A 121,896-nucleotide genomic window follows, 5' to 3' on the forward strand; every position below is an offset into this window, starting at 1 on the left:
AAAATGGAGTGGAACATATTGTCTGCTATTGCCACTATGACTCTGAGTGAAACCGGGACACTACTGTTGTTTTATAGACACATTTTGCAAATTGAGAAATCAATGTTTTTGTCTAAAACTGAAAAAACTATCAATACCAATGGTTCCCATAACTGGTGTGGTTTTTCGATTTGGTTAAATATATTATGCTGCTAAATGAAACCGAACAGTGCTTTCTACTAACACAGCAACTGTAACACACACCAGATAAACAAGACTATTTTGGCATGAACTGTCATTTTAATGTGCCTAATTTACACAATAACATGGCAGAATTCACGAAATACTGAAATCAAACGCACATTACTACAAATAAACAGTATTGTTTAGAAAACAGAGGAGTAGTCTCACCTATCAATAATATGCTCCGCTTTCTCACATAAAAGATTGAAAAGATGAAGTCACACTTCCTTTGCTAAGCGAAATCTGGATATAAATTTGAAATCGTCGAATTCCTCGAAATAGCTGGGCGACATCTCACTTTCTTCTCCTTCCTAATTCTCATGTACACTGCAGGCAATATCTCGTCATTGTTGTCTGATGGCTAACAGCACCGTCAGTTAAAAAGCAAGATAGCTGAGGGTCTCGTGAGCACAATTAAAACTGTGTTAAACACTGGTTAGTAAAATGCATTCAGCTAACCGAGAATTTGACTGTCGTTAACGCCATATGCCACGAATGGGAACACCCATTATATATGTAACATTGATGATAATCGCAGTCTGTGTTACTCATGTGCATTTTTAAGCTTGTCATTGTAATGTTGGTAGTGTTTCTGTGCTACATGCAGTAAGAAAAGGAGCCCTAATTTCCCAGTATTTGAAACTGATATCTTTTTAGAGCTGGTAGGCTGTAATGAGAAAATGTTAGAATGCAAGAAAAAAAAAGGGACGAGTGTAGTGTTAAGAAGATCCCGAACACATTGATAGCCTGAACAGCGAATAATGCTGTACAATGACCTGAAATACATACTAGTAGAAGTTATAAATTAACTCAGTTGAATCTTCCTCTCGTTTTCAGATTTAAATTGAATACACTTTATACTGTATAATCTTAGTTTGAACATGTGTAATATCAATGTTCACAATGTTGCATTGACTACCATCACTCTACAGCAACATACTTCATCACGTAGCTTTCACGATCGAGATTCGCCTCGTAATGTCATTTAAATGGAAGAGGAGATTTTTTAAAGCCGCTCATCAACAATAAAAAAGTTATTTACCGACAAGATACAAACATAAGGCGATCCATATAACCAAGAGATAGTGATATATATTCTACACTAACTTTCATAGTAACGAAACTTCCAGTGTGTAACTTGTGTTTACTTTCTAACATAGACTGACACTTACATTAAGATTTATGGTTGCTGAATCCTGAATTTATTCTCCAGCACTGATATCAATGTGTACTACTAATGACTGACATCATACAAAGATAGCCGATCTTTTCAAATCAATATGCCACTTTGTGCGTCTTCCAGACATTGGCCTTTGCCATAGGAATTGCAGAAAATACATTATTTGTAATATATAACATCAACTAATGCATGTAATACTTCTATTAACCTAATGAGAAAGACCAAGAATCTTTTACAAAAACAAAAGGTGAAAAAAGAAATAATTTGGAAGGAGGTGGTTATGAACCCTCTGCCTTTCTCAGCTTCACGGGGTAGTGGTCTGAGTCGTTTTGTCATGGTACATGCTGCTCCCCTCGGAGGTTTGAGTCCTCCCTTGGGCATGAGTGTGTGTGTTGTCCATAGTGTAAGTTAGTTTAAGTTAGATTAAGTAATGTGTAAGCTTAGGGACCGATGACCTAAGCAGTTTGGTCTCCTAAGATCTTACCACAAATTTACCAAACTTATCTTTCTCATCCCACCTCATGACACTATCAGTTGTGCTATGTTTTCGGCAGGCCAGTTATGGCTCCACATTAGTACACACTGTATGAAGACCATATCTGTAAAGGTTATATTTGACATTTAGCCATGACAAATTCCATCAAAACCATATTAAATGCGCCAGTTGCATATGCCCTTAATGTCACTAGAATTCTTTTCATGGGTGAGACAGGGTTATTTCGATAAGTGGGAAATACCAACCTCTCGTTGATTTGACCTAATTACCAACACATTGCTTCGTTTGAACAGTGAAATCTCTCTTCAAATGTCCTGTCCCCATAATTTTCGAAAGGATTTACCCTTTTCACAAATACAACAAAATGGCTGCAGCGACGATTACATGGCCAATATATAACATTTTTTATCTTCTGTGCCATCTAAAACATCAGAATGCATTATCATCTCAATACGGCGTGTGTTTAATTTATTTTAACCCCAATCACTACAAGATAAACGAGCCTCCAATCACAGTCAATTTTAAAACCATGATCAACTCCCTCGTTTAACTTTAACCAAGGTTGGTATAGTCGAATTTCACACTGACCAGGGTGAAATGTCGACTTAACAGTGGTTATCTTTTAATCGATATTGGTGCAGTCAGCTCTGAATCTATCACTTTTCCTGCGTTCTTGAAACCTTATTCCCCAGCTATGCTCACCAGCCAGAAATTCCGTTTAAGTTATCCCGAATTTATTTTCTATTTAGTCTGTGTTTACTGTGGCACCGTTACAAAGTAGCTGATCTCATTGCATGAACATAAAGATTTCGAATGACAATCTGTGAAATTCAAAACAGCTTGTTTTTTTGGGCCATATGACACGAAACATGGGCTATGAGAAACTGGTAAGTACAGTCACAGGAGTAATTTGTGGCAAAATGTCAGGAGGAGGATATAGTACGAAACCTATGGACTGAAATCACAGGTTTATTGGAAATCACAAGTAGGCAAGATCTTTGTCGGAAATTTTAGGTGTTGATTATAACCTTGAAAAATAATTTGTTCAGGTGACAAGGATGGTGAATCCTATGTTTAAAGTTACTCTAGTGAATCTTTTTGGGTTGTTGTAGGCAGACATTAGCTATCTACATATTATTATTACTGCTTACTGGCATTTTTATGCCAGTAGGCTGGTGATTATGTGGTGTATGTATGTGTTTTCACTTTACAGTGCTTTAGGTGTTCAGAGTATCTTATTCCAAACGTCATGTTTGTTTTTCACACATGCTGAATGACAGTCATTGAAGATTAGTTGAGGTACGTCTGCACAACTTTAAATAAATTCAGCAAAGCAGGTCTTGAGTGCTTGTAGAAATGTGGTTTGAGATGAATTAAAAAATCCGTTATTCACGGTGAAGATGCAGTTCTGGGTCGAGTAAAACTAGAACTGACACTTTGATATTTGACACCTGGCGATTAGATCTTTCCAGTGATTAGGCCTATAATGTGTTCTGAAAATAAGATTCAAAGTTTTTGTGTGATGCTATTTAAAATGCCCTAAATACTAATTTAAAAGCTAATATTTTCACTCATGTCCCAAATACTACGAAATTTTTAATGTATTCTTTACTGAATTCTATAACTATGTTTCATGCAAATGCACTAAAAGACGCTGTAATATAGTTGATTTTCTTTATTAAAAGCTACACTCAATCTGAAATAATAGGGCCACCAGAAATCTTTTCACATACTTTCTCAAGTCTGCTGGACAAGTGTCAAAGAGCAGTGAAGTTTCTAGTACCAGAATCTGATTATCTGAATATACATACTGCCAGTATTGCAGTAATATTCACCGTTTTTAGAATAAAGTGAGCTGCTATGAAAAACAACTTTACCTTTCATTAATTAAATAATGCAAGTTTACACACACAGTTTATCCATGCATCAGATAATAGAAACATTTATTTGCACCAGGTAAATTAACCATTACATGTTCATAATGTCAATGGCGAAACTTTTGTACACTGTAGTCACCACTGTAGTATAATAAACCATACTCTGAACGTGTTTTGTACAGTGCATCATTGAAATCACACAGTTTCACAATACACAGGTTTTTCGTAAAATTTATCTGGTGAAGACGAATTTACTCTCGCCACCATGGCACCGTCACGTCAAGGTGTATTCACACTGTCCACCATTTCACTCCACGCTGAGTCCGTTCAAGTCATGTTGTAACCTCCCCCTCACTTATCGACCTTAATGACAGTGAAACATTAAACCGCGTGTACCTAATGGAAATTTGGGAAAAGCAATCGTCACCGAAGTTAATCTGTCGGTAAAATGGGAGGAAAGGGTTACATCTAAATGAAAGTAAAAATGCAAATGAAACTGGTGGAAATTAATTTTGAAAAGGGGTGAAGTTAATAAAGAAAGTAAATGTGCGGACGTTACATTAACAATTAACTAGCGGTAATTAGATATTTGAGATTTGGGGGAAATTATGGTCGCCAGCCCTATGGACAATTACTATAGTAACTGAAAAAGAAAGGTTATTACACATAAAATTAGCACTAGAAGCGTGGCAACTGAAGGTTGACACGTGTAGTGTGAAAACTGAAAGATTGTCAGAAGTAATCAATTTCACTACACTCTGACTTAATTTAGTCTTGGGCTACCTCAACAATCATTTCAAAAGCTACTTGAATCTATGCAATTTAGAAATAAGAGATTTAATTTTGAGCTTGAATTAAATGATTCTGAACAATTAACAATAGTAAAATTTAGTATGTACCAAGCTGAGCTGCAGTCACAGGTAAGCTAAAATATGGTAACAAAACTCGCACTCTTAATTTGTGCTTGAGTAATCTAAATATTGTAGCCAGCTATATATACTTTAACTGTACTTTGAAATTAAAGCAGTGAAATCGAATGATATTACTTTAATGCTGGCGTTTGAATTTCAACGACACTCGGGTTCATTCCGGAAAAGGAAGGGACCCTGCTTGGTAATGCAATTGGGACAATGAGCAACAAAGGTTCATGCTACATTGCTGTAATTTAGTGAGAAAAATTTAACAGTTTGAAAAGCTGAGGTCTGCCATACAGTTCTAAAACTTTATGTGCTACCAGTCTTCTTTGTTAGTTGATTGAAGGTTTGAAGTCGTCGATCGAGGAGGTGGCGACAGTCACTCATTGTCAGCCGTCGCTGTTGCAGAAGCTGGATGTTGGCGCGCCTTCTTCACGACACGGTCTCCAGCCGTAACAGGCTCTTGATGTGTGCCAGCTAACGTTTCCCATCCGCGACACCATGTCAGAAACTAACATAGCAAGTCGAGCGCTATTACATGCTGCCAAACCCCGAAAGCGCGGTAACTCGTGGGAGCGTCACACAACACACCTGCTCCACTGCACTACCCCAGCCAGACTCTCTCTGCTCTGCCTGCGCTACACGCGGCAGAGTTAACACTCCCCAAGATCCTAAACACTTTGGTTCTCCACACGACCTATCAATGTATTCGTTCAATAGCATAGTTTTCCCTAGGCAAGACCCAGCGTAAAAATACAAATAGTATTTACAAAACAAACCAATTATACATCGACATAGATGCATAAATACATATATATACAAATAGTAAACCAATTACAATATATAAAGGCACAGAAATGTCACATATTCAGGTAACAAAATAAGGAAAAAATTATATTACAATAGCTGGAAATAGGAGGATATACATTTCCGGCGTTACAATATGATCTCAATTGTTTCCTCGCAGGAATTGTGACCTTTGCGAAACGATTACCACCTGTGTTTACATGCGAAGTGCACGTACACAACGTGTCAGTTTATGTACATGGGTGTTGGAGTCCACATTTGTACGAAAATAGCATTTATTGATCTCAAATGGTTTGCGGCTTGCAGGGATGGCTTTTATATTAGAGAAGGCAGACAGAAGTGCAAAACAACACAAAAAAGAGTGTGGGTCAGAAAAATGTCATTACATGGTACAGAACCGGAATTTCATGTACTTTACAAGGAGCTCAAGGAAGAGGAATCTTCATCTTATATTTTATAAAGTCGAAGCATCAGCTTCTTCATTTGTCATGTCAAATTGCAGCCTTTAATTACTAAAAGAAACACATTGTTATGAGTTGGTATCACATCCTGTGAAACATTTGTTCAACGTTAAGTTTTGTTGCTAGTCCTGTGCAAATTTTTATGCAATAGTCATACCTCCAACAATACCCTTCCCTTCAATAGGTAAAGGTTTTCTTTTGTCCTGTTTTTGACTCTTAATAGTTCAGGTGCCATATTTGTACGAGTTAGCCAGTGAAACCACATAAATATTCGCCACTGATTCCTGCAAAACTGTTTCACACAGAATCCAGAGAACTCCATAACAATAAATATGCCTGCCACAAACAAATACATAAACAAACGACATCCTGTGTCTGAAGGGTTCAGTGCATTTCTTTATGAAATATTAGAAATGCCTGATAAAATACAAATAAATTCCACCTACTAATCAATCTGTTACTACACACAGTAGTTTTCTTCACTTCAAGTTACAACCATATAGCATGCATTTAATTGTAAAATATTAAATACCGTTTTGGTATGTATAAAAATCCATTTCATGAAAGTAGCAAAGGGCATGTAATTTAGTATACTCATGTCATATGATTCAGACTGCTGCCTCACTGCTTCAGTTAATCTTTCGTTATTCATTATATATTTTAACAAAAGAAGCAACGAAGTGGAACGATTTTATAACAAATAACGAACAAAAACACAACCGATATTTACCATGGAAACCACATTGAAACGAAATATGGAGCTCTGCACATGGCTGTGTATCTGGAGGAAATGTGCTTGGGTGTCACATGATCAGCAATGGATGGTTGACATCAGCAAACAACACTTTCTTTCCGAGAAATCTTGACGGTGCCATGACATGATGGGATGAAAGGCAAGTGTGGTTGCCGCCATTTGAAATGCATTACGGAATGTTTTTACAGGATGGGATGTGACGGGACAGCCAGTGTGAATTGGCCTTTATTTCAGTAACTGAATACAGTGTATAGCATTCGACACGTTTTTTTTCAAGATGGATATAGCTCATTCAGCATCTTTTTAACAGCAAATGCTTCAGATCCAATGGAAAGGCATCATGGTATCCATCCCACTCTTGGAGGTTAAAAATCTAACCTGCTTCAAGTATAGAATAGATTTTAACGTAACCTGCTCGACACCACCAAAAACTGAGAAATGACAGTGGACGCACCATGACCAAGCTGTCGCCCAAAGTTATTGGGTGACCTCTGGCTGTGGCGTCTGATGATGGTTGTCAAGGCCGCTGTGAATATAGCCTTAGGCATTATTCTGGATTCATACAACGCGTTTCTTACGTTATTCCAAGAATAGAGCTTAAATGGGTGTTAACTGAAGATTTTAAAACTGGCCCTAAGTAAACTCAGGTAATCTACTTGTATCGAGAGAAATATGGAATTCAAGAAATCCCTGCTCATAGTACAGTCGATACGTTCTTCAAGGTTGTTACGCAAATAAATAATGGCGCCAAATTTAAGGGCTGGTTGTATGAACACTGGAACTCCAGTTAGCGCTTATTCTCGGAATAGCGCATTGTACCAGAACAGAATAGCGTTAACTGGAATATAAACTTCATCGCAAACTACACGGTGATTATGGCCTAGTTAGCAATGTTTTCTGAAGAATAGCGCGATTGCGGCTTGAAGGTACTGCAGGAATAATTTTAGCAGGCAGTGTTGATCAAATTTTAATTGGAATGTTTACCAGAAAGAGGAAACAAAGGAAAGTTAGACGCCATCCTAATTACTTCATAGAATATGATGACTCTGAGTTTATAACTAGATTTCGTCTGCCCAAGGAAGCCGTATAGTGTCTTCTCAATTTTTGTACAACAGAAACGGGAGCATCTGACTGACAGGTAAAACTACAGAAATGTCTTATTGAATAATTATATTATTCATTAGAACATATAGAAAAAATATGTCCATTTGTAATGCAAGTATCTCAGCTTTACTACTCCAGTGTTATCAATATACCAGAAAGCAATGTATCCTTGTCTTATATAAAACATAATGGCAAAATAACCCAATTGAAGCGAAAACCTCACTCTTCTCTCAGATGTTGTAGGCGGCATTTTGGTTAATATCTTTTTCAATTGTTAGAAAATATTTAGAGTTTAGTAGCAGCAAAAAGTACATGCCAGAGTTTTTCTTTCCCTCTCAAATTATACACAGTTTTTTATCTCCCAAAAGTCACTTTACATTAATTGCAGAAAGTATTACTTAGCCCCATCTCCCACTTGCAAAGATCGTTTGTGTAAACACAACAACAGTGTCATAGGTCGTTTTACTTAAAATACAGGGTATTCAAAGAAATAGGAAATGTGATAAAGTTGTGTTGGTAGCTACGGACGATTGGTAGTGGGGAGTCATGTATGCCAGCCTGTTAACATCACCTTTCTATTTAGTTATTGGATGCTTAGAGTGAAGCACAACGTGCATTTGCGATAAAAGCGTTTGCGAGAACGATGACAGGTGGAGGGGGCACATAGGGAATTCCATCATTATTTTAATTTAGGATGTCATGATCGTGTTCCATCTGCATATGCAATTAAAACATGATAATTAATTTAGGGAAAAGTGGTTTGTCAGTGTAAAAGAAATCCCCAGGCCATGTGTGAACCGTTTGTACACCAGACAATATCCAAGCTGCTCGATATGCTGTCAATATAAGTCTCTGTCGGTTAATCCATCGTCACACAGTATCTTTACTGTTCGCAGTTCAAATGGTTGAACCCCCCAGGGGGTCCACAACTCTTTTGTGGATATGTGTGTGGCGAGCACGGGGCCCTGAGCTATTGCAGCCTTCTTTCTCTCCAGGGCTGCATTTCCTTCCCCTTCCCCTCCTTTCCCCTCCTTGCTCCTTCCCTCTCCCTCTCTTGGTGTCCTTGCTTGTGTTGGCCCCCGCTATCCTCCTGGTTCTAATGGTTTTACAATTCGGCTTTGTTGCGTAATCATCTCCTCCTTTTGGCATTCCGTAGTCCCTCTCTGGGGTTTGACCTCCATTACAAAATTTCTCCTCCGTAGTGTGAGCCATTTGGAGAAGAGCACCTTACCTAGTGTCTCCGACGTGCGCCCTACTAATACATTCCATGTTTTCTTTCACGTCGTTGTCTGATGCTAGGGTGCATAGCCAGTAGGGTAGCCCGCCTGTGTGGTGGGGTCGCTGTGTACCCTTTTGGTTGAGCCCCCTGAACACACAAGGATCACACTTCTGATACCTGAGCTGTGACCTCCTCATGCATGCCTTGGAGTGGTTGCTCGTCATCCTGGAGCATCGGAACTCCCGGTAATGGCCGCCGTGCCAGACGGCCCTTGCTGTGGCTGGGTGGCACCCGTGAGGAGAGCCCCTGATCGGAGTGGGTGGTATCAGGGCGGACGCTATGCAAATGAAACTCATACGGGTCCAGAACACTGGCCGTTCTTCTGTGGTCGTCTCTCTGCGTGGAACTGATTCTTCAAATGCTGCTTCTCTTGCCCCTTCAGCCTTCCCTTCCATGGCTACCTCCTGGGAAGAGGGTCAGGCCCATCGGCTAGGAGCGAAACCTTTCCCCCGTTATCTAGTTTGCACCAGGACTGATGGAGATACTTCACCAATACCAAACCTTTATTCTTTGTGGAACACATTGAAGACAAGTTTGGCGAAATGGACTCCCTGAGCAAGATGGGGTCGGGTTCGTTACTGATCAAAACTCCTTCAGCTGCCCAATCTGAGGTCCTTCGTGCCTGTACCCATCTTGGGCACAATTCCTGTCTCCCTCGCCACCTACCAGCCTCTAAATATGGTACAAGGTGTGATTTTTCACAGAGACCTCATCCTTCAAACTGATGAGGAACTTCGGGATAATCTTGGATGGCGGGGTGTTCACTTTGTTCGGCGTGTTCAGAAGGGTCCTAAAGACAATCACATTGATACTGGTGCCTTTATCCTGGCCTTTGAACGGGATACCCTCCCTAAGAAAGTTGAGATTATGGTTTATCAATGTGATGTGAAGCCGTACATCCCACCTCCTATGAGGTGTTTTAAGTGCTTGTGTTTTGGACACATGTCTTCCCACTGTTCACAGGCCCCCCTCTATGGTGACTGTGGACGTCCACTCCATGAGGGGAGTCCCTGTGTTCCCCCTCCTGTGTGTGTAAATTGTCATGGCAGTCATTCTCCACGTTCACCAGATTGCCCAGTATATAAGAAGGAAAAGAAGATACAGGAGTATAATTCCCTCGATCGTTTAACCTACACAGAGACCCGTAAAAAGTATACACGTCTTCACCCTGTGTCTATGACATTTAGTTACGCTTTGGTTACATCTTCACCCCTTCCTCCCCCTTTCTTACTCCCATCCCGGACCCCTCTCCTCCCCCCTTCCCTTGCGGCTCCCACACCTTCTCCTCTGGGCGCTGCTCCCCCTCCCCGGCCGGAGAAGTGTCCCACTCCTTCGGCGTCTGCCGGTCAAGGGCGCCCCTCCCGGGATGACCCTTCCCGGCACCTTCCAAGCCAAAGGTCTGCTGCCGCGCGACGACCGCGAGAGCCGCGGTCTGTCGGCCCCCAGGTCGCCTGGTCTCTTTCTGTTCCTGATCTTGCTGCAGCTGGCTCCTTTATACCACACAGCCCTCCTCGATCTCAGCCTGAAAAGAAGAAGAAACATAAGTCCCGGGACAAAGAGCCTCTGGTGTCACCGGAGGTCCATCCCCGACTTCACAAACGGATTCTGAACTGTCATTCATGGATGTCGCCCCTCCTTGTCGGTGACGGGTGGGAACCCGGCGATATGACTGGCTTTAGCGTGTTCAGCCCCCATTTAAACCATGGTTCTGTAGTTCTCCAATGGAAATGTAATGGATACTATCGTCACCTTCCGGAATTGAAATCCCTTCTTTCGTCTTACTCTGCAGCTTGAGTGGTTCTCCAGGAATCTCATTTTACTGATGCTCACTCACCGACCCTCCGTCGGTTCCGTGTGTTCTGTCGAAATCGGGTCGGACCCCTGCGTGCTTCTGGCGGCGTTTGTATGTTGGTCCGTACAGACATTGCTAGCATATGGATTCCTCTTTAAACAACATTGGAAGCGGTTGCTGTTAGGGTCCACCTAGACTCTGCGGTCACGGTTTGCAATCTTTATCTCCCTCCTGACAGGAATCTTACACCTGCTGCCTTAACTGCTCTTCTTCAGCAACTTCCTCCTCCCTTCCTCCTCCTTGGGGATTTTAATGCTCATCATCCCTCGTGGGGCAGTGCCTTTCCATCTAGATGAGGTCTTCTCATAGACCAATTTATTGCAGACCACGACTTGTGTCTTCTTAATGATGGCTCCCCTGCTCATTTCAGTGCTGGTCATGGTACCTTTTCTGCCATTGATCTTTCTCTTTCTTCTCCCTCTCTCCTCCCTTCATTACACTGGTCGCCACACGACGACCTTTGTGATAGCGACCATGTCCCGTTGATTATCTCGCTCCCCTCCCACTCCCCGATGGACGGGTTACCTCGTTGGTCTTTCCAACGCGCCGATTGGCCTCTATACACTGCACAGGTCGTGTTTTCTCCCTCTTTGTCGGGTTGTATTGATGACGTCCTACGTGACGTGTCTGACGCGATTGTTCGCGCTGCTAGCCTTGCTGTCCCGCGCTCATCTGGACCATTTCGTCGCCGGCAAGTCCCGTGGTGGAGTACGGCCATTGCCATTCGTGATCGCCGTCGAGCTTTGCAACACTTTAAGAGGCACCCATCTGTAGCCAGCCTTACTACCTTTAAGCGCCTCCGCGCTAAAGCCCTTGGTTCTACTGTCCCTCTGTCACGGGTATGGGCTACACTTCGCTCTCACCAAGGTTGCCATCGGCAGTCCACCCTCCCAGGCCTTCACCTCCCAGATGGCCTTTGTACAGACCCATTAGTTCTTGCAGAACATCTTGGGACCCATTTTGCAGTGGCATCAGCATCAGCCTCTTATCCAGCTGCTTTCCTTCACCAGAAACAGCAGGCTGAAGCTTCCACCTTATGTTTTACCCCTTGTGAGTTAGAATCTTACAACAAACCTTTTACTGAATGGGAATTTCTTTCTGCTCTATCCACTTCTCACGACACGGCCCCTGGCCCAGATTCCATTCATAACCAACTGCTTCAACATCTCGGTGCTCCACAATGGCAACATCTTCTTCGGGTGTTTAACCGTATCTGGATCCAGGGTGACTTCCCTTCTCAGTGGAGGGATAGCATCGTGGTTCCTGTCCTTAAGCCTGGTAAGAACCCCCTATCTGTTGACAGCTGTCGGCCAATTAGTTTGACCAATGTTGTTTGTAAGTTACTTGAATGGATGGTAGCCCGTCGGCTCAATTGCGTCCTCGAATCTCGGGATCTATTGTCCCCTTACCAGTGTGACTTTCGAGAGGGACGGTCTCCAATCGAGCATTTACTTCACTTGGAATCCGCAGTTCGGCAGGCTTTTTCCCAGCGCCGCCATTTGGTTGCAGTAATATTTTCAACATTCAAAGATAAAGCTACACAAAGTGTTAATGTATGTTTGTGTTGTTACATCTATGTCATCTTCTAAACAGAAATTATTCCAGTGATACCTTTCCTTTGTGGGAATTGGAAAATGTCCTCCTACTGGGACCTTAACCAAGGTCTCCTCTTCGGTTCAGTGTACTCTAGTGGCTGAGAGGTCAAGGTGCCATTGGGCCAAAGTGGAGAGACCCAGCTTCGACTCCCGGTCAGTGTGCAGGAAAAGTTATCTTTGTACACATGTTTGCAACAGACATCTTCATTCATCATTTATCTGTAGATATATAGGGTGGCTCATTGATAGTGACTGGGCCAAATACCTCACGAAATAAACATCAAACGAAAAAACTACAAAGAACGAAACTCATCTAGCTTGAAGAGGGAAACCAGATGGCGCTATAGTTGGCCCACTAGATGGCGCTGCCATAGGTCAAACGGATATCAACTGCGTTTTTTTTAAATAGGAACCCCCATTTTTTATTACATATTCGTATAGTACATAAAGAAATATGAATGTTTTAGTCGGACCACATCATTCACTTTGTGATGGATGGCGATGTAATAGTCACAAACATATAAGTACGTGGTATCACGTAACATTCCACCAGTGCAGACGGTATTTGTTTCGTAATACATTACCCGTGTTAATATGGACCCTTTACCAACTGCGGAAAAGGTCGATATCTTGTTGATGTATGGCTATTGTGATCAAAATGCCCAACGGGTGTGTGCTATGTATGCTGTTCGGTATCCTGGCCGACATCATCCAAGTGTCCGGACCGTTCACCGGATAGTTACGTTATTTAAGGAAACAGGAAGTGTTCAGCCACATGTGAAAAGTCAACCACGACCTGCAACGCCGGCCATTGTGGCCGAGCGGTTCTAGGCGCTACAGTCTGGAACCGCGCGACCGTTACGGTCGCAGGTTCGAATCTTGCCTCGGGCATGGATGTGTGTGATGTCCTTACGTTAGTTAGGTTTAAGTAGTTCTAAGTTCTAGGGGACTGATGACCCCAGAAGTTAAGTCCCATAGTGCTCAGAGCCATTTGAACCATTTGAAGGAACCAGCAACAAATGATGATGCCCTAGTAGGTGCTTCAGCTGCTGCCGTGGCTAATCCACACATCAGTAGCAGACAAATTGCGTGAGAATTGGGAATCTCAAAAACGTTGGTGTTGAGAATGCTACATCAATATGGATTGCACACAAACCATATTTCTATGCACCAGGAATTGCATGGCGACGACTTTGAACGTCGTGTACAGCTGTGCCGCTGGGCACAAGAGAAATTACGGGACGATGACAGATTTTTTGCACGCGCGCTATTTAGCGACGAAACGTCATTCACCAACATCGGTAACGTGAACCGAAATAATATGCACTATCGGGCAACGGAAAATCCACGATGGCTGCGACAAGTGAAACATCAGCGACCTTGGCGGGTTAATGTATGGTGCAGCATTATGAGAGGATGGATAAGTAGCCCCCATCTTATCGATGGCAATCTAAATGGTGTAATGTATACTGATTTCCTACGTAATGTTCTACGAATGTTACTACAAGATGTTTCACTGCAAGACAGAATGGCGATGTACTTTCAGCATGATGTATGTACAGTACATAGCTCCCGTGCAGTTGAAGCGGTATTGAATAGCATACTTCATGACAGGTGGATTGATCGTCGAAGCACCATACCATGGCCCGCATGTTCACTGGATTTCTTTCTGTGGGGAAAGTTAAAGGATATTTGCTGTCGTGATCCACCGACAACGCCTGACAACATGCGTCAGCGCATTGTCAGCCCATGTCCAAATATTATGGAAGGAAAACTAGTCGCTGTTGAGAGAAATGTCATTACACATATTGCCAAATGCATTGAGGTTGACAGACATCATTTTGAGCATTTATTGCATTAATGTGTTATTTACAGGTAATCACACTGTAACAGCATGCGTTCTCAGAAATGATAAGTTCACAATGGTACATGTATCACATTCGAACAACGGAAATAAAATGTTCTATATTTTAATTTAAAAATCTACATGTTACCAACTGTTTGTCTAAAATTGTGAGCCATACGTTTGTGCCTATTGCAGTGCCATCTATCACAAAGCGAAAAAAGTGCTCCAACTAAAACATTTATATTTCTTTACATACTACACGTATATGTAATAAAAAATGGGGGTTCCCATTTTTAAAAAAACGCAGTTGATATTCGATTGACCTATCGCAACACCATCTAGAGGTGAATCGTAGTTTTTTCGTTTCACGCTTATTTCGTGAGATATTTGGCCCAGTCACGATAAATGGACCACCATATATATATATATATATATATATATATATATATGTGTGTGTGTGTGTGTGTGTGTGTGTGTGTGTGTGTGTGTGTGTGTGAGAGAGAGAGAGAGAGAGAGAGATTCATTGTATAGATTTTCAGGCCTCGTCAATGGGCTGGCAAATGGAGGAAGAAGATGATGTGACACAGTGTAGCTTCAGTCACACAACAATACACAAGTCCCCATTTGTCCACAATCAAGGTGAGCTTTCAGGCTGCATTTATTAAATATAGTATGATCAAGTACTGACCCTGGCCATATACAAACTATGTCTAATATTTTGAGGACCTAGCTGGCCACTGTTTGAACGCTGAAGGAGAAGTAACCTTTACTTCCTCTGTAGTCTTGTGCACTGGTACCACCTGGGGACTTGATCTTCACATGGGTGCAAGCCATGGCACCTAAAACTCCTGGAAATGATGCTCTTTTGCAGAATCAATCTTGTGACCTAGCAATGTCCTGTGTATTGGGAAACTGCATGTATGCTGCAGCAAGAGACATGATGGCTTCTGAGATTTATTTAATAGTCCTGCTTGCTGTCCCCTCGCCAATTTCACTGAAGTCCATAACAAATATACGAGAGTCTGTACAAGAAAACTATCTTAGTGTCAGAAGTGGTGGAAGAGTGTCATTTCCGAAAGAAAAGAAATTACATAAAGTCATGTGGCAAATGAAATTTGTTTTACAGTAGTTCTGTATTCAGAAAATACAATAATAAGCGTGTAAAAATAATTTCAAGAGCGTGCTGAAGTCCTGTTGCAATCACGTGACATATGAATTTACTTTAATTCAATGAAAACCACTTTATGGACAACATATGCATAATGGGGTTCAACTAAAGACTTATTAATGAAATTAAATTGTGCCTAAGTGAAGAAACTGTTAAAAAGAACAGAATAAGTTTCCTTGAGCAAACAATCTGAAGTGAAACTTATTGTTTACTCCTTGTTGTGCAGTAAATGTAGAGATACTGTTGTAGTGGTTGCATATCATCCTCTATTTTCCTTACACTTGACCAATGGAATTGAAATCTGGAGTACAAACACCAGAGAAAACTGTTATAAACTACTGATTCTTTAAAAAAAGAGCCATTTGTGAAACCATATCCAAGAAATCAGTTCATTGAACTAGAAAAACTGGAGTGCTAACCAGATTAAAACGTATTTTTAAAGAATTACTACTCGTCAAATGACCACACTTCTACATATACACTCCTGGAAATTGAAATAAGAACACCGTGAATTCATTGTCCCAGGAAGGGGAAACTTTATTGACACATTCCTGGGGTCAGATACATCACATGATCACACTGACAGAACCACAGGCACATAGACACAGGCAACAGAGCATGCACAATGTCGGCACTAGTACAGTGTATATCCACCTTTCGCAGCAATGCAGGCTGCTATTCTCCCATGGTGACGATCGTAGAGATGCTGGATGTAGTCCTGTGGAACGGCTTGCCATGCCATTTCCACCTGGCGCCTCAGTTGGACCAGCGTTCGTGCTGGACGTGCAGACCGCGTGAGACGACGCTTCATCCAGTCCCAAACATGCTCAATGGGGGACAGATCCGGAGATCTTGCTGGCCAGGGTAGTTGACTTACACCTTCTAGAGCACGTTGGGTGGCACGGGATACATGCGGACGTGCATTGTCCTGTTGGAACAGCAAGTTCCCTTGCCGGTCTAGGAATGGTAGAACGATGGGTTCGATGACGGTTTGGATGTACCGTGCACTATTCAGTGTCCCCTCGACGATCACCAGTGGTGTACGGCCAGTGTAGGAGATCGCTCCCCACACCATGATGCCGGGTGTTGGCCCTGTGTGCCTCGGTCGTATGCAGTCCTGATTGTGGCGCTCACCTGCACGGCGCCAAACACGCATACGACCATCATTGGCACCAAGGCAGAAGCGACTCTCATCGCTGAAGACGACACGTCTCCATTCGTCCCTCCATTCACGCCTGTCGCGAGACCACTGGAGGCGGGCTGCACAATGTTGGGGCGTGAGCGGAAGACGGCCTAACGGTGTGCGGGACCGTAGCCCAGCTTCATGGAGACGGTTGCGAATGGTCCTCGCCGATACCCCAGGAGCAACAGTGTCCCTAATTTGCTGGGAAGTGGCGGTGCGGTCCCCTACGGCACTGCGTAGGATCCTACGGTCTTGGCGTGCATCCGTGCGTTGCTGCGGTCCGGTCCCAGGTCAACGGGCACGTGCACCTTCCGCCGACCACTGGCGACAACATCGATGTACTGTGGAGACCTCACGCCCCACGTGTTGAGCAATTCGGCGGTACGTCCACCCGGCCTCCCGCATGCCCACTATACGCCCTCGCTCAAAGTCCGTCAACTACACATACGGTTCACGTCCACGCTGTCGCGGCATGCTACCAGTGTTAAAGACTGCGATGGAGCTCCGTATGCCACGGCAAACTGGCTGACACTGACGGCGGCGGTGCACAAATGCTGCGCAGCTTGCGCCATTCGACGGCCAACACGGCGGTTCCTGGTGTGTCCGCTGTGCCGTGCGTGTGATCATTGCTTGTATAGCCCTCTCGCAGTGTCCGGAGCAAGTATGGTGGGTCTGACACACCGGTGTCAATGTGTTCTTTTTTCCATTTCCAGGAGTGTATTTTGATTTCATAGATACAATGCAAGAAACATAAATATTACATCCTCAAACTTCTATATCAAGAAAGTAGACAATATGGAGGATTAAAAACTGGCCAACATGCTGCCTAGTTTAGTTGTGATTCTTCTCACAGTAAAGGTTAAGTAATTATCTCTATAAACCTGTTCTACACCTCTGATTGGTGAAATACCATTTATTTGCACTTCTTGTCTAATGACAATCGTTGACACTTCTAGTGGAACATAGGCCCTATTAACCTAATGCACAAGACTTGAAATTTTCTGGTTCTTCTATATGCAATGAATACACTGATGAGCCCAAAAATTATGACCACCTACTTGAAAGTGTGTTGATGCAACTGTAAAACTCAATTCAGCAATTATTCAGTGTGTCATGGTTTCAGCAAGTTTCCAAAGGTTGTGGCACCACATGCCTACACACGTCACACACTTCCCATAATTTATGGGCAGTTGGTTTGTGGGCACGAAGCTAGCTTCCTATTATGAGTCCCAGTTGAGTTTCATTGGTTGCAGATAAGCCAACTTTGATGGACATGTGTTCACTATAATGCTCCTCAAATCATTTCAGCATGGTTCTGGCCTTGCGACAATGACAGTTAACCTGCCTGAAGATGCCATTGCTGTTGGGGAAGGCATTAAGGGGTTACAGGTAGTCCCTAACAATGTTCACGTAGTCCACAACTGTCATGATGTCTTCGATTACTTCTGCAGGTCCCATGCAACCCCAGGTGATTGACCCCCTAACATAATACTGCTATCACTGGCCTGCATCTGAGGTGTGCTTGGTTTAACGACAAAACGTGATTCATGTGGCCAGACGACAAGATTCCATTGATCTGCAGTCCAATACCACTGATCCCGTGCCCACTGTAATTATGATTGATGATGTTGTTGAGTCAACATGGGCACATATAGGGGTCCTCTGGTGGGGAACACCAATTCGACACTGTGCACTGAATGGTGTGCTCCAAAACAAATGTCCTGCACTAGCAATGTAGTCTGTCCTCAGATCTGCCACAGATCGCTTCGTATCCTGCTTCAGAGAGTGGACAAACCTTTGATCCCTATGTACTACGATGGGGTATGGACGTCCAATTTCTGGTCGCCTAGTCACGATATCAGCATTCTTCAACTGCTTTCCATAGGTGTTCATGACAGTGGCATGCAAACAGCCAAATAGTTTCGCCATTACGGAGTTGCTTCCTCCCAGGCACTGGGCCACAGAAATCCAGCTTTTGTCAAAGTCGCTTAAGTCGACGGATTTCCGCCACTTATCGTCGCTAGAATGATTCCCCATTGGTCTCTACACCACTCATATACTTCTCTTATTGCGTCACGTGTCCTCTGCACCACCAGGCAGTATACGACCTCACTGTGGGCAATGGTCATAATGTTTTCGCTCATCAGTTTATTTGTGGGTTGAATAAAGGGTTATTGTTATACATAAGTCAATGACTGGCAATATGTTGATTACAGGCTCCTCTAAATTGCATGACAGGTCTACAGTAATACAGAGTGATTCAAAGAAACCATATCTTATGAAAATTAAATAATTTCTTGAATACAAATTTTTCGAAAATACATATTTGTTAATGTTATTTAATAATGAACATAATGCCATTTTAGAATACATATAGCACAATTTATTTTTTGAAGATGATATCTTGCAGGTGAGCTCCTCCTCCACACAAACATTCCTGCAGCAGTTCATTGTTCATGTTTGATGTAACATCTCAACTGGAATTTCGGCAACTGCTTATCGGTTCTTGGCTATCAATCCTTCCACTTCACAGATCGATTAAGGAACACTTTGCTTTTAAGGTGACTGCATAAGCTGACAGATCAACAGATCTGGGAGGCCACTGAATATCACCATTTCTCGAAATTATATGATTCCCAAACAATTGGCGTACAGCAGCCATCGATATTCATGCTTTGTATGGCATTGCTCCATCTTGTTTAAACCAGAACATGTCAGTAATGCGAGGAAATCCCTGTAGTTGTTGCATAACATAAATTTCAATCATGGTGACACAATAAGTGTGACTGTAAAAAATTGGTCCTATGCATTATGCGATGACAGCACACCGCATGATAAATTTGTTGCCATGCAATGGACAGTGGTCTACCTCCATAGGATCGTCTTGTGCCCAGTATCTAAAATTTTGTTTATTAACAAATCCACTGAGGTGTAAATGTTATTTGTCTGACATCTATAGTTTGTTAATAAACGCCTCATCCTGTATCTTCTGTAGCATTAATTCACGATTTGTCATGCATAACACAATCAGTGAGCTTCAGGCCCTGGACAATTTGGAACTTTCATAGATGTCATTGCAAGTCTTGTACTAATATTCTTCAACCATTTGATGGTTGGTTGGTTGGTTGTTTGGGGTTTAAGGGACCAAACATCAAGGTCATCAGTCCCTTGTTTCAAATGTGGTCCATTCCGCTAATGTGACATCTCAGAAAAGTCAGAACAATAAAAAGGGAAAGGCTAAAAACGTAAAACGGCAGTCATGTTGTCAATGGTAAAAACAAAATGAGGGAAATCAGCAAGAGAACGAACCCAACGCTATGCTGAAGCAGTATAGGCAAGACCACCTGTGACTTAAAAGGTGCAACCGCTAGAATGTAAAAGTATGTATGGGAAAAGGAGACTAACCAATCCTTAAAAAAAGGGGGTAAAAACAGAGTGAAAGGGGAAGAAAAGAGGATCTCGGTCAGGGAGGTGAGTCAGGAACCTCCAAACATGGCTTACAGTGGTAGACACCCAAACACTCACCGTCCTGCCCCAACACCAGAGAGAGATTAAAAACCTTAAAACTGAGAATAAAAACCACACTCCTGGAGGAAACCGAGAACCAGAGAGACCATCTGGGAATCGTCAGCCAACATCAAAGGTAAAGTGTGGGGGAGTCTGCACTTAGCACACAGAGCCAAAAGAAGGGGGCAGTCAACCAAAATGTGGGCGACTGACTGGAAGGCTCCACAACCACAAAGTGGGGGTGGCTCATCACGCAAAAGAAAACCATGGGTCAGCCTGGTATAGCCAATGCGGAGACAACACAGTGTGGTCGATTCCTTTCGGGAGAGGCGAAAGGAAGAACGCCACGGACCTGGTGTCACCTTAATCGCATGAAGTTTATTAGACAGGGGAGTAGCCTCTCAAGAATTGGCCCATGACTGTGCGAAGTGGGATTTGATGTGAAGCCGTAAATCCACTGCAGGAGGGGTTACAGAAAATGGAGGGTAAGTGACCGCTCCCCCAGCCAAATGATCAGCGAGCTCATTACCCGGGATACCCATATGTCCAGGGACCCAAAGGAAGTCCATGGAACAAGCAGCACGGTGAATATCAGCGAGATGGTCATGGATGGCAGAGACCAAGGGATGGCGCGAAAAAACCGGTCAATAGCAAGAAGGCCACTCATCGAGTCTGTACATAACAAAACGCGGTTGTGTTGGGACTGTTTAATAAAGGTAAGGACCTGGGAAATTGCCATCAATTCCGCAGTAAACACCCCACATGTAGGTGGCAGCAGATGATATTCCGTTCCAACAGAGGACGTGAAGGCATACCCCACATGATCAGCAGATTTAGAGCCATCAGTGTAAAAAACAACAGCATCCCGAAACTCCCATAAAATGTGGCGGAAAAAGGAACGGTACACCATCGGGGGGATGGAATCTTTCGGACCTCGGCGGAGATCCATCCTAATTCGAGGCCGAGGGGGGGTGGAGGGGAGGGAGCGAGGAAGACAGGACAAAGAAGGAAGCTGAAAATCGCGGTAAAGAGACGCAAGGCGGAGCCCAACCGGTAAACCCGCCCGAGGGCGGGAGTCGGGTGGGCGACGTCCATGGTCTGGGAACAGGATAGTATAGGAAGGATGAGTGGGAGAGGAACAGATAGCGAGTGTATAAGACACCAGAAGCTGGGACCGCCGAACAGAAAGGGGGGCGATCCCAGCTTCAACCAGGAGACTATCAACAGGGCTAGTAGGGAAGACACCGGTGGCCAAACAGATACCACGATGGTGGACTGGATCCAGCATGTGCAGCTGAACCATAAACTTGACAACCATAGTCCAAGCGAGACAGAACTAGAGCACGATAAAGACGGATAAGGAGGGAAAGGTCCGCACCCCAAGAGGAGTGGGCAAGGAAGCGAAGGACATTGAGTTTACGGAAACATCCTACCTTCAGAAGTCTGATATGGGGCAGCCAAGTGAGCTTGTTGTCGAAAAGAAGACCCAGGAAACGAAACTGTGGGACCACAGGCAATCGTTGTGCATCGAGATAGAGCTCTGGATCAGGGTGGATTGTAGTACGGCGACAGAAGTGGACCACCCACGATTTTGAAGGAGAGAACTGTAAACCATGTGAGAGGGTCCATGCAGAGGCATGCTGTATAGCTCCCTGGAGCTGTCGTTCTGCATATGCCATCGAGGAAGAACTAACCCAAATGCAGAAATCATCCACATACAGGGCAGGGGCGACCAAAGGACCGACAGAGGCTACAAGTCCATCGATAGCAATGAGGAAAAGAAGGACACACAAGACAGAACACTATGGGATGCCCGTCTCCTGGGTCCGTGGAGAACTAAAAACAGTACCAACTCGAACTCTGAATGACCGATGGAACAGGAACTGGCGGATAAAAATCGGGAGTGGGCCCCGAAGGCCCCACTGATGAAGGGTAAGCAAAATGTGTGGCGCCAGGTGGTGTGTGATGGTGGTGTGTGTTCTCCATGAGAAATTGTTGAGTTTATTTCTGCTCACTGAAGGGTGTGAATCGAAAATATAGTATGTTTACTTTTATTTTATTCTACATTTAAATATTGTGAAATGTGTAATCACAGTAACTTATTACGTCACTCACGATTTGCTGCATCTGTCAGCAGCTTGAAATCTGTATTGCAACTGTGATCAATGGCAGCTGTATTATAGTCACTGCCATAGAACTTTTTAAAATTTAAAGAGTATTTTGGGGAGATTCATCTGCAGTTAATATTTACTATTGAAAACATGGTAATAATGAAGCTTAAATAGCATCAGCTTTTATTAGTTGTATACAGTTCATACAAACTGTGTATTGAAATGGAGGATTTTTAGCAGTACAAGCATTTTTTGCCATATATTCTCTGTGTTGCATCTAAGAGACATGCACACAGCTTGGTATTTAACACTGTGTTGTAATGACACCGAAACTGTAAGCAGTATAAAATGTGCGATTTACAGCTTTCCCACCGAATCATCTACTGTTATTGATGGAGAGCCAAGTGCAGTACCAACAGTATGAAATATGCTTCAGGATACAAGCTGTAAACCTAAGGCACCACATACTACACTTATGTATAATTTTACTGGATCATTTGAAAACCTAGTGTTCTGCTTTAACACCTTTGCCATAATCAGATGGCAGAATGTTTACAATACTTAAATTAGAAGATTTTTCTGCATCCATTAAATATATAACTGTAGAATAAATGGGGACGATTAATGGCACTCTCCCTCCAGAACTTTCAGAATCACTGAACTGAATCTACAAATAAAAACCGTTTTGAAGCTGCTTTGATTATACACTAGTAAGCGTGCATGCCCCCCACCCCTCCCTCTGTCTCTCTGCGAATTAATGCTTCAGAATGTGTTTACAATGGCAAACTAGCCTGTGAATATTGTACCTCAGAACTGGCAGTCAAACTATAGGATATGACCTCTATCTCTAAGTTTACAGAATTTTCTGGAAGCACTAAAAAAGTAATAGATAGAACGAACAACAAACATTAACATTTCAAAAAGCACTACACATTTACAAATCGCTTCTGTATTATTTCGAATTATAGCTCAGGAGCTGTAATTTCATTTACTATACACATTCTTTTTGTGTTGGAACGTTAACTTACATTGGAATGTTGCATCAGAATCTAATATACTCGACTCTGGTGACCTGTTGATATCTTTATCATTCCTAATGCTTTACTAAATATTAAATGAAACTTCTGCTCCATGTAAGGACCACCAACAACCTCAGTCTCTGTTGTCTCTGCTGATAATAATATTTTCTGATTTCCTTTGTTACAGATTCCATCTTTTTTCTCTGAGCTGCTCTCCAGATTGATGGCAAGTTGTTGGCGAATTGTAAGCCCGGCTTATATTCTCCCAAACATAATTCTGAAACTTAGAAATATCTTTTACTGGTTAGTCAATAAATATTTGAATCTTTCATAAACTACCTTCAAGGTAACGGTGATATACTACATGAACAAATATCACTGAAAACGCCTAGAATGTGTCTCACTTAACTTTTTCACAAGAAGGCATCTATTTGTTTTCAATGACGTTTTTAAAACTAAGTACGGTACCTAACAGTCCCAGGATGTCTTTATATGAATAATGTTGTGATCTAATGCGCTTATCTGACATATTTGTAACTTGAGTTTTAAAAGGGCCGCCGTAAACGTTCAAACGTGTTTGACAAAATCGCTTTTATCCAGTCATGGATTTGCCAAGCAAGCCTGTACACGTTCAAACTATGTTTGTCAGTTTAATGTCACTTCGAAGTAGGTGCTGTTCGTATTTTGGCAGTAGTGAGAACCGCCACAAATACAGACAAAGCAGTCCTAGCATTGGCTTTGGCACTGTGGTTTTAAAGAAGAAGAAGAAAACAAGATCCAGCTCCAAGTAACGGCTTAAAATGAGTGATTCGTCCATGAAAATCTACCAAATCTTAGAATTCGATGATTACTCAACTTTATTTGAATGGACAATGCAGCTTTCTTAACAATTGTTAAGGCCCTCCTAAAAGAGCAAGTTCGTTCTTATCAAGTCACAGATGTTTCAAATGGTTCAAATGGCTCTGAGCACTATGCAACTTAAATGTAGTGGTCACTCGGCTCAAGAATGCAGCGCCTAGAACCGCACGGCCACTCCGGCCGGCACATATGTTTCATACATGAAAGCTTTTCAATGTAACCTTACCTTTGAAGCAGGCCCTTTTCGTGTATTCTGTATTTTGATACTAGTGGGAACTTGTAACATTGACTCTTGTACTGTGTTTAAATAAGAATAAAACAGGACACTGGTCCAGGGAATTCTTTAAAATGAAAAATATACGCATGGCAACCTGTTAGAGGGAATGTTACACTCAGAACCTGATGATTATGTCAACTTTCTACTGACAGACACTGAAACATTTAATAACTTGTTTAATGTAACTAAACCCTCACATTGAAAAATACAAGCATGCGAAAAATTATTCTCTTCTACTTGATCCTGACAGATTGACAGTTTATTAAAATAGAACACTGTGGGACATATAACCATTGAAGTCCATAGAAGGACTGGAGAACTTCGATTTCTTTTATTTCATTCCATTCCCACTTGTATGTTACTATATGCATAAAATATTGATTTTACTCATAACTACTTCATATGTAATATATGGCTGAGAAACAAGTGGTTCCTCTACCATTTTGGTAACTGTGAGTGCTATTTTGTATTTTTTCTTGATTGTAGTTTCCATGATATAGTGAGATAAATTGTAATAAAACAATTTTTCACTAAACATCGACACAAACAACGTCCGTTATATTGTCAAAGTTTCTGTCAATCAAGATTAATCACAAACACGTCAAACACGATCTAATCTTGACGATTACATTGAAGAGCATTGCATATGGTAAAATGTTTGGCAAGCATAGATACGTTTGATAAATGTTTGAACGTTTATGGAGGTCTAAACACAAAACCAAAACAATTTAATAATACACTAATCGTCCATAAAAATACTCCACAAGCTTCACGCCACATTGCTGACATATAACTGGGCTTAAGCATTATTTGTCAAATAGCTAACAGGGGAATAAATTGGCAGTTAGCTTATTCGGTATATAGTTATTCCAGGATATATCCGATGTTCGTAGAACTGGCTCTAAATAACAAGACATTGTAGGCAAGGTTTTGTGTTTGACAGTTAGTCATTCCCGCGCTGCCTCTGCTTTATTAAGGCATTTAAATACGAAAATGATGAGGAACTATACATAAAGTGTGTATTTTTAGAATTAGGAAGAACCACAGAATTTTATTAAATAAGGAAGTTAATTTTTTGGGCCCTCATGACGTACAGTTTGCCTTAGTAAACTTTATCGTTATTAGTCAAATTGTGATATCATACTCCGACTTTTTGTATCAAGGATGGTAATCTCACTCTCACCATTCATTGTTGGGCTTAGCGAATTGAAGGGGTCTGATGTCTAAGAGTTGATGCACCCAGACATGATAGTGACGTGACATGACTTGATGATCAGTTGAGTTAAGTGGCCCCAGTTCAAATGGCAGCATTTACACAGGTCCCAATGTAAAGATTTTTAGGGCATGAAACACCCCTGTTTAAATTCCTTTTATTGGATTTTTGTGTAATTTATCGAAGCCGCCAAACAGTTAATTATTATGATTACATGACCGTGAGCTTAATGGATGAAAGGCTATCGGTTTTTCTGCTGTGGCTTCGGGGGTATTTCAACCGAGTGCGATTGTTTTGCAACTGAATAGTGGAATGATTGAAAGTTTGTCTATTATTAAGGGCCATAAAGGTTGCGATGTACAAGCTGATATATATTTCCTACTAACACACAAATTCTGAGGCAGTTGCTACCTTTGCCTTACATGTCTAATTACAGTTATATCTTTTTATTGGTTGCTGATTTTCTGTACTTCGTCACACGCAATGCTGATGGTTAATATTCACAACAATCCTCACGGCAATCCATGGTTGTTGCTGGCCGACGCGGTTGACGCGAAACACGTAATTCGGCACTTGTCACTTTCTGTTTCATCTCACTCGCGAATCGGTATTAGTGAGAGTCAACCCACAAACAGGGGGACGTGCTCACTCGTCATACTCCGGTGAATTTTACAGTTTACAGTTCACTCGACCACCATTCTTGCCCGTCTCTCCCGCACTACTTCTCACTCGACATTCTCCAGTACTACACTGCACTTGACACTCGTCTCACTGCCTCCTGCTTGACAATCGACTCCTGTCTACTATAGACCTGGGCGTCGGATACTAGCATCTATGTTCGTGGGATAGTGGATCCCTTACAGGCAGAAAGTTTTTACTTTTTACAGTGTCATCGTCTGCTAATGTCGCAAGTTCACCTTTTTTCACTGTGCATACTCATGTTATAGTTATGGATTTGATGCTTTTGTTTCTTTTTAATCTTCCTTTTTTTTCTATTTAGTGTTATTCCGCAAGTGGTAAGATATATGAAAGCGATAAATTATTTAGATTTTACAATAACAGGACAAAATGGCTCTGAGCACTATGGGACTTAACATCTGAGGTCATCAGGCCCCTGGAACTTAGAACTACTTAAACCTAACTAACCTAAGAACATCACATACATCCAAGCCCTAGGCAGGATTCGAACCTGCGACCATAGCGGTCACGCAGGTCCAGACTGAAGTGACTATAACCGCTTGGCCACACCGGCCGGCTACAATAGCAGGACAGAACTGATGCCAACACTGTATATAAATAAGAACATAAGTTGATGTAAGAATTTTCATTAAAAAACATTTTAAGTGAAAAAGTAAGGTCTAATGAAAGAGAAAAATTCGGTTGTAATGACATTATTAGTTATGCGAGAAAAAAAGTCATGGACAATGTAAGCAGGTTATGTTTATTCCCTTATAAATATTGTCTGATGCCTTTGTATGTATTTGCTTTCGCCAGCACATAAATGTCGATGTTCGCTAGCAAATAAATGTCGATGTTCAGAAATGTTTCACCTCTCAGCACTTTACTATACAACACTGAACAAGAACATATGTTATGAAGTTTACTTTTGTTGTTAATAAACTTTATCATTGTTAGTTACACAATTCCGATACAATACTCCAGCATTTTGTATCACAGATGATAACCTTTATTTCACTGTTTGGTACTGAGCTAAACGAATTGACATGATGTGGTGTGATGGACAGTGTGAACGCACTCTGCCATGACAGAAAGTGTGAATTCGCCTTTCAGTAATGCTAAATCTTCAATTATGTGAGAAAAGGTGAGTCACTCTCAACTGAAACGGAACAACATACAATGTCAACAACAGAAACAGCAGATATGGGCTCAGGTCCAAGACTGCTCGGATCTATGAAAGTGAAGACTGAAGCAGCCTGAATGATTTAAAATTCTACGAAAAATGTTCATCCAAATCATATCATGGAAAGATTAGAGTCAGTTCTAGCTCCATAGACCCAAAATGAGATGATTCTGTTGGGTATGGAAAAAGTCAGAAAATAAAAAACACAAAACATTTGAGTATAATACTCACTACCCTGATCCTTTGCCACGAAGTTGTCAATACATGTGAATACATACCAGTGATGTGGAACTGCTGATATTCACAGAATTAACTCGTGAAATACTGTTATGCTCCTTTAATAGATTTATCACAGACAAAATACCTAATCTTGACTGTTGTGACCAAGTGTTGTCAAAAACGAAGTCTAAAAGCTGGTCTAACAATCCATGTTAAGATATTCATCTATAGACTCGAAGGATTTGCCTATCAAAAAGTCTTTCTATCTCTGTTTAAATAATGCTTTATCTGAAATCAAGTTTTTAATGGTTTCTGTCAGTTTATTGAAAATGTGTGTTCCTGAAAATAGGACCCTTTTTGGACCAAGATAAGTGAGTTTAGGTCTTTATGTGGTATGTTCTTATGCCTAGTATTGATACTATGTACCGGTATTGAGCTTTTGGTTGGAAATAGGGATATAGTACTTGCAACAAATTTCATTAAGGAGTCAATATACTGGGAAGCAATGGTTATAATACCCCGCGCTACTTCCTTCCTGAGACGAGAAAGCGCCTTGTCAACCAAGGATGTTAGTCTCGGTCGGGCACACAGTTTTAATCTGCCAGGAAGTTTCAAGGATGTTACAATTTCATCGTTTTCTACACAGACACCACTGGAACATATCAGTAAATGATCCTCTTTGACGCAACAACTTTGTTGTCTGCTAATATTGTCAAAATAGACGCGTTACGTAATGGGAAAGAGGGGCGCGGGTGATTTGCGTGCTTAACAGTGCAAGAATTCTGCAGAGTGGATGTACGTCATTGTGTCATTACACCGGTAGTAAATATTTGCGTTATATATATAGGAAACAACGCAGAACAGTTGAAAGAATAATTTATGTCAACAAAATATTTAAAAAAAGCAGACCAGAATGCCGTTAAAAACAGCTGTAGCTCTCAGCCGACTTTCAAGAGTTTATTGCTTTCACCAAAGAATAAGAAATGTAGCATACTATTCAACAGCTCCTAATATTGATATTCAAGAGACCCCAGAAACGCGAGAAACTCAGTGTTGGCAAATACACTCCTATGGCGGTGTGGAAGAATTAAAACTTTCAAACCTTACCAGACCTCCAAAAGTACAGAAGCCAGATGAAGTTATCGTGAAGGTGCACGCCGCATCGGTCAATCCGATTGATGTTGCAATGCTGGGTGAGTGACTCCTGTGTTATTCTTTTGTATTCGCCTTTTGGTTGTTATTGGCTCAGAAATAAATCTCAGGGTGACTCACAGTTTTGACTTACATAACTGTGTACGATTTGATGGGTGCTCAGTTATTGTTAGATTTCAAGCAGTGTGTATTCATTTTACATGTCTTACCGTAATTTGCATGGGAAATCGTCATTTAATTGCAGTTGTTTTGCAATTTAAATGTTTTAAAATAACTGATGCCATAGGAGATGAAGAAAGCGAAATATATTGAAATACAATGCAGGAATCACATATCTTACAAAATTGTATTTTTTTACCAGACATAAAAAACTAATTAAATAGTTCGAAACAAAGATTTCACATGGAACTTTTCAACAGCTTTGCAATCAAGATTTTCCACAGCTCTGAAAGAAAACTGCTGAGACATGTGATGTATTAGCCAGTTATTGTGCATTATATATATTGTACGTGCACACTCTTAGCAAAATATGACTTTTATTATCACAGGAATTTTAAAAGTTTTAATGCAATAACATTGAACTGTCAGAAAAAAAAACTTTTGTAATATTATTTCACATGATAGAATAATTCAGTGAGCAAAATTAATAAGAATCTCCAGGAAAAAACATATAGAGGCAATTTGCCTTCTCATTCAGTGTCATATTCTGCTTTGTATGTTGTCGGCTATTGGAAAAGTGTCTCACAAAACTCACTGTATTCTTTAGGGACATGTTTTCAACGTTTTTTCAGATCCTCCACTATTTTTATTATTAGTGGAGTATTACAAGTGATATATGCTTTTCCATAAGTAATTTTATTTTCCTTAGGAATACCTCTACATGTTGTCCATGTTCTGTAATGCCTGGGCCACCATTTCTTGATAGCTAGAATATCATATAAACTTACCAAATTGATGGAGAAACTCTTTCTGTGCATTTTTCAACCAACTAACTCTTCTCAACATCGTGACATTATGAGCAGCAAATCTGCTGTGCAACTGAAGGGATAACGGAAGCGTCCGATTCCACCCCTATGCTTTGACCATTGACATTACCAATATGGCGGAAACGACCATTCACAACTCCTCCTATACCACTCCCATGGCGTCACCACGCAAACATGACAACAAACACGAAAATAAATCGAAAAACCACCAAACAGATATTCCTCCAAAAAAAAAATATAATGAAACTAACAGGACAAGTGAGGGAAATTGGAGATTTTTGGGTGGGGACAAACTAAATATAAACACACGCCAGTACATGAAACGACAAAAAACACTAAAATAGCAAGACCCCACAACCTTCCCAAATTCCACTACACACAAAATCCACTGGAATCGATCACTTCTATTGACCTATATAGGTCAACAGCAACTACTGATACCACGCTATAAATCTCAAAACTTTCACCACCACCACACTTAATCCTACCAAAAAAAACCCTTGAAAATTGAAATTGGAATCGAACACTTCCCTTGACGTATATAGGTCAACAACAACTATCGATACCAAGCCAGCCATAGCCACAACCACACCTTACAACCAAACACTTCCGTAAAGTCATATAAGTCAACAGCAAAACAAAATACCAAATCACCAATGCAAACAACCAAACAACTCACAAACACCCTACCAACCATTAAAAAAAAAAAATACTAACCACCCCCCCCCCCCCTTATAGCCGCAGCCACCACCCCCCGCCCAACACCAAACTAACCCACAACCTTAGGCCTATACATCCTACTTACCACCCTTACAAAAAACCCTAAAGATACAATAACCTTCAGGGACGCTCTTCCACCAACAGTACTCATCTAGATGAGACTGAAGGTTAGAAGAGCGCCTCTTCCCCCTCCCAATCATTGACTTAACTGCCACCCAAAACCCCTCTATAGTATTTGTACAAGCACCTGTCTCTTAATTCTTAAATTCAATGCTGTGGCTCACTACTAAATGATTGTACACCTGCTGACACAACTCCCTATAAGAAGAAAATGCATCTGAAACCATAGTGGTACCCTCTTCAGTAAAATCCTCTATCAATCTCACTAATTGCCTTTTTGTCTGGCCCTCCAAAACCCTAAATACACATTCTGAAAACTCACCCCTCGATACCACAGCCCCTCACACCCATAAACTAACCAAAGACTTACCCTTCCCATACTCTCTCTTCCCAAACTGCGACTCATCAATTTCCACAACACCAGGCCCACCCAACCTACCCCTGTACTTAACATACAGGGTAATCCATTGATCGTGACCGGGCCAAATATCTCGCGAAATAAGCGTCAAACAAAAAACTACAAAGAATGAAACTTGTCTACCTTGAAGGGGGGAACCAGATGGCGCTATGGTTGGCCCACTAGATGGCGCTGCCTTAGGTAAAACGAATATCAACTGTGTTTTTTTAAAATAGGAACCCCCCATTTTGTATTACATATTCGTGTAGTACGTAAAGAAATATGTATGTTTTAGTTAGACCACTTTTTTCGGTTTATGATACATGGCACTGTAATAGTCACAAACATATGGCTCACAATTTTAGACAAACAGTTGGTAACAGGTAGGTTTTGTAAATTAAAATACAGAATGTAGGTATGTTTGAACAATTTATTTCGGTTGTTCCAATGTAATACATGAACCTTTGTGAAGTTATAATTTCTGAGAAAGCATGCTGTTACGGCGTGATTACCTGTAAATACCACATTAATGCAATAAATGCTCAAAATGATGTCCGTCAACCTCAAAGCATTTGGCAACACATGTAACGACATTCCACACAACAGCGAGTAGTTCTCCTTCCGTAATGTTTGCACATGGATTAACAATGCGCTGACGCATGTTGTCAGGCGTTGTCAGTGGATCACAACAGTAAATATCCTTCAACTTTCCCCACAGAAAGAAATCCGAGGTCGTCAGATCTGGTGAATGTGCGGGCCATGTTATGGAGCTTCGACGACCAATCCACCGGTCATGAAATTTGCTATTCAATACTGCTTCAACCGCACATGAGCTATGTGCCGAACATCTATCATGTTGGAAATACATCGCCATGCTGTCATGCAGTGAAACATCTTGTAGTAACATCGGTAGAACATTACATAGGAAATCAGCATACATTGCACCATTTAGATTGCCGTCGATAAAATGCGGGCCAATTATCGTTCCTCCCATAATCCCGCATCATACATTAACTCACCAAGGTCACTGATGTTCCACTTGTCACAGCCATCGTGGATTTTCCGTTGCCCAATAGTGCATATTATGCTGGTTTACATTACCGCTGTTGGTGAATGACTCTTTGTCGCTAAATAGAGCGCGTGCAAAAAATCTATCATCCCATAATTTCTCTTGTGCCCGGTGGCAGAACTGCACACGATGTTCAAAGTCGTTGCCATGCAATTCCGGGTGCCTAGAAATATGGTATGGATGCAATCAATGTTGATGTAGCATTCTCAACACCGACGTTTTTGAGATTCCCGATTCACACACAGTTTCTCTGCTACTGGTGTGCAGATTAGCTGCGATAGCAGCTAAATTACCTACTTGGGCATCATCATTTGTTGCAGGTCATGGGTGATGTTTCACATGTGGCTGAACACTTCCCGTTTCCTTAAATAATGTAACTATCCGGTGAACGGTCCGGACACTTGGGTGATGTCGTCCAGGATTGATAGCCGTACATCAACACGATATCGACCTTTTCCGCAATTGGTAAACGGTCCATATTAACACGGGTAATGTATCACAAAGCAGATACCGCACTGGTGAAATGTTATATGATACCATGTACTTATATATAAAAACAAAGATGAGGTGACTTACCGAACGAAGGCGCTGGCAGGTCGATAGACACACAAACATACACACAAAATTCAAGCTTTCGCAACATACTGTTGCCTCATCAGGAAAGAGAAGGAGAGGGAAAGACGAAAGGAAGTGGGTTTTAAGGGAGAGGGTAAGGAGTCATTCCAATCCCAATCCGAAACCTCTGTCCTATCCAAAGGCCTCACCTTCAGCCCCACTCCCAGATTCAACCAAACAGCCCTCGTCAAAGATTTACTGTCCTACACTCGTACTCTCTGCTGGAAATATCACTTTGCCACGAAGAAAAATGAACCTAATCCTACTCCTAATGATCCAACTCCCCAAGACACCATCCAAATTGAACCCTGCCTGGAACAGTTCCGTCCTCCGTCACAGCGGGATCCACCTCCTCTTCCTCAAAATCACCCTCTCCAAACCTTCCAGGAATTTCTCACTTCCAGCCTTGCATCTCAATCCTTCTTAAAAAACCTTAATCCTACACCCAACATCACCACTGCCGAAGCCCAGGCTATCCGTGATCTGAAGGCTGACCGATCCATCGTCATTCTTCCGGCGGACAAGGGTTCCACGACCGTGGTACTTGATCGTCGGGAGTATGTGGCTGAGGAACTGCATCAGCTTTCAGACAACACCACATACAAAGTTTGCCAAGGTAACCCCATTCCCGATGTCCAGGCGGAGCTTCAAGGAATCCTCAGAACCTTAGGCCCCCTGCAAAACCTTTCACCTAACTCCATCAACCTCTTGACCCCACCGACACCCCGCACCCCTACCTTCTACCTTCTTCCTAAAATCCACAAACCCAATCATCCCGGCCGCCCCATTGTAGCTGGTTACCAAGCCCCCACAGAACGTATCTCTGCCTACGTAGATCAACACCTTCAACCCATTACATGCAGTCTCCCATCCTTCATCAAAGACACCAACCACTTCCTTGAACACCTGGAATCCTTACCCAATCTGTTACCCCCTTCCTTGTAACCATTGATGCCACTTCCTTATACACAAATATTCTGCACGTCCAGGGCCTCGCTGCGATGGAGCATTTCCTTTCACTCCGATCACCTGCCACCCTACCTAAAACCTCTTTCCTCATTACCTTAACCAGCTTCATCCTGACCCACAACTTCTTCACTTTTGAAGGCCAGACATACCAACAATTAAAGGGAACAGCCATGGGTACCAGGATGGCCCCCTCGTATGCCAACCTATTCATGGGTCGCTTAGAGGAAGCCTTCTTGGTTACCCAGGTCTGCCAACCCAAAGTTTGGTACAGATTTATTGATGACATCTTCATGATCTGGACTCACAGTGAAGAAGAACTCCAGAATTTCCTCTCCAGCCTCAACTCCTTTGGTTCCATCAGATTCACCTGGTCCTACTCTAAATCCCATGCCACTTTCCTTGACGTTGACCTCCACCTGTCCAATGGCCAACTTCACACGTCCGTCCACATCAAACCCACCAACAAGCAACAGTACCTCCATTATGACAGCTGCCACCCATTCCACATCAAACGGTCCCTTCCCTACAGCCTAGGTCTTCGTGGCAAACGAATCTGCTCCAGTCCGGAATCCCTGAATCACTACACCAACAACCTGACAACAGCTTTCGCATCCCGCAACTACCCTCCCGACCTGGTACAGAAGCAAATAACCAGAGCCACTTCCTCATCCCCTCAAACCCAGAATTCCCAACGGAAGAACCACAAAAGTGCCCCACTTGTGACAGGATACTTTCCGGGACTGGACCAGACTCTGAATGTGGCTCTCCAGCAGGGATACGATTTCCTCAAATCCTGCCCTGAAATGAGATCCATCCTTCATGAAATCCTCCCCACTCCGCCAAGAGTGTCTTTCCGCCATCCACCTAACCTTCGTAACCTGTTAGTTCATCCCTATGAAATCCCCAAACGACCTTCCCTACCCTCTGGCTCCTATCCTTGTAACCGCCCCCGGTGCAAAACCTGTCCCATGCACCCTCCCACCACCACCTACTCCAGTCCTGTAACCCGGAAGGTGTACACGATCAAAGGCAGAGCCACGTGTGAAAGCACCCACGTGATTTACCAACTGACCTGCCTACACTGTGATGCATTCTATGTGGGAATGACCAACAACAAACTGTCCATTCGCATGAATGGACACAGGCAGACAGTTTTTGTTGGTAATGAGGATCACCCTGTGGCTAAACATGTCTTGGTGCACAGCCAGCACATCTTGGCACAGTGTTACACCGTCCGGGTTATCTGGATACTTCCCACCAACACCAACCTATCCGAACTCCGGAGATGGGAACTTGCCCTTCAGTATATCCTCTCTTCTCGTTATCCGCCAGGCCTCAATCTCCGCTAATTTCAAGTTGCCGCCACTCATACCTCACCTGTCTTTCAACAACTTCTTTGCCTCTACACCTCCGCCTCGACTGACATCTCTGCCCAAACTCTTTGTCTTTAAATATGTCTGCTTGTGTCTGTATGTGTGGATGGATATGTGTGTGTGTGTGCGAGTGTATACCTGTCCTTTTTTCCCCCTAAGGTAAGTCTTTCCGCTCCCGGGATTGGAATGACTCCTTACCCTCTCCCTTAAAACCCACTTCCTTTCGTCTTTCCCTCTCCTTCCCTCTTTCCTGATGAGGCAACAGTTTGTTGCGAAAGCTTGAATTTTGTGTGTATGTTTGTGTGTCTATCGACCTGCCAGTGCCTTCGTTCGGTAAGTCACCTCATCTTTGTTTTTATATATAATTTTTCCCACGTGGAATGTTTCCCTCTATTATATTGATACCGTGTACTTATACATTTGTGACTATTACAGCTCCATCTATCACAAAGCGAAAAAAGTGGTCCAACTAAAACATTCATATTTCTTTACGCACTACACGGATATGTAATAAAAAATCTAGCAGGCCAACCATAGCACCATCTGGTTTTCCCCTTCAAGCTAGACAATTTTCGTTCTTTGTAGTTTTTTTTTTCTATGCTTAGTTCGTGAGATATTTGGCCCGGTCACTATCAATGGGCCACCCTGTATATGCAGAACATACCTCATGACAATAAGAATACCAATCAAGCACCGTTCTCTCGCACAGACACCCCTCATGCGCACAGAAACTGTGAGAGGATTTATAACAAAAATGATACGTCATTAACACAATTTCTCGCATGCCCAACCTAGACTTATCAAACCAGGAACCTCACCTAATGGAGCACCATAAGTTATCCTTATGACAACTCCACATATAGCTGTCAGACGCTGGAACTTTAGTAAGCCTCATTTCTTCACGACACACTGAACACTCCACATCTTCAGCAAACAGGCCGAATAGCTGATTAGAGACAAGCACTGTCCCCCATCATCGCTGACAACCGAATACTGTTGGCCTTGTCAGTCATATCAATACCTACCAAAGACATAAACAAAGCAATTTACCAAAATTCACACACAAAAATAACTACAATAACATCAACATAACAAAACCAAAATTTTTAACTCACAGAAAAACATTCTGCTGAAAGCACAGTCACTGCCAATAACACACACATGCAATGCTACCACACTAATGAACCCCATATGCCACATAACACGCTACCCCTAAACACACCACCAGAAAGAACCACCGACCGCAACAATATGCCACCTTTAAACATGCCACACATACAAACTAAACAAAAAAAATCACCTAACACACAAGCACACCACCACTGATCACATCAGAACGACTCCTACAAACACGCCACTCTCACAAGCTAAACTCCGCACTGTCGTGACATCACACATCACAACAGCCTTATGTCACAGGTCAACGCTGACGGTTGGAATCGTACGCTTCCGTTGACTTCCAACTGAACTATAGGCTGCAGAAAGAATATGTTTGCTTTGCAGAAATGAACTACTGTACTCAGTATGTCCATTCTGCATCTTTAATGACAATCAACAGCCAGATAAGTCATATTCCAGTGGGTATATGTGACATTTGTGCACAGTGGATAGTGTTGCACTCCAACTAATGGTTGAATTTTCTAATTTTGTTACGTATGCCCTTTTTGCACCTTGTAGTTCAAGTAGTTTTGACAATAATGATTTTGTGTGTGGGAGCGCACGTGTCCGCACATGCTCTCTTTGCAGTAAAGATCTACTCAGGCTTACCATACGTCTAGGATTAGCTTGCACAGTCCTGGTATTTTAATTCTGTACAGGGTTACAAAAGTGTCTGGGGTTTAAAAATTTTACAACTGGTGAGGATATTTTTTTAAAATTTTGGAACTGTTGTGGAATTGATTTGAATTCAGTTAGAACGTATGATATGGTGATATCCATGTATAAGGACTGAGTTCTTTGGATACTGTTTTGTGATATATGCTTATTGTATGTGCTCTGAAAAAAATTAGATAATAAACCAAAGAAGTCCAGTATATTTAATAGTATTTATTTAGTGGTATTAAGTAGTATACCCAAAATGCTTACCTTGATACTGAGCAAGTTTGCTGCATTTTTTTTACGTCTTCAGGGGCGGCCTAACTGAAACCATCACAAACACATCTGTGAAGTCAGAGCCTTCATCCACAGCCCAGTCTACCAACACTGTTTTACCAGTTCTAAAATTAAACTAAACTCCTTCCATACAGACCTTGAAGGCCCAATGGTACTGATCAACCACTGTGTCATCCTCAGCTCACAGGTGTCGCTGGATGCAGATGTGGAGAGGCATGTGGTCAGCACACCACTCTCCTGACTGTTATCAGTTTTCTTGACTGGAGCTGCTAATTCACAATCAAGTAGCTCCCAAATTGACCTCACAGGGGCTGAGAGTGCAGTCCACTTGCCAACAACACTCGACAGACTGGATGGTCACCCATCCAGATATTAGCCAAGCCTGATAGTGCGTAACTTTGGTGATCTGATGGAAAGCAGTGTTACAACTGTGGTAAGACCATTGGCTTCACCAATTTGTAGTGAGTCCACTAGAAATTTTAGCATCAAGTAGCCTACTTTTTGGCCTACAAGGAAATTATTATGCCTTACCCAGGTTTGAAGCTATTTTTAGATTGCATGGCCTCATGTCCAACTCAGACCAGTTTACCATGGTTGTATCACAATTAGATCTTAATGTAATTGAACAGTTCAGTGATATTTTGCACCAACAGTCTTACTGTGTATTTAAAGAGACAGTGCTCCAATGCTTTGTTTTCACACCAGAAATTTGCCTACAGAAAGTTGTTGATGGTGACAGCAGGTGATTCCCCATCTCAGATTCTTCTCTCAATTTGTGCACTCACAGGTAATGAACTGCTGGCTGACACTTAGTTCAAGATTTTTTGCATGCACAGGCTCTCACAAAATGGCAGGGCGGTTCTTTCAGCCTTTACTGCAATCTGGCTATTGACAAACTGGCGATTAAAGCTGACACAATTGCTATTGCATGAGCTGACAGTAACAGTTGTACCACCATTAAAGACGCTATAGATGGCAGCCCTGAACTGCACATGAATGCTACAGGCCATGCAGATGTGTGCCAGTTGCAGAAGACATCAACAGAGCCATCTGTATGAGCTTGCATGCCTAAATGCCAAGTTAAACAGACAGAATTCTGAGTCTACTGCTCATGCAAGAAATAAGTTTCAACTCTCTCACATGTGGTGTCGGTACCATAACCATTTTGGGGTTTTAGCAAGACAGTTCACCAAGCTCACTCTTATCCAAACGTGACCGAGTGCCAATATGCACACGTGCTCATTAGTCTTGGTCACAGTACGTACAATACTACTCAACTGCCACAGTTACTTATGTTGCTGGTTCTGCAAGACTGATCATTAAAAACTAGTTATCACAAGCTGTGTTCTTGACTGATATGAAATCAGAGATTAGTGTTACTCCTCCAACTGAGAGTGGTTTGAAACATGTTACTAATATGGCTATTTTAACAGCAGCTAATAATTCACCTGTCAAAACCTTTGGAACACTTGAGGCTCAAATTGTGAAATGTTCGGAAATGTGGCATGAAGAAAAATGATTCGACAACTTAGCTACGAGAGGAAAATCAGCTCTTGCGAGATTGAGCAGACCAGGTGCAAATGCCTTTGGAGTAGGTGCACCAAAAATTATTACAGTCAGATGGAGCAGCTGCCATGCAGATCAAAGACCTGCTATCCCCCCTCCCTCTCCTAAAGCTCGTCAGGTGGCAGGCAATGATCTTGGCTAGCTGTTGCTGAAGTATTTTCCAGTGCCGACTGAATCAACATTTGCAATGGAGAGGCGTTGCCATTCTACTCTCCATCACATCAAAACTACACCAGAACTGCTGGTGGTTAGTAGACTTCGTCACCTACCTCCAGAAAAGTTGCATGCTGCTCGACAAGAGGTTGATAGGATGATTAGTGATGGTTCTGTTTCTTGCTTCACGAGTGCTTGGTCTTCTTCCCTACAGATGGTCAGAAAAAAAGATTGAATATGGTGAATCTGTGTGGGGATTATAGAGCTTTGAACTCTTGTATAGTCCCTGATAGGTGCCCGGTCTCTAATGTATCTGACTTTAGCAGTAACTTATCTGGTGCACAATTTTTTACTGTTCTGGATTGTGCTAAGGCTTTAGCACAGATTCTTATGCCCCCCCTCCCAAAGATATTATGAAGACTGCTATTACTGCACCCTTCAGGTTATTCAAAAATACAAATTTTTGAAATTGTGTAATGACAGTAACAATGGACATGTTTATCACATAGTATGCACAGGAGAATTTTCTGTCGCACATAAAAGAAAGGATGCTGTTACAGGTCATATGAAAACAGCTTGACATAGGAATGCCTTTAATGTCACTGCTTCACCAAACAGAAGAGATTTTTAAAGCCAAAGATGGAATAACAGTGATCTGGAAAGTGCTGCTTAAGACTCTACATTTCCGGCATTATGGAAGCGACCGTAGGTTTGACCCATGACGTCAAGATGGCAACCACCCCTACTTCCAGCATGTACAATATGGCAACCATAACGTCACTACATACACATGTGATTAGCAATGAAAATGAAAATGAAAGAGAATATTTCTCTCCAGCAATAAAATGAAACTATGGGACAACCATGGGAAGTATGGGTTTTAGGACAGGGCAAGCTAAATATATGACAATATGAAAAACAGCACAATCCCAAAACAAATTTTATTGACAAAATTCAACATACAATTCCCAATATATGATATAATACTACAATCGCAGAAACCACTGGAATCATACATTTCACTTGACCCGTATAGCTCACGTGAAGCCCTCCTCAAACCGCAGTATCAGAAAATTCCATTAATCTATATAGCTCCAACAAAGCCAATGATACCACAACCCCACACACAATTTGAAAACCCAAAACCCCGACATTTGCTTAACCAATTAAAATACAAACAAAAGACTATACACCAAAACAAACGAAACACAAATAATGCATTAAAAATATTTCTACCAACCACAAGCCCGATGAATACAACTTGGTTGCCCCCCCCCCCCCCCCCCTCCTTCAAAGATGTAAAGGCGAAAGATGATAAAAATAACACGTAAGTAAAACCATCTCACTGGCTGCCAGCCTAGAGATCTTGAAGCATGCCCCACATCAGATAGATCACTAAATATGGCTTAAGTCTAGATCAGTGCCAGCGGCTGTAACGGCCGAGCTTATCTATTGCTTATAGGTTGGCAACACGTCAGTATTGCGTAGTCAGTGCAGTGATACTTTTAAATGACTAATGGGACGTGAGAACATACGCAGTGTATTTGTAGTGTCAAAAATGAAACTTTGTTTTGCACTAGTGAGTTTAGAGAGAGGTACTCTTTGTCAGAAAGTGGTATAAAGTGGAGTGCTTTAACAGATTTAGTATCCACCTACCTCCTCCCATGATTTAATGAAAAACACTGATCCATCTACCTCCTTCCATGATTTAATTACAAAACATTGATCAACTTATTCAGTATGCTCATGCAGTTTGATTGCGTATCAACATAGAGCAGAGAAATATTTCACTGCTTTTTCAATTACATCATGGGTTGTGATGCTGTCCTTGCATTACATTTATAATCTTGTTTACAGCAATATTTCAGTTTCTCTTCCAAATTTATTCAGAAGAAATTGTACAGGGCTATTACAAATGATTGAAGCGATTTCATAAATTCACTGTAGCTCCATTCATTGACATATGGTCACGACACATTACAGATACATAGAAAAACTCATAAAGTTTTGTTCGCTGAAGCCGCACTTCAGGTTTCTGCCGCCAGAGCGCTCGAGAGCGCCGTGAGACAAAATGGCGACAGGAGCCGAGAAAGCGTATGTCTTGCTTGAAATGCACTCACATCAGTCAGTCATAACAGTGCAACGACACTTCAGGACGAAGTTCAACAAAGATCCACCAACTGCTAACTCCATTCGGTGATGGTATGCGCAGTTTAAAGCTTCTGGATGCCTCTGTAAGGGGAAATCAACGGGTCGGCCTGCAGTGAGTGAAGAAACGGTTGAATGCGTGCGGGCAAGTTTCACGCGTAGCCCGCGGAAGTTGACGAATAAAGCAAGCAGGGAGCTAAACGTACCACAGCCGACAGTTTGGAAAATCTTACAGAAAAGGCTAAAGCAGAAGCCTTACCGTTTACAATTGCTACAAGCCCTGACACCCGATGACAAAGTCAAACGCTTTGAATTTTCGGCGCGGTTGCAACAGCTCATGGAAGTGGATGCGTTCAGTGCGAAACTTGTTTTCAGTGATGAAGCAACATTTTTTCTTAATGGTGAAGTGAACAGACACACTGTGCAAATCTGGGCGGTAGAGAATCCTCACGCATTCGTGCAGAAAATTTGCAGTTCACCAAAAGTTAACGTGTTTTGTGCAATCTCCCGGTTTAAAGTTTACGGCCCCTTTTTCTTCTGTGAAAAAAACGTTACAGGACACGTGTATCTGGACATGCTGGAAAATTGGCTCATGCCACAACTGGAGACCGACTGCACCGACTTCATCTTTCAACAGGATGGTGCTCCACCGCACTTCCATCAAGATGTTTGGCATTTCTTAAACAGGAGATTGGAAAACCGATGGATTGGTCGTAGTGGAGATCATGATCAGCAATTCATGTCATGGCCTCCACGCTCTCCCGACTTAACCCCATGCGATTTCTTTCTGTGGGGTTATGTGAAAGATTCAGTGTTTAAACCTCCTCTACCAAGAAACGTGCCAGAACTGCGAGCTCGCATCAACGATGCTTTCGAAGTCATTGATGGGGACATGCTGCGCCGAGTGTGGGAGGAACTTGATTATCGGCTTGATGTCTGCCGAATCACTAAAGGGGCACATATCGAACATTTGTGAATGCCTAAAAAAACTTTCTGAGTTTTTGTATATGTGTGCAAAGCATTGTGAAAATATCTCAAATAATAAAGTTATTGTAGAGCTGTGAAATCGCTTCAATCATTTGTAATAACCCTGTATGTTTGCTGCTGTCTCATTGGCTGCATAATACACACAGCTGACACATTTTCTTTTGTTCCCATCATACCTCATGGCATGTGCTGACAACATTCCTGTGTGAAAAACATAAGTACGCCACTGGCCCTATTCTAGACTTTTACCTCAAGTATTGTCATGGTGACACCACCACATATGTATGCCCCTGGTGCAAGAAGCCTGGAGTCTGGTCAACTTTATTCTCTCATTACAGATATAGCCAAACCTTTGCAAAAACCTTATCATCACCCAGTGCAACCCGGAGTGAATATCTACCAATTTTTCCATTACATCCATCTCTTAACAAAAACAAGAAAAATACTATTACATTTAAATTCCTAAAAACACACACACAACACTAATAATATGTAACACATTCATGAAGTAAATCAATGTAACTCACTAACAGTCAGCACTCTCTTCCAACAACTACTCCACAGAATGATTACACGAAGTCAAATTACTGAATACCACACATAACACAACATCTTCAAACACGAAGATCAGTTACAAGAGCACGACATCAAATACTACAAAACACCATCTACAAACACAACTTTGATTTCATAAGGAACCGTTTTGCACAGTGGCTGTATGCTATTATAAGGAAGATTAGGAACACAGCGGTCTATCACAAATCTGTTGGTTTGTTATGATTCTTGACTATCCAGATTTCAATTTTAAATGGCCATTTTAGTGCTAAAATACAAGGAAATTACAGAATCAGAATTGATTTGCACAAAAATTTACTTGAAACATTAAGAAAAATACCACATTATCAAATAGCAGGTAATCCATTTGAGTGAGTTACAATCCAGCAAACTCACAGCAGTACATGTCATACGTCTTAACCGGTCTATAGGCAGATGGAAACTGAGGTAGTTGTTTACAATAAGTATAGCAACCTCAGTTTGATCATGTAATGCAGTTAATGCCCCATATAATAAGAAATAACTAACCCAATTTTGTTTCAATTTGGTAATTTAAAACTCTGCTTTAATAAGTAAAACCAGCGATGTTTATCTGCCTATCACTTTTAAATACATCAAAAAATGCCAGCTTACAATGTTTTTGTTCATATATTAGTGGTGAAGTTATCTACCATACCTTACACAAACATCATAAATAGGTTCCTACAGTTGTCCTATACAGAATTATTATATCACTTTAGAAATCAAAGTTTTTGCAGATTGTCTTGATAAAATAAAGGTACATACCCATTTGAAATTTTTCAAAAGCTAAACCCTAGTGTAGTCATTCATATTGTAGTGATTAAGTGATCCACTCCATAATCACAATAAAATACCATTCAGATAGTTTTTATAAAGATTTGTTAACATAATATTAAAATACTGAAGATCAACATGATAAGCCTAATTTAACCAGGCACATTTAATAAAAGATACAAATGTCCTCTACTGATGTAAATTTCATACGTAAAGTGTACCTCCAATTGCAGTACACTGCTTGCAAAGAACGATTTAACAAATTGCCCCTAAGGCTAATAGTTTAACAGTATTTTAATTGTTTGATTGTGAAACTTTCAGCACTGGATATTATTGTTATTGTGGTCTTCAGTTCAAAGACTGGTTTGATGCAACTCTCCATGCCACTCTATCCTGTGCAAGCCTCTTCATGTCTGAATAACTACTGCAATCTACATCTTCTTGAATCTGCTTACTTTATTCATCTCTTGGTCTCCCTCTAAAATTTTTATCTCCGACTCTTCCCTCCAATACTAAATTGGTGATCCCTTGATGTCTCAGAACGTGTCCTATCAACTGATCCCTTCTTTTGGTCAAGTTGTGCCACAAATTTGTTGTCTCCCCAGTCCTATTCAGTACTTCCTCATTAGTTATGTGATGACCCATCTAATCTTTAGCATTCTTCTGTAGCACCGCATTTTGAAAGCCTCTATTCTCTTTTTATGAAAACTGTTTGTTTTCCATGTTTTGCTTCCATATGTGGTTACACTGCAGACAGATACCTTCAGAAAAGACTTCCTAATACTTAAATCTATGTTCGATGTTAACAAATCAGAAATGCTTTTACTGCCATTGCCAGTCTACATTTTATATCCTCTCTACTTCAGCCATCATCAGTTATTTTGCTGCCCAAATAGCAAAATAACAAAACTCATCTACTACTTTGTCTCGTTTCCTAATCTGATTCCCTTAGCATCACCTGATTTAATTTGACTATATTCCATTATTATTGTCTTTCTGCTGTTGATGTTCATCTTATATCCTATTTCAAAAACTGTCCCTTCCATTCAGCTGCTCTTCAAAGTTCTTTGCTGTCTCTGGCAGAATTACAATGTCATCGGCAAAACCTCAAAGTTTTTATTTCTTCTCCCCGGAGTTTAATAACGATTTAAGATTTTTCTTTGATTTCCTTTACCACTAGTTCAATGTACAGATTGAATAACATCACGGATAGGCTACAACCCTGGCTTACTCCTTTCTCAATCACTTCCTCCCTTTCCTGGCCCTCTGCTCTTATTACTTCCATCTGGTTTGCATACAAGTTGAAAATAGCATTTCGTTCCCTGCATTTACCCCTGCTACCTTCAAAATTACAAACAGTATATGCCACTGAACATTGTCAAAACTTTTTTCAAGTCTACAAATGCTATAAATTGACACTTACCTTAACCTGTCTTCTACAATGAGCCATAGGGTCAGTATCGCCTTCCATGTTCCTTCATTTCTCCAGAGTCCAAAGATCTTGTCTGAGGTCTTCTTCTGTCAGTTTTTACATTCTTCTGTAATAAATTCGTATTAGTATCTTGTATCTATGACTTATTAAACTGATAATTTGGTAATTTTCAGACCTGTCATCAATTGCTTTCTTTGGAATTGGAATTACAACATTCTTCTTGAAGTCTGAGAGTATTTCACCTGTCTCATACATCTTGCACATGAGATGGAAGAGTTTTGTCATGGTTACCTCTCCCAAGGTTATTGGTAGTTCTTACGGAATGTTGTCTTCTCCGAGGGTCTTGCTTTGACTTAGATCTTCCAGAGCTTTGTCAAATTATTCTCGCAGTATCATATCTCCCATCTTGTCTTCATCTATATCCACTTCCCTCTCCTATAATATTGCTTTCAGGTTCATCTCCATTGTACAGACCATCTGTAAACTCCTTCCATCTTTCAGCTTTCCCTTCTTTGCTTAGAACTTGTTTACAGTATGAGTTGATACTCATACGGCTGCTTCTCTTTTCCCTAAAGGCCTCTTTAATTTTCCTGTAGGCAGTATCTATCTTTCCCGTAGTGAAATATGCTTCTAAATTATCACGTTTGTCCTCTAGCCATTCCTGCTTAGCTATTTTGCACTTCCTGTCCATCTCATTTTTCAAATGATTGTATTGCCTTTTGCGTGCTTCATTTGCTGCATTTTTAAATTTTCTCTTTTCATCAGTTAAATGCAGTATCCCATGTGTAATCCAAGGGTTCCTACCAATTTTTGTCTTTCTACCTACTTGATCCTCTGCTGCCTTCACTATTTTCTCTCTTAAAGCCACCCATTTGTCTTCTACTGTATTCCTTTCCCCTGTTCTAGTCAACCATTGCCCGATGCTCCCTCTGAAGCTCTCAACAACCCCTGGTTCTCACAACTTATCCAGGTCCCATCTCCTTATCTTCCTACCTTTTCCCAGTTTCTTCAGTTTTAATCTATAGTTCATAACCAATAACGTGTGGTCAGAGTCCGCATCTGCCCCTGGAAATGTCTTACAATTTAAAATCTACTTCCAAAATCTCCGCCTAACTGTTATATAATTGATATAAAACCTTCTGGTGTCTCCAGGTCTTTAACACAGAAACAACCTTTTTTCATGATTCTTAAACCAAGTGTTAGCAATCATTAAATTATGCTCTATGCAAAACTCTACCAGGAAGCTTCCTCTTCCATTCCTTTCCCACAGTCCATATTCACCTACTATTTTACCTTCTCTTTCTTTTCCTACTATCAAATTTCAGTTCCTCATCACAATTAAATTTTCTTCTCCTTTAACTATCTGAATGATTTCTTCTACCTCATCATACATTTCTTCAGTATCTTCTTCACTTGCGGGACTAGTTGGCATGTAAACTTGTATTACGGTGGTACTCGTGGGCTTTGTGTCTATCTTGGCTATGGTAACGTGTTCACTATGCTGTTCATAATTGCTTCCTCATATTCCCATTTTCTGATTCATTATTAAACCCACTTCTGCATTACCCCTATTTGACTTTGTATTTATAACCCTGTATTCACCTGACCTGAAGTCCTGTTCCTACTGCCACTAAACTTTACTAATTCCCACAATATCTAACTTCAACCTATCCATTTCACTTTTAAAATTTTCTGATGTACCTGCCTGATTAAGGGATCTAGCATTCCATGCTCTGATCCATAGAATACCAGTTTTGTTTCTCCTGATGATGACACCCTCCTGCCCAGAGATCTGAATGGGTGACCATTTTACCTTTGGAATATTTGATCCAAAAGGACATCATCATTTAAACATACAGTAGAGCTGCACATCCTTGGGAAATATGGCTGCAGTTTCCTGTTGCTTTCAGCAAGGACATTTTAGTTGATGGTACATGGCCAGATCAGTCAATTGTCCAGACTTTTGCATCTGAAACCACTGAAAAGGCTGCTGCCCCACTTAAGAAACCACACATTTGTGTGGCCTCTTATGAGGTACTCTTCTGTTGTGGTTGTACCTACAGTACAGCTGTCGGTATCGTTAGCTGAGATGTGCAAGACACCCCACCGATGGTTCATGGGGGCGGGGGGGGGGGGGGGGGGGGGGCGGGGCAGCATTGCATAGTAGTAACAAAATGGACGACAGAACAATTCAAATGCTAGTAATAAGTTACACTGAGAAGACACAAGTCAGGGGATACCTATTAATATCACCTCAGACCTACTTTTACTCAATTCAACTTGACATGGGCTCAGCTAGTCATTGGAAGTCCCCTGCAGAAATATTGAGCCATGCTGCCTCTATATCCTTTCATAATGCGAAAGTTTTGGTAGTGCAGATTTTGTGTGTGAACTGACCTCCAAATTACGTCCCATAAGTGTTCAATGGGATTAATGTTGGATAATCTGGGTGGGCAAATAATTCACTTGAATTGGCCAGAAAAATGACTCTGGCCCGATGACATGGCACATTGTCACCTATAAAAATTCCATCGTTCTTTGGGAACATGAAGTCCACATATAGGTGCAAATGGACTCTAAGTAGCCGAACATTACCATTCCTTGACAATGATTTGTTCAGTTGGACCAGAGGACCCAGTCCATTCCATGTAAACACAGCCCTTCCATTATTGAGCCACCACCAGCTTGCACAGTGCCTTGTTGACAACTTTGGTCTGTGGCTTTGTGCGGTCTGTGCCACACTCGAAACCTACCACCAGCTCTTACCAGCTGAACATGGGACTCACCTGACTAGGCCATGGCTTTCCAGTCACCCAAGGACAACCGATACGGTCACGAGCCCAGGAGAAGCGCTGCAGGTGATGTAATGCCATTAACAAAGGCACTCGCGTCTTTCATCTGCTGCTAGGGGCCCATTGACACCAAGTTTGACTGAATTGTCCTAATGGATGTGTTTGTCTTGCATCCAACATTGATTTCTGCAGTTATTTCATGCAGTGTTCCTTGTCTGTTAGCGCTGACAACTATATGCAAACGTCGCTGCTCCCTTTCATTAAGTGTAGGCCGTTAGCTGTTGCGTGGTAGAGTTAATGTTTGAAATTTAGTATTCTCTGCACACTCTTGACACAGTGGATCTCGGAATATTGAATTTCCTAATTATTTATGAAATGAAATTACCCATGTGTGTGGCACCAACTACCATACTGCGTTAATTCTCATCATGCAGCTGTAATCACGTTGGACACCTTTTCGCATAAACTACCTGAGTTCCAGTGACATCTCTACCAATGCACTGCTGCCCTTTTGTACCTTATGTATGCGACAGTACTGCCATGTGCATGTGTCCATATTACTATCCCATGACTTTTGTCACCTTGGTGTATGTTATCATATACTACCGTGCCTAGTGTTGACATATTAAAGGCAAGCCAAAATTTCCATATTTGTTCCCTCCTGGATCATAACATCTCCTTCCCCGAAGCAAGAGACATGAAGAGCTCCCAAAGCTGGCTGCTTTTCACCAGATGACCTCAGAGGTCAGTATGTGTCCATCTCTTCCAGGAGATCCATGACTGTGCCTTACTCAGCTTTAAGCAATAATCTGATACCTGACCTCAGACAGGGGGGGGGAGTGTCTACTCTCAGCCAGGTGGGCAGCAGAGTGGGATTTCTGAACTGTATCCCACCTGTCCAAACCTACATGCTCACCTAAACTGATCTCAAGTCTTCTGCCTGTCTGTCTGACGTAACAGGCATCACTATCTGGACATCCCATCCTGTACACATCTTTTCCGTGGTGCATACTTCTTTTATCAATCCCACTAGGCAAAGTAACAAGTGTTGGTGAAGAGTAGCTGTTTTCAGGAGCTCTTAGATGGACTCCTGCTTTGGGGCAGGAGACCTGAGAGGGAACTAATTTGGAAATTGTGCCCTACCCTTAATACATCAACACTGGGCATGGTAGTATTTTTATTTTCATCTGTGGATTGTTTTGTTTTCCATTTTATTGGTACTATCCAATGCTATAGTGGTTTTACTTTCAAACAAGTAAAACACTATTAAAGTATTAGCCTTAGGGGCTAGTTATAAGGCAATTTGTTCATTGCAAACAGTGCATTGCAGTTGGAGTTACACTGTACATTATGTACAAAATTTATGTCAGTATAGGACATTTGTCTTTTAATGAATGTAACTGATTAAGTTAGCCTTTTCATGTTGATCTTCAGTATTTTATTATATTGTTAACAATTCTTCATGAAAATAATTTGTACGAACTTGTATATTTCTTTTGTCTTAATTATGTAGTGGGCCATTTAATCACTATGATATGAGTGAGTATGCTAGTTTTTAGTTTTGAAAAACTTCAGATTGGTATGTAACTGTATTTTATCAACTTCACTACTAATAGATGAACAAACACATTATAAATTGGCATATTTAGAAATGTTTAAAAGTGATATCCAGATAGACTTTGCTGGTTTTATTTATTAAAACAGGGTTTTAAACTTCTTTATTGGAATGAAATTGGGTTAATTATTTTGGTATTATAGAGGACATTATGTATACTACACGACACAAACTGAGGTTGCTGTACTTACTGTAAACAACCACCTCAGTTTCCTTCTGCCTGTAGACCAGTAAAGACATACGGTGATGTCCTGCTGCAAGCTTGTTGGATTGTAGCTCGCTCAGATGGTAAGTTGACTAGAATGGATCATTGCTATTGGATAATATAGTGTTTTACTATTTATAGCTGATGTCTGGATATGCAAGAGTAATAAAAAACTAGTTGGTTTTGTGAAAGAGTGCTGTGTTCCTATCCTTCCGTACAACTACAAACATGACCTGAACAAAAACACCGCACCACAATGATGTCACACAACATGCTTATGTCATGGGCCAAAGCAAATGGTTGTAATCAAACATTTTGGATGGTCCACATTTTCATACCACACTGCTAGGCACAGATGGGCTTTCAGCAAGGCAGACTGGGAAACTTTCACCTCTGCTGTCACCGTTGAATCTCCCCCACACGGTAACATCAATGTGATGGTTGAGCAGGTGACTACTACAATTGTTTCTGTGGTAGAAAATGCGATCCCTCACTCTTTAGGGTGCCCCTAACATAAGGCAGTCCCGTGGCGATCGCCAGAAGTCGCTGAAGCAATTAAGGAGCGTCGGTGAGCTCTACAGCAGCATAAGCATCACCCTTCCGTTGAGCACCTCATAGCCTTTAAACGGCTTCATGCCCGCTTTTGCCAACTTATCAAACGACGCAAGCAGGAGTGTTGGGAGAGATACATCTCAACCATTGGGTGCCATATGTCACCATCCCAAGTCTGGGCAAAGATCAAATGTCTTTTCGGGTACCAGACCCCAACAGGTGTTCCTGGTGTTACCATAAATGGCGTGTTATCTACCGACACAACCGTGATTGCCGAGCACTTTGCTCGAGCCTCTGCATCAGAGAATTACCCCCCAGCCTATTGCACTCTCAAACAACGGCTGGAAGCGAATGTCCTCTCATTCACTACACGCCACAGTGAATCCTATAACACCCCATTTACAGAGTGGGAGCTCCTCAGTGCCCTTGCACATTGCCCTGACACAGCTCCTGGGCCTGATTGGATCCATGGCCAGATGATTAAACATCTCTCATCTGACTACAAGCGACATGTCCTCGTCATCTTCAACCGGATCTTGTGTGATGGCATCTTTCCATTGCAATGGCGGGATAGCACCATCATTCTGGTGTTCAAACCCGGTAGAAACCCGCTTGATGTGGATAGCTATCAGCCCATCAGCCTCACCAATGTTCTTTGCTGGAACGTATGGTATGTCGGTGGTTGGGTTGGGTCTTGGAGTCACGTGACCTATTGGCTCCATGTCAGAGCGGCTTCCGCCAGGGTCGCTCTACCACTGATAATCTTGTGTCCCTTGAGTCTGCCATCCGAACAGCCTTTTCCAGACAGCAACACCTGGTTGCCGTCTTTTTTGACTTGCATAAAGCATATGACATGACCTGGTGACATCGTATCCTTGCCACATTGTATGAGTGGGGTCTCCAGGGCCCGCTCCCGATTTTTATCCAAAACTTCGTGTCGCTCCATACTTTCCATGTCCAAGTTGGTGTCTCTCATAGTTCCATCCATATCCAGGAGAATGGAGTCCTGCAGGGCTCTGTATTGAGTGTTTTCCTATTTTTAGTGGCCATTAACATTCTAGCAGCAGCTGTCAGGCCCTCCGTCTCACCTCCTCTGTATGCGGATGACTTCTGCATTTAGTACTGCTGCTCCAGTACTGGTGTTGCTGATCATCACATACAGGGAGCCATCCACAAGGTGCAGTCATGGGCTCTAGCCCATGGCGTCCAGTTTTAAGGCACAAAGTCGTGTGTCCTGCACTTGTGTTGGCGTCATACCATTCATCCGGACCCAGAACTTTACGTTCAAGATGATACACTTACTGTAGTGGAGACATATCGATTCTTAGGACTGGTTTTTGATGCTCGATTGACTTGGCTTCCTCATCTTCGTCAGCTTAAACAGAAGTGCTGGCAGCACCTCAATGCCATCCATTGCCTGAGCAACACCAATTGTGGTGCAGATTGCTCTACACAGCTGCGGCTTTACAGATTCGTTGTTCAATCTCGAACTGACTATGGGAGTGTGGTTTATGGTTCAGCAGCACCCCCAGCATTGCATTTACTCGACCCTCTGCACCATTGTGGGGCTCAATTAGCGACAGGAACTTTTAGGATGAGTCCGGCCACCAGCGTACTGGTGGAGGCTGGGGTCCCTCCATTGCAGATCAGACGTGCACAACTGCTCGCCAGTTATGCAGCACACATTCATAGTTCTCCTGAGCATCCGGATTACCATCTCCTTTTCCCACCTGTGGCAGTCCGTTCATGTATGCCTCCATGGTGCACGCCTCGGCTGCAGCTTCGTATGGAGTCTGGACCTGTCACATTGCCCTAAGGACTCCGTTAACCCTGCAGCTCTCCACTGTCACTTCCTCTCGATTCTTGACGTGTTCCGGGGCTCTGAAGTGGTTTACACAGACGGAGTATCGTCGCGCAGGCTTTGCCTATGTTCACGGCGGCCATATTGAACAGCATTCCTTTCCCGCTGGCCGCAGTGTATTCACTGCAGAGCTGGTGGCCATTTCTGGTGCACTTCATTATCTCCGTTCAAGCCCTGGGGAGTCTTTTCTTTTATGTACTGACTCTTTGAGCAGCCTGAAAACTATCAACCAGTGCCACCCTTGTCATCCTTTGGTAGTATTCATCCAGGAGTCCATCTATGCCCTGGAACAGTCCAGTTTTTCAGTGGTGTTCGTCTGGACCCCTGGTCATGTCGGAATCCCAGGAAATGAACTTGCTGACTGGCTGGCCAAACGGGCTACATGGAAACCACTTCTAGAGGTGGGCATTCCTGCAACTGACCTGCATTCATTATTGTGCCGCAGGACTTTGAGAGACGGAACGGCAAAGTATCAGTACGCACAAAAAACTAAGAGCCATTAAGGCGGCCACGAATGTGTGGAAGTCCTCGATGAGGGCCTCTCGCTAGGACTCCATGGTTCTCTGCCCGCTCCTCATTGGCCATGCCTTGGTGACCCACGGCTACCTCCTCCGCTGTGAAGACTCACCTCAGTGTCGGTGTGACACCCGGTTGACAGTGGCTCATATTCTTCTGCTCTGTCCTTCTTTGGCTGCCCTGTGACTTCATCTTCGGTTGTGCCGTACTCATTGTCATTGATTTCAGCAGACAACACCTCATCGGCTGATTTGCTTTTACATTTCATCTGTGAGGGTGGGTTTTATCATTTGATCTGAGTTTTAGCACATGTCCTTTGTCCCTCTGTATACCCCACACTAGTGCTTTTAGGGTGGAGGTTTTAATGTGTTGCAGGGTGGCTGGCTTTTTATTTTTATTTTTGAGGTCGGCCAGCCACTGTAATCTGATACCTTGTTTTCTGTCTCCTAACTGTTTCTTGCGTCTCTCAGTTGTTTTCTTGTCCTCTTTTGTTCCTTTTAGTGTTCGTTGCCTTTCCTTCATTCTTGTGGTCTTTCATTTCTTTCCGTTTTGTGTTATATGTCTCGTCTGTTTTATTCTCACACTTTTGGGAATGTTTTATTAGGAACAAGGGACTGATGAAATCGTAGTTTGGTCCCTTGCCCCCACTATTAAACCAACCAACCAACCAACCACACTGCTAGATGCAAACTCAGTTTCACCAAGGCATCAAACTGCACTACTGAAATGGTTAAAAATTAAATGACCCAAAATTTTCATCTGCTAGAACCAAAACAGTTATTTTTAACATTGTTTCACCATTGATATTTGATAATATGTTGCTTTCTTTGGAAAATATTAATTATTAACAGTCATAATGGATACTCAAATAGAAGTGAAGTAAGACTTGTTCTGACTCGTTCCACATCATTACGAAATATCATATTCATGATCCATGGAACTAGTATTAATCTAATCTAATCTGATTGTTGTAACATATTTCGGACTAGAGGAGGAAATTAAACTTTTAAATTTTGATGAACTGTTGAGTGAAACTGCTCAAACTTTGACTCTGTATCTTTTGCATTATGTGAAAAAATACAGACATGAAGAAAAATTGCTTTTGTTATCTTGCCGATAACACTAACAGTAATTTTGGTGGTGTGAAGTCATGTCTAATGAAAAAAATAGCTGAATAAATAAAGATAAATTTTCAGTAAACTGTCAAGACTTTTAAGTACATATTTTCAAAAATATGTCCTGGGTTGGATCCCAAAAAATACTGTAATATCTCCAGGGTTAAACACAAAAGGAATATTGTAAGCCCAATTATCATGCAATGTTCTTTCATGTATGCCTTTGCCATTTGTTAATTCAGATTGAAAAGGGATTAATAAATTTTGTTGTTAGGAAGTAACGGTACACTTTTCCGCAAACAGTCTCAATCTGTTTCAAAAGGACAACATATTCAGTTCAGCATTTCTACGGGTACTACACCAGTGATAATTATAACGCATGGAAAGGAAATAATAAATGTGCTAGAAACTTCAAAATTTTTAGGTGTCCATATTGAAGAGAATTTTAACTGGAAAAAGTACATTTTGAAACTTCTAAGTGGAATTATGTTCTGGGGTAACTCATCTTTAAGAAAGAAAGTGTTCATTGCTCAAATATGTGCTGTAAGAGTAATACGCTGATGAGCCAAAACATTATGACCACCTGCTTAATAGCTTGTTTTTTGGAATGAAATACATAACTGAATACACATATCGAGGACCTGACAGTTTGTTGGTAGGTTTGTGGAGGTATGTGGCATTAGATGTCTACACACAGCTCACGTAATTTGTGTAAATAGTGGACCACTGATTTGCATATGCAGTGATGATGCCTGGTAGTGACCCAGATGAGTTCCAAAGCATTTAACAGCAGTTGGATTTGGTCATTGAGACATCAACGTGAGTTCACTATAATGCTCATCAAACTAGTGTAGCATGATTCTGGCTCTGAGACATAGACAATTATACTGCTGAAAGATGGTATCAATGTTGGGGAAGATATCAAGAATGAAGGGTTGCAGGTGGTCTTTGATTACTACCATGGGTCCCATGCAAGCACAGGAATGTCTCCCATAGCACAAAACTGCTCCCACCAGCCTGTATCGATGGCACGCTGCACATTTTGAGCCGTCATTCACCTTGATGAAGGTGTTTGTAGAAACAACCATCGACATAGTGTAGCAAAAATGTGATTTACCCAAAGAGCCAAAATATTTCCATTGATTGACGGTCGAATCCCAAAGGTCCCGTGTCCATTGCAATGTCATTGGGTCAACATGTGGACACACAGGGGTTGTCTACTGTGGAGCTACATGTTCATCAATGTATAATGAACAGTGTGCTCCAAAACACTTGTGCATGCACCAGCATTATGCTCTTTCACAAGAGATGCCACAGATTACTATCTATCCTACTTTATAGAGCAGACAAGCCTCCAAACCCCATGTTGTGTGAAGGATCATGGACGTCCAACATATAGCACCTTGTTGTAGTTCCATTGTTGGCGACAGCAGCATATGAATATTCAACCAGCTTCGCCATTTTTGAGATACTTGTTCACAGGCTCTGCATAATAATAATCTGCCCATTGTCAAAGCTGCTTATCTAAATAGATTTCCCTATTTGCATCCCATATCTTTGCTAGGATGACCCTCATCCGTGTCTGTTCTGCTTACGTACTTTTGTTACCATATCACATACCCAGAACGTCATCAGGCAGTATCCAATATAGCGGTGGGCAGTGGTCATAATATTTTGGCTGAGCAGTGTATGTGTTGCTCACCAACAATCATCTTGTAGAAACCTGTTTAAGGTGTTTTGCATTTGGTTACCAGTTCATAGTAAGTTTATTCCCTTCAGCACATTAGAACATGAGTGGCTTGAAAAACAAGATAGATGAGCTTCTTGTATGCCTAGATGACGTGGGAAATTCTAAATTGATCTGTGCCTCTCTGAACACCATGTATCCACAGAGATTGGAAGTTAAATACCAACTATTGTAGACAAGCTTTGTTTTCATGTAGAGTTAACATGGAAAAAGGAGAAATTGCAACACATGTAAACAAGGATACAAGGTCAGAAATACTAAAACAAGTAGTTTTTGTGTGGATCAGAACCTAGAAGCATGTGGTTCTACATCTGCACCCTGCAAATCACTGTGAACTGCATGGTCGAGTGTATGTTCCATTGTAGAAGTATTATGGCTTTTTCCGTTCCTTTCACATAAGGAGCATGAGGAGAATGATCATTTAAATGCCTCTGTGCATGTAATCTTGTCCTCGGGATCCCTGTGGGAGCAATGTGTAGAGGAATGTTGTATATTCTTAGAGCCACAATTTGAAGCTGTTTCTTGAAACTTTGTCAGTAGGCTTTTTTGATGTGGTTTACTTATATCTTCGGGAGTCTGCCAGTTCACTTCTTTCACTATCTCTGTGACACTCTCACAGGTCAAATGAACCTGTGACCATTGATGCTGCCTTTCTCTGTATACATTCAGTATTCCCGGTTAGTCCTCTTTGATATGGGTTCCACACACTTTAACAATATTCTATGCTGGGTTGCACGAGTAATTTGTAAGCCACGTCCTTTGTAAACTGATTGGATATGAAGTGTTACACCCAAGTATTTGTATGAGTTGGCAGATTCCAGCTGTGACTCGTTGATATTACAGGGTGTTTCAAAAAAATATACATATTACAAAGTATTATTTTGCCCAAACTATTGATCACTGCACCTCAGCTCAGCTATTGGAGAAACAAATGCATAGTTTAGTTTATATTAATAGCCGCTAGATGTCAGTTGTCTTCTGTTTTGCTTGGTAACCATCATATGTTTAAAATGGCTATTCCACTGTAGAAATCATTTTGTGTTCTAGTGTTTGTGAAGTGCAATTCCCTAATTACAGTGCAAAGACATTTCAGGTTGAGGTACCAAATTGATCTTCTGAATGGGTGGAGCATTCACAGATGGTATCGACAGTTTCTAGATACAGGATGAGTATGTAAAGGAAAGAGTCCTGGCCGCCCTCATGTTCCTGAAGAAAATGATGCGCGAATTCAAAGTGCTTTACAACGTAGTCGTTCAAAATCAGTGTGTCATGCCAGTTGGGAGTTACAACTGCCTACAAAAACAATTTGGTGTGTTTTGAGATATTGGTTGGCTGTTATAAGCTCTGCGTCCCAATGACAAACACAAATGTGTGGTATTTTGCGACAAGATTCTTGATGCTATTGATAACGATAACACTTTCACGCAGTGCATCGTGTTCAGTGATGAAGCGACTTTCCATGTTAGTCGTCAGGTAAACAAACACAATATTCAAATTTGGGGCCTATAGAACTCACATGCAGCCATTGAACATGTGTGAGATTCACCCAAAGTCAGTGTGTATTGTGCGATATCCCGATCATCTGTTTATGGCCCATTCTTCTTTGATGGAAAAATGGTCAACAGTCAGCAGTATTTCGCTATGTTTCAAAACTGATTGTTTTCGAGGTTGCACAAAGACAACTTCATTTTTCAACAAGACGGGGCACCCCCTCACTTGTTTCGCCAAGTGCATGAATATCTGAATGAAACTCTACTGAACTGCTGGATTGGTCATCATGGAGCTGGCGACTTATGTCTCAGCCGGGCTCCATGATCACTGGATTTGACTTCTTCCTGTGGGGTTTCGTTAAAGACAATGTTTATGTACCACCACTTCCACAGAACCTGGAATAGTTGAAGATCCAGATCCGTACTGCCAAAACATCAGTGACTGAGGACATGCTGGCTCGAGTATGGGAGTAATTTGAGTATCAATGTGATATTGTTCGTGTCGCTGATGGAGGACATATTGAATATCTACACTCCTGGAAATTGAAATAAGAACACCGTGAATTCATTGTCCCAGGAAGGGGAAACTTTATTGACACATTCCTGGGGTCAGATACATCACATGATCACACTGACAGAACCACAGGCACATAGACACAGGCAACAGAGCATGCACAATGTCGGCACTAGTACAGTGTATATCCACCTTTCGCAGCAATGCAGGCTGCTATTCTCCCATGGAGACGATCGTAGAGATGCTGGATGTAGTCCTGTGGAACGGCTTGCCATGCCATTTCCACCTGGCGCCTCAGTTGGACCAGCGTTCGTGCTGGACGTGCAGACCGCGTGAGACGACGCTTCATCCAGTCCCAAACATGCTCAATGGGGGACAGATCCGGAGATCTTGCTGGCCAGGGTAGTTGACTTACACCTTCTAGAGCACGTTGGGTGGCACGGGATACATGCGGACGTGCATTGTCCTGTTGGAACAGCAAGTTCCCTTGCCGGTCTAGGAATGGTAGAACGATGGGTTCGATGACAGTTTGGATGTACCGTGCACTATTCAGTGTCCCCTCGACGATCACCAGTGGTGTACGGCCAGTGTAGGAGATCGCTCCCCACACCATGATGCCGGGTGTTGGCCCTGTGTGCCTCGGTCGTATGCAGTCCTGATTGTGGCGCTCACCTGCACGGCGCCAAACACGCATACGACCATCATTGGCACCAAGGCAGAAGCGACTCTCATCGCTGAAGACGACACGTCTCCATTCGTCTCTCCATTCACGCCTGTCGCGACACCACTGGGGCGTGAGCGGAAGACGGCCTAACGGTGTGCAGGACCGTAGCCCAGCTTCATGGAGACGGTTGCGAATGGTCCTCGCCGATACCCCAGGAGCAACAGTGTCCCTAATTTGCTGGGAAGTGGCGGTGCGGTCCCCTACGGCACTGCGTAGGATCCTACGGTCTTGGCGTGCATCCGTGCGTCGCTGCGGTCCGGTCCCAGGTCGACGGGCACGTGCACCTTCCGCCGACCACTGGCGACAACATCGATGTACTGTGGAGACCTCACGCCCCACGTGTTGAGCAATTCGGCGGTACGTCCACCCGGCCTCCCGCATGCCCACTATACGCCCTCGCTCAAAGTCCGTCAACTGCACATACGGTTCACGTCCACGCTGTCGCGGCATGCTACCAGTGTTAAAGACTGCGATGGAGCTCCGTATGCCACGGCAAACTGGCTAACACTGACGGCGGCGGTGCACAAATGCTGCGCAGCTAGCGCCATTCGACGGCCAACACCGCGGTTTCTGGTGTGTCCGCTGTGCCGTGCGTGTGATCATTGCTTGTACAGCCCTCTCGCAGTGTCCGGAGCAAGTATGGTGGGTCTGACACACCGGTGTCAATGTGTTCTTTTTTCCATTTCCAGGAGTGTATAATCTGAACTTGAGAGGTTCGTAAATGTGTGTGCAAATTTTCATATTCATATGTCTTAAAGTTTAATAAATATATGCATTCGAAATACATATATTCTTTTTAAAACACCCTGTGTAATCATTGGATACTACGCTTTTGTATTTTGTGAAGTGCACAATTACTGATTTGCGATCAATTAAAGCAAGTTTCCAAACTTTACACTACTTTGACATCTTGAGTGAATACTTATACAGCTTCTTTCAGATAGTGCTTAATTATAGATAACTGCATCATCTGCAAAAACCCTGATTTTACTGTTAATGTTGTCCACAAGGTCGTTGATATACAACATGAGCAGGAAGGGTCCCAACATCCTTCCCTGGAGTACACCCAAAGTTACTTCTACATCTGTTGATAATATTCCATCCAAAATACCCTGCTGTGTCTCCTCTACCAAAAAATCCTCAATCCAGTCACAAATTTTGCTTGATAACTTTATGATTGTGCTTTTGACATTAAGCATAGATGTGCTACTAAGTAAAATGCTTTTCGTAAATCAAGAAATACAGCATCTGCGTGACTACCTTCATCCAAAGCTTTCATTATGTTTTGTGAGAAAGGTGCAAGTTGGGTTTCACATGACTGATGTTTTCGGAAGCTTTGTTGGCATGGAGGTCATTCTGTTCAAAATATGTCATTATGCTTGAGCTCAGAATATGTTCTTTGGCTGTACAACAAATGGATGTTAAGGATATTGGATGGTAGTTTTATACAACACTTTTTCTACTCTTCTTGTAAAATGGGTGTGATGCATGCTTTCTTCCAACTACTGGATGCCATTTTTTATTTGTGGGATCTGCGCTGTAGTATAGTTACAAGAGGGGCTAACCCAGCCATAAATTCAGTACAGAATCTGGTATGAATTCCCTTGGGCCCTGTACCTTTTGTTCAATTTTAATGATTTCACCTGTTTCTCAGTACCACTGACTCTAAAACTTATTTCATCTATCTTCTCAGTGATATGAGGATTAAATTGGAGCAGTTCTTGTGGGTTTTCCATTGTAAACGAATATTTGAAAACTGAATTAAGCATTTCTTTTTTTTAGATGCTACTCTCAATTTCAGTTCATATCCCACACCCAGCTGACTGGACACTAACTTTTGTGCCACTAACAGCCTTCCATACAACCAGAATTTCTTTGGATTTTGTGAAAGATCATCTGACAATATCATGCTACAGTGGTGACTGATCTCTTGAGAGACAAATGTGTTTCATTCAGCATCTCTCTATCTAAAGTCCTATCCTTTGTTTTACACCTATTATGCAGTAGTATCTGTTTCGTAACAGTGACTGCATACCATGGAGGGTCTCTCCCATTATGAACTGTTCTATTCCATACATAACTATCTCATGCATGTTCAGCTATAGATTTAAACCGTGATTCCTCTGCATGCTCCTGTCCTGTGCTAAAAGTTTTGAGTTTGTGATTGAGATATGACACTACTATTTTTTATCTAGTTTACTGATCATAAAAATCTTTCTACTTGGTTTAGTTGCCATTTGTACTCTGGTGATCATTGTTGCCATAACTCCCTCATGATCGTTGATACCAGATTTGATGTGGACATCCTCAAAGACATCAGGTCTATTTGTTGCCATTAGATGCAATATATTTCCATCAAGAATGAGGTTCTGAACTGTCTTTTCTAAGTAGTTTTCAAAGAAGGCATTTATTAATGTTAACATCCTCATCATTAACAAAACTGTAATTTTCCCAGTTGATTGTTGGATGATTAAATTCTCCATTGATGATTACATTATGATTGGACAACTTACTTACAAAGGAACTGAGATTTCAGTTGCATCAGTAGATGAGTCTGGTGGTCAATAGGAGGATGCAGTAATTGTTTTAGGCCTACTCCTGATGCTGAGTCTTGCCCAAACAATCTCACATGCAGCTTCAGTTTTTATCTTCATGGATTTGAGTGTTTTATCTTCATGGATTTGAGTGGCTTGCCAACTGCGACAAATGTGTCACCTCATTTTCCATTAGCCTAGCCTTTCAGTCAGCTTCATGCTTTAACTAGCCTTCTGTACCAAGTTTTATGTGAGCTTCACTGCTTTTCAAAAAAAAAAAAAAAAAAAAAAAGCCCTTGTGTGCACTCCACAGAGTCAGCTATCTGGGCAGCAGCCTCTGACATGTAGAGAACACCTGACCCATTTGGGGGGACCCTAGAATTTGCAATCCTATGGTGCAAGTCCAGGAATTCGCAGCCTAGGTTGTAACAAAACCTTTGAAATATCAAGTTCATTCCTGCCACTTGACTCAAGACCAGGGGCCCATGATCAGTTCTGAGGATGACGCTGCAAATTGTGAGCTTCATTGAAACTCCACTTGCAAGACTAATATTCTCAACATTTTCTGCCACTTGCTGGAATGGTCCAAGTATGTCTTCGGCCTCAAAGCATAGATGACAGGCATTGTTTATCCCAGTGTGCACCACAACCTGCAGTTCTCTCAGGGGCTGCCAGAATAGCCTCCTCAACATGTTGAATGAGGCCCCCAGGCATACATTCTGAGTGCACCAGTTGTTTCTTAATGTAGTTGGATGCCACATCGCTGAGGGGTACCATCATGCTTTTGAACTGTCAACAATTAGAAGACCCTATCCTCCCCCCCCCCCCCCCCCCCCCTTGACTCAGGATAAATCTGGTTTTGCAACAACTGAAGTGTGTCCCTTTGGCTTAGTTTCAGTGAAAGACAGCTCCTCAAACTTGTTGGTTAGGGGGATCAATATGACATCTTGGTTCCTGTCTACCCTGTACAGAACTTCTTGACCTACCACTCACACACCAATCACAGTCAAGAGGATGAATAATGACAGATCCTGTGCTTTCTGCTCAGGAGACAGGATCCACACCAGATTGTAGTACTTTTTTTTGTATTTATAGTGTGTCAAAATGTAAATTTATTTTATAGTGATAACCTGACCCTCATCATTTATAGATAATCAGTTATTGTGTAAGGATAGCACAAAAGCAATACTGCAGATATACTGATTTAATTTGAATTATATGTAGTATATTTCTCCTGCGGAGTATTCAAAGTGTCTGTAACTCCATCTTCTGTCTGGAGTATGGGACTACGGCTGGTCAATATCCAATACAACAATACCAATAGCTGTTATTTAGGTTTTATTTTTAGGCTACCAGTTTCCTTCGACAGTTGTCCAAGGGGAATGCATGCCCTTAATAATCATTATGAGACCAGTTAAAAGCGCTGCTGTATTTTGTAACACAAAGGTTATTTGACTGAACAGGCTTGAAGATGACATAGTGTATCATCGAAGCCTAAATAAAGGCAATTGGTATTGTTTTATTCAATATTTAAAATGTGTAGTTCATTGATCCACATTTCAGATACTCCTGAATTGTTTAATTTTCTGATTAAAATAAAAAATATAGCTTCACATTTTGTTTGTGTAAGTACTCACTAATCACTATCATCGGTATCAATGTAAAACAAAGTACAGGCCTACTTCGGTATTTGTGTTTGACAGTTAATAGAAAACCAAGGAAGTAACCAAATAAATGAAAATGTAAGGTTCCTGGAATAATTTTCTATGAAAAAAAATGTAGTTATACATTCCAGTGTTTTTCAGGAAGTATTCTTTTTAGAAAGACATTTTTTGTAATACGTTCTGCTGTATGGCTGCTTCTGTTATTAGGAACTTTGAGACAGTGTTGAAGCAACACACTTGGAAGCAACTGATGTTGCTGAAGAAAGCCAGTATTTTAAAGCTACTTTTGACAACACAGGGATAAAATTCCACTTTCTATCCAGAATTTAAGGGCATTGGAAAACTTTGAAATATTAGGCCTGGCATAGTACTAAAATTTCTTGCTAGGCACTTCATTTGACATATTTTTAAGACATTTTGTTATGTCTATCCCTCAGGAATGACCTAACTGCTGCTCCTAAGCAGGTAATAGATTTCCTTTCCTTTTATGTTCCATAATAATTTCATTGGCTAGATCTGAAATTGCCTCAGAAATAGCTGAAGTGGAACTGAAGTGAAGTCTTTTGAAATGTGAATCCATTACAGTGGCTGTGGCAAAAAACATGTTGTGTTCCAAAAGCACCAATCAGTTGACTATGCATTTTAATAAGTCAGTTTCACAGATATTCCGACTACTGTAGATGGTGTACTGCATTCAACTTAATGTCTGAGCAAATCGGTAAGATGTATAACCAGACTGGCTGTGACACATTTTTGTGCACTTAGTTCCTCTGTTGCCATTTTAAATGAAGAAAAAAGCACAATTAAATCTTGTATGTAGCATAGTTAAATTGTGAAGCTGCCACCACGTCTAGCATATTATGATTGCTTCTTTCTGCTAACATTTTTGCAGCAGTTGTTCATAGTTGCAAAAACAACTGTATCATGTCCAGGCATGAGCATCACTGAGAACTTACTGCTATAATAAGCATCAGTACTTGGCCTTTTTTTATCTTCTCCTTCTTGCTCTGATCTAAGCTCATCGGAAACACTGAAACAGCACTTAAAATACCTCACAATTGTTTTTATTTGGTCAACCAAATTTGAAAAATTTGAATTATTTTTCAGAACACCATCAATTATGAAATCAATTATGTGAGCAACACAGGGAATTCTTTTACTTTCCCCCAAAAATGGCTTTACAGCAGCTACCTTATTACTGCCATTGTCAATGGAAATATTTGACTTTTTCTTTATTAATGGAGAACTCCATTGTGATTTGTTTCAAAACACTGTTTGATATATTTTCCTGTGTGTCTCTGAAAAGCAATAAATAATTGATAACATTGTTAACATTATATTACCAACTTCTTAGAAAGTATGACAAAAATATTTAAAAGTAACTTTACCTGTGTCATGTTATGAGCTGTAAGACTGCAGCTGCTGAGACTTGCATCAGTGACATTGACAGAGTGGACAGTTATAATTAAAAAAATATTGTGGTGGAATTGGTCATTGCAACAATATCACTGCTTAGGGCAAAGAACCTTATTTCTGACAAGTCACTTGATAACAATGCTTTTTGCACAAATGTATTTATCTTCCACTGATTCAGCTACCTAAAGATCACCAATTGGTTGAAATTAGACTTGAATTTAAAAAATACACAATTAGCAACATTTTTGAAAAACAAAAATATTAGGAAAATTATATGATACACCTTGAATCTTAACAGTAATTTATTTTGAGAACATACTACATGAACAAATTTTTTCATACCTTCCTTCTCAATACAAGATGAGAGTAAATTGACCTTAATAATCACATACACTAAAGATTGAGTAACCATAGTATTCTACACCCCTCCTTTTGAAATTAAAGGAGATACTGTAAGAAGACAGGGAAAACATTTACAAAATGTAAATTATCACATGCAAATAAACCTCGAATGGTATCCAATCACATACAGCTTGTGAAACATAATTTACGGGTGTGCAGTGAGCACAACCGACAAAGTTATAAGAGAAGAATGGAACTGAGCTGTTGTACATATGACTTTCTTTGCTAAGTTTCCAGTCTGATGCCTTTGTCCTACATTGCTACACATGGCATTTATCTTTGTTGTAAAAGGTTCTTCTTTCATTCCGTAACTTGCAAGTACAATGACACACCGTGCATTTGTCTTTCTTTTCTTTCCAAATCATGCTATGTCGTATATTGTACAATACAAATAACTGGATAGATGACTTCTCAGGTATTTGTTGTTGTTGTTCTTGTTGTTGTCTTCAGTCCAGAGACTGGTTTGATGCAGCTCTCCATGTTACTCTATCCTGTGCAAGCTTCTTCATCTCCTAGTACCTACTGCAACCTAAATCCTTCTAAATCTGCTTAGTGTATTCATCTATTGGTCTCCTTCTATGATTTTTACCCTCTACGCTGCCTTCCAATACTAAATTGGTGATCCCTTGATGCTTCAGAACATGTTCTACCAACCAATCTCTTCTAGTCAAGTTGTGCCACAAATTTCTCTTCTCCCCAGTTCTATTCAGTACCTCCTCATTAGTTGTGTCATCTACCCATCTAATCTTCAGTATTCTTCTGTAGCACCACATTTTGAAAGCTTCTATTCTCTTTTTGTCTACACTATTTATCATCCATGTTTCACTTCCATACATGGCTACCCTCCATACAAATACTCTCAGAAACGACTCCCTGAGACTTAAATCTATACTCGATGTTAACAAATTTCTGTTCTTTAGAAACACATTCCTTGCCATTGCCTGTCTACATTTTATATCCTCTCTACTTTGACCATCATCAGTTATTTTGCTCCCCAAATAGCAAAACTCCTTTACTACTTTAAGTGTCTCATTTCCTAATATAATTCCCTCGGCAGCACCCGATTTAATTTGACTAAATTCCATTATCCTTGTTTTGCTTTTGTTGATGATCATCTTATATCCTCCTTTCAAGACACTGTCCATTCTGTTCAACTGCTCTTCCAGGTCCTTTGCTGTCTATGACAGAATTACTATGTCATCGGCAAACCTCAAAGTTTTTATTTCTTCTCCATGGATTTTAATTCCTACTCCGAATTTTTCTTTTGTTTCCTTTACTGCTTGCTTAATATACAGATTCAATAACATCAGGGATAGGCTACAACCTTGTCTCACTCCCTTCCCAACCACTGCTCCCCTTTCATACCCCTCGATTCTTATAACTGCCATCTGGTTTTTGTACAAATTGTAAATAGCTTTTCGCTCCCTGTGTTTGAATCCTACCACCTTCAGAATTTGAAAGAGAGTATTCCAGTCAACATTGTTAAAAGCTTTCTGTAAGTCTACAAATGCTAGAAACATAGGTTTGCCTTTCCTTAATCTATCTTTTAAGATAAGTCGTAGAGTCAGTATTGCCTCATGTGTTACAACATTTCTACAGAATCCAACTGATTATCCCTGAGATCAGCTTCTACCAGTCTTTCCATTTGTCTGTAAGGAATTTGTGTTAGTATTTTGCAGCCATGACTTATTAAACTGCTAGTTCGATAATTTTCACATCTGTCAACACCTGCTCTCTTTGGGATTGGAATTATTATATTCTTCTTGAAATCTGAGGGAATTTCGCCTGTCTCATACATCTTGCTCACCAGATGGTAGAGTTTTACCAGGACTGGCTCTCCCAAGGCTATCAGTAGTTCCAATGGAATGTTGTCTACTCCTGGGGCCTTGTTTTGACTTAGGTCTTTCAATGCTCTGTCGGACTCTTCACACAGTATCAGTCTTCCATTTCATCTTCATCTATGTCCTCTTCCATTTCCATAATATTGTACTCAAGTACATTGCCCTTGTATAGACCCTCCACATACTCCTTCCACCTTTCTGCTTTCCCTTCTTTGCTTAGAACTGGGTTTCCATCTGAGCTCCTAATATTCATGCATGTGGTTCTCTTTTTGTCAAAGGTCTCTTTAATTTTCTTATAGGCAGTATCTGTCTTACCCCTAGTGATATATGCCAGTACATCCTTACATTTGTCCACTAGCCATCCCTGCTTAGCAATTTTGTACTTTCTGTCGACCTTATTTTTCAGACGTATGTATTCCTTTTTGCCTGCTTCATTTACTGCACTTTTATATTTTCTCCTTTCATCAGTTAAGTTCAATATTTCTTCTGTTACCTAAGGATTTCTAGTAGCCCTCACCTTTTTACTTACTTGATCTTCTTCTGCCTTCACTATTTCATCTCTCAAAACTACACATTCTTTTTCTACTGTGTTTCTTTCCCCCGTTCCCTAATGCTATCTCTGAAACTCTCTACAACCTCTGGTTCTTTCAGTTTATCCAGGACCCATCTCCTTAGATTCCCACCTTTTTGTAGTTTCTTCAGTTTTAATCTACAGTTCATAACCAATAGATTGTGGTCAGAGGCCACATCTGCCCTGTCTTACAATTTAAAACCTGGTTCCTAAATCTCTGTGTTACCATTATATAATCTGTCTGAAACCTTCCAGTGTCTCCAGGCCTCTTCCATGTATACAGCCTTCTTTCATGATTCTTGAACCATTATGCTCTGTGCAAAATTCTACCAGGAACTCCAGTCCATATTCACCTACTACTTTTCCTCTTCTTCCCTTTCCTATTATCGAATTCCAGTCACCCATGATTATTAAATTTTTGTCTCCCTTCACTATCTGAATAATTTATTTTATCTCATCATACATTTCATCAATCTCTTCATCATCTGCAGAGCTAGTTGGCATATAAACTTGTACTACTATGGTAGTTGTGGGCTTCGTGTCTATCTTTGCTACAATAATGCATTCACTATGCTGTTTGTAGTAACTTACTCGTGCTCCTATTTTCTTTTTTATTCATTATTAAACCTACTCCCACATTACCCCTATTTATAACCCTGTATTCACCTGACCAGACGTTTTGTTCCTCCTGCCACCTAACTTCACTAATTCCCACTATATCTAGCTTTAACCTGTCCATTTGCCTTTTTAAATTTTATAACCTACCTGCCCGATTAAGAGAGCTGACATTCCATGCTTAGATCCATAGAACGCCAGTTTTCTTTCTCCTGATAATGAAGTTCTCCTGAGGAGTCCCCACCCAGATATCCATATGGGGGACTATTTTACCTCCGGAGTATTTTACCAAAGAAGACGCCATCGCCATTTAACCAGACAGTAAATCTGCATGCCCTTGGGAAAAATTATGGTTGTAGTTTCCCCTTGCTTTCAGTTCGCAGTATCAGGTATTTATGTACAGAAAATAACACTATTTGAAACTATCGCATAAAAAAGACCAGTCTGGTTACAATTCGTGACAAAGTAGCATTTAATATGTAAGTCTGCTGTTTGAGTAGAGATGGGCAAACTCGTTCATCCTTGGGAACTACACTCCTGGAAATTGAAATAAGAACACCGTGAATTCATTGTCCCAGGAGGGGGAAACTTTATTGACACATTCCTGGGGTCAGATACATCACATGATCACACTGACAGAACCACAGGCACATAGACACAGGCAACAGAGCATGCACAATGTCGGCACTAGTACAGTGTATATCCACCTTTCGCAGCAATGCAGGCTGCTATTCTCCCATGGAGACGATCGTAGAGATGCTGGATGTAGTCCTGTGGAACGGCTTGCCATGCCATTTCCACCTGGCGCCTCAGTTGGACCAGCGTTCGTGCTGGACGTGCAGACCGCGTGAGACGACGCTTCATCCAGTCCCAAACATGCTCAATGGGGGACAGATCCGGAGATCTTGCTGGCCAGGGTAGTTGACTTACACCTTCTAGAGCACGTTGGGTGGCACGGGATACATGCAGACGTGCATTGTCCTGTTGGAACAGCAAGTTCCCTTGCCGGTCTAGGAATGGTAGAACGATGGGTTCTATGACGGTTTGGATGTACCGTGCACTATTCAGTGTCCCCTCGACGATCACCAGTGGTGTACGGCCAGTGTAGGAGATCGCTCCCCACACCATGATGCCGGGTGTTGGCTCTGTGTGCCTCGGTCGTATGCAGTCCTGATTGTGGCGCTCACCTGCACGGTGCCAAACTCGCATACGACCATCATTGGCACCAAGGCAGAAGCGACTCTCATCGCTGAAGATGACACGTCTCCATTCGTCCCTCCATTCACGCCTGTCGCGACACCACTGGAGGCGGGCTGCACGATGTTGGGGCGTGAGCGGAAGACGGCCTAACGGTGTGCGGGACCGTAGCCCAGCTTCATGGAGACGGTTGCGAATGGTCCTCGCCGATACCCCAGGAGCAACAGTGTCCCTAATTTGCTGGGAAGTGGCGGTGCGGTCCCCTACGGCACTGCGTAGGATCCTACGGTCTTGGCGTGCATCCGTGCGTCGCTGCGGTCCGGTCCCAGGTCGACTGGCATGTGCACCTTCCGCTGACCACTGGCGACAACATCGATGTACTGTGGAGACCTCACGCCCCACGTGTTTAGCAATTTGGCGGTATGTCCACCCGGCCTCCCGCATGCCCACTATACGCCCTTGCTCAAAGTCCGTCAACTGCACATACGGTTCACGTCCACGCTGTCGCGGCATGCTACCAGTGTTAAAGACTGCGATGGAGCTCCGTATGCCACGGCAAACTGGCTGACACTGACGGCGGCGGTGCACAAATGCTGCGCAGCTAGCGCCATTCGACGGCCAACACCGCGGGTTCCTGGTGTGTCCGCTGTGCCGTGCGTGTGATCATTGCTTGTACAGCCCTCTCGCAGTGTCCGGAGCAAGTATGGTGGGTCTGACACACCGGTGTCAATGTGTTCTTTTTTCCATTTCCAGGAGTGTAATTCACTGGTGATCGCTCTTTCTTAGGAACCGTTCATTTTTACTCATTCACCTTTCATTTGTGCTTGGTATACGGTTCTTATGAAAAATTGAAAATTAGTAGCATAGGTGACAGAAGATGAAAGGTGCCAACATGGGGCACTTGCCTCCGCCATGGAGTACAGAGTTTCTATTCATAACAGAATTCTCACAAACTTGTAATTTTCGTGATTCTGTAAAAGTTCTCATTTAGTCAAATATAGCGTTATGTGGGTGATCGCAGTGAAATAATATAAGGTGGTGCACAAAAAACCGACCCAGTACAGACTGCTCGCCAATTTCGCAGGATTTGTTGACCGCTACGAGCAGAATAGATAAACGTGTAACAATTAGGCAGTGAAGAAATAACAAATAAGGTAATGCAAACAACTACTTTGAAACAATAGATGACGATTGGTAGGTGACAGTGAGCAGTCTAGTATTTGGGGCCGATTTTTCGTGTGCCACCCTGTACCACTTAAATAATATTGTAGAAGTTACCACATTCTCTTTACAAAATGTGACACCAGACACTCGATTATGGAACCCAGAGTTCATTCGGTTGTAAGTCTGTCTGCCTTCCATAACAATGAACATGCTCTTTTACCTTGGATCAAAAAAAGACGGAAAATGGCACATTTTAATTATCGGTCATGGACGTTGAGTAGAATACGAAAAGAACCAGAAGTTCAGAATTCAAAAAAGGTTTTATAACAGATGCAGAATTGGCGTGTGCAGTGAATGAAATGAACAACTCTATACTGAACTATGATCAGTCGGCAGTTGAAATGCGATGAGTGGCCACGCGAAGGAGGAAGAGTCCGGCCGAGTGAGACCGTGACAGATGGGAACGGAACTGAGGCTGGAACGAAATCGGCTGACGTGCCGTTGTGGGAACCTGACCGACAGTTTCCCATTCCCGGGAACTATAAGTAGAAAACTTAGAATTCTTTCATCTTGATGAACCATTCCTCTGAACCCGTTAGTTCGTGAACAACCCATCTCTAATTTGAGTCTCAATTCTCATTCATCGTGAATTTTTCATTTCCCTGAACATAAAATAACTCTTGAAACCAGACAGATCCGGATCAATACGGTAGAGGAGGGGGTGTAAATGTGAAGACAATTTTTGTTTTTGCTGAAAAAAAGAAATGTTTACTACTCTTTTAACTTCAAAAATTACCCAGAACTAATTAATAGTACTTTAGAAGTGAATCTAATACTATTAAACAGGCCCACATCGGGGGGGGGGGGGGGGGGGGGGGCAGGGAGCAAACCAGGGTATCTGCCCCAGGCGCCAATTTCAGAGGGCGCCAATTTCAGAGGGCGCCAAATTCATATCCTTGAAGAAAAAAACTTAATCATAAGTTGATTTTTGATTGTGTGCATAGCGAATTGATGCCTCTGCCAGAGGAATCCCCATTGCATCAAGAAATAAAAATCTTTCCCGCAGAAAAAAAAGGGGGACAGGGCTAAACAACCTGAGACGAATAAACCTGAATAAGTGAATATCAATTGCTGTTTGTTTGTTTATGTTTTTCCCCCTGTTCAGCAACATTGTAGATATGGAGCTGCTTTAAAAATATGCGTAAATAATTTAAAAAAAATACTTTCTGCTTGTGCTACATGTCTTCAACTTTTAAAAAAGTGTGGATAATGTGGAAACACCCTGAAATTGTGGAAAACTGAGTCTTTCAAATTAAAATAAATAAAATTGTTGGAAACTATTTTATTTTAAAACAGATTTAAATTAAACAAAATTTTTTAACAAAATTTGAATAGAGAAGTGCTTCATAAATGACGTTCACTTGGAAAAATAGCATTTGTAAATGTCACCATAACTTCCAGCCCACAGAGAGAGACTCCACTCCTGACACACTACAAACTTAATCCATAATCCTCCCTGAACGTCTTTGGAAAGTAACAATTACAACTAATTTATTTGATGTGGGTATTGTGGAAACATTTCCCTAATGCCATGTTATGTACACTTCCACCTTGCCTGCACGTCTCCGCTCACTGCAAAGACCAAGCTTATCATCAAGATTTTTGCTCATCATATTCAGCAACTGTTTTTGAAGAATGCCTATGTGAAAAAAATAGCACCATAGTCACTTTAAAAATAGTTTCTTCACATCAGAAATCTTGTTATTCTATTCACACAGCCATCTAACTCCAACTCCCCAGTGCAATTGGATTTCTTCTTTTGTGCCCCCTGTACTTGCCTCACACAGTCAGAGAGAAAGACTGGACATGGTGAAAGCTCAAAAAGCAGTAAGACTCCTTCACATAGTGAAAGTAAAATTATGTTCTACTAAAATTTAAAACATTTACTACAAACTGCGAAAAAAATATAAAATAAAAATATCTGCCCTCGATATTGCCATTTTGATATTCGGTATATCAGGGAAAAATAACGCCGAAATATATCAGTAGTTTTGGGAAAAAGTATCAAAATTTTTAAAATCAACAGCCCTAGTTCTGGGTGACTTTCTGAACTCTCCCCATTTCCCAAATCTTGCCAGTCCTTTTACTTCACCTGTCTTCCTTGCTTTTCAACCCTTCTGACAAAAAATGGAGCCACTGATTCTGAAAGCCTGCAGATTTAAATAGCTTTGTATGTGTTCTCTCCTGCCGCTGCTTGGTAAGCAGATTTTTTATCTTTACAATTATGTGGTATGGAAAGAAGTATACTTAGAGAGAGATTCTAATGTCACATTCTGTTTATTCCATGGCAAAGTTACTCAGAAATTCCATTAAAAAGACAACTAGGTTGCAGGCAACTATGGAAATCAAAAAATTATGTAAAAGGAAGAGGGAAATTTGTATAAAGGCCATAATAAGCCAAGATCCAACAGTACTTGTGTAAATGCAAATAATAAGATAATACACTGAAGAGCCAAAGAAACTGTTACACCTGCCTAATATCATGTAGGGTCCCAGCAAGCATGCAGAACTGCTACAACAAAGCATTGCATGGACTCAACTAATGCCTGAAGTAGTGCTGGAGGGAACTGACACCATGAATCTTGCAGGGCTGTCCATAAATCTGTAAGAGTATGAGGGAGTGAAGATATCTTCTGAACAGCACGTTGTAAGACATCCTAGATATGCTCAATAATGTTCATGTCTGGGGAGTTTGGTGGCCAGCTGAAGTGTTTAAACTCAGAAGAGTGTTCCTGGAATTGCCCACATCCATTGAAATGCACAATGAGCATGAATGGATGCAGGTGTTCAGACAGGATTCTTACATATGTTTCACCAGTCAGAATCATATCTAGACATACCAGGGGTCCCACATCACTCCAAGTGCACACACCCCATACCATTACAGAGCCTCCACCAGCTTTGGTTGGTGGGTTTAAGGAGGGGGGAATGGACCAAACTCCACCAGCTAAACCGTCCCCTGCTGACATGCAGGATCCATGGATTCATGAGGTTGTGTCTATACTCATATCCATCCATTTGATGCAGTTTGAAACTAGACTCAACCAACCAGACAACATGTTTCCAGTCATCAAAAGTCCAGTGTTTGTGTTGTGCCCAGGCAAAATGTAAAGCTTTGTATCATGCAGTGATCAAGGGTACATTAGTGGGCCTTCAGCTCCAAAAGCCTAGATTGATGGTGTTTTGCTGAATGGTTCACACGTTGACACTTGTTGATGGCCCAGCAATTGAAATCTGTAGCAATTTGTGGAAGGGTTGCACTTTGGTCACGTTGAACGATTCTCTTCAGTTGTTGTTGGTACCATTCTTGCAGGATCTTTTTCTGGCTGCAGTGATGTCAGAGATTTGATGCTTCAGCAGATTCATGATGTTCACGGTATACTCGTAAAATGGTTGTACAGGAAAATCCTCACTTCATCACTAGCTCAGAGATGCTGTGTCCCATCACTTGTGCGCCGACTACAACACCACATTCAAACTCACTTAAAACCTAATAACCTGCCATTGTAACAGCAGTAGCCGATATAACAACTGCGCCGGACACTTGTTGTCTTATATAGGCATTGCCAACCACAGTATTCCGCCTATTCACATATCTCTGTATTTGAATACGCATGTCTATACCAGTTTCTTTGGCGCTTCAGTGTAAAACTGTATGAGATATTGTCAAACAATAGAGGACAGCTGTGAGTGAACAAGATACCATAACATTTAAACTAAATGACAATGTTGAGATTGATGATTCATAAGTTGCAAATACTGTTAACAGTTACTTTCTAAATGCAGCAGAAAAAATAGTATTAAATGGTTCATTTAAAAAGGCAGGAGAATATATTAAGAATGTCATTTCTCAAAACTTTAAACAATTTGAAGTAGCACCAACATCTTTCAATGAAAGTAATAGAATTATAAAAACACTAAAAAACAAAAGGTCATATGGTGTTGATGGAATTTCAAAAAGAATTTTGGAAATTTATTCTACCTTAATAAGTGATGTCCTTAGTGATACATGTATGCATAAATGTCGCAGGCATTTTTCCAGATTAAAATATGCAATTTTTAAACCTGTTCATAAGAAATGTTACAAGAAAGACTTAAATAATTATCAAATTTCTTTACTGACATCTTTCTCCAAAATATTTGAAAAAGTAATGTACTCAAGAGTAGTCTCACGTTTAAATAGAAACAATTTACTTAGCACATCACAGCTTGGATTCTAGAGGGGTTGCTCGACTGAATGCTGTTTATACAGTCACTCATCAAATGTTACAAGCCTGAAATAATAGAATATTATCAGTTGGTATGTTTGATTGCATAGATCATGTGACACTCTGAGAAAAACTTAAGTTTTGTGGAATTGATGACTTTACACAGAAAGAATGTTGTTCTGAGTGATTCCAACACTGTTGGAAGGGTAAAAAGTTTTAATAACTGGGGAGAAATCACAAAGGGAGTCCCACAGGGCTTAATTTTGGGTCCACTCCTGTTCTTCTTCTTGTGTGTGCGGTCCTCATTCAACAAGCAGAAGCAGAAATGATACTATTTGCAGATGATACTACTGTTATAATAAATTGTGTTAGAGGAAAACCAACAGAAGAGGTTGTTAATGGTGTTTTTTTCCCAAGAATTATTAACTTTTTCTCTGAAAATGGACTTTCTTAATTTTAAAAAAAAACCCATGTATTCAGTTCTGTGCAACAGGTAGCAATATTATAAATTGATGTAGCACATGAACAGGATTCATTATGTAGGATAGAATGCTCCAAATTTGTTGGTTTGCGTATTGATGAACACTTTAATTGAAATAAGCCTATTACTGAGCTTCTCAAACAATTAAATTCAGCCACTTTTGTTATTCGTACAGTTGCTATCTTGGAAACAGATTAATCAAACTCCTGACATATTTTGCATATTTACTCTCAATAATGTCTTGTGCAGTCATTTTTTTTAGGGAACTCATTACTGAAAAAGAATTTATTGTACAAAAGTGAGCAGTGAGAATAATATGTGGAGTTCACTTGTAGTTTTCATGCAGGTACAGTCAGGCATTTAAACTGCACCATTACAATACATAATTCACTAATGAAATTCATCATAAATATTCCATCACAATTTGATAACAATAGTGAGGTCCATACCTACAACACTAAAAGAAGAAAATGACATTTATTACCCATTATTAAAGCTATCAGTGGCCCAGAAAGGAGTTCAGTATACAGCAGCATAAATTTTTGATCATTTGCCCAGTAACATAAAATGTCTGACAGGTAGCAAAGTAAGGTTTAAGTCTAACCCAAAATCCTTTTTTCTAGAAGACTCATTCAATTCCTTGGATGACTTTCTGTTTAAAGACTGGTAGCCTGTTAAAAAAACCTTGTTTTTAAGTATAGTTTCATGAGTAGGACCAAAAAGTTATGTATTCATTAATGTTAACACTAGTTATGTTATATATATCTTGTAAACTGACTCGTTCCACATCATTTTGATAAAAACAATCATTCAAATTATCTACGGAAAATGTAACTAACTAACTAACTAAAACTAGGTAACAACTACATCTTTAACTTTTAATCAACCTGTTTGGATCATATTTATTGAAGACTATGGTGTATCAAAAGTTTAAAGAGCAATAGGGCACAATATAATGGTGGGATAACAGAAAATGGTAATAGAGGACATAAACTAAGCCACAATGGTGAGAAATCTTTAAACCTGAAGAGAAATGATGTCAGAACAGTCAACATACCTCAAAAAGATGTTCCTGCAATGGCATTCTTGCAAATTACACAAATTGGTAACCTATAGTGTGGTGACAATTTTTATATCATCATCACCATCAAGAATGTTTCACTATTACGGAAATAATGCGTCGGTTAGACTGCCAGTGAGAGAGCACCTCAACTTCCCGCTGCTAACAAGGCAAGTTCACCATTTGTTTGTTACATATTTTTACGAGCTGCAAACAGGACCAGCTTCAGTAATGGATAGGAACTATGACTGCTGTGTACGGATGCGAGCCGAGTTGGTGACCCTTTGCTCACAGCTCCAGGTGGTGTTGGCTTGCGTCACACAGCTTGAGCGTGTTGCCTATGGGCATCTCTGTTTAGGGTCGGACATGGCGATGTGAGGGATGTTGAGCATGTCCCCCAATCTGTCCACTGCTGTGGCCACTCTGGGTACTGTCTGCACTGAGGCTGACCACTCGCCTGTGGTTGAGTGGGAGATCATTCCAAAGTCTGTCAGGCAGCAAAAGACTTTCTGAGGGGCCAATTGTAGGGCCTCTCCAGTTTGTTTGATGAACAGGTTTTGGGCGTCTCTAAGCCAGATGCAGTTGTCCACGCTGTTCGAGAGAAAGCTTCTCAGCTCACAAGGTCTGGGCATTCACAGAGGATGAGTTTGCTGCTAGTTAGGAGCTCCAATGTTAGGCACGTAATGGGGCCCCTTAGGAACATGGCTGCCAAGGAGGGGAAGGAAGCCAGTGCATAGCGGTGGGAGTCATTCCAGATGTGGAAAGGGTGCTTCTGGATGCCATGAAGAGTACAAGGTGCAGCCAACTGCAGGTGGTGGCTCATATCGGTACCAATGACAAGTGTCGCTTTGGATCAGAGTAGATTCTCTCTGATATCAGGCAGCTATTGAAAATGGTAAAGATTGCTAGTCTTGCTTGCGAGATTAAGGCAGAGCTCACCATCTACTGCATCATCGATAGAATGGACTGTGGTCCTTTGGTTCAGAGTTGAGTGGAGGGTCTGAATCAGAGGCTTAGGCTGTTCTATGACTGTGTAGGCTGCAGATTCCTTGACTTGCACCATCAGGTGGTGGGTTTCCGGGTTCTGCTTAATAGGTCAGGAGTCAACTACACACAGGAAGCAGCTACAGAGGTAGTGGGGGCTGTGTGGAAGGGACTGGGCAGTCTTTTGGATTAGAGGGTTTTAGGAAACCACAGAAAGGGCGTCCATCTAAAAGGAGGCAGGTAAAACACAGTACGGTAGTTGTAGAAACAATCAGAATTGTAGTTGTAAATTGTTGTAGCTGTGTTGGGAAAGAACCAGAACTCCAAGCCCTAATAGAAAGCAATGGGGCTCAAATAGTTATAGGTACAGAAAGCTGCCTGAAGTCAGAAATAAGTTCAGCTGAAATTTTTTCAAACAACCTAACAGGATGGATTAAATACAGTTGGTGGTGGAGTATATATTGCTGTCAGAAGTACGTTTGCCTTGTAGTGAAATTGAAATAGATAGTTCCTGCAAAACAGTATGGGTAGAGGTTATACTTGACAATCGGACTAAACTCTTAAACCCACCTCCCGACTCAGAAGATATAGTTGCTGAACAGTTCAAAGAAAATTTGAGTTACATTTCAAATAGGTAATCCACTCATACAATTATAGTCAGTGGTGACTTGATTTCAATCTACCATCGATATGCTGAAAAAATTATACATTTAAAGCCAGTGGCAGGCATAAAACGACATCTGAAACTGTACTGAATGCTTTCTCAGAAAATGATTTTGAACAATTAGTTCATGAACCATGGACCTTGCCGTTGGTGGGGAGGCTTGCATGCCTCAGTGATGCAGATAGCCGTACCGTAGGTGCAACCACAACGGAGGTGTATCTGTTGAGGGGCCAGACAAACGTATGGTTCCTGAAGAGGGGTAGCAGCCTTTTCAGTGGTTGCAGGGTCAACAGTCTGCGTGATTGACTGATCTGGCCTTGTAACATAACTAAAACGGCCTTGCTGTGCTGGTACTGCGAACGGCTGAAAGCAAGGGGAAACTACGGCCGTAATTTTTCCCGAGGGCATGCAGCTCTACTGTATGGTTAAATGATGATGGCGTCCTCTTTGGTAAAATATTCCGGAGGTAAAATATTCCCCCATTCGGATCTCCGGGCGGGGACTACTCAGGACGACGTCGTTATCAGGAGAAAGAAAACTGGCGTTCTACGGATCGGAGTGTGGAATGTCGGATCCCTTTTCGGGCAAGTAGGTTAGAAAATTTAAAAAGGGAAATGGATAGGTTAAAGTTAGATATAGTGGGAATTAGTGAAGTTCAGTGGCAGGAGGAACAAGACTTTTGGTCAGGCGAATACAGGGTTATAAATACAAAATCAAATAGGGGTAATTCAGGAGTAGGTTTAATAATGAATAAGAAAATAGGAGTGCGGGTAAGCTACTACAAACAGCATAGTGAACGCATTATTGTGGCCAAGATAGACACGAAGCCCACGCCTACCACAGTAGTACAAGTTTATATGCCAACTAACTCTGCAGATGACGAAGAAATTGAAATGTGTGATGAAATAAAAGAAATTATTCAGATAGTGAAGGGAGACGAAAATTTTATAGTCATGGGTGACTGGAATTCGGTAGTAGGAAAAGGGAGAGAAGGAAATGTAGTAGGTGAATATGGATTGGGGGGAAGAAATGAAAGAGGAAGCCGCCTGGTAGAATTTTGCACAGAGCACAACTTAATCATAGCTAACACTTGGTTCAAGAATCATAAAAGAAGGTTGTATACATGGAAGAAGCCTGGAGATACTGACAGGTTTCAGATAGATTATATAATGATAAGACAGAGATTTAGGAACCAGGTTTTAAATTGTAAGACATTTCCAGGGGCAGATGTGGACTCTGACCACAATCTATTGGTTATGAACTGTAGATTAAAACTGAAGAAACTGCAAAAAGATGGGAATTTAAGGAGATGGGACCTGGATAAACTGAAAGAACTAGAGGTTGTGCCGAGTTTCAAGGAGAGCATAAGGGAACAATTGACAGGAATGGGGGAAAGAAATACAGTAGAAGAAGAATGGGTAGCTTTGAGGGATGAAGTAGTGAAGGCAGCAGAGGATAAAGTAGGTAAAAAGACGAGGGCTGCTAGAAATCCTTGGGTAACAGAAGAAATATTGAACTTAATTGATGAAAGTAGAAAATATAAAACTGCAGTAAATGAAGCAGGCAAAAAGGAATACAAAAGTCTCAAAAATGAGATCGACAGGAAGTGCAAAATGGCTAAGCAGGGATGGCTAGAGGACAAATGTAAGGATGTAGAGGCTTGTCTCACCAGGGGTAAGATAGATACTGCCTACAGGAAGATTAAAGAGACCTTTGGAGAAAAGAGAACCACTTGTATGAATATTAAGAGCTCAGATGGAAACCCAGTTCTAAGCAAAGAAGGGAAAGTAGAAAGGTGGAAGGAGTATATTGAGGGTCTATACAAGGGCGATGTACTTGAGGACAGTATTATGGAAATGGAAGAAGATGAAATGGGAGATATGATACTGCGTGAAGAGTTTGACAGAGCACTGAAAGACATAAGTCGAAAGAAGGCCCCGGGAGTAGACAACATTCCATTAGAACTACTGACAGCCTTGGGAGAGCCAGTCCTGACAAAACTCTACCATCTGGTGAACAAGATATATGAGACAGGCGAAATACCTCAGACTTCAAGAAGAATATAATAATTCCAATCCCAAAGAAAGCAGGTGTTGACAATGTGAAATTTCCGAACTATCAGTTTAATAAGTCACGGCTGCAAAGTACTAACGCAAATTCTTTACAGACGAATGGCAAAACTAGTAGAGGCCGACCTTGAGGAAGATCAGTTTGGATTCCGTAGAAATACTGGAACACGTGAGGCAATACTGACCCTACGACTTATCTTAGAAGCTAGATTAAGGAAAGGCAAACCTACATTTCTAGCGTTTGTAGACTTAGAGAAAGCTTTTGACAATGTTGACTGGAATACTCTCTTTCAAAGTCTGAAGGTGGCAGGGGTAAAATACAGGGAGCGAATGGCTATTTACAGTTTGTACAGAAACCAGATGGCAGTTATGAGAGTCGAGGGGCATGAAAGGGAAGCAGTGGTTGGGAAGGGAGTGAGACAGGGTTGTAGCCTCTCCCCAATGTTATTCAATCTGTATATTGAGCAAGCGGTGAAGGAAACAAAAGAAAAATTCGGAGTAGGTATTAAAATTCATGGAGAAGAAATAAAAACTTTGAGGTTTGCCGATGACATGGTAATTCTGTCAGAGACAGCAAAGGACCTGGAAGAGCAGTTGAACGGAATGGACAGTGTCTTGAAATGAGGATATAAGATGAACATCAACAAAAGTAAAATGAGGATAATGGAATGTAGTTGAATTAAGTCGGGTGATGTTGAGGGAATTAGATTAGTAAATGAGACACTTAAAGTAGTAAAGGAGTTTTGCTATTTGGGGAGCAAAATAACTGATGATGGTTGAAGTAGAGAGGATGTAAAATGTAGACTGGCAATGGCAAGGAATGCATTTCTGAAGAAGAGAAATTTGTTAACATCGAGTATAGATTTAAGTGTCGGGAAGTCGTTTCTGAGAGTATTTGTATGTAGTGTAGCCATGTATGGAAGTGAAACATGGATGATAAATAGTTTGGACAAGAAGAGAATAGAAGCTTTTGAAATGTGGTGCTACAGAAGAATGCTGAAGATTAGATGGGTAGATCACATAACTAATGAGGAGGTATTGAATAGGATTGGGGAGAAGAGAAATTTGTGGCACAGCTTGACTAGAAGAAGGGATCGGTTGGTAGGACATGTTCTGAGGCATCAAGGGATCACCAATTTAGTATTGGAGGGCAGAGTGGAGGGTAAAAATCATAGAGGGAGACCAATAAATGAATACACTAAGCAGATTCAGAAGGATGTAGGTTGCAGTAGTTACTGGGAGATGAAGAAGCTTGCACAGGATAGAGTAGCATGGAGAGCTGCATCAAACCAGTCTCGGGACTGAAGACCAAAACAAAAACAGTTCATGAGCCCACTCGAAGTGTAAATGGTTGTGAAAGCATACTTGACCTCTTAGCAACAAATAAACCTGAACAAATAGGGTGTATCATGATGGATACAGGGATTAGGGACCATAAGGCAGTTGCTGCTAGGCTGAATACCGTAACACCCACAACCACCAAAAAGAAACGCAAAGTACATCTATTTAAAAAAGCTGATAAAAATGCTCTTAAGGATACAGGTTACTTACAAATGGTGGAAAAATCAAAACTTTTGTATGGCTTTATTAAATTCTATAGTCTTTCCTCATTACATTGATATCTACATTATAGGGTTTCAGATGAAAAATGACCTATATTTACCAAATTTTAAAGCAGTTGTTGTTGATTTGGACATCTTGTCTTCTTTGATAAAGGAAGTGGCTAAATGTAAACAATGTGATGGTGTAGGCTGACTGGAAATAACTGAACAACAAAGTAGCAGGAAGGGTTTAGTGTCAAAATTACTTGTTCTGCGTAAATCCTGCAATAAATCTATAAATCTACCTCAAAAATGACTTCCAACACTGTGCATAATTCATATGATTTGAATTTGAAGTTAGTGTATGCAATGCATGCAATCGGAAAAGGAAAAAAGGCTGCTCAAACGTTTTGTGATTTAATGGACATTCCTCCTCCTCCCAGTAGATTCAGCAAGTACATAAAAATACTTTTAGGTGCCTTGGCAGTTGTGTCTAAAGCATCTATGAAATGTGTAGTAGAAGAAACTGTAAATATTAGTGGAACCAGGGACACTGCTGTTGCACTTGATGGGACATGGCAATGTCGAGGACATCATTCCTTGAATGGTGGTGTAAGTGCTACTTCTCTGGAGAATGGTAAAGTTGTTGATGTTGAGTGCTTATCTAATTACTGCCATTCCTGCCATGGTAACGCTGAAGGTCATATTGAACATCAGTGTTCTAATAATTATGATGGTTACAGTGGAGGTGTGGAGTGCGATAGAGCTCTAAAAATATTTCGGAGGTTGGTGCCCGTTTATAACGTTAGATGTATGAAGTGTCTAGGCGATGGGGACTATGAAGCTTTCAATAAAATTAATGAGTTCAGTGTTTATGGTGATACCTTGATAACAAAACTGGAGTGTTGTTGACATGTGCAAAAGAAGATTGAGAAAGCTATGAAGAGACATGAAAGGAAAGTTGCTATCTGAAGGAAAATCTGTCTGGCCGAGGCAGATTGACTGAAACTGAAATAATCTTCGGAGTTATTATGGACTGGCCATTAGACAAACTGCAGCTCTGAATGATTGTATAGCAATAAGAAAAGCTGTATGGGCCACCTACTTTCATAAGTTGTCCACAGATGACCACCCTGTTCACAAACTTTACCCTAAAGGAGCAGATTCTTGGTGTGGTTACCAAAAAGCAAAGGAAAGTGGTCAAATACACCATTATAAGCATTCTCTTCCTGAGCCTGTCATGAATGAAATAAAACCAATTTTTAGAGATCTGAGTGACCCTGTTTTGCTTAGTAAATGTCTCCATGGGGGCACTCAGAATACAAATGAAAGTTTCAACTATTGCACATGGGAAAATTACCCAAGAATGTTTTTGTAGGACTAAATACATTAAAAGTTGGTGTCCTAGGTGCAGGGATATGTTTCAGTGATAGGAAGGTAGGAAGTCCTGAGAAATTTAGGCATAAAATGTGGCTCTAATAGGAAAGATCAACTGCTTGCATGTGACAGACAATGGGTGCATGAAGCTGAAAGATTTGCTCTTCAAGTTACCAAAGAAGCAAGCACTGCTAAAAGGAGTGCCAAGAGGAAGTTTGAAGATGAAGAAATGCTGCAGGATGAAGACTAAGCTTCAGGAATGTTCTGAGGCACAGTTTAATTGGACTCATATCTTCTTTCGCAATTCCTCTCAAGTTGGGTTTTTCAGAATTCAGGTACAAATATTTCCTGAAGTTTACAAAGCATTGTTCTAATTTTTTTCTGTAACTTGCAGTAGTCCATACTTATTGCAGAATCAACTAAATTATAGAAAAAATAACATTTTTGTTAGGAAAAAAATTATAAAAATTAAAATGTAAGATGTGATGTTTTTTATCCATGTAATATACATAATAATACCAGAGAAGGAAAGTTGCTACTCACCATATAGCGGGTGTGTGTGTACTGCTGACAAAGCTTAATGGCCGAAACCTATGAGTGTGTGAATCTTTTTATTGTGCCTATCGCGACTCAGCATCTCCGCTATATGGTGAGTAGCAACTTTCCTTCTCTGGTATTGTTACATTCCATCCTGGATTTTCCATTGTTTAATATACATAATCGGTGGAATTAAATAGGTCTAGTACCTCAGCCATCATGTCATGCATATCTGGTAAAAATTTGGTCTTCTTCAAATGTATGACATTGGATTAAATGGTACCTCAATTTGAGGAAGCATTTTGGGAAAAAAATGGCATCAATTTCTTTGTAATTTTTTTAATAACCCTAAGTGGGTTCAAAAGTATTCAAAATACTTCTAATTTGTTTAGAAAGTGTGCTGCATTACCTGATATCAACAAAAATTCTGTAAAACATACGACGGCAATTGAGAGATATATACCACATGAATTAATAAGTGATGGTACTGATTCCCCATGGTACATAAAACAGACCAGATAGCTGTTGCAGAAGCAAGGAATAAAGCATGCCAAATTTAAAAGAACGCAAAATCTCCAATATTGGCAAAGATTTGCAGAAGTTCAAAATATAGCGTGTACTTCAATGCGAGATGCTTTTAACAATTTCCACAGTGAAACTCTCTCTTGGAATCTGGCAGAAAACCCAGAGAGATTCTGGTCGTACATAAAACACACCAGTGGCAAGGCGCAATAAATACCTTCACTGCACGATAACAAGGGTGAAGTCACTGATGAAAGTGCCACTAAAGCGGAGTTATTAAACACGGTTTTCTGTGAAACTCCTTCACCATAGAAGACAAAGTTAATATTCTTGAATTCCAATCAAGAACAACTGCCAAGATGAGAAACATAGAACTAGATATCCTCAGTGTGACAAAGCCATTTAAATCACTTAATAAAGGCAAGGTCCCTAGTCCAGATTGTATACCAGTCAGGTTCCTTTCAGAGTATGCTGATACAATAGCTCCATATTTAGCAATTATATACAACAGCTTGCTCATAGAAAGATCCATACCTAAAGACTGGAAAATTGCTCAGTTCACACCAATACCCAAAAAGGAAATAGGTGTAATCTGCTGAATTACAGGCCTATATGACTAACGTCGATTTGCAGTAGGGTTTTGGAACATATACTGTGTTCAAACATTATAAATTACCTCGAAGAAAACAATTTATTGACACCCGGTCAGCACAGATTCAGAAAATATTGTTTTTGTGAAACACAAATAGCTCTTTATACTCATGAAGTAATGATTGTTTCGACAGGGGATGTCAAATTGATTCCATATTTTTAGATTTCTAGAAGGCTTTCGACCCCGTTCCTCACAAGCAGTCTTCTAATCAGACTGCATGCCTATGGTATATCACCTCAGTTGTGTGACTGGATTTGTGATGTCCTGTCAGAATGGTCACAGTTCATAGTAATAGACAGAAAGTTATCGAGTAAAATATAAGTAAAAACTGGCATTCCCCAAGGAAGTGCTGTAGACCCTCTATTGTTCGTGATCTATATTAATGATGTAAGAGATAATCTGAGTAGCCCTTTGCAAATGCTGCTGTGATTTACTGTCTTGTAAAGTCATCAGATGATCATAATGAATTGCAAAATGATTTTGATAACGTATCTGTATGTTGTGAAAAGTGGCAGTTGACCCTGAATAAAGAAAAGTGTGAAGTTATTCACATGAGTACTAAAGGAAATGCGCTAAATTTTGATTAGGCGATAAGTCACAGAAATCTGAAGGCTGTAAATTCAACTAAATACTTAGGGATTACAATTACAAATAACCTAAATTGGAACAATCACATAGATAATGTTGTGGGTAGAACAAATCAGAGACTGCAATTAATTGGCAGCAGGTCTACTAAAGAGACTTACTTACACCACACTTGTCCGCCCTATTCTGGAGTATTGCTGTGCAGTGTGGGATCCTCATCAGGTGGGACTGACAGATGACATCGAAAAAGTTCAGAGAAGGGCAGCTTGTTTTATATTATCGCAAAATAGGGGAGATACTGCCACAAACATGATACATGAATTGGAGTGGCAATCATTATAACAAAGGCTTTTTTCGTTGGGATGGGATCTTCTTGTGAAATTTCAGTCACCAGTTTTCTCCTCCAATTGTGAAAACATTCTATTGGCACCCACCTACATAGGGAGAAATGATCATCACAGTAAAATAAGAGAAATCAGGGCCTGCACAGAAAAATCTAAGTGCTCATTTTTCCTGTGTGTCATTCGAGAGTGGAATGGTAGAGAGGCAGCTTTATGTTGGTTCTTTGAGCCCTGTGCCAGGCACTTGATTGTGAATAACAGAGTAATCGCGTAGATGTATATGTAGACCATGAAACACAGATCTGATTATTGGAAGAGAGTAGTATGGTATGGTAAGTAACTCTTCACTTTGTTTCCAACAACAGATAATGATGCTGAAAGAATCTTGCATTAAGGTTGCTTACTAGCTCCTGTTGAATATTGGGATGATTGTGCGGTGTGCAAGCCACAGTTTTGTGATGTTTGGTTGGACCTGTTGCTAATAGTCAAAGCTGAATTATGTCCAAGGACGGTGCCGACATTTTAGGTGATAATGTGCATCCTGTAGTACTGATAATAGGCACTTCAGTAGAACATTTTTAATAAAAGTGTCCCAATCTGGTTGTTGATAAACATTCTGATGAACTGTAGCAGTTTGTCCATCTTACCCCATGATTAAAATTACCTGAAGTCTGTGATTGGTTTTAAACTAGGAAAGTTGGATTCAAATTTTATAGCCTGTTTTATGATGGAATTAAAAAATTCAAACATTAATGATTTTCATTAAACTTCGGTTCACAGCTGTGACAAAATGTTTAAATGATTGCATATTGCCTGCAACTGTCTTTGTTGTATGATTTTATAATTTCAGCCCAATACTTCATTCGCTAATTTTTGACTGATGTATTCTGTACAAATGTGTAGATGCTTGAAAATAGTCTATGGTTAAAACTGTACAGTAGTACAAAAAAAAGTTAAATTGACAGTGCAGGAAGAATGCAACCATCTACAAAAGTCAGAAGTTGGTAAGCAATAGGTTAAAGGTTGTGCAGTACCATTCTGAGTTTTCCATAGTTTTTTGAACCATTCATGCATATTCACTGTCCATGGTTACTCAGGTATGGCTATGCAGTGTGGCTAAGTTGCGATAGAGGTTGCAGAAAGTGTGAAATTGTGACCCCTTCAAGTTTGAAAGGTTACCTAACTTTGCATTTCATTGTTGCCTCACCAGAACAGAGATGTTAAAACCAGAGAAGTAATGAGGACTGTTTGAACAGGCATTGGTGCTCACCAAGCCAAATGGCAAGCCCTACTATGTTGATCATAAATGGCCATCAACTCTTGGCAACTTGCAAACACACAAAAAAGGCTCATAAAGTATATGTTGTAAATAAACGACAGCGAGTGTTAGTTTCTTTAAAATATAGAAACTTTCACTTGGTCTCCTTGCAACGACATGGAAGGGAAGCTAGCTAGCGCATTTTGATGTTGGTCTACACTTGGCCGGTAAAGTCATCATAAGGGCAGCTAGATTACCTTTATGTGATGAATGATGGAAAACAGATATAGTAATTACATAATATCAAGGAATATACATCAATATATTGATATCATGGTGATCTTTCTTTAGCTTAAGAAGTGCCACAATGTGCTGTAGCTGTCTTAATCCTTGGACTTCATCTTACACTACTATCTTCCATGCCATTCACTTTCTTGCTTTCTTTTGGACGGACAGCCTAGTGTTTGGTGATCTTGAGGTTTTATAGAAGTATCAAATCGAAGTACAATTTTTTAAGTGGTATACTGTGAAACTTCTGAGATAATAATTAAGTTGCTTGTTTGTAGTGTTGCATGAACAATCAAGTGCTACCATTTTTGAGAAAATAAGATAAAACTGAATTATGAGCTGGAATAACTTACTTCCTTTAACAGGGTTTGCACACAAGTGTAGAATGAGATGGAATTGACATTAAATGGTTTTTACCCTTTGTTTTTCAGAGTTAGAAAATGGTTTTCAGAATTTAGGGATGCCTCTACATCACCAAATGTAACAATTCTCAGTTCTGTATTTAATATGCAGCTATTCAATGTAAACAAGTTTGCTGCTGTTGCAAAACTAATCGTGTCTTACATGAAGATTTGGATTTGGTAAAACATTCCACTCAATGGATGTTACATCTGTTAACTGTGAGCAAAAAAGTATTGAAAGAATATTTCTCAAAAGTGTTTATATTTGCTTAAGTATTTTGCTTATTTCACACAATTAATGATATTATCAAACTATGTGTTGAAGGACTGATAGCACTGTATTCCTTACCCCCATCCTTCTGACCCCACAATTGCTTGCAATTTTAAGCTAATGTGGAAGAAGTACTGAGACAACATACTTCTTTAGTTTTTGTCTGTCAATCAATTCAAACAGAAGAGTAACACTGTTTTGTTGTTGTATGCAATGCTTGATTTGTAAAAAAAAAAAAAAAAAAAAAAAATAATAATAATAATAATAATAATAATACTGTGACCTTCAGAGGGTGTTTTTGAAATTTAGATTTCTTAAAACGTTGTTTTAACACTTTTCTGAGGATTGTGTGGATACATACAACTTTTGTTGTACATCACTTCCATCACATCAGAAGTTCTAGCGTACCACATTCAAAATCTGTAGTTCTGATATTTTTCTCGTCAGATGTACCAGTACAGTGTACGAGTGCATACAATCACAAATCGAGCACTGATTGTATATATTATAAAATATAATAGAGTAACATGGAATTATTTCACCTTTTTTCAGGTGGTTATGGGTCAGTATTGCTAAATAAAATGCGTCAAGTGGAGAGCTGTGATTTTTCTACTCCTGTAATAGAATTTCCACTGACTCTTGGACGGGATTTCTGCGGTACTGTGGAATATAAAGGCTTAGGCGTTCGTCATCTGAGTATCGGAGATGAAGTATGGGGTGTACTACCACCACATAGGCAAGGAAGCCATGCTCAGAGGATTGTTGCCCCAAGTTCTTTGGTATCAAGTACACTGTAACATAATGATGCTAATGAAAGAATAAGAATGTAACCTTATGTATAAGTGTTGTGTGATAATATTAATGTGTGTTCTTTTCTAAACTTTACCAAAATATATATCTTTGAACTGTGAATCTATTGAATTATCAGCTCAGCAGGAAAACTGAAAAGTATGATCAGGCTTATCACTGAGAAAAATCACACGTTGCGCTGAAGTTATTGTCAAATTTTTCAGAAAAGTATTGGTTCAGTAAGCTGTTAATTTAGATATGGATTTTCTATCTATTGTTTCAGACTTTTATGCAGTCATAAACCAGGATTTTGGCTAAATTTTGTTTCATCAAGTTCAGAAACAGATTGCATAATTTATGAACAGTGGATATGCTTTATGAACCAATAGAACAGCACATGCTGATCATCTATAATTTTCTTATTAGAAAATATGTTTTGCTTATTCAACATTAGGTTGTATTGCAAATATAGTAATTTAAACAATGGAAAGTCCAGGTTGGAATATCAACAGTATTATGAAAAGGATAGATTAGTACTCACCTAGATTACTACTCACCCTATAGATGACAAGTTGAGCTGCAGACAAGCACAATGAAAAGAATGTTACACATTGAACTTTTGGCCAACACTTTCTTCAGAAAAGAAAATGCAAATACATTCACACAAGCAAGCAGACTCACGCACACGTGACCACTGTGTCCAACGGCTGTGCCCAACATTTCAAAGTTAATTAAAAATTTATTTAATAGTCACAAAGATCAGTTGAGATGAGACTGTTACTTTGCTCAGCTTTAAATGTGTTATGAGTTGTTCATAGCACCATACAATTTTTCGGCAGTTTTGGGCAATTGGACATGGAAAACTGACGCTCAATAGAAAGATATGATTAATGGTTTTACTATCATTCATATGTTAGGTACACTTTAGGTGTAGTTTTCCCCTCACCATTGTTGTAACTTGTTGTCTACACTGCTGCCTAACGTATCATTTTCATACACAGCCACGTTACCACCAAATATTTCACGAGAGTTTTGGATACAATGAAAAAAGTAAAGATAATCATGGACTTTGTAGTTGAAGTGTTGAGTAGTGAGCAGGTTCATAAATAACATAAAAAATAACTTTCTACTAAATTTTGAGCTTGCAACCATGTGGGTTTCAACTCTTCCAGTGATATTTTGGCCATGTATCCACTGCCCATCCGTGTAGTGAGCCAAGATAATGATATCATATACCAAGAGCAGCCTTTTATGATCTGCTACAGTGACACTGAGTGGTGAAGTGGTATATCTTGTAGATGCTTGTTCTGTAGCAGGTTGAGAAAGTGCTCCTTCTTTATTTACTTGATGTGGCAGCAACACTCTGGCAACTTCTCTGCAATTTAATTATATTGAGCATCCGATTCCATGTGGTTTATTGAATGTACCACTAATCAAATATCCTTAATTCCCTTTAAACAATGAAATGAAAGCTAAAATCCTGATGTTGTTTTAGTTTATAAAGTGGCCCATATCTGTACAACATTCTGCCACTGCTGATTTGTCTGGTTATTGCAAGAAGGTGTACCATTGGTGTTCAGTGTGCTTCGCAGGAACAGTTTATATTATTTGGCCAATATCAGTATATGAACTGCCATAACTTCTATAAGGTACACACCTTTAGAAGGAATGAGTCATTCATCAGACAGCTGATCAGCATTGTAGTCTTCATAGGAGGGCAGGAAGTATCATCGTCATCTTCCGGTGTATGTAACTTGATTTCACATGAAATGCAGTGCAAATCTGATTCTGGGAACATCCATTCATTTCTAAGGTTTGCTTGCTCATCCTGTAGACTTGATAATTCACACAGTGAACAGTTTTTTTAAATATATGTGTTAAAACTATTAAAATTTAAAATTTGAAAAAAAAGCTATTTAATGTATGAATTTCAAGCAATCATGTATAACTATTTCAGCTGTGGCTGCCCCAGTTCTAAAATTATCTGTCACCGTGTAGTGTGTGGGGTCTCCTTACCTAAGACACTCTGTGTCTTATGTACCAAAATTTTCAGGGCACTAGTAGTTTGTGAAGGGAATGGGAACTGCTGGCATTTAAATATAGATTTTTGTGTGTGGGTTTGCAATTTATTGCATTTGTTACTGTATTTTAAACTTTATAATGAACAAGAATGTCCAAAAACTGGAGGTGCCCATCTTTTCTTATTTCCATTGTGAATTGAATAGGTGCATGGATGGAATTAAGTGCTGCAAAAATTGTTTTAGTTTTATGGCAACATCCTTTCTTAGAGCCAACAAACAAAGAGCACACGCATAGTGTTTCGGCTGACTGGGACAATGAGTATTTCAAGCAACAATTTCTGTGTTGTTCATGTGCCCATCATCCACTCAACACGAGAAGGGCTTGGCAGGAAGCAGCAGGTATATGAGATAGGAATGCGAGAGGGAGAGGCAGCGAGAGCATTGAATAAGAATGAGACACATGGACATTGAAACCTGAGAGTTTGTCCAGCATATGAGGTCAATAATATAAGGGAGTGGATTGGGAGGAATTGATAGAAGAGGGGAAGGAGTAACTATGGAGAAGAAGATGTGGGTGCAAGTGGTTAGCTGAGATAGATGCCAGGAGGATTAGGGGAACAAAGTATGTGTTTCAAGGATAACTCCCATCTATGTAGTTCAGAGTAATTGGTACTGTGGGGGAAGAATCCAGATGACATGGATAGTGAAGCAGCCATTGAAATCTAGCATGTTGTACTCAGCAGTGTATTCTGCTGCTGGGTGGTCAACTCTGTTATTCCGTCAGAGGCCAGGTCGCCTGTGAAAGCAGCCATGTTTTATGCCAGCTATGCTTTAGTTTATTATGCACACCATTTTATGTGGGCATGACCACCAACTGTCCACGCAAAAGAATGGCCACCGGCAAACTGTGGTCAAGAACAGATTTGACCACTTAGTGGCACAACACACTGCTGAACAGAACATGGTCAATTTCAGTACCTTCTTCACAACCCATACCATTTGGAGCCTTCTGTCCACAACCATATTTACTGAACTACGTAGATGAGAGTTATTTTTGCAACACATATGTCATTCTCGTAATCCTATGGCCCTCAGTCTCTGCTGACCCTCTTCCCCACATTCTCCCCTTCCTCTGTTCTGCCACTCCTTCCCACTCCACTGTCTCACATCATTTGTCATTGTGCGTTTCACGAACTCATTGGTTCCAGTGTCTCTGTGTCTCATTCCTTCCTCAAGCACTTGCTGCCTTTCTCCGAGCCGTCAACCACATTTCATCAGTCGTCCCTCCTGCTCCTGGCCTCATTTTTTCCCTCACCCACCCACAGGGTCATTTTAGTTCCCAAGTGAAACAAGCCAGCGTTTGAAGTGCTGACCTAAGAGCAGCTGCCACAGCTGTAAGATTTCTATACAGAATTTATTACAATTAGTAACAGCTACTTGGCTTGCCATATTGAGAGGGGTGACAAAGTCAAAGATTTATATGCAGTGTGTGTCACAATTACCAGCAAAAACTGACACAGGTGAAAATGTAAGATGGAAAAGGGAGGAGGAGTGATACCCACATGATAAGTGAAACAGAGGATGTAGATAATGTACTATGGAAAAATTAGGCTCTATTGTGATAGATACTTGAGACCATGCTTTCAAATGTAGTAAAGTATTGTGATGTAAGTGGTATGTAATGCTTGTCTGTAAGGCACAAGAACTAAGATAGCACTTTTTTGCAAGAAAGACATAGTTTGACTGGAAGCAGCAGCTGTAGTTTTTATTCTCTGATATAATGGGTGCCAACTTTAAGTGCACAGTTCTGATTTGTGCCTCTTTGACATTCATTTAGCAAAATTATTGATGAGTTTCTGATACATATTTTACCACGCCTCAAGAATGATGTTTTCCTGTTCTTCCACAGCCGGTAATTTTCTGGCCAACATGGCATACATCTTCCAAGTGGCTGCTTACGATATTTAATAGAATTCAAGTCTTGGCAGCAAAGCGGATATGGTAATTAACTGAAGCTGTCACCTTGTTGCTTATCAGCCACCTACTGATGATTATGAGGAGGATTGTGTCCTTTCATAAAGGAATCTCCAGCAATCAGCATAATACCAAACAAATATTCATATTAGACTGGTCATATTTGTTTGATACATCAAAGAAATCTTTCAGGCAGCATGCAAGTCTGTAAATCAAATACCTCAGTGTTGGTACGAGGGTTGACTGAAAAGTAATGCCTCCCCTTTCGTAACTCTTCAACATTTGGCAGCATTGGTATGCGGCAGGTTCTGGCTTGTTCCGTAGCCTCATCTCTACATCTCCACTTGGCGGGAAGCCTTAACATTGAACCATTGTTTTGTTACAGTGTAAAGTATGGAATGCTGCACAGACGATCGGTCAGTGCGATTGAAGCAACGTGCAGTCATTGAATTCTTGACAGCAGGAGTTGTCACCCCAAAGGGGATTCATCAGAGAATGAAAGCAGTTTATGGTGATTGTGTGGATGTGAGTACTGTGTGTCATTGGGCGAGTAAGCTTAAAGTTGTTGAGGCGGCAACATCTGACTTGCGTGACAAACAAAGAGCTGGATGTCCATGACAGCAATTACTGAGTTTCACAAGCAAAATGTTGACAGGTTGATTCACAACAATTGTCATATCATTCAGAGAAAAATTGCAAACACAATCGGCATTTCATAAGAATGTGTTGGCCACATTATCGCTTTGCTTGGCTATCGAAAGATCTGTGCACAATGGATGCCCTGGATGCTGACTCCTGAAATGAAAGCGCGCAGGCTTGAAATTTGCCAGAAACTCCTCTCTCGTTATGAGAACGAAGGTGATGCCTTTCTCCATTCAATTGTGACAGGAGATGAAATGTGGGTACTCCATTATGATCCGGCGACAAAATGTCAGTCTATGGAATATTGACACAAAGACTTGGCCCAAAAAAAGAAATTCAAGACGCAACCCTCAGCTGGAAAAATCATGGCCACAGTGTTCTGGGATGCAGATGGTGTTATCCATGTTGATTTCCTTGATCGTAGAACAACAATAAATTCAAAGCGATACATCACAACACTGCGAACTCTGAAACGACGACTAACAAGGATCCAAAAGGAAAAGGGAAATGTTTTCCGGCAGTGTGACAATGCCAAACCACACACTTCGCATACCACCACAGCAGAACTTCAGAGACTGAATCTCACCACCATACTGCACCTTCCATGCAGTCCGGATTTAGCAACATCTGACATCTGACTTCCATTCGTTCCCAAAAATGAAAGACGATCTGCGGGGACATCATTATGCTTCTGATGAAGACGTTGAGATAGCTGTGAGACTATGGTTGCGGAGACAGAGTGTTGACTTCTTCTGTGACGGCTTCACAAAACTTGTTCATAAATATATCCAATTTTGCTGGTGATTATGTGGAAAAGTGAATGTTGGCAGTTAAAGATCACATTCTAAGGATTATTTCTGTGTTTGATGTATTAAAATATTCCCACCCAAACCCACTTAACGAAAGTGGAGGCATTACTTTCCATTCAACCCTCATACCTGCACTTGCTGTTGTTCCTATTAATAGTGGAATGTTTTAGGTACATTTTATCACATTCCTCACACCATGCAGATGTAAATTAATTTATTTTCCAAATTATTAGTTCTCAAAAGTTGACATGGTGAGACTGGTGCCAGGAAGAAATATAGATAAATTCTGTTACACACAATAATTCTCACAGTGAATCTTCGTGGCAGATTAAAGCTGTGTGCTGGACAGAGTCTCAGTTTGTCACCCACTTTTAATCTGCCAGGAAGTTTCATATCAGCACACCCTCTGCTGCAGAGTGAAAGTTTCATTTTGAAATTCTTATGGTGTCAACTTCAAGCTAGAGTACAATTCATTAGTATATAATTGTTGCTATGGTCTTCAGTCTGAAGACTGGTTTGATGCAGCTCTCCAAAGCACTCTATACTGTACAAGCTGCAACCTACATCCATTTGAACCTGCTTTCTGTATTCATCTCTTGGTCTCCCTCCACAATTTTCACCCCCTGCCCCCCCTCTCCCTTCCCGTCACATCCCTTTAACTCTAAACTGATGAGTCCTTTATTTCCGACAATGTTTTCTACCAACCATTCCCTTCCTTAAGTCAAGGTGTGCCAATTGTGTTACCTTCTCATTAGTTATGCAGTCTAATTGTCTAATCTTCAGCAGTCTACTGTAGCACCACATTTCAAAAACTTCTATTCTGTTCTTGTCTGAACAGTTTTATCATCCACATTTCACTTCCGTGCAAGGCTACACTCCAGAAAAATACCTTCAGAAAATACTTCCTATCATTTAAGATTATATTCAATGTAAAGAAATTTCTCTTCTTCAGAAATGATTCTATGGCAGTTGTGTGTACATTTTCTGTCTTCTTCATTTCACCCATTGTCAGTACCCGTGCCTCACTCCCTTCTCAACCACCGCTTCTCTTTCATGTCCTTAGAGCCTTATTACTGCTGTCTGGTTTCTGTGCAACTTGTAAATAACTCTACACTATCTATATTTTATCCCTGCTACCTTCAGATGTTCCAAAAGCGTACTCCATTTAACATTGTCAAAAGCTTTCTCCAAATCTCCAAATGCTATAAAAGTAAACCATTTTCTTAACTTGTCTTCTAAGATAAATAATGAAATGTCGTGTGGCTAGGACCTCTTGTCAGGTAGACTGGTCGCCCGGTGCAAGTCTTTTGAGTTGACACTACTTTGACAACTTGCATGTCGATGGGGATGAGAGGAGAAAATCTCTGACCCAGCCAGGAATCGAACCCGGGCCCGTTTGCCCAGCATTCTGCCGCGCTGACCACTCAGCTATTGAGGCAGATGTCTTCTAAGATAAGTCATAGGACCAATATTGTCTCGTATACCGCTGGTTTTTACTGGAGCACAAACTGTTCTTCCCTGAGCCTGGCTTATTCCTGTTTTCCCATTATTCTGTAAAGTATTCATGTCAGCATTTTGCAACATCGACTTATTAAGCAGATAGTTCAATAATATTCATACCTTTAGACACCTGCTTTCTTTGGAATTGGAATTATTATTGTATTCTTCTTGAAGTCTGAGGGTATTTCTCCTGTCTTGTACACCTTGCACACCCAATAAAATAGTTTAGTCATGGCTAGCTGTTCCAAGGATATCAGTAGTTCTGAGGGAATGTCATCTCCTCCAGAGACCTTGTTTCAACTTAAGTCTTTCAGTGCTCTATCAAATTCTTCTCGCAGTATTATATTCCTTATCTCATCATCATCTCCTTCCTCTTCCCTTTTTATAATATTGCCATCACGTTCATTTCCTTTGTGTAGCCACTCTATATTCCTTCCGCCTTTCAGCTTTCCCTTCTTTGCTTAGTCCTGGTTTTTCATCTGAGCTGTTGATAATCATATAGCTGCTTCTCTTTCCTCCAAAGGCCTCTTTAATTTATCTATAGGCAGTATCTATTATTCCCCAATATTTAATGTGTACACTGAGCAAGCAGTAAAGTACACCAAAGAAAAATTTGGAGAATGAATTAAAATTTTGGGAGAAGAAATAAAAACTTTGAGCTTTGCCTATGGCATTGTGATTCTGTCAGAGACAGTAAAGGACTTGGAAGTGTGATTGAATAGAATGGACAGTGTCTTGAAAGGAGGAGGTAAGATGAACATTAACAAAAGCAAAACAATAGTGATGTACTGTAGCTGAATTAAGTCAGGTGAAGAGGGATTTAGATTAAGAAATAGGAAACTAAAATAGTTTTGCTATTTGGCCAGTAAAGTAATTGATGATGGCTGGGGTAGAGAGAAATGCAATTGTAGGCAGTTGATGTTGATACTGTGTGTCCTGTAGCTATTTGCAAAATGAACTTTAGTGGAATAATGTTACAGGAATGTTGTGTTGCTGTCCATTGTGATCATAGTTTGTCTAAAAGTGACAGGATGCATGCTCTGAGCTGCAAAAAGCAAAAACAAATGCAGTGCAGGAATAGAATATTGTGTAGATGCTGAAGAAATATAAGATCATAAAGTTTACAACAATATTTCTTATAAATGTGTGTTATTGTCTAGCAAGGAGAGGTCCTACCTGGTGCTGGGGTCTACTTTTTGAAACTATCTGTATAGTGATGAAGGATAAGGTCACTGCAATGATTCACCTTGTTTATGAGTAATTAACGAAAAAATTTCCATATTTATATTCTCTGTAGTTTTAATAAGGAATGCTATACATACTGGTTGCGTAGCATAGTGGTTAACATACAATCCTCACGTTCAAAGGATTATGGGTTCGAATCTTGTTAGGTGCTTTAAAATTTTTTTATTTGTAATTTGGTATCAAAATGACATTCATCAATATTTTTATTCAATTAATTTTTTCAACTTTTTCATTTCTGTTCCTCTGTCATGTCATTTTAATCAATGTATTAATTTTTCCACTTGATCTCATTTTTCCTCCTCTCTTTTTTTTTTTTTTTTTTTTTTTTTTTTTTTTTTTTTTTTTTTTTTTTTTTCACTTGAAATTTTTGTGCATGTGAATTTAATTATTTTGTTTGTTCCTCATAATATTTGAACATTTGAAAATGCTACTCTGTCAGTTAAAAAACAAAACATGAAATAATCTATTTATATTGACTGTGCAATGGTGTCAAAAATATATTTTTCATTGCTGTACGAAAAGTAAATTTTTTTGGGCAGTAATCATTGTACAGATATTTCAAACAGGAATTCTTACTACACTAGAGACAAAATATCACAGATGGAGATTTAATTGAAAAAAGGGAATTATAAGTGAAGTGAAATTGAGCAAAATGAGCAGTACAAATAAGGAATGCAATAACAAGGATGAAAATATAGGATGATGAAAGGGAAGAAATAAGATCAAAGTTAATACATAAAATCAAAGTTAATACATAAAAATAATTAAAATCACATGCCTAAAGATTCCCAGTGGAAAAAGAATGAGGGGAAGAAAAATGAGAGCAAATTTAAAAGTTTATACATGTAAACCAATTAGTAGAATTAAAATAATTATCAAAGTCATTTTGATAAAGATTTACAAATAAAAAAAAATTCAAAGCACCTGATGAGATTCCAACCCACAACCTTTTGCATTTGAGAACTGTACATTAACCATTGTGCTACACAACCAGTCTGCATAACATTCTTCATTAAAGCTGTAGAGCGTTGTGCAAAATTCCGAAATTTTTTTGTCAATTGCTTGTACCCAAGGGCCCATCAAGGTGAATGGTTGAGGGGTGTGATACCTGGGACCTTAATTTAATCATTGCATAGATGGTTTCAAAAAGTCATCCCCACCAAGGGGGATGTCTCCTTGTAAGTGTATAGTGTAAATATAAATGGTTTCAATCTTACTGATGATTCTTCAGAGTAAGTGTAGTGAAACACATTGCAAAATTTGAAAAATTATATTCAAAGATGATGATGTGACTTACCATACGAAAGCGCTGGCAGGTCGATAGAAACACAAACAGACACATACATACACACAAAATTCTAACTTTCGCAACCAATGGTTGCTTCGTCAGGAAAGAGGGAAGGAGAGGGAATGTGGGTTTTAAGGGAGAGGGTAAGGAGTCATTCCAATCCCGGGAGCGGAAAGACTTACCTTAGGGGGAAAAAAGGACAGGTATACACTCGCGTGCGCGCGCGCGCACACACACACACACACACACACACACACACACACACACACACACACACACACATCCATCCGCACATACACAGACACAAGCAGACATTTGTAAAGGCAAAGAGTTTGGGCAGATCTCTGCCCCCTTTCCCCCTAAGGTAAGTCTTTCCGCTCCTGGGATTGGAATGACTCCTTACCGTCTCCCTTAAAACCCACATCCTTTCGTCTTTCCCTCTCCTTCCCTCTTTCCTGACGAAGCAACCATTGGTTGCGAAAGTTAGAATTTTGTGTGTATGTATGTGTCTGTTTGTGTTTCTATCGACCTGCCAGCGCTTTCATATGGTAAGTCACATCATCTTTGTTTTTAAATATATTTTTCCCGCGTGGAATGTTTCCCTATTATATTCATATCAAAAAATTATATTCAACTGCACATGAGACAGACATGGAGATTAATGGTACTAAATTTTGTTCACCCTGATCTGTTGAGCATAGATGTAGTGAATCTGCCCATGTTCTTGAACTTCATAAAGAATATAGCTGTCTTATGCCTTGTGTAGAGTTTTATAGAGTTTTCATTGTGAAAATTTAGCATCAGACTTTTAGCATAACAGCTAGGTCAGTTTCTTTCTTGTGCTGTATGCTGTTTCTTTCTGGATTTTTAGGTGCAGAGGAAACCAAGAAATCTGAACCGTGTTGAGGCAGCGTCATTATTATATACTGGTGTAACTGCATGGTCAGCTCTCAAGATATCAGGAGACTTGTTTCTTTTACCTGCACATGGGAGGAGGGTTTTAGTTCTGGGAGGTTCAGGTGGTGTTGGCACTGTAGCTGTGCAACTGTTAAAAGCATGGGGCACACAGGTAACTATGATTACATATTTTAATAATGCTTTATGTCTTACAATAATATGTTGTTATAGCTACAGTTGCTTTTGTTTTTGGATCATCATTATGCTACTTTTCTGAATACTATAGTAATGGCTATAAGTTATTGGAAAATCTTCAAAACTATGAGAAAGCATGTCATTATTCACTAAAAGCACTCTGATACAGATTTTTGTCAGCTTATTCTACCATATTACATGATAGTGAATTTACATTGAATACCAGTACTTTAGTTACCATTATGCTTCGAGACTCAATATTTCATATTTATGAGCAAATCAAAAGACAAAAATGTAAGACTAATGAAGAGAAAAACATGTAAGTGGAGGAGTTATTTGTCTAGAACCACAGTCAAGAAGGATGTACAGTACATTTAAATATATCAACGAAAAAATTAGTTGTTGACTATAAGCAGTTTTCGACAATATAATGTAATTGGATAGATAAAAAATCTACCTACCATGTCGCGGAAGGAGAACACGTTTATTAAAGATATTGTATGCATGCTTTCAGAGCCATTGGATCCTTCTTCTGATAGAAGAGTTGAAGGGAAAGGAAGAGGGATGAAAAAAAGGACTGGAGAGATTTAGGACAAGGGTTAGAGTTTGGAAAAGTCAGAATCCCGGTTGGGGGAGACTTGCCAGATGGGATGAGAAGGAAAGACTGATTGTTGGGGACTACACAGGATGAGATTTGAAAACCTGAGAGCTTAAAGGTGGAATATAGGATAATATGCAAGACAGAGATTACTGCCAAAACATGACCACAAATTAATAAGGATGAAAAGCTAAGGCATTTATGTGATAGAGGTGGGGCAGGGACAGCAAAAAATAGAGAGGTCAGAAAATGAAAGATGCAGGAAACTAAAATGGAATGAAGAAAGGAATAGTTATGTGAAGAAATGCTGAGACAGAAGAAATTAATGTGAACAAAACATTTCCAACGCCAAACCTGACACTGAACCCTGCCTTGAACAGTTCTGACCTAAAGTCCAACTTGATCCACCACCACTACCTCAAAATCATCCCTTCCAAGCCTTCCTCACATCCAGCATTGCTTCACAACCCTTCCTCAGATCCGTACAACATGACTCTAATCTGTCCTCTGCAGAACTTCATTCCCTAAAAGCTGGTAACTCCATCATTATCCGCCCAGCAGACAAGGGATCTATCTCTGCAAGTGATAGGTGGGAGTATCTAAGTGAAGGTCTTCTCCAGTTGTCTGACACTTTTACAGACAGCATCTACCATCAAGATCCCATCCCTGTGATACAAACTGACTTGCAATCCCTCCTTAAAACCTCAGGCACCTCACAAGGACAAACACCTCAATCTATAGAACTTCATACCCCACCCAAACAACGCACCCCCACCTTTTACCTTATTGCTAAGATCCAGAAACGCAATCGTCATGACGTCCTGTAGCTGCCGGCTTTGAAGCACCCACCAAATGTATATCTGCCTTAGCTGAGGAACACCTGAAAACTATAGTAGGAAGACTTCCCTCCTATGTTAAAGACATCAACCATTCCTTAGATCATCTGAAATCCATGCCCATCTCATTCACAACACACACTTTGTTGTCACCATTGAGGCACCTCCCTCTTCCCCCAGGGGCTCGCCACTCTGTGGCGGGTTCGTGCTTGGGTACCATGGGCCCCCAGCCTTTCCTTTTCTGTGTTGCATGTCTATCGTCTTGCTATTCTTTTTCCTCTCTCTTGGGGAACGTGTCTGGGATGTTTTTGGGAATGTGTTCTGCATTTTCAGTAGCAGACATCACAACAGTCTCTCCACTGTTTTTCATTCCTTTTTCTCTTTTTTTGTTCCCCTTCTCCTATTCTTCCTCCACTTCAGTGTTCGAGGTTCCTCTTCCTCCCTGTGTGCTCCTGAAGCCCGGGCCATGTGTCTTGTCACGTAACAGTTGGCTGGCTAATGCATAATTCCCAACCCTGGGGTGAGAGGTAGAGTTCACATGTACCCCTTGGTACAGGCTAGGCCCAGGGAGGGGTGATTGCCTGAGCTGCTACCTTCTCAAATTGCTGATTGGTCCCTCTGTCAGGTGTTATGGAGATGTGAACAATCATCTAAGGCAGGTGCACCCCCTTCTACCCCCCCCCCACCCCCCCCACCCCCACCCCCAGTTGGAAGGAGCACACCATCGGAGATGCTGGAAATTCATGAGAGATTTTCTCGCAGTGAGCCAATCATCTTCACAGTCAATGTCTACTAAACATAAACGGAATGAAGCTCATGATTCAAAGACTACCCCAGCTGCACTACTGTTCTTTGGGTTTTATGTACTAAAGACAGTCAGTCCTTTGCCACGGTAAATCCATTTATTGTTCAGATAGGTGTTGATGCAATTACCGGCCCTGTGAAATCCTGCTCTCATTTACACAACAGCACTTTGCTTTTGGAGACTACTTCTGAAACTCAAGCACAACAACTACTTGCAGCTTTGCTCCTCCATGGCTATCCTATCCATGTCAAGGTCCATCAGATGCTGAATTCTTCCCATGGTGTTATTTACACTAGGCTGCTTGATGCTCTGTACAAAGCAGAAATCCAAGTGTACCTTTCTGATCAGGGTGTCATTGCAATCCATTGGGAGATTAAAAAGGTAGCTGCATCCTTAGTGCCCACACACACTCTTTTTCTCACTTTTGAAAGAGTAGTGCTTCTGTCAAAGATCAGAGCAGGCTATGAAGTTATCACAGTCTGACCATACATTCCAAACCTGATGAGCTACTAGCAGGGTCATCATTACAACCACACTCGAATGCCCTGTCAACACCTGGCCAAATGTGTAACCTGTGGTAGGGATGCTCACGGGGGCTGTTGTCCACCTCCTACTCTCCGCTGTATCAATTGCAATGGCTATCATGTAGCCTCCTCCCAAGATTGTCCCTTGTATCTCAATGAGTGGGCCGTCCAGAAGCTCTGGGTGAAGGAAAAAGTGCCTTACCCAGTTGCTCGCAAGTTGTTTTGTAGTCCAAAACCCTGTTTTCTACCATCCAGCAATTACAGTATTGTTCTTGCTGCATCCCACACCATGAAGGAAATGGCCATGCAGACATGCGAATTCAAATTCAACACTGCGGTTGTAATGGTTGCAATCCCGTTTCCTCTACCAACTGTGCAACAAGCCACCAAACTTTCGCCTCGTGGGGCACAGTCATCTGCTGCACACCTCGCAGGCCGGAAAGGTCAGAAGGAATACTCCCACAAAGACTTTTTATGTCCCTCCAGCCAACAAATGTCTGAGTTTTCCTCTGGCAACTAGAAAGACTCTAAGAAATCAAAGAAAGGCAAACGGTCCTCTCCTTCGCCGAGTCAGAGATCCTCTCTGATGGTGTCGCCATGTGATACCCTCACCCAGCTGAACTCTGTGTCGCCAGTGCACATCTCCAACTGTTTTTCTGCCCTGGACTCTGCAGACCAACAGAGGGAGAATGCCTCTGCAAATCTCGTGGAGCAGGCTCTTCCAGCCTCTGCGCCCCTTCAGCAGTGAGTCTTTGAAGGCTGGCACTCGGCAAACACTGAGGTGACAACCCTTCATTTTTTCCCTCCTCCCCCCCTCCTTGTCTTGACTCTCGTCCAATGGAGAGTGTATGTCCTTAGATCCAACAAAGAGAACTTACACGTGCTCGTGGAATCAGTGTCTGCTTGTTTTCTGCCTCCAGGAAACAAAATTGTGTCCTGATGACTGGTTTGAGCCCTCGCATTTCTTTCCAGTCCACTTTGACCTTTCCCCCAAGGACAGCATTCCATCTCATGGGGCAGTTGTGCTGCTCTTCCAGGATGGTTCATAGTCAAATCACCTCCCTGACTACCCAGGTTCAAGCTGCTGCAGCCCGCATTTTCCTTCCTCACTTCACCTTTTGCCTTTGTACTGTTTACATCCCTCCATCATTCAGTGTCATCAGGACAGACATCCTCCATCTTATTGGGCAACTCCCTCACCTCTTTCTGCTGCTCAGTGATGCACACCATCTCCTCTGGGGCTCTCCCAGAACCTGTCTGAGAGGTGCCCTCTTGGCTGACCTTAGCATGAGAGCGCCCACGTTCCTTTCAGACTCCACGCACACCTGTTCCAATTTGGACCTCTCCTTCTGTGTTGCCCAGCTTGCCCAGTGTCTTGAGTGGTCCGTTCTGTCTGACACATACTCGAGTGACCATTTCCCATGTGCTATCCATTTGCTGACTCCTACCCCACCTATGTGCACACCCAAATGACAGCTTTCTAAGGCTGACTGGAGGCTTTACTCCTCACTGGTGACTTTCAACAAACAACTTTTCCCTAGTTGTGATAACCAGGTAGAAGATCTTACAAACATTATTCTTACCACTGCCGAACATTCCATTCCTCACACTTCCTCTTTACCATGCTGTGTCCCGGTCCCTTGGTGGGCTGAGGCAAGCCGTGAAGCAATTTGCGTGCAGAGACGTGCTCTCCACATTTTTAACCATCATCCTATGATAGCAAATTGCATTTGTTATGTTGTGTGCTTAGTGTTGTGGTGATATTCAGGATAGTAAAAAATCTAGCTGGATTTCATTTACTACTTCTTTTAACAATTATACTCCCTCTTCCATTACGTGGCTCTCTGGGACCAAGATCTATCCCCAAATTTCCTGCTTGACCATAAAACAGATGATGTCTTTTTGCCACCGCCATTTGTTAAGTGATGCTCCCCCACCACTTTGTGCTCACTGCCCTCAACTTTTGACGGTTTGCCATTTCCTGATGATGGAATGCCCTGTTTTTAACTATTTAAGTTCTAGTTACGTTTGCCATCTGAGTTATGAGCCATTTTAATGAATGACGCATGGGCTGTTGACCGCATTTTGCTTTTTATCTGTCGTAGCAATATGATGAAGGACATTTAATCTTTAGTTCAGGACCTCCACTTCTCTATGACATATTTTGTGGACCTTTCTCCAAGTCCCTGTTTTGAGCTATCTTTCCTCCCATCAATTGGGCTTAACGTGTAGTCGTTCTTAACTTATTTTTTTGTCTTTGTGTTCTATGGTTATACATGGGCTCAGATGACCCTAGTTGTTTTTGTCCTTTATAATGAAACAAACAAGCACACCCCTCCCTCTATACCAACATCCCCTATATACATGCTGTGTCTGCTGCTGAACGTTTCCTCAGTCAGCACCCACCTGATTCTAAACTTGTGACATCCTTCCTGCTCACCTTAATCAGTTTTATACTTCCCAGCAATTACTTCACCTTTGTGGGGCAAACATATGTTTAAACAGATCAGTGGTATGGCCATGGGAACCAGGATGGCTCCTTCCTATGCAAACCTTTCCACGGGTCGCTTGGAGAGGACTTTCCTGGGGTCCATAAGCCTTGAGCCCCTCATTTGGTTTGGATACATTGACAACATCTTTGCCATATGGACTCATGGTGAGGCTGACCCGTTAAAATTCATGGAATCTGTAAACACATGCTCCCACCCAATTAAATTTCACATGATTGTGTTCCAAGTCCCATGCCACTTTCCTTTATGTTGATCTCATCCTCACCAAAGGCAAGCTCCACATTTCGGCCCACGTTAAACATACTAACAAACAGCAGTACTTGGATTTTGACAGTTGCCATCAGTTCCATGTCAAACATTCCCTTCCATATAGCCTTGGCATTCAAAGCAAAGATATTTGTTCAGATTCAGACTCTTGATGGCAATACACCATCACTCTCACCTCAGCCTTCATTGGATGGAATTACCTCATCAGCCTAGTTCAAAAGCAGATTTCCCAGGCAGTCTTATCCAATCGTGGTGCTGCTCATCCCTCCAAAAATCCTGACCCTAGTCTTGAATGTATTAATAAGCTACTTCGACAAGGCCATGACTACTGCTATCTCCAACACATTACTACTGCTGTATCCAACGTCTTGGTCCGCTATCTTGTGGAAAGTTTGAGCTCCACCCAGTATCACCACACTTTCTTCCATCGGAAACGAGTGGAGGAGGGTTGGACGATACCCTTCTCTTCTCATAATCGTGATTGCTACAATGCCACCTTTACTATGAGGAAGCTAGATCATGCTCTCTCTGGTCTAGATCATGCTTTCACCTCATTCCGGTCCTCCACCCCAGGGCCAGACAATGTTCACATTCAGATGTTGCAAAACCTTTCTCTTGCAGGCAAGCACTATTTCCTTCATTCCTACGATTGCATCTGGACAGAGGGCACGTTTTCCAGATGCTGGTGTGAAGCCACTGTCATACCCATACCTAAGCCCTGTAAGGACAAACACCTTCCTTCTAGTTATTGCCCCCATTCCTGTCAACACTGTGATTGCAAGGTTAATGTAACATATGATTCATGCCTGGCTTAAGTCTCGTAATTTACTAACCACTGTACAGTGTGGATTTCAAGCCTGCAGTTTTGCAGTTCACCATCTCATCACTTTGTCAACCCATGTCATGAATGGTTTTCTGTGGAAATACCAGATTGCGGCTGTGTTTTTTGATTTAGAGAAAGTGTAGGCCACCTGCTGGAGGACTGGTATCCTCCGTACTCTCTTTGTGGGGCTTCCATGGCTGCATGCCCTATTTCCTTCAGGAATTTTTAAAAGACCAAGTTTTCAAGGTACGTGTGGTTTCTGCCTTGTTAGACACATTTATCCAGGAAAATGGTGAGCCTCAGGGTTCCGTCCTGAGCGTTGTACTGTTTGCTGTTGCCATTAACTCTGTTATGGCCTGTCTCCTACTGGGTATCTCTGGCTCCCTTTTTGTTGACAATTTTGTCATCTATTGCATTTCTCCAAGGACTTGTCTCCTTTAGTGGCATCTTCAGTGTTGTTTTGATGGTCTTCACTTGTGGAGCATTGGCTATGGCTTTCGCTTTTCCACTGACAAAACTGTTTCTATGAATTTGTGGTGGTACAATTGGTTTCTTTCACTGTCTTTACATCTTGGGCCTGTTGCTCTTCTCTTAGCTCTGAAACTATGAAATTCCTGGGGCTCATACCTGATATGAAATCTTCTTGGTCCTCCCATATCTCACCTGGCTACCTGCTTTACGCGGTCCCTCATTGTCCTACGTGTCCTCAGTGGTACTTCCCGGAGAGCAGATAAGACCACTCTCCTCCATTTGCATCGGTCCCTTGTCCATTCGAAACTGGACTGTGATGTTTCGTTTATACATCTGCATGTCTGTCCCTCTTACGTAGTGTCAGTACTATCCACCATCGTGACATCTGTTTGCTACTGGCACCTTTTACTGTAGCTCAGTTGAGAATCTGTATGCAGAAGCCCCTGAACTACTGCTGTCATACCACCGTGATTTCCTCCTCAGCAAGATATGTATGCCGTTTGTCTGCCACGCTCGGCCACCCATCCTCTGCCTTTTTTTTGATGACTCCTTCGATTGCCAGTATGGGGTATGTCCCTCTTCTCTGTTACGACCTGGAGTTCATTTTCGGCTATTGCTCCAGCAGCGTAACTTCACACAACCTGCCACTTTCCCAGTGGGTGTGAGCCCTTCACCACTTTGGCTTAGTGCGACAGCCCGTGTTCACCTCGGCTTTCATTCGTTTCGTAAGGACACTGCTGCAACCGTGCTCTATTGCCGCAAGTTTCTCGATCTTCGCACGAATCTTCACGATAGCACCTTTGTATACACTGATGACTCTTGGACTGAACGTGGTATCGGGTGTGCCTTCGTCACTGGCACCAATGTTTTTCGGTATCGGCTTCCGGAACACACACAGTATTTACAGTGGTGCTCTTTGCCTTGTATCAGGCCATGCAGTACATGCGTCGATAGAGGTTTTTCAATTGTGTCCTCTATCTGGCCCTCTCAGTGCCCTTCAGGGCCTCTGTATGCTGCAAACCATCCATCCCTTAGTTCAATGGGTCCAGGAAAGCTGTCACTTGCTCATGCTTGATGGAGCCACTGTGATGTTTATAGGGGTCCCCCATCATGTCGGTCTGACGGGAAATAAAGTTTCTGATGCAGCTGCCGAGGCTGCACTCCTTGTACCTCAGCCTGCTAGTTCTTACATTCCCTCTGATGATATTTGTGTTGCTGTCTGTCAGCAGGTGGTGTCACTTTGCCATCACCACTGGTCCTCCCTTCATGGGAACAAGCTCAGGGGAATTAAACCTCTCCCAGTAGCTTGGACAACCTCCTTCGGCCCTCTTGCTGCTAGATCATTTTAGCCAGATTACGTATTGGGCACTGTCTTTTTAGCCACCACCATTTGTTAAGTGGTGCTCCCTCACCACTTTGTGCTCATGGCCCTCACCATTTGGCAGTTCGCCATTTCCTGACAGAATGCCCTGTTTTTAACCACTTAGGTTCTAATTATGCTGTCTGAGTTATCGGCCGTTTTAACAAATGGCGTGTGGGCTGTTGACCACATTTTACTCTGTAGCAATATGATGAAGGACATTTAATCTTTAGTTCAGGACCTCTGCTTCTCTATGGCATATTTAATGGACCTTTCTCCAAGTCCCTGTTTTTAACTGTCTTTCCTTCCATCCACTGGGCTTAACGTGTAGTCATTTTTAACTTATTTTTTTGTCTTTGTGTTGTTTGGTTATGACATGGGCTTGTATGACCCTAGTTGTTTTTGCACCCCAAAAAAAAACAAACACACACACACACACACACACACACACACACACACACACACACACACACACACCTCTCCCTCTCTACCAGTATCCCCCATATGCATGCTATGTCTGCTCTGAACATTTCCTTAGTCAGCACCCACCTGATTCTAAATCTATGACATCTTTCCTGCTCACCTTAATCAACTTTATATTTACCAACAATTACTTAAATTTGGGGGCAGACATATGTTCAAACAGAACAGGGGTATGACCATGGGAACCATGATAGCTCCTTCCTATGCCAACCTTTCCATGGGTCACTTGGAGAGGGCGTTCCTGGAATCCATAACCCTTCAGCCCCTGGTTTGGTTAGGATACATTGACGCCATCTTTGCTATATGGACTCATGGTGAACAGAACTGTTAAAGATTTATGGAATCTGTCAACACATGCTCTCTCCCAATTGAATTTCAAATGATTGTATTCCAAGTCCCATGCCGCTTTCCTTGATGTTGATTTCATCCTCACTGAAGGCAAGCTGCACATTTCTGTCCCCATTAAACCTACTATCAAACAGCAGCACTTGCATTTTGACAGTTGCTATCCCTTACATGTCAAACATTCCCTTCCCTATAGCCTTGGCATTCAAGGCAAACATATTTGTTCAGATGCAGTCTCTTGACGGCAAAACCATCACACTCACCTCAGCCTTCACTGGACGTAATTACCCCATCAGCCTAGTTCAAAAGCAGATTTCCTGGTCTGTCACATCAAATCCTGGTGCTGCTAATCCCTGCAAAAATCCTGACCCTAGTCTTGAATGTATTAATAAGCTACTTCGACAAGGCCATGACTTCCTAAAATCATGCCCTTAAATTAGTTCCATTCTGTCTGAGATTTTGCCCACCACACACAGAACAGCTTTCATCACCCTCCCAATCTGAACAGTATCCTTGTCAGTCCATAAACTCCTTCTGCACCAACTTGCCTACCCTATGGCTCCTACCCCTGTGACTGTCCCTGCTTCAAGAGTTGCCCTAAGCACCCTTCTATCACCACTTATATCGGCCCTGTTACTGGCACAATATATGCTATCAAAGTGAAAGCCACATGTGAAATGACACGAATCATATAGCAGCTCGTATGTAAACACTGTTCGGCCTTTTACATTGGCATGCCTACCACCAAGTTATCAATTAGAATGAAAGGGCAGAGCCGGGGAGTGTATACTGGCAACACACAATATCCTGTTGAAGAGCATGCACCACACAACATGACAGTCATGACCTCAGTGCCTGTTTCACCACACAAGCCATTTGGATTCTTCCTGCAGACACCAGTTTCTCAGGACTTCGCAGGTGGAACTGGTGTTTCAACATATTCTTGTTTCTGGCCACCCACCTGGCCTTAATTCACATTAATTTCTTCCATCTCAGCATTTCTTCACGGTAACTATTTCTTTCTTCACTCCATTTTACTTTTCTATAGTTTCCATTTTCTGACCTGTCTGTCCAGCCCCCCCCCCCCCTCCCCATACTGCATACAGTGCACTTAGCTTTTCACCCTTATTAATTCATGCACAATATTTAGTAGTAGTCTGTGTCTTGCATGTTACCCTTTTCATAAATCTCTCCAGTCCTTTTCCTTCACCTCTCTTCCTCCCCCTTACACACACTCATGTTCAGAAAAAAAGGAGAACATCTTGAATGATTAGAGGTAGAAAGTTCATATTCACAGAACATGTACATTAGTATGTTCTGCAGAAATGATCAGCATTTGAGCCATTTTGGTCCATGGTTTCAAGGTTAACATCAATATCATGATGCAGTAAAATGTGCCTGTGGCTCTCGTTGTCACTACAAATCAAAAGTAATGGATCAGTGTAACTTGAGGAGACATGTAGGATGCCTCACAGACATGTGCAAACCATACCATCATATCAGTGAGTTTGAAAGAGGGAGCGTTATTGGCATGTGAGAAAGTATCCATCTGAGAAATTGCTGGTCTTGTGGGATGAAGTGTTTTGACAGTGCAACATGTGTGTGCAGAATGGTTCACGGAGGGGCGTAGAACATGGTGAAATGGATCAGGTCGCACCACCCACACCAACCTCCAAGAAGATTGACACCTCATTCGAATGGCACTGGAGGAGAAATCTGCATCCTCCTCATCTCTGGCATAACACTGGAACAGTCTAATACATCTTACACTATGAGGGGTGACATCCTGTTGCCATTTATTTTTGCACGGGTTACTTGCGTGTCATTTGGCAAATGTGCATGAACATGCTAGGTGGCAATAGTGTATGGAATGACATCACTGGGGACAGGAGTGGCATCAGATAGTTGTTTTTGGATGAATCCAGTTTCTGTTTGTTTGAATAAGATGGCTGCATATTGGTTTGCTGCAGACGGAGAGCAGCATCACAGTGACTGTATTCGCACAAGACACACAGCAACAACTGAAGGCCTTATAGCATGGGGTGCTGTTGGGTGCAACCACAAATCACAGTTAGTGCATGTCCAGGGCACTGTGACCAGTGTGACCTATGTGAATGACATCCTTTCTGCACAACACCCCAGGTGACATTTTTCAGAAAAATGATGCACAACCACGTGTTGCTGCACGAACATGCGCCTTCTTGATGTCACAGGATGTCAGCCTTTTGCCTTTGCCCACCAGATCACCAGACTTGTTGCCAATCAAAAATGTGTGGGGATATGGTGAAATGACAGGTTCAGCACTGTGACCTAGTGCCAACTTCGAGAGGACGACAGTTCGATCCCGCGTCCGGCCATCCTGATTTAGGTTTTCCGTGATTTCCCTAAATCGCTCCAGCCAAATGCTGGGATGATTCCTTTGAAAGGGCACATCTGACTTCCTTCCCCATCCTTCCCTAATCCGATTAGACCAATGACCTCGCTGTTTGGTCTCTTCCCCCAAACAACCCAACCCAACCAAGTGCCATCAACATGTGTATGTGTGTGTTTTCCCCTTCTGCCACTTGGTGAGTAGCTTCTTTTAATTATCCTAGTACATTTAAGAGGGTCATGGAGATTCCTTTTCCACATGATATAGCCTTTGTTAAAAATATTTTGAGATTTAATGTTAACTTTGTAGTGGTATATCATTTTTATCATTGTCTTCATAACTATAGCTTAACTCAGTTAAGTTTAGCACAACCAGCTATATTTCTGTGTGTTTGAGAGAAAGTTGTATGAAGGTAGAATTCATAAAAAGCAGGACACAGCAGAAATAACATCCACAAGCAAGACATGCAACACAAAAAGTCCTGTTACTCAATAAAGCTACCTGTTGTACAATATTTTTCCAAGCTTTAAAAAGAGAGAACAGTTTTCACTTGTGGCTGTTACTGTTGATTTACTGTTGAAACTGTCCATGGATTTTGTACGCAGCTTTGTGGACTATTACAGATGAAGTAATGGTGGCTTCATGTCATATTGTTTCATTTATTTGTGTCTGCCTTAATCCTTTGGCATCACTGGAGACAAGTATGACACATAGTCAGCTCAGGTGATTGAACAGGCAAACTAATGTCACCAAGTGAAGCAATTGGATGACTAAAGAACATTTCTTGAAACTTAGTAAATACTGAAAAATGGAAATGTGCAAATCATCTTCAAGCTCTTCCATCTTGGACCCCAAAAAGCTTTACAGCATGCTGAAATAGAGCAAAATTCTATTGGTACCATGATTTGTATGTTTTTTCCCCCTTGAAAAAGCATTTCAGCAATGAAAACATTTTGTTCACTAACCAATTCATGATGTTAACCGAATGCAGTGATGACCCAGATAACCAAGGCTCTCACCATTGTTCCCTTTCTACAGCTCAAGAAGTGATCATTCCAAATACTACATGAGATTTATTGTGATAATAGATGACCTTCAAGCACACACAAGATATTGGTGTTACATGATGTCAGTGTTGATGTTGTGATGTAGATTAAAGTGGCATATGGGAGATTGGGGAATTAAAACTGTTAGGAGCTAGCTTAAAGTACTTTGTATCTGTGTTATGCTGACAGATAAACATATTTTGTTTTGCTACGTATACAGTGGAACCTTACATAGCGAGCGTAATTTATTCTAGAATCCTACTCATAGTGCAAAACATTTGTTACGCAGAACAATTTGTCCCATATAAATTAATGTGAAATACGAATATATGTTCCATGCCATTTATTCAAAGAAAATTATACATACAGTATTATGTACTTTATTATTCGCAATACATAACTAATTATTTTTTTACTAAGAAGCTATGTATAGTCATTTGTTTCTGCTGACGCTTCAATGCCCCTGGCGAATATATGATGCAGCATCATCATCGAATAAATTTGTAGCGTGCATAGCCACTTTTATTGGGATGATGATTTTCAGTGTATGATGCAACTGATTACCATGCTTTCAGCATTTCTCTTTCTGTGCCAGAAGATTGCTACGTTGCTGTTACTACCACCTCCTCCTCCTCCTCTCCACAACTTCCTGCTGTGAAACACATTGCAACTCCATAAGCTCTTTGCTGGTCATTTATTGGCTGTGATCTTCCATGAGCTCATCAATATCATTGTCATCCAGTTCTAGTTCTATGCTCGTGGTCAAAGACACTATCTCGCTGACTGCTGGCTCCACAGGTACTGCCTCAAATGCCTGAGAGTCACATTCGACAACACACTCTGGCCAAAGCTTCTTCCAAGCAGAAGTGAGAGTTCACTTGGTAAGCCCTTCCCTGCCTTTTCAGTCATCTTGACAGAGGCTGTGATGTTGAAGTGATATTTCCAAAACTCTCAGAGAGTGAGATTGGCAGCTTCAGTCAACTCAAAGCAATTCTCAAAGAGTGTTTTAGTGTAGAGCTTCTTAATGTTAGAAATAATCTGCTGGTCCATAAGCTGGAATAACGGAGTGGTCTTGGTAGACAGAAATTGGATCTCGATGAATTGAAGTTCTTGAAGGAAGTGGTCTTGTAAGTCTGGTGAATGGGCAGGAGTGTTGTCCATAACAAGCAAGACATGGAGTGGCAAATTCATCTCAAGCAAGGACCAGACACTTCACTGACCCAATTGCAAAAAAGATCATGTGTCACTAAAGTGTTATTGTTGGACCTCCACATCACATTCTGGGCCTTACACTTCTTGAAGGCTCATGGAGTTTTTGAATTGTAAACAGGCAGGGTTTTATTTTCAGATTGCCAGAATAGCAGTGTGAGACAGTGGCTTGTGACTAGGCAATGCATTCTCCTGTGCTGTTACAATTGATGATTCGGCATCCTTTTCCAGAATAGGCCCATCTCATCACAATTAAAAACCTGTTGCAGCAGATAACCCTGAGGGTCTACAAGCATCTTGAAGTTGCTGATGAAGTTCTCTACCACCTTGTGCCGTGCTTCACAACACTGTGGATGCCGGTTCTTCTCTTAAACATTTAAAACCATCCACGGCTTCCCTTAAACACTTCTTCGACTGCTCATGATCCTGGCATTTTCTTAACAAGGTCAGCAAAAATCATTCTTTCCATCTCGCAAATGATGCTCTCGTTAATAGTGTCACCTTGCTATTGGTTTTCATTTACCCGTATAAGAAGCAACCTTTCAACTTCATACAGAATATGAAACCATTCTTAAGATACTCTTGTCACCCCTTTGAAGCGTCTATCTCCTTAATCTTGTCCTTGTTCTTCATAATAGTGCACATAGTTGATGTAGACCTATTGTATGTGTGTGCTAAATCAGCAATACTTACACTGTGTTCACATTTTTCAATGATTTTACGTTTCATTTCTAAGGCCATTTTGTGGCGCAGCGGTTAGACACTGGACTCGCATTCGGAAGGACGACGGTTCAATCCCGCGTCCGGCCATCCTGATTTAGGTTTTCCGTGATTTCCCTAAATCAGTCCAGGCAAATGCCGGGATGGTTCCTCTGAAAGGGCACGGCCGACTTCCTTCCCCATCCTTCCCTAATCCGATGAGACCGATGACCACGCTGTCTGGTCTCCTTCCCCAAACCAACCAACCAATCTAAGGCCATTTTCTTTCCCTTATGGTCGTCTTCTTGCAGCTTTACCTTTGGGGACATTTCTATAAAGTTTATTAAAATTTGCACACAAAAAAACCACTGTGTGAACACAAGTTTGTAAAAATGTATGATTACAAGCTGCCCTAAGATGATAGCAGAAAGAGTACTGAACTGTAGCATGCAATAAGACATTGTTTGTATGCCCCTGCCGACAATGAAAGGTGTTCATGTTGTGGAACATTTGCCGTGCTGCGCGTGAATGACTGGTGACGTCACACTAAATCGTTGTCATTCTCTATGCGAAATATCACTCATTAAGCAAGTCATTTTTTTACAATTTGTTTTGCTCGTTATGTGAATTGCACATTATTGGAGGTGCCCGTTAAGGGAAGTTCCACCGTATTGCGGTAACACTTAGTGGCAAAACAAAAGTATAGAAATAGTGGGTAACAGGGTGATTAACAATGAAGGATTCTATTTGTTGTTGAACTGAACTGTGTATGTTAAAAACTTGCTTTGACTGTTATTATAGAATTGCTGATATACCTGATGTTCTGTGAAGGTTGTTGCAACCTGTGCCACTGATGCAGTACCACTAGTTGAATCTCTGGGTGCAGATGTGGTCATTGATTACACTAATCCAGATGCAGAGATGCTTATCCGCAAAGCAGGAAAGTAAGGACATTTTATGACTTATTTTGAATTAGCTACATTTGTATCTAAATGTAATTTTACTTAAGCAGCTATAATTCAGAAACAGGAAATTACTTGTGCATTACAAATTATTATATCAATTGGTGATAAATTTTCTTGATGATTTTTTGTTGAAGACAGCAATTCAGGAAGTATTCATTCTATCATTCATAAAAAATATTTTCATATGTGATATGTGACTACTTGTTTTTGTTTAGATTGTCATATTTCAGAATTTGAGATTCGTTTATCTGAGGTCAAAACACGTGCACACGCATGCCTGTGTGTGTGTGTGTGTGTGTGTGTGTGTGTGTGTGTGTGTGTGTGTGTGTGGGCGCGCACGCACGGGCGTGCGTGCATGCGGGGAGGGGGGGGGGGAGAGAGAGAGAGAGAGAGAGAGAGAGAGAGAGAGAGAGAGAGAGAGAGAGAGAGAATGAATTTTGTAAACTGTCCTGTTCATTAGATAAGATAATGTGAGTAAGTGTACGATACAACACTGGGTGTCAATTTTTATATGGTTTATCCAAGCATGTCATTTTTGTATAATTATTGGTATGAGGACAGTCAAAAGAATTTCATAAGGTAGCATTAACAATAATTAAATTCTCAAAATGATGATCAGACCTCAAACATACCTTATACAGACATGATTTATCCCCGTGTGGTTTCACATGTTCTGTCCCCCAAAGGTTATGTTACAAGGGTGAAAATTATACAATGCTATTGTGCAATGGGTTGTGCACAACAGCTTGTTGAGCCCCCCACTCCTCACACACTGCTCTCTCCCTCTCCACAAGGAAAATCTCAGTCTTTTTCTATTGACAAGAATTCAGTCACATTATAATAAGATTTAAAAGTGGTGCAAAGACTGCAGATTGTTTTAAATGTTCTGAAATGTAAAATTGCGCACTCCACAAAATTCAAAAGTGTAGTGTTCTTTGACTACAATGTCTATTAGTCATAATTGGAATCGATAAACTCGTACAGGATAGGCAAAATGTAACTGATGCTAAAAATACTTACAATAAGACTGATATGAGACTACCCTTGTTAATGAATGTCACAGAAGATCTTGATGTCAAGGCAGTGCCATGCTCTATTAAGCAAATGTAAGACACATGTAACAGCTCTGCATGGGTAAAAATCAGTGGGAGAGAGATCAGGCAGTTGAGGTGGCCAGGAGGTTATGCTGTCCCTTCTGACTGTCCTCTCCTCACTTCCTGTTTTAAATTGCTGTGCAAACAGTTCCTTATGCGCTTGTGACAAGGTTTTCAAGGCAGTTTGTGCTGTTGCACTGTCTTCCTGAAAAGTATATACACAATTATCATTAATGGTTTGGTGAAAGAACCATGTCGTTATGCAGACTCCAGAGAAATCACACCAAACACCAGTCTTTAGATTGTGCAACAGCTCTTCAAAACACTGATAGAAATTTTTTTATGCATAATGATGCATGTTTTGAGAGTTCACATGCTCTGGCAGGCTGAACCAGGCTTCATCTGGGGGGAGGGGGGGGGGGGGGGGGCGAATCGAGTCCTATTTCCACTTCATTCAGAAACGAGTAGCAGAACTCTACCTGTGAAAGTTCACCTGGCCACTTTTAACTCATTCACTTCAGTAAATTTGTACTGATGCAAATGCAAATCCTTTTTGATTATGTTTCAAATGGACAATCACTTAATTCCCATCTGGACAGATAAAGAGCGTTGAGATTTTGTCGTTCATCCCAGTCTTTCCTTCACTTGGGCATTGTTTTCTGTGTTCAGGTAGTTACAGTTTTTATTAGATGCAGAGCCCATTTTGCATCATTTTGCCACTAACTTTTGCATTGCAGTCATAGCTGGAGGTTTTGCCAAACCATTTCCAGTTTTAAACTGTTGCACAAAAAGATTCACGTAAGTTTTCCATTAATACAGGGAGATCCGGGAAAAAATTGGGAATTTTTTCATCCAGGAAAAAACTGGGAAAAACCCAGGAATTTTTCGTTGTTTTAGTTTTCATTTAAATTTTTGTAATTGTGACTGGTAAGAACTGATATTCTAACAAGAATATTACTGTATTCCACTAGTGCAGAATAATAGTGCAGCTTTAAAACATGAATGAGAGGAAAACAGAAAATAAAACTTAAATTGCAAAGGAAATGTGCCATATAAAATAACACAGTGCACTTACAAGCGTCTGCCAACAGCAAAATGTGTCAAAGGCTTCAGGAAGACTATGCAATGCTTCATAACAACAAATTGTCTCCAATGAGCGTGACGTCACAACTGTTTACATTAGATTCATTTAAGCAGTTACGAGCGGGCTCATGCACTCGCACAGTTGAGTCGCATATGAGTAATACCTTCTCCCGCTTCTGGCTACAGGAGTGTGGCTGTTGGCTGTGTAAGCAGCAACCAGCCACGTGGCGTACCTGGAAAAATTTTACTGCTGTGCCCAAGATGCCAGATTCACGTGTGCAGAGCAGGCACAGATCTCGTGGGGAGGGGGGGGGGGCGGCAAACCGGAGTGTCTTGAACTGGGGGGGGGGGGGGGGCAATTTTGGGGGAGGGGGCAATTTCATATTCTTGAGGAATAAAACCTTGTTTCACAAAGCACTTAGCATCCAGTGCACGTCGGGCTATCAATTATTCATACGATTTTGAAACGCATCCCTGCTGTTTTTTGGACATTTTTGAATGCATGTGTAGTGTACCTGATGTCTCTGCCAGGGGACTCCTCATCATATCTAGAAATGAACTTTTCTGCAGACAAAATGGGACGGGGCTATATGAGCTGAGGGGAATAAAGCCGAACCGGTGAATGCCAACTGCTGCTTGTTTATGTGGTGGATTCAGTTTGCAAATGTTCAGCGTTGTTATAAATACTAGCAAAATCCATAGATTTAGACTACCAGAGTGGAAATAAACAACTAACAGGAATAACAGGTAAGAAAGATTATGTATTATCTTCTTGGTGTATCCAAGAAAGTGAAATTCTGACAGAAAATTTTTGGCCAGATTGCTACACTAGACAGGGCCAGTTGTAGTCCCTGGCTAGCAGCTGCTTAAGTTCCATTCTGGGAGTAGCGCAGAAAATGCACTGTACGAACATGTAATAACGCTTAACCAGAGTATAATCGCTGGATAACTAAACCGTTGATTGTGGCTGGGTTAGTAAAGTTAACTGGAGAATGAGTTTTGACAGTTGTAGGAATAGTTACAGAATTAGTGATGACAAGATTGTTTGTTAGAATGAGGAAAGAGAAGAAACGGGGACATCATACAAATTATGGAAGAATATGACAATTCCAAATTTATACAAAAATTTCATGCTACTACTTTTCGGTCTCATGCATGAGAAACTGGAGCATATGAATGAAATGTGAAACTATTTCCTAACATAAAGCTTTTTGATTGCAGTAGGCCAAATAGATATTTCGTATTGGTACTTCGTGAGTTATGTTGTTGTACTATAAAAATGATCATTATTGCCAAAACAGTCTCGCTTAATTGGTGTATGTTACAATTACTGCAATATTAGAAAGGCCTATTTTGTTTTATCCAGCACACAGTGACAAAATAGACATAATCAGATTGAGAAACCACTCCAGTCTTGGGTACTATTTGTATCAACAGCTTTTTCAGTATTAGATGATGACATTTCGATTTTTCATGCAGAAAAGCGTTAGATGAACTTTCATGAGGTAACAGTTCTTTCACAGAAAGGAAAGCACGCCATGTAAAGCTATAGCAAGACCAAAGAGAAAAATCGTTATGATCTAAGGACTGAAGAAATGTGTACTATCTTGCCTGTCTCTTGTCTTTACTGGTTTTAGGTATCCTATATTTAATTTTATGTCACACAGAAGAGCAAGTTATTAGCTAATAGGCAATAAAGAGTCCAGATTTTATGAAGAGTTCTTGTTCTCCCAGTTACAAATAATCCCATCCAGTATTAATTGCGATTTATTATTATTATTATTATTTGTAAAAGGGCAAGGTGTCCAACCAGCCATTTGGGTGCAGGAGAGGAACTACAGGACATTTTAATTTCCACTGTCTTGAAATAGTTTGATGGCATTCATTACATAATATACACGTTTGAGTTCCACAGAGTGAAATACAGTGATGTGCGATATAAGAATGTTGTTTGAAGAGGCGTGGAACTGCACCTCAGCACACTTAAGACCAAATAACATGCCATACATTTCCCTGGAGATATATATTTTATGTATCAGACCTTTTTTTTTTTGTGACTAGTCTGAGATATAGTGGGGGGGTGGGGGGTGGGGGGGGGGGTGGTCTCCACGTGACCCGTGTTCTTTTCTGTTTCCTCTTCGTTTACTGCTCTCATGTCAAATGAAAACAAGACGGATTTCTGTGGCTGGGAGCTATCAAGTGAATTAAAATACATCCACATAATTATGGAAGGCTAAAAATGTGTTTCTAGTTTCAGATTTTATTTTATTTCCACCTTTCTAACAGTCCAGCATTAATCGCCTTGCAGAACAATAAAGTTATTTTTGTTGGTTTGTTAAAGAAATTTGGCTTTTATTAAGCTTTGCTGCTGAGGCAGTAAATTTATTTGAAATGAAGTGTTTAATTCCACACTATTGGCTAGTTTCAACTGTTCGCTGCATTTCAAGTGCACGTTTTCATCTTCTAGAATGTATGACATTATACCATAATAAAGAACCAAACATGAGATAATACAGTACTGGTGCTCCATGAAAATCTACATCCCGAAAACCACACCGAAAAGTTTGACATCAGGTCGAGGACTGATGTCATTGGGAATCTGGACATACGAATGTGCACTTCAAGCCGAACTATGCATTTTAGTATGGTTCACGAAATTCTGATGCTCTTGGAATATCCTCTGATGTCTTGTTTCTTTTATGACAGGATCTTTTAATGTTTTACACGTACAGGCTTCCTACGTCACAGTAGTTGCGCAAGCACGGTGATGCCTCTTATCTGGCAACTGCTGAAATGAATCTAACAGATCGCGGGAAAATATTGCGAATTGTGGTTTGAAAAGCATTATTTTCAAACTAAATTTCATTTAAGCAAAATGGACTATGTGCAAGAATGTATGATGAATTTCTTAAATCACAGAGCGTTTGCTCTCATTTAAAAATCAACTCTTTGATGACGAGCCATTTAGTATAATTTCGAGCCTAGAAGATAAGAGATTTATGTCGCTATTAAAAATTTTACTGGTGTGTGATGTATCTTCAAGTGTAACATGCGCTAAGCAGATCGACATCATATGTGAAAGCGTAGCTTCTCTTGTAGCTTATTAATCTTCGAGACAAATATTATATGCGAAAGCTTTGCTTTTCTTGTAGCAACACTATGTATAGTAACTTGAAGCATTAACTTTTGCTGTTGGTGGAATTCGAATTTATACTTTTGTAATACGAAAATATGCACCGTACATGTTTGCTGCACATAGGCCAAAAGGGGGATACTGAATGTTTACAAAAAATGGCAGCATGAATGCTCACAGCTTTGTTTGTGCCATGTCATGGAGGTGCTGGAAAAACTGAAATGGCAGAAACCTGAAAATAGCAAGCTATCCTGTGAAAGGCTACTTACAAAGTTTTAAGAACCTTCTTTAAGTGAGGAATCCAGGAATACAAACACAATCCCACATATCGTTCCCATAGAGATCACAAAAACAAAATTAGACTAGACACAATGCATGCAGAGGTGTTTAAGCAATCATGATTCATATGTTCCATATGTGAAGGGAATGGAAGCAAACCCTAATAAATGGTACAATAGCCAAGCACTTCATAATGATTTGTAGTGTTTAGGTATATGTAGTATTACATGTCACAGTTCCTTAAAAATGTGGTTCTCATATAAAACACAGTAGGTCAATTGAACTTACACATTTTCACACAGTTTTTATTCCTGTGACCTAAAATTTGTGGTGATTTTACAGATATGATATTATACTTGATGCTGCTGGACTTGGTGCTGATGCTGGACCAGGATATGCTGATTGCCTCAAGAACTTAAGCCTTTCAAAGTACATTACATTGAGATCTCCTTTGTTGAAGAATGTAGATGAGTTTGGAATTGTTGGTGGAATGCTGAAGAACATTGCAGAACTTGTTGCTCCAAATGTAAGAACAGGGCTTTCTAATCCTACAAGTTCAGTCCGATGGGGCTTTTTCATCCCATCAACAGACGCCATCACAGAAATTGGCACATTAGTAGGGACTGGAAAGGTAAAGTGTTTGTTATATCACACCACAAAGCATGTGAATGGTCATGAATGCTTACTAAGTTTCAGTTGGTATTTGTTATTTCCAGCAAACTTGATATAAAGTGAAATACATTTATTGCACACAAGTAAATGTTATAAATGAAACATATCGCAAGTTTTTCAGCGTATTTTGTGATGTGAACTTTTATGTTTTCCTGTTGCATGGCGATTTGATGATTTTGGACTGCTCTAGAGTACATTCCACCAGGTAGCTTTCACTAGATTTTACAAAATTTCCCCAAGTTCAGTAAGAGTTGGCTTGCCAAATTTTGTAAAATATGAATTACACTACCCTGCAAAATATACTCTGATAATTGTAACAAGTCAGCTTGCTAAGATTTCACAGTATCTATATGATTCAACCTCCTTGAATACTCAAGAGCAGTTGAAAATGTTTTACAGATCTTTTTTTCACAGATACAAACTGTTTTACAGATCTCACAATGGAAAGTACTGGGTGGAATATAAATAACAGGAGAAGGAAAGATAACCACACCCCATACAGTTGAGACCTTGAGTGTCCAGTAAATATAAACAAAATTGCTAATCTTGCTTAGTTTTTAGAAACGTCCTCCAGAGCTAACCAGTGTCACACACATGAGCGTTCAAGCTGCAGTTTGTGTGTGTGTGTGTGTGTGGGGGGGGGGGGGGGGGGGTTTGCATGCATGCATGTTTGTTTGTTTTTGTATTTGTTATCTCTGTAAAAGTATGTTGCCCAAAAGTTCAGCAATATTTTCAGTCTGTTTGTATGTCCACTGGCCACTAAATACAACATCTGTTCAGAGAACAGTTACATTCACCACTATTGTTTGTTTTATAATATCTTATCTTTGTGTAATAATTGAAGTTTGTAACATATAAAGTAATTGTGAAGAATTATTACTGTATTCATTGTAAATGAATGTATTCTGTATTTGTTGTAGATTCACAATTTGTGTGTGAGTTGTATTGTTATCCTGTTACAGCTAATTCCACTGGTGGAGAAAGTTTATCCTTTTGAGGAAGTACCTGCTGCCTTTGATAGAATGAAAACTGGTCATCTGAGAGGGAAAATAGTGGTTGATATGGAACCCACTAAACAGCAGAGTGAGCAAGCAGTTAAAAGTGGAGAGTAATTATTTGTGTTAGTTTATATTACTTCGAGTTTCCATAGGCACATATGTCTGAATACCTTTCTGCAAATAACAAGAAGACTGGTTGAACAGCAGATGAAATATTTTTAGTTTAAATTGGCGTTTACCATTACAGGAACCACTTAAAACTGATACATGCTTATTTTTATTCAACTTTAATTTTGCTTGACAATTGTAGCCCTTGTTCTGAATGTTTCGTAATGCTACAATTTCTCTGAAATTATCACCCTGGATGAAAAAGGGATGGTTAAAGAACTTTTCTCAAAAACTATCTGTGGGTACAGAGTTGAGAGTATGAACTTGTTTCTCATATGTATTTATGAACTTTCAGTGGTAACACTGACTTCAAATAGTGTGATGATTGCACTCTAAAACAGTGTCCCGTTTATTTGTGGGTGTAAATTATTCCTTCTAAAGTGCTTTTACACTGTCATATTCATTTAAACAAATTTATATTAAAAATGCAATTATTTGTTGTTAACTGTATGGTAATGGATAAAAATAAACATCACATTAATTGTCTTGTCAATCAGAAGATTTACAGTACAATTCTCACGCTAAAACTGTGTATGTAACTGATTTTGTGTATCTAATTATGTCTGACAATATATAGTTTGTAAACATTTTTTCACTATTTTATCCTAACTTCCTCAGTAAATATAACACATCAAAAATATATTTCTTTATCACAGGGAATAAGGGAACTTGCTGTGCCTGATTGTAGCATGTTCTTTGCATTACACTCTTTCAGTAGATCATTTGTTCTCTACAGTAACCACTAGTGTTGTGTGTGCGCCGCTTCATAGTTCACATGTAAAGTTTGTGCTTGATTCAGCCACTAGAGGCCACCGAGCCTGCTAATACCACAGCTGTCACGTGCACAACCTGCCAGCTGCATCCCTTGTTGGAACTAAGTACTGTATAGACTGGAGCACAATGCTGTGCCATCCCCTTGTGCATCAGTCATTGTATTGTACCTTGCCTTGTACGAGTGTGTTTAGCTGAGCAATAAATTAAAGTGTTCTTGGGGTTAGAACGTTTTCTTTC

General features: G+C 40.9%; 1 protein-coding gene across 1 annotated transcript; it reads left to right on the top strand.

Annotated features, from left to right (window-relative positions):
* Positions 1–28,488: 28,488 nt before the first annotated feature.
* On the top strand, positions 28,489–121,475 carry LOC124788054 (reticulon-4-interacting protein 1 homolog, mitochondrial). The gene is made up of 6 exons (XM_047255130.1): positions 28,489–28,996; positions 87,339–87,565; positions 97,926–98,123; positions 113,325–113,437; positions 119,390–119,678; positions 120,682–121,475. Exons 1-6 carry the CDS (start codon positions 28,717–28,719, stop codon positions 120,829–120,831), a joined length of 1,257 nt encoding a protein of 418 aa, XP_047111086.1. The 5' UTR covers positions 28,489–28,716; the 3' UTR covers positions 120,832–121,475.
* The last annotated feature ends 421 nt before the right edge of the window (positions 121,476–121,896 follow it).

This window comes from Schistocerca piceifrons, chromosome 3 (genome assembly GCF_021461385.2).
Source record: "Schistocerca piceifrons isolate TAMUIC-IGC-003096 chromosome 3, iqSchPice1.1, whole genome shotgun sequence".
NCBI lineage: Eukaryota > Metazoa > Arthropoda > Insecta > Orthoptera > Acrididae > Schistocerca > Schistocerca piceifrons.

Coding starts and splice junctions, on each gene's coding strand:
- LOC124788054 (XM_047255130.1), top strand. CDS start 28,717: ATGCCGTTAAAAACAGCTGTAGCTCTCAGCCGACTTTCAAGAGTTTAT. Junction 98,124..113,324: donor TAAAAGCATGGGGCACACAG/GTAACTATGATT, acceptor TGTTCTGTGAAG/GTTGTTGCAACCTGTGCCAC. Junction 113,438..119,389: donor CTTATCCGCAAAGCAGGAAA/GTAAGGACATTT, acceptor GTGATTTTACAG/ATATGATATTATACTTGATG.